This window comes from Pholcus phalangioides, unplaced genomic scaffold (assembly GCF_987345545.1).
Source record: "Pholcus phalangioides strain wild (caught in Gottingen) unplaced genomic scaffold, Ppha-v1.0 ptg000027l_1, whole genome shotgun sequence".
In the NCBI taxonomy this organism is placed as follows: Eukaryota; Metazoa; Arthropoda; class Arachnida; order Araneae; family Pholcidae; genus Pholcus; species Pholcus phalangioides.
Genome location: NW_028301617.1, coordinates 1,011,140 through 1,155,318, shown reverse-complemented (window position 1 = coordinate 1,155,318; position 144,179 = coordinate 1,011,140). Strand labels below are relative to the sequence as shown.

At 38.3% G+C, this 144,179-nt stretch overlaps 5 protein-coding genes and 1 long non-coding RNA gene across 12 annotated transcripts in view; 4 read left to right on the top strand and 2 right to left on the bottom strand.

Moving 5' to 3' along the window:
- Window positions 1-8,725: 8,725 nt before the first annotated feature.
- LOC149068023 (uncharacterized) lies at window positions 8,726-9,157 on the bottom strand. Its single transcript, XM_089251887.1, has one exon. It carries the CDS (start codon window positions 9,155-9,157, stop codon window positions 8,726-8,728), a length of 432 nt encoding a protein of 143 aa, XP_089108013.1.
- An 11,272-nt stretch (window positions 9,158-20,429) lies between these two features.
- On the top strand, window positions 20,430-21,800 carry LOC149068022 (uncharacterized). Its single transcript, XM_089251689.1, has one exon. It carries the CDS (start codon window positions 20,881-20,883, stop codon window positions 21,592-21,594), a length of 714 nt encoding a protein of 237 aa, XP_089107815.1. The 5' UTR covers window positions 20,430-20,880; the 3' UTR covers window positions 21,595-21,800.
- A 9,211-nt stretch (window positions 21,801-31,011) lies between these two features.
- Window positions 31,012-49,011, top strand: LOC149068021 (uncharacterized). 3 transcript variants are annotated; one of them, XM_089251686.1, is made up of 3 exons: window positions 31,012-31,207; window positions 44,537-44,671; window positions 46,979-49,011. In XM_089251686.1, the coding sequence occupies exon 3, from the start codon at window positions 47,157-47,159 to the stop codon at window positions 48,108-48,110; it is 954 nt and encodes a 317-aa protein (XP_089107812.1). In that variant the 5' UTR covers window positions 31,012-31,207; window positions 44,537-44,671; window positions 46,979-47,156; the 3' UTR covers window positions 48,111-49,011. The 3 variants fall into 3 exon arrangements, with proteins under 3 accessions (XP_089107812.1, XP_089107811.1, XP_089107813.1); XM_089251685.1 differs by lacking the exon at window positions 44,537-44,671; XM_089251687.1 differs by lacking the exon at window positions 46,979-49,011 and having other exon boundaries at window positions 44,537-46,971.
- Window positions 49,012-55,438: 6,427 nt separating this feature from the next.
- Window positions 55,439-56,949, top strand: LOC149068020 (uncharacterized). The gene has a single exon (XM_089251688.1). The coding sequence runs from the start codon at window positions 55,763-55,765 to the stop codon at window positions 56,660-56,662; it is 900 nt and encodes a 299-aa protein (XP_089107814.1). The 5' UTR covers window positions 55,439-55,762; the 3' UTR covers window positions 56,663-56,949.
- Window positions 56,950-70,713: 13,764 nt separating this feature from the next.
- Window positions 70,714-94,878, bottom strand: LOC149068019 (uncharacterized). Of its 3 annotated transcripts, XR_016195200.1 has the most exons (7): window positions 94,719-94,878; window positions 92,874-93,013; window positions 89,766-89,826; window positions 82,623-82,719; window positions 79,983-80,051; window positions 79,132-79,279; window positions 70,714-71,456 (listed from the first exon to the last, which is right to left on the bottom strand). It is a non-coding gene; the product is annotated as an uncharacterized LOC149068019 (long non-coding RNA). The 3 variants fall into 3 exon arrangements; XR_016195199.1 differs by having other exon boundaries at window positions 79,132-80,051; XR_016195201.1 differs by lacking the exon at window positions 92,874-93,013 and having other exon boundaries at window positions 79,132-80,051.
- A 38,066-nt stretch (window positions 94,879-132,944) lies between these two features.
- LOC149068018 (uncharacterized) overlaps window positions 132,945-144,179 on the top strand; it is an 18,556-nt gene continuing 7,321 nt past the window's right edge. The window contains exon 1 of one of the 3 annotated variants that reach the window (XM_089251651.1): window positions 132,945-133,178. The gene's annotated coding sequence lies outside the window, so the exon portion shown is untranslated. Of the gene's footprint in view, window positions 133,179-133,691; window positions 133,709-144,179 lie in introns of those variants that run through there. The other 2 variants (XM_089251650.1, XM_089251652.1) reach the window with 2 other exon arrangements.

Sequence of the window (144,179 nt, the reverse complement as noted above, 5' to 3'; positions counted from 1 at the left end):
AGGTCTTTAGTTTTGGAGTACCTTGCTTTTCTTAACTTGTTTCATAGAAAGTTAATAGATGTGTGATCAACTTAGATTCTTTTTTTTAATTTATTTATATTCTGGCCAGTTCTCAAATGAACGGTCAAGTAAAAAAGTGGAATATATTAGAATTCAACATCAACAACAATCAATACAGTGTATTCAGTACACGCGTATTTAGAAATAATCAAGATATTAAGGAACTAGTAGGCAACAGTGGGAATTGAGTCACTGTTTCATTTCGAAGTAGATTTTAGCAGGAGGCAAAAAAGACCATGGTGAGGGGACTAAAATGGACTCATCATCAATGAAATTCTCGTGGGGGGGGGGGGAGAATATATAATTAAACGGTAAAGGACTCTTCTGAAGAATTTATTTTTGTGATCCAAGCAACGTCTATATAAAACCCTTATGCCAGGGTTCTAAAACTTTTTTCACCTGCGACTCCCTGATTCCGCGATTATCCGCGACTTCTCTATGAAGATTGATTTATTTTATTTTCTTCGAGTCGCCACGGAGCCCCCGGGAACTGCACACGGAGCACCCAATTATTTTAAAATATTCACATGTTCTCTCTATTTTGACATTTCCAGCTTCTACAAATCACAGTAAAATAAAATTATCTCGGGAAAAGAAAAAATCGTTCATCACGGCATGATGACCATATTTCGTTAGAGAAATATGGAAAATTAGATTTTTATGAAGAAAAATACGGGCCATCGCTGAGAATGTTGGCAAAATTACAAACTGTGTTAAAATTTCTGAAAAAGGGGCGAGAAATGACGGGAAACTGGAAATCGCGGTGAATTGAACTGTAATTAACCGAAAAAATGCCGAGCATGGGGCGAACACGCGAGATGAGAATTTAATAATTATTATAGTCGTAATTATCAAACTATTTTTTACGATTTATAAAAATCACCTTCATTTACGGTTTCAGTAAAATTTTCAAATTCAAACTAGCTTCGTTGTAATGAACATGAAAATTGCATAAATGAAGTCGGGACAATCAAATTTACGTCAAAGCACGAGAATGTCCCGTAAAATACGGGACATGTGGTTACCCTACTGATAACATGCTGTGAAATTTGGTGGTTCCCGTCGAATTGTTTCAAACATTTTACTTTTCCTGAAAAGATGAAAAAAACGCTGATTTATATTTTCAATGACATTTCCACACGGTTGTCATAAGTGGCTTTAAATACATTTATTGCAATTCAAAAATTAATTTTCCAATTAATACTACTATGCTGTTATATTAAGGATGACCATACGTCTTGTATTTCTCGGAACATCACGTATTTTTTCACGCCATTTTGGCCATCCTGTGACTTTTTGGAACATGTGCCTTTTTTTTCTACGAAATCTCAATCACCTTTTATTCTTCATTTGGAAATCAAGTATTAAAACTATCTCTTCCCAACTCATAAACCATAATACGATAAGTACGACTATCAAATAGGAATAATCATCTCACATATGGCCCATGATACACATGCTACTGAATTCACAATTCTAATAATTTTCACGAATTCGAATGACTAATTAATTAACTGATTATGATTTTAATTAGCATTAGGAACGATGTCTTTGATAAATGACAATCTCTCAAATTTATGAAAATTAGAAAAATCGAAATTTTACTAATTTTAACGAATTTGAATGAATAATTAACTAATTAGGATCGTAATTAGCATCAGGTACGATGTGATTAATAAATGACAATCTTTCGAATTTATGAAAGTTGGATGTAAATCGCATCACTCATTTTCACGAGTTTGAATGAGTAATTAGTTAATTATGATTTTAATTAGCATCAGGATCACTGCGATTAAAGAATGTTAAGATTTAAAAATTTATAAAAAATCAGAAAACTCACAGCATTTACCAAAGTGCGTGGTCAAAGTCCGAAATGTATTTGTTTACAAGCGTTTTCCGGCGTTTCACCGTAACATATATCTATGTAATTATATATAATATTATATATATATATATATATATATATATATAATTAATAAATATATGTATATGTAAAATTATCGAAACAAGCTACAGTAAACATGGTTATGCTGATATTGTCTTAATACAGCGCCATCTGTGATTCATTATATTAAAAAAAAGTGTGAATATTTTATATATATATATATATATATATAATATAATATAAATATATATAAATAAACTTTAACGTTGAGACACTGCAACAAGTTGCAGTGTGACAGCTCCGGCCCTATTTGTGGTATTGACTTGACTTGACTTTATTATTCAGGATTTTCAGCATCTAAGGCTATTCCCTGTAGGGAAGATGACTCTTTCTGGTGAAACGCGATAAGCGATAGGACGCCTAACGGTGAAAGTTATAAGTGATAAGAAATACGCATGCCATTTTCCATTACAATTTTGCCGGAAATACGGCACAAAATTTCCAATGCCAACTAGATATTTCAAAATATCTCTGGCATTAGAAAAGATGCGACGTTTCATCTTATGAATGACTGAATGTATGTGTGACTAAGTGATTGAGTAATTTACCGTATGAGTGACCAAGTGGCTGAGTGAGTAAATTGCGCACTCACACATATGGTCACTCATTCAGTCACTCACTTCGTCATTTATATGGTCACTCACTCACATATAAAGTCGATTTCACGCTCATCCAGTCACTCACTTGGTCACTCATAGGCTAGGTCACTTAGACTATCTCTGTGTTCACTTTGTCATTCAATCGCTCTGTCACTCACCTGGTCACTCATATGCTCATACAATCAGTCACTAATATAGTCAATCACTCAGTCACTTACTTGGTCACTCATACAGTCAATTACTCGGTCTCCAGCTTTCAATCAGCACTGTCACTCATCTCATACAGTCAATTACTCAGTCACCAACTTGGTCACTCATATGGTCGATCCATCGGCCACTCACTCATTTACTCACTTGGTCACTCATACGATCAATCAGGTCGTCACTCACTCAATCATATGGTCAATCACTCAGTTACTCACTTGGTCACTCATAAGGTCAATCATATCACTCGGTCCCCCACTTGGTCACTCATATGGTCAGTCACTTGGTCGTTCACACATGAATATTCACTCACTCATGTTCACATACTCGTACAGTCACTCAGAGGAGCGAAGAGTCAGGGATAAAATTCCCGGAGCCCTTCACGAATACCTGCGATGCAGTTTAACATCATTTAAGTGGTCTACAACACATTTCCTGACCACTTTATTCAACCCGCTGCACAGTTCCAGATCTCTTTAGTGACCTGTAGCACAGATCGAGATCATTCAAGGAACCCACACACGTCACATTTAAAAATCACTCAAGTGATCCGTGGATTCAGATCATTCAAGTGACCCACGGGACATTTGAAGATCACCGCGCACAGTTCTAGAACAGTCAATCAGCGCAGCACATTTTCAGATCACTTAAGTGATCGCGGCACAGTTCCAGATCCCTAAAATATTCGTCGGCCCTTTCCCAGGTGAGTAAAGTGAGTCGTCGCGTATTTACAGATCACCGTGGCACATCACCAGATCACTCAAGTGACCCCGAGGCTGATCACTTAATTGATCTACGGCATTTTTCATAAGATCACTTGATTAAGTGGTCCGCGCGACGAGTTTTCAAATTAATGAAGTGACCCAAAAGGCTGGCATTGAGTCGAGCTTCAGCGTAAGGACTTCATGACGTCATCATCGAACGAATGAGAGACGCAGAACGTGCAACGTCATCAATTGTGGGTGGGGCGAAGGAACGAGGAACGAATCATTGAAGAGATTAATGACGTCATTCGTCAGTTGGGCCGTAAAACTGGATTTTTAATTTTCGCTTTCAAGGTTCGAGTGACGTCATCAGATTCATCGCGCGACATCTTCTAATGATAAAGCAACGTAAAACCACTGTTTATTGATGATTTCTTTACCAGAGTAATTATGCTCTAAATATTATTAACTTTTTTTGAGCAGACGCCTCAAATATCCCCCATTGCCACGACATTTATTTTAAATTTTTGGAAAGAATATTTGATTTTCGACAGTTGTTTTTCCGAGCGCATTCATGCAATGTTAAGTCAATAGAAAAATGCTTTTCTACGAGAAAGGGATTATCACAAATGTTGCATTTGTTGGAATCATGCTCTAATTGCTTGTGGAACGTTATTCAGAAATTAAATGATTCACGCGAATGATTTGTTTTCTGAATATGTGTGAAATATGCACGCGCACAATTAGCTTTATTCAAACCAATGATCGCAATCAATGTCCTCTTTATTATATCGGTACTGGGGCTAACTGGAATAAAATCAGCTTTATCCCCCCCATTAATTTAGTTCTCAACCCGTGGCCCGCTGGCCACACTCTAGTCGTGTGAATAATAACCAAATCACTCAAGTGGCGTACGAATGATTATCAAATCACTTTATCGACCACAATTGAGATGATCATGTTTGGGGTAAGCATTTTTATTGCCTTTGAAGTTAAGCCATCAAATCCTGCTGCCTTCTTGGGTTTAATTTTTTTGATTATTTCCTCTAGCTCCTTGACGTTTGTGTGATATAAGATACTGGAATATCGTTGAAATATCTTTGCACTTCCTCATTCACGTCATCTACGAGCCCCTGTGGTGTATTGTTATTTAGGGAAAATTGATTTTCGAAAGTTCTTGCAAATTTGTTTGCTTTGTTTATTTGTTCATGCTGACTATTATAAATTGGTGGTAAAATTTGCTATCATTTAGCCAAAGACAAATGATTATCGATACATAATTACTTTCTACAACGATCATTCAAAAGTAAAAATTTAAAATACGTTTATGATTTTTAATTTTTTTCATTTTTTTTTTTTTGTTCAATCTAGAATAATGGTTCAGAAGTGGTAGATTGTTCCTATTGTTTTCATAGAGCAACATCTCCACGTAATTTTCTTGTGATCTATCAAGTTTTTGAGAATCAACAGATGACACTTAACAGATAGTTATTTTCATTACATTTGCCATCTAGTGGGGATAATTTGAAGTCCGTGAGAAGTAAATTTTTTAAAACTTCTCTTTTGAAGGTGATAGCGTTTTACACATCAAGATGTTCTCTGGTAAAAAGTAGTTTATAAAAACCTCTATTACAAAAGCTACATGCAAAATAAAGCCGTGACCGTGGTTCATTCGAAGAGAGAATTCGTTTTCTGTGTCATTGGTGCAGTACTATTTTACTTCAATATTAAGATGGCACTCTCGCGCTTACAGATCGACTGTATTTCGACAAAAAAAGGAGAATTCAGGAATTTTTCAGGTCCAGTCCTATATAGCCTATAATTCCTATATCCACATCTTCAAAAAAAAAATATATATATATATATCAGCTCAACACCTAGCCATATACCATATCCATCTATCCTTATTTTCCAGCAATCTTCGTCAAAAATAAAACCAGATTGCAGAAATATAATTAAAAACTTTTACTGTGTCATATGGTTTTGCCCTTAAATACATGAGATGATTATCTTTCTACAGCTGATAATTAATTTTCATAGCTACTGACTCGTATACAAAACCGGAAAAATGATTTAAAGAAAAATCTGTTTCGAATAGTAATTCTTATACGTAAAGCATCTTTTACATTGCATATAAAATAAATGTATTGAAGTAATATTAGTTTTCCAAATACATAATTACTTTCTTTGCTTGTGTGTGTGTGTTTAAAACTATAATGTAAGTACAATGTTTGGATTGCATGAACCAACGTAAAAAGAGAGAAAAAGAAACGCAAGCAAAACAACCTTTCAATAAAGTACAGAAATGACAGCCACATGCTCCGCAACAAACGAAGAGTAAGTACCGGAGTGGACCTTGTGTATTAAAACTGTGGTAAAAGGCGAAAGGTTATTGTGATCGCTGTAATAACTATAATTTCAATTTCGTTTTTGATGTCTGATTTATTCGAGAAGCTTTATCGATTGATCCTTCATCAGTTTTCAAGGTAGACACAAACTATACTATATACTATATCCGCTTAGTCGGATATTGTATTCTAGAACCGTGAATATGCGACTAGGCGCGACCGACTGCATTTCCCATATGACCGTGGAAGAGTAGACATTCTGAGATGGGAAAAATATTGAAACTCGAACAAAAAATTAGAAAAAAAAATTTATCGTGAAAAAAACTAAAAAACAAACGTCAGTCCTTCTAGTGTTAAAAGTAATGCGACTGCATAAAGGGGGAATTGGGAGAGAGGAGTAGAATCAAAGTTAGACAAGCCAATGGCATGGAGGGAATGAAAATGAGAAAATTAAAATCAGAGATTATGTAAGCAGCTGCAAACAGTCCTGGTATCACATGCTCAAGATTACATATTAAGATCCTACAAGGGGGGAAAAGAAAAACGTTTTTTTCCTCACAATATCCGTTTTAGCAATTTGCAAGAAAAATGATTATGTGGTTTAATGTCTACTTGATCAGTGATTCACAAATGAAAAATGGTAAGCAGGCAGGGGCTCTTCCGAGAAAACCCCTTTGACTAGGACACTTTCAAAGTGTCCCTGCGTGGGCCTAGAGCCTTCTTCCAGAGGGGTTTTTACTCGATCCCCCAGAATTTTCTTTTTCTAATTTGGTGGGGGATTTGATATTTTACGTTTAATCTTTTTTTTACAAACAATGATTTTTAAAAAGAATTAGATACCATCTGAAACAAATTAAGAAACACTGCATGACAGAATTAAATGAAGAACTAGGAAAAAAATTGAAATTAGCACCAGAGTGCTCTGAAATTTTGTAAAAAATAATTAGTCTCTGAAACAGTTTGTACACTTTTTTTGGGAATGACCCGTATCTTATATTGAAGTACATATTTTACAAAACATTGGAGGGGAATAAAGCGTGAATTATTAAGGTAGAGTTTAATAGTCAAACGTTATTTCCCAAACTTTTGAAATTTACACATTCATGTTTCTGGCGTAAGGAGGACGGTAATATATATGTATTTGTATAGCAACATGAGTATTTTCGTGTTAAATTCTGATATCTTTCATGATATGTACCACAAATGATCAAGATGAATTGTTTTATTTTATTCATAATCACTGCCTTTCGTGAAAAATAAATTGATTTTTTTTAAATGTTACTTTGAATGTTTTTCATGTATACAGATCGGATTTTCTTATGTCAATGGAATGATTGGTATTCATGTAAATGGAATGATTTGTATTCATGTAAATGGAATGATTTGTATTCATGTAAATGGAATGATTTGTATTCATGTAAATGGAATGATTTGTATTCATGTAAATGGAATGATTTGTATTCATGTAAATGGAATGATTTGTATTCATGTAAATGGAATGATTTGTATTCATGTAAATGGAATGATTTGTATTCATGTAAATGGAATGATTTGTATTCATGTAAATGGAATGATTTGTATTCATGTAAATGGAATGATTTCTATTCATGTAAATGGAATGATTTCTATTCATGTAAATGTAAAATAAAGCTGTTTCAAGCATGTAAATAAACGTTTTCCTAATTGCACATCATGGTATATTTTATTGGTTTCTGTCAAATATTGTATCGTTAGGCGAGGTCGTTTATCACTACTTCTTGTGACGTCACAACCTTACGCAAAGGCCGGTTATCTAGGTGGTCGTGTCGGAGAGCATCTTCTATTTATTCAACAAATGAAAAAATTATATACATTCTGTGGAAACAATCCATCAGAAGACATTGAGGATACATACAATCAGGATTAACTAAGAGAAAAATGAAATAAAATATAAAAACCATCGAAAAAGATTAAATACACGCTAATTTGCACTAATTAGTTATGCACTATTATATAAATTCTGTGGAAACAATCCAAAAAACACACACACACACACAAAAACATTGAGGACGATTCAATCAAGATTAACATAAAAGAAAAATGAAATAAAATTATGTACCAAAGACAAAAAGCTTATTTACACAGATTTGCCATGAACTACCATATACATTCTATGGAAACAATAAATCAGAAGACGTTGAGCACGATACAATCAGGGTTAACAAAAGAGAAAAATGAAAAAAATAAATAAAACATATATACCAAAGAAAAAAGATTAAGCACACGCTAATTTACACTGACCGATCATGCACATTCACATCTGAATGCTGTAATTGGGATGTAAATGGTATCTCCGAGGGAGGAAGGACTGCCTGGATTGATCTTTCTTTACTTCTGAGTCTTGTGATCATGGGATGCTGGCTAGGAATTTTTCGTCTTGGTTCCGAAATAGTACATTCGGAGTCGTCGGAATCGTCAGTCCGGTTAATTGGACGTCTGAATTCAGTTTTGCATGTTTTATTATGCGATTTGCATTCATCGGACTTCTGATGATGCGTCGTTTCCAGAGTGCCAGCTTGCCCAGGTCTGGTAATTTAAAATGGAACTCTTTGGTCTTGGGACACTCTGAGATGAAATGAAAATTGTTTCCCTCTTTTCGCAGAGGCAGAGGCTACTATTTTGAATCTCGAATCTTGCCAGATAGGCCGGAAACGGCCCGTGTTCGGTGAAAAAGATGGTGATGTTTCTGGGCCATGGCAAGTGGTGTATACTGATTGTGGGTAGAATTTCATGAATCTTACGCCCTGTACATTCAGTGTTCCATCTTTCTTGCCAGTGACGTAATGATTCTTGCAACCACTTTCTTTTGTATACTGATTGAGAGATTTATAGGGTATAGGGGGTTCCTTCCTTGGTGGCCAGCTTTGCGAGGAAGTCAGCTCTCTCATTTCCTGGATCTTTGTTATGAGCTTTAAACCAGCACAAATGCATTTTGTTGTTTTGAATAAGTAGCTTACGGACTTCACGGGCTATTGGATTTGTTGTGAGTGGGTCTTTGAGAGCTTTCAAAGAGGACAGGCTGTCTGTTTCTATTATGGTATTATCCGGAAATATTGTTGCCACTTCTACAGCTTTCTTGATGGCCAGCATTTCAGCTTGGAATACTGTATTCCAATCGTGAAGTTTTGAGATCCAGTAATCTATCTCTTCGTTGTCGCTGAATATGCTGCAAGCTGCTCCCACTCCTTCCGTTGTTTTGGAGCCATCCGTGTATATTAGAAGAGCGGAAGAGCCGTGAGCAAAGCGTATTAAAGACATTATTAATACGCTTTGTTGTAACCCCTCACGCGCTCTCTATATTATGCTAACTCTGTGAGTTTATCCAACACCCCCTATAGATAAGATCTTATCTATAGGGGGTGTTGTCTGTCGCCGCTCGAAGAAAAAAAAAGCAGTAAATTTGAAGGGAAAAAACAACACAAATGATATAAATATCTTGAAAAAATGAAAATAAATCTGTAAATTTGATGAATAAATAAAATTAGGCCTACGGGGGCTCCACCATAGAAATTTTCTATTAAAAAGGGTTCCGCGAATTGAATAAAAAAGGTTGAGAACTACTGGTTTGAAGGACGAGGAGCCATCCTCGCTCAAATGGCAGTAGATCGCGACGTAATTTTCAGAAGTGAGAAAAATATCGAACTATCGCCATCTGTTGGTTGATTTTATAACATATCGTTATATCATAATTATGTGTGTTGAGATCCATATGTGAGAACCCTGCCACAATATTTCGTATTCCATCTTGGATAATCTACTATCACAAATATTTTTCGATCGAGAACTAAATTGAAGGAAATACTATGTTTTAATACAAAATAGTGTTTGTTGATTTTTATAAAAGGTATGCGTTTATGAGTAATATTTCAATGTTTGATTTATTGGCATACACCATTCTCAGTTAACAGAAACCGTCCATTTCTCTCTAGAGGTACGGACAAAGCCGCTTGAAAGTTAATGCTACTTTGCGTAGTGATGAGCAAAAGGGTATTAGTTCTGAACGGCTCTTTTGAACACTTGATCTGTTCTCTATCTGACTAAAAATTCCTGCCTACTCTTGAAAATTTTAACACATCATTTTCATTAGATCTCCTCTGAGGGACCTCACTTCCGGTGACGTGCCCGTGTGTAAGACTGCACTGGTGAATAGGCAAATAATAATAAGAAAAATGATTTTTTTTTTTGTCCCCTTGAGGGGGAGCATATCCGAGAAGAAAGAGGAAATATTAAAAATAAAAATGTGATCTCTCTGCCCACTCTAGGAGGGGCGCCAAAACCGTGAAGAAAGGGCAAAAAAAAATGCTTGAGGGGGGCAAAAAAGAGGGCCTCAAGAGAAGAGGGGCTTGAATGAACTCAGCCCCCACCCCAGGTTTCAGCGCCTATGTTTATTATCATTGTTCTATGAAATTTGTATTTTCATGTACCAGTAAGAAAACAAAATCAAGTGTATACCTAACCATACTTTATATAACAGCATACACACAAAAAGTGTATAACCAGTTTAAGAGTTCTTTTGTGTAGCTCATAGAGTGTCAAAAGAAAGAGTAGCTTTTGCAGTCCTTTAACTTTTTTATCATGTTTTTTTGCAGTTCACCGCGGGAACTTTTACAACAGAACCATTCAGTACTTAATTGCCCGAAATACATGAACGATAACGATGTTATTTGTTCCCTAAATCTTTACTTACGTTACGCTAAATCATACTCTGAGATCTTTATATGTGATCGTGCTATTTCTCGTGTGGGCGATTTATACAAATACAACGCCACCACATGCAAAATGCCCAACGAGGTGGCTGAGAAAAAGATGCCCATAAAAATATGGATGTCCTACATTTCCAAAAAAAATATAGCAACCCTATTAAAAATGCAATTAACAAAAATTATAATCAATATATGCACATGATGAAATACTATACAATGCCCATAAAGAATACTTATGCATTGTCCCTCACCAATCGATACTGGTGTCCCCTTGTAAAAGCAGTCGATTGGCGGAGTAAAACCATCAATTTTCTGGGAATTTCTTTGACACAAGACCAGACACATGGAAAGATGTAAAAACAAAAACGCTCTACTATGCTTGCCACCAGTGTTTTCGTGCACTCATTCGTCATAGGAATATGCATCTTCTTTGTGTCGTCATATTACCACAATAAGCCGGAGAGCTTTCAAGTCGTTTTCTTCGTCCCCAAATAAGTAGTTAAATATACCACTGACAGGGGCGTAGCCAGAAATTTCGTTCGGGGGGGGGACCACTTTCATTTCGGGGGGGGGACCAAAGTGACAGAACAATGGCCATCTTTTTCCCTTTTTTCGGTCATTTTCTCACATTTCGGGGGGGGGACCAGACCCCCAAGTCCCCTCCCCTGGCTACGCCCTTGACCACTGATCTCATCAGAATAGTTAACACATCTCTGGGAAACCTCCATTAGTCTAGACTAGCGTTCTTCAGTCGACATCTACACAAGCACCCCGTGTTAAAACCTCGACACGATAAAGAACTACTGAAAGTAAGACAAAAGTAAATGCTTACAATGGCTTCGTAATAGGGACCATTCCTATGCTTTTTCCCCTTTGAAGCCAATTTTTGATTTTGGGGGTCGCGTTGATTAACTTGTAGCGAGAGAATTCCCAAAATACAAACGTCTTGATGAGAAATTTCATCTCATCTTTCCCGAATTAAAAGAATACATTAAACCAATATGCAGTGTCTATTACGGTAAATTCCATTTATCCGGTGATTATGCATGATAGCCGACCATTTTGATAAGTTGGATAAATTTCGTTCAAGCATTGCATTGCGAATTTATCACACCTTCACCGTAACACATACACACTGCAATATTTTGACTTTAAACGTTCCTGTTTAGCACGGATGGAATATATTAGAATTCAACATCAACAACAATCAATACAGTGTATTCAGTACACGCGTATTTAGAAATAATCAAGATATTAAGGAACTAGTAGGCAACAGTGGGAATTGAGTCACTGTTTCATTTCGAAGTAGATTTTAGCAGGAGGCAAAAAAGACCATGGTGAGGGGACTAAAATGGACTCATCATCAATGAAATTCTCGTGGGGGGGGGGGGAGAATATATAATTAAACGGTAAAGGACTCTTCTGAAGAATTTATTTTTGTGATCCAAGCAACGTCTATATAAAACCCTTATGCCAGGGTTCTAAAACTTTTTTCACCTGCGACTCCCTGACTCCGCGCTTATCCGCGACTTCTCTATGAAGATTGATTTATTTTATTTTCTTCGAGTCGCCACGGAGCCCCCGGGAACTGCACACGGAGCACCGGTTGACAACCACTCGGAATCATACCACTCCTTCTTGGGAGACTGGAGCGTGCACCAATATGCATGGAAACGACGTATGATGCGCAGCCCCTTCAACTACGACAAAATTGCTGCACTAATTGACTTCTTGGAAGCTTTTTCGCACCTTCTACGTCAAGATACCATGTCCGACCCCCCCCCCCCCCCCCCCGTCTAGCGACTCTGACAGCGGAAACACGGATGATCTTGACCCGCCAGTTACCAGATCACGCTCCACCGGTCAACATTTTATGCTGGTGTAATCCGAAACCCCTCAACGAGATGCGATACGACCAACTCCCCCACTCACCACAACCAGGGCTTGTGTAAGCTCCCTGATGTCGACGCCGTAACTATGGGATCACGTCTTGTACATTTTGTATATTTGTATACTGTTCTTTCTTGAACTTTTTTTTTCATCATTTAGGAAATCTGCACAGCACTCTGCTTCGCTCAATCTCTTTTTTTTTTTTCTTTCTGTAACCGTCGTAGAGGGACTGCGCGGTGTCCCCCCTTGCTAAAACTTGGCTCCCCAGCTTGCTGGATGCTTGCTTGCCAACGGCTAGATGGGAACCATCACTCTCTGGCAGACGGCCAGCAGAGATGCTCCCCGGCGCAGACGGCCCGGGTGGGAGCCTAGGTCTGGACACCAAGCTCCCTCGAAAGCGGACGCGCTGCTCTTTCACTTTTTCTTTTCTCGCATATATCCAAGAATCTTGGACTCGTGATGGGACAGTATTGTCTTCCACGGTTGTGTCCATTCTGTATGGCTCTTGCAGTCAAATTTTCTTTTTCTCAATAAACGGTCTCCGGCGCGTCTCCAATACGTTAGAGGTTCTCACGAATATTAACGTGGAGGCGCGTCTGGTCTTTCGGTTGAGAACCGCTGCTCTAACAAAAAGAGGGTGGCCAACAAGAGCTGTCTACATATAAAAAGCCCCAACTGAAGGTAAGAAACGTTTGGAAAAAAAAATATCCAGGAAGAGAAATAATAACAAACAAAACTGTTTCTTCTGTTTCAATAACAACAAAACAAACTTCTGTTGTTGACAACAGAATAGGAGAGAATAGACTTAGCTGGTTGCCAGCGGATCATCGCCCATGAATTTTTCCTCAACAGAGGGCGCGGATGATCGGATCGCAGAGACAACTTTATTATTATTACGATACAACAATAGTATCGACGGCTTTCCGTGGATGCACCAACAAAGGCAGGCTTAAGTAAAAAGGCTTAATGTGTCTTAAGTTGTCTTCCGTGGATGGCTTTCTGGCCGAGACCGACAATTCAAGCACTCTTCCGCGTCAGAGGGCGCTGCAGCATGAGAAATAGTTGTCTCCTATTGTAAATATATGCTTAATCAAGATTGAAATTATTTAACCCAGGAATTTGTTGAACTTTGCTCAACATGCATAAAAAAATTGCTATTGTGTCAAGAACAATTTTGCACCATAAAGCTGACATCACTGAACCATGATATCATAAATTTCTACTTCATAAAATATTTTTTTACATTTTTGAAGCAAGAGCGAACGATTTTGGGTATGTCTGAACCAATAACACTGATTGCATTTCTATCACAGTAATCTTTGAAGGCTTTGAACACCTTGTCTGGTGTTCATTCTGGAACCCCAGAATTTAATTTTTAGATTAAAGTCTCCCATCACAATACACGGGTTCTGTGTTTGGAAAATTTTTTTGATCAAATCATAGTCCATTTCGTTATTCGGCGGTTTGTAGATTGTTGCTAATCGCATGACCTTGTTGTTCCTTAAATGAAAGTCAATCAATTACCAGATTTTCGACGTTACCCGATGAAATTAAGTTGATTCTTTGAAAATTCAACGAATTTTTTATAAAGATTGCAAGTCCACCTTTTCTGCCAGATAGTCTGTCCTCTCTTAGGCACGTGTAGTTTGCCACCTTTAATCTTTTATATGGCTTGAGAAATGTTTCAGATATACCAGCTATACTCTATGTCTTCGTCTATTAGCAACTCTTTGAATTCTGCAAAATCTTTAACAAGTCCATCCGCATTCCAATGCATTTGTCTTCTTCTGAAGTTGAATGCACTGGCACCTGCTGCATTTACTCTTGATTTCGGATTGTTGTTGAAGTTTCCTTCCCTATTTGCACCGAGATTTTTTTTTTTGTTATTCTTGGGATTCTTGGGGCAGCCGGACCATGACGATATATGAGGACCTTTGCAATTCACACAAAATGCTTGACCATCTTCCTTGTTTTTTGTGCACAGATAAGTGAAATGTCCCTGACCACATTTCATGCATTTGGGGTCATTGTTACATTAAGCTTGACCATGGGAAAACCGCTGGCACCTAAACATTGGATGATTTTTCCTCTTCGTTTGTACGGTTCGATGGCCACTTTGATGTTCGTTATAGCTTCAATGTTGAATATATTCTGGAAATTCAGCGTTTTTTCTACTTACACCAAAAATATAGGCAAAGGTTTCTTATTTCTGAAACTAGTTAGCCTACTCACTGAAATAATGGTAAATTCAGTTAAATCCGAAATTTCTTCTTTTATTTGGTCCACACTGCACGATGAGTGAAGACCCTTCAGTACCACTCTCAGTATCTGCTTCTCCGCAATTCTATACGTATGATATTCCACACTTTGACTCTTCAGAAATCTCGTTACAGTCACCCAGTCCTACTACTACTACTAAACCCAGAAATGCACCTCGTCCATATTCCTTTGCGGAACCTCTAACGAATTGGTACATGCGGGAATGTGCGTGTACGTGTAGTGAAACCTGATGTGAAGTTTGTTTCTGTGTAATGCTTGTTATGTGTAGTGCTGCCATCTTCCACCAGTTTTTCGAACTATGAGTGAAGTGTAATGATTGAATAATTAATCGTTGCAGGCCTGTTGCTCTCTGTGGCGAGACTTTTTAATGGGGAGATCGGCTCGCATTTGCGACTCGAAGTTGGGAACCACAGGAAACCAACTTCAGCCGAGTCTTCAGTCACCCAGTCCTGGGGACTCTCTAGTTGTAACCTGAATTCGTCGAACTTTTATTGTCCTGTAAACGGTTGCTTACATATGCTGAGTAACTCCGTGTGTAACTTAGGCCAGTCCTCTAAGTTATTTATCACAAGTGGGGGGGCATTTCCCGTACTTTTTCATATTTTTGAGTCTTTTTATTGACCATTGTTGAGAATCCATTGTTATCGAAAGATTCGTCCTCACTACCGGAAATTTCGTTCATATCCGGGTTGAGAAAATTGACATTAATAGCACTGTTTGAGCCACCAATGTTATCCACAGCAACAGTCCTATTTGTATGTGAGCCATCACCCGTCCGTGCACCTACCTCTGATACATTTGCATTATTCACAGCTATATTTCCATCCATAATATTAGGAAAATTACAGTTATGGGGATTATACATAGATATTATTGCACTATCAATCGAAATACACTTATCCAAAACATTGGAAATATTACAAACAGGGGACCTCGATTCACTTTCTGATTCATCACTATCTCCCATCATGCGTTGGGTAACATTATCAATTTTTTTTGATTGGCGACCTTGTTCGTTTTCCTACTGGTGTTTGATACGCTGCCACCTGTTTGCCTTTTTTCTTAATTGATACGTGTTGACATGAGGTGCTGAAGAATTTAATACCCCTGTCAACTATATCTCGCTGTATTGCTGAAGCTTCCTGTTTATTCCCAATTTCACAAAAATCAGCAAATAAATCTCTTAGTTCCTTGAATTCGTTACTAGAATTACATTTAGCATTTATCAAAATACCTTTTTCATGAACTAAACTTGCCGCTGTGAAAACACCCTGAAGGGCATCCCAAAACAGCCTTTTGCCACCTTCGTTATTTTTAGTGAATTTTACTATGTTACCACAATGTTCCCAACATGCAACCGCTTCACTAGATACATGAGCCCCCAAAAAGCATTTGTAATTTCTCGCCATGACTGATCAAATCCCGAAGAAAACGAGAGTCAAAAGTGCGGTACTCACCTCCCAAAAAAAGTTCCGGAAAATAAAGTCCTGGAGATTTTCCACACGCCTGTGTTGTCCAAGCGCACGATCAGAACAACTCCTGGATTCAGTCTGTCTGTAGTCGGCAACGTTGAAGCTTCTAGCAGCAGGAAGGATCCGAACGTCTCCGATTGCGCTCCCAGCCGCCGCCACCACTATTCACTTGAAACAGCGTTTGCGATAATGACATTGTATGAGATACATGGGAATTAACTCAGTGGAATAGACATTCTTTGGTTTGGACGTATTTTTAAATAAAAATGAATTTTTTACTTGGAAGTGTTTTTTTTTTGTTTTTTTTTATTGTGGAGAATCTCTCGCACCACCAGTCTAAACGCCAAGCATCCTTCCTCAACTCGCCCAGATGGCAATAGATGGCGATGCATTCTTTGCGAGTAGGAAAATATCAAATTTTCTGCCCTACCATCTGTTGGTTTGTTTTTTTATCAAACTGTTATAACATAATGATGTGTTAAGATTCATAGTCCATGGGCAAGGAACACTGAAAATATTCATGCTTTATTTTGAATAATCTACTATCCAATATTTTTTGACAGGAAATACATTAAATCAAATACTATATGCTGATATCAAATGCTTTCAGTTGCTGCTTGTAAAAGGTACGGAAGTATCAGTAATATGTCAATTATAAATCTTTCAGCTATAGTAGGATATTGGTGTTTAGTCCGTTCGTTTCTTTGCAGATGGGCGGACGTGGTTAATGTCAGGTTATTCTATTCGCATGGCTAGGAATAATAGCGTTTTATAGTAAATCAATTTTAATGGCCAGCGTGTCGTGAAGGTATCACAAACTTGTAAAAGGTTTAAATTTGTTGAATGAAGAAAACTGTGAGGTGCTAACTTTTATTATTCATGAAATTTACCGACTTAAATTGGGAATTATTGATAATCACCGGTGAAAGAGAGAAGGTTGTATGTGTTGCTAAAAAATCGTATCAATGAGCGTACTTGGAAAATCTTTACCGTAGATATGTAGTTGACACATTACTATGTAAAATTTTTTATGCCCCCCACCTGCGGTTGGGAGGCTCTTGAGGTTGTATACAGTAAAAAAAAAACCCTCTTAATGGTCACCTCTCTTTTACGGCTAAATAATAATTTTCCGCTATACAGCATAATACTGTTATGCATTTCAAACCCCTGATTAATGGCCACCCCTCTTTAAAGGACAATTTTTTTTTCTTGTATCACGGGTGTCCCTAATCTCAAGCTCGCCACGACACCCCACATAAAGGTTGGCGATGCCCCTAGAAACAGCGACGCACATTTTGATAAAGCTCATCTATACCCATTACTTTACATACTCATTTACTGCTGAAAATCATAAGGAAGCTTATTGCTATTATGCCATTGTGTAAAGGGTTAAAAAGCATCAATCAATACTCTCATCGATGTAGTCAAAAAGTACAAAAAAAAGTCGCTGACAAAATAAAACTTCAAGGAAACAGTTATTTTTTCCGGATATTATGCTGAGGTGAACTCGGAAAGAAAAGTCATCACGTCTCCGCCGGGACTCGAACCGCCTCACGACACAGTGCGTGAAATTAGGAAGGCAGATTCATGTGTCTCCAGTGGTGTAGATGGTAGCATGCTTGCCCGGTATGCAAGAGGCCTGGGTTCGAGTCCCGGCGGAGACGTGATGACTTTTCTTTCCGAGCTCACCTCAGCATAATATCCGGAAAAAATAACTGTTTCCTTGATATCTCTGGCTGAGAAAGAAGCCATCTATATCTCTCTAAAATAAAACTTGTCAAATAAAACTAATAATAAATGCAATAATGGCATCGCTTTGTTATCTGAAGTCTGTAGTGCGAAAAAAAGCCCTTCACGATCGCGGACGTAATATTGCGTCCAAACAACCAGTGAAGTGAGTTGCCAGTTCCGCACAATCTGCCATCCGTATTTTCCCATCATTTTTGAGTGCGTCCGATTAATAGAATGGAGTGTCCGCTATTCGGGAGGTACGATATGCAGTAGAACCTCGTTTATACGACTTTCACATTTATCCGAAGGTTTTGCTTCCGTCGCAATTGTCAAAATATTGATTGAAATGTTTTTAAATATGACCACTTATAGAAAATGCTATATATTGGTACAGTGGAAACTCTCTTAACGGCCCACGGCACATTTACAGATTATTTAAGAGGTACGCAGTACTTTTACAGATCACTAAAATGACCCGAAGCACATTTACAGATCAGTTAAATGATCCGCAGTGCAGTTTCACATCACTTGAGTGGCCCTCAGCGTAGTCCCAGATCATTTAAGTGGCCCCGACGCATTTACAAATCACTTAAGTGACTCGCGGCAATGTTCGAGATCGCATAAGTGGCCAGCTGTAGTTTTTGAAATCCATTAAGTGGCCTGCAGTCTCCTAAATGATTGAGTGATCTGTAAATGCGTCGTGGGCCTCCTAATAGATCTGGGACTACGCTGATGGCCACTCAAGTGATGTGAAACTGCACTGCGGTTCACTTAAGACTCCACACTGGAGAAAAACCCTATGAGTGTGACGAATGCGGTAAGAAATTTAAATGCAGTTCGAGCTTAACAAGTCACACGAAGCTTCACACTGGAGAAAAACCATATGAGTCCTTTAGCCTTGCCACCAGGTCCTCATCGTAGGATGTGTTTCGATGTCCATTGACAATTTCCAGGAATTGCCTTTCGAGTTCGCATCGGATCTCCTTCTTTGATCCAAGATTTGGATTCCTTCGAAAGATCTACGAGTAGGCCCACGGCTTGGCATTGGAGGTGAGGGTCAGCTGCTGTTTCCTCTCTGGAACGAAGCTTGAAGTTGCGCCGGGTAGAGTCCACTTCCGCAAAGAAGTTTAGCCATTCTATCGAATGCTTGGAAAAGGATTCATGATGAAGGAGGCAGTGATGCTTCTTCACGGGAGCAGGCGCTGGTTTGAGTGCGGCTTGTCTCGGCTTTCGTTTGGTCCTTGCCATGTCAGAACCTGAAAATAAAAGAAAATGGCTATCTAGTCGGAGCGAGCTGAAACACGACCGTCCCCTACAGAATCTGGGGCGCGAGAAATGTCATTTTCAAAAATTTTGATATGAGTGCGAACTTTGTGGGTGGCGAGACTTTTTAACGGGGAGATCGGCTCGCCATTGGATATATTGCAAAAACAAGGTGGATATATCGCATGCGTCGGAATGCTATATCCAATGGCAATAGGTGAAATGGCCTTCAATGACGTCACGTGCTTCGTGCGGAGGCCTTGTTCTATAGCTTCCATTGTACCAATATGTAGCATTTTCGATAAGTGGTCATATTTAAAAACGTATCATCCAGTGCAAAACACAAGTTTTTTGCTAGTTTTATAAAAGGTGGCCAGACGTCCCGGTTTTTAACTGATCACTGTCACGACATGTGTTTGTGTTGGTTCTTGTCATCGCCTAATCAAGCATTTAATGAAACTCAATTATTTTAAAATATTCACATGTTCTCTCTATTTTGACATTTCCAGCTTCTACAAATCACAGTAAAAAAAAATTATCTCGGGAAAAGAAAAAATCGTTCATCACGGCATGATGACCATATTTCGTTAGAGAAATATGGAAAATTAGATTTTTATGAAGAAAAATACGGGCCATCGCTGAGAATGTTGGCAAAATTACAAACTGTGTTAAAATTTCTGAAAAAGGGGCGAGAAATGACGGGAAACTGGAAATCGCGGTGAATTGAACTGTAATTAACCGAAAAAATGCCGAGCATGGGGCAAACACGCGAGATGAGAATTTAATAATTATTATAGTCGTAATTATCAAAATATTTTTTACGATTTATAAAAATCACCTTCATTTACGGTTTCAGTAAAATTTTCAAATTAAAATTAGCTTCGTTGTAATGAACATGAAAATTGCATAAATGAAGTCGGGACAACAAAATTTACGTCAAAGCACGAGAATGTCCCGTAAAATACGGGACATGTGGTTACCCTACTGATAACATGCTGTGAAATTTGGTGGTGTTCTACTGTTTATCGGATAATCGGAGGTAAACGGTTTCGCAATGAATGAATGTGTGAATTTCTTGAATGTGCGTGTATCTTTTGCGAAATATAAATCACCAAAAGAACATTCCGAAACGCATTATATGAGGAGTAATTCGAGCGAATGAATATGTAAAAGTTAATTGAGGCTTTATGATTGTGGTACCTTTTCTTTTGCAGGTAATTGAAAATCATTGTTGGAACCTGTAAGAAAGAATTATGGTATGTGTGAAACTGCACAAGACTCTCGACATCCCTTCCAGCAATATCCAATAGGATAGACATTGTGAGATGCATTGAAGAGTGTCTGCTTTCTGCTGGATCGTTTGCAATTCTTGTCTGATAGGTATCTTTGGTATATCAGAGATAACAGAGATCAATCTATGTGGAAAACAATTCGGATTGTGTTCTGATCATGCGCACCTTGTAAATGAAGTATTCCCCAATGTATCACTGTCATCGAATACATACTGAAGAGCACCGGTATATTACCCAATACTGTAAAATATTTTTTTGGAAGAAGTAGAAGAGAACAAGCAAACATAAAATTACATATTGAAAGAAATGCGATATAGGGGAAATTTTTTGTTAACCAAACATTTACTAAAATGACTAGCTTGAACCAACAAAGAAGAGTCCACACTACAAGGAAGCTACACGAGTGCAACTACTGCGGTAAAACTTTTTCTCAGTTTGGTCATTTGAATTTTCACATAAGAGTTCACACAGGAGAAAAGCCACATGAGTGCGATATTTGCGGTAAAGCATTTTCTCAAATTGGTCATTTGAATGTTCACAAGAGAGTCCACACGGGAGAGAAGCCACATGAGTGCGACCTTTGTGGTAGAACGTTTTCTCGAATCGGTTGTTTGAATATTCACAAGAGAGTGCACACTGGAGAAAAGCCACACGAGTGCGATTGTTGTGGTAAAACGTTTTCTCGAATCGGCCATTTGAATGTTCACAAGAGATTGCACACTGGAGAAAAGCCACACGAGTGCGATTGTTGTGGTAAAAAGTTTTCTCTCATCTGCAGTTTGAACAGACACAAAAGAACCCACACTGGAGAGAAGCCATATAAATGCGATCTCTGCGGTAAAACGTTTACTGAAATCAGTAAGTTGGACACACATAAAAGGACCCACACTAGAGAGAAGCCACATGAGTGCGATTTCTGCGGCAAAACTTTTTCTGTCGCCAGTAATTTGAACAGACACAAAAGAACCCACGCTGCAGAGAAGCCACATAACTGCGATCACTGTGGGAAGACTTTTTCTGAAATTGGTCACCTGAATGATCACAAAAGAATCCACACAGGATAAAAGTCAAGCGAATATGATTCGTGTGATAGAACGTTTCCTCTCACCAGTAGTTTGAACAGGCGTAAATAGACCCACGGGACTGCGGTCTCTGCGGTAAAAAGTTTTCTTGCATCGGTCATTTGAACAGTCACAAAAGACTATGTGACAGATTTTAATTGCGATGAAATGTTTCGCATTAGGTGGAATAAGTTTTCGTATAGCGCTATTCTGGCATAATTGTTCGCATAGGCATGTGCAATAATTATTTTCTCGTGTGGGGGAGAGGGCATTAATCTTTTTTTTCTGCTGAAAGGGGTTTTTACGTTTCTTTCCTGTAAATTAACATGATCTAGGCCTCAGGGTGGGGGGGGGGGGGTCGGATAGACAGCCTCCCCCCCATACAACCTCTGACAGTATAGTTCGGTGAATGAAGTCAGAACGGCCGATCTGGCAACACTGGCGAAGCAAAACGCTGCACATGCGTAGCGGCAGGTGTTGACCATCTGGCGCCACCGTTGTTCAGTTGAGCGTCGTTTGTGTTCCGTGAAAAACTTGTTTTACAAAGTGCTTGTTAAGTGCGTTGGTTCTTAACTGAGAACAGGAAAATGAACGAAGTGATCAATTTAAAGTACCTGAGGGAACGACGATGAATGCTGCAAGGTACATTGAAATTTTGACCCGTTTCATGAAACGTCTACGCTGGGTACGACCTCAGTGCGCACAACAAGGTTCGTGGTTTCTTGTTCACGACAATGCTGGCCCTCACACAGCCAATATCGTCAAACAGTTCCTGGCAAAAAAGGGGGTGGTGCAAATTGAAATCCACCATACTCGCCAGATCTCAATCCTCCAGACTTCTTCCTATTCCCATGACTCGCTTTGAAAGTCAAGAGATTTGACGATATTCCTGACATCCAACGAAACGTGACGAGGCTTTTGAACTCTATCCCAAAAGAAGACTTCTTGCAAAGTTTCCAGGACATGTATAGGAGATCTCAGTGGTGCATAGTAATGGGAGGTGACTATTTCGAAGGACAGTAAGGTAACTTTTGTTAACATTTCATCTACGTCAATGTTACAGGACTATTCACCGAACTTTATTGTCAGAGGTTGTATATATTTTTACACGTATACCGAGTGGGGGCAGTGAATGGCGATACTTGAAAGTTAAATGTTTTGTAGGAAGTAAATAGCTGTTATGTGAAGTTATTTTGTTTGAATTTTTTTTATAAAGTTGTGGCGAATCATGAGCGTTTAGAAGCTTTAAATCTGTAACCACTAATTATGAAAATTTTGAGTTAATATATTCGAATCCCGCTTTAACGAATACCGTTATAGCGAAATTCCCGTTTTAACGAACACTTTTTTAATCCTTCAGACAGGGTCGTCAGTTCAACTTTTTCCGAGGGGGGGGGGGGGGGCAAAGAACATGTATTCAATGCAGAACATGTATACAAACCATTTTTAGTGTATTTGCTATCAAAAGCCGGAGGCAACGTCCCCCTCTGACCCCCCCCCCCTCCCGCAAATGACGGCCCTGCCTTCAGATAAGTTTACATAAGAACAATGCAAAAGAAAAAATGGAATTCCTTTACAACGAAATTTCATTCTTACGAAGTGATTTCTCCGGTCTCTCCGAGTTCCGCTATAACGGAATTCGACTGTACATTACTGTCGCTCTCCGAGACCGTCCATCCCTTTAGGAAAGAGCGCAAACCATCCCAAGATGGTCTCTCTGGGCGGTCAGTGGTCATGTCTGTCTGTACATTACTGTCGATAACTTATCCAGGATTTTATAAAAAAAAAGAGACTTATTTCTTCATTATAATTAACTATTTTACGCGTCATAGAGTATTTTCATTGGACCACGCATTAATAAATCAGACCGTTCCCTCTCTTATTGCAATCAAAAGATTACCCGTTACAGTACACACATGTGTATTCTCGAGACTATCGCTATGTCGATTTTGTGGATCTGTACAAGTGCCGCTGGAAACATTAAAATGTTCATGCGGAATCAACGCATCGACTTTTTTTAAAAATTATGTTTGTAAACTTTGTTACTTTGTTTTATGAATGTGTCGTCGACGAACACTGTTATTTTTTTTTCTACTTCAAATGTGACAAAGGTTGGATATTCGATTCAGTTTCGCTTCAGTACAATTTTGATACTTGGTGCGCAGGGTAATCAAAATTTACGGTGGAACTACGTTCATACGTCTCCCAGTTACGCAACTTTCAAATACAAATACAACGCCACAACAGGCAAAATGCCCAACGAGGTGGCTGAGAAAAAGATGCCCATAAAAATATGGATGTCATATATTTCGAAAATATAGCAACCCAATTAAAAATTCAATTAACAAAAATTACAAACAATATATACACATGATAAAATATTATACAATGCCCATAAAGAATATTATGGTTGTCTTATTCTAAGAATGAATAGCTTCTCGATTTATCTCCGGGGGTAAGCTATTCCATGTATTAACAACCCTATTAGAGAAAAATTCCCCCTGCGACACCATAACCTTGCATTGTCCCTTACCAATCGATACTGGTGTTCCCTTGTAAAAGCAGTCGTTTGGCGGTGTACTAAAAGTTCATGGTCCATCCTATCCATCCCATTGAAAATTTTGAACACTTCAATCATATCTTCTCGACACCTGTGTTCATCCAGTGTAAACATATTCAAAAAATGAAGTCTCTCTTCATAACTCAAGCCCCGTGTGACAATTAGGACACGCGTAGCCGTTCTCTGCACCCCTTCAATCAAGTCTATGTCCCTCTGTAGGTATGGTCTCCAAAACCTTACAGCATACTCCAGTCCAGGACGAACCTACGCCTCGGAAAAGCGGAAGAATGACTTTAGGAGAACGCGAAGAGACCATTTTGAAAATGAGACCAAGCATTCTATTCGTTTTTTTGACCACCGCTGAACAATGTTCAGATTGGTGAACAATGTTCAACTTAGTCGCTCGTCAATGAGAATTCCTAAATCGGTGACACTAGTTGCATTCGGGATAGTGACACTATTCAACTCGTAAGAGAACCGTGGGTTGTTCGAACCAAAATAAGCGACCATGTACTTATCAGCGTTAAACGTCATGCTCCATTCATTTTCCCATGCTACAATCCCGTTTTTAAGTTGGTCAGGAGCAACGGTTACCCGATTATCCCCATTAGCTTCATATCATCTGCGAATTTTCTAGCAATCCCATCGATACCCTGATCGAGTTTATCGATAAAAAGTGAAAAAAGTATGGGGCCAAGGACACTTCCTTGAGGAACTCCACTTGTGACGTCTGTCCAACCAGAGAATTCCCCGTTCACCATAACTCGTTGCGACCTATCTCTTAACCACGATTCTATCCAATTCAGCAAGTTGCCCCCAATTCCAATCTCATGGAAACGCTTCAAAAGTTTACATGTTGGACCCGATCGAATGCCTTCTGGAAATCAAGGTGAACAACATCTACATTTTTTCTCTTACCCAAAGCCTTAGTCACGTGATCATAGAAGCAAAGGAGGTTAGTTACACATGACTTCCCCTTCCTGAACCCATGCTGATTATCCGACAATACATTATTCTGGGCTATCCACTTCACAAACTGCCTTTCGATGATAATTTCCAAAATTTTCGAGATGGAACTCGTCAAACTCAGTAGACGATAATTGGACACAGCTTCTCTACTACCCTTCTTAAATATCGGAACGACGTTAGCAAGTTTCCAATCCCTTGGGACGATACCTTCAGCAACACTACTCCTGTATATCTGTGCGACTGGCCCCAACAATTCATTAGCACATTCCCTGAGGACCCTGGGATAGATATCATCTGGTCCTGGGGCTTTGCTTGCACATTTCTTAGAAGATTTAGGACCTCCACGTCTTCTACTTGAATATCGTTGAGGGTTTTCGAGGTCACTCTTCTGGTCATTCACATGCTTACAAACTGTTTTAGTCACTCTTTTGGGCATCCACATGCTTACACACTGTTTTCATAAAACAGCGTACAAATTGAAATAAACTGCAGGCGTGCCGCGGGTCGCTCAAATGATTTAGATATGTACTTCCGGTCGCTTAAGCTATCTGGCAATTTGCCACTGGTCAATAAAGTGATTTGACAATCATTCGTGCGTCACTTGAGTGGTTAGTTATTAATATTATTCACACGACTAAAATGTGGCCTGCGGGCCACGGCATGAGAGCTAAAGTAATGGGAAGAAGCTGATTTTTTCAATTAGCCCTGACACCGATAGAATAAAAGAGGACATTGTTTGCGATCATAGGTTTCAATAAAATTGATTTTGTGTATGTATTTTACATTTCAGAGAACACATCATTTAAGTGAATCATTGGATTTCTGAATAACGTTAAAGAAACAATTTGCATTTAAAAAAGCCAATTCCGTTTGCAAGTTTGAGCAGAATTCCGACAAGAGACATTTCTGACAATCCTATTACGTAGAAAAGCAATTTCCCATTGACTTAACATTGAGTGCATGAGCTCCAAAAAACATCTGTAAAAAATCAAATATCATTTATAAAAACTTGAGATAAATGTTCCGGTAATAGAAAACATTTGAGGCTTCTGCTCAAAAAAATTGACAATGTTTCGAGAATAATTACTCTAGTAAAGAAATCATCAATAAACAGTAGTTTTGCGTTGCTTTATCATTGGAAGATGTCACGCGATGAATCTGATGACGTCACTGAAACCTTGAAAGCGAAAATTAAAAATCAGGTTTAACGGCCCACCTAACCAATGACGTCATTTATCTCTTCAATGATTCGTTCCTCGTGTCTTCGCCCCTCCCACAATTGATGACGTTGCACGTTCTGCGTCTCTCATTCGTTTGATGATGACGTCATGAAGTCCTTACGCTGAAGCTCAAGACTGAATGCTACCCTTTTGAATCGGGGCATTTGAAAACTTGTCGCGGACCACTTGTAGATTTTTCACAGACCCCGTTCTCTATATTAAATTTGTAGTGTGAAAAATAAAAATTAATGAAAACCATATCAGGCTCCGGGTTGCAGCTCTATCAATCCCAGTCTGGTAAGGGGTCATGCCGGGGGCCTCATCTCCATAAGTGACCCCACCTTATGATATTTTATATAGTACAATTGCCGATTCGTTAGAAATTCCGCAGGGTAATGTGTACGAGGTGCATGTGTAACCTGGGGAAGGAGGAGTAGAAGCCGTATGCAAATCTGCGTCACAATGAATAAAAGGCACGCACTCGGTATTACTAAAGTGCGCCATTATCCCGTACGTTACAACTATTAGAACGGTTACACGTTGGAATAACTTCACGAGGCTGGCATCCGCGAAGACGATAAGTTCCTTTTTGTGACAGTTGGCAACTTTTTGGTGACAGAAGTATTTGGCGATGGTTCGTCAAAACTTTTTGCGAACAATTTGCGCTATTGGCGAGAATTAGAAATTTTGTGCCCGTATTTCCGGCAAAATTATAATGGAAAATGGCATGCGTATTTCTTATCACATATAACTTCCACCGTCAAAGGCGTCCTCATCGCTTTCCACCAGAAAGAGTCATCTTCACTACAGGGAATAGCCTTAGATGCTGAAAACCCTGTATAATAAAGTCAAGTCAAGACAAATATATATATATATATATAGACACTTTTTTTTTAATTTAATGAATCACAGATGGCGCTGTATTAAGAAAATATCGGCATAACCATGTCTATTGTAGCTCGTTTCGATAGTTTTACATATATATTTATTAATTAATTATATATATTAATGTTATATATAATTAATATAGATATATGTTATACGGTAAAAGGCGGAAAAACGCTTGTAAACAAATACATTTCACCAAGCACTTTGGTAAAAGCTGAAATTTAGCAACTTTCATAAAATTTGAAATCTCGCCATTTATTGATCATCACCATGCTGATGCTAATTGTAATCATAATCGGTTAACTAATAAATATTTTGCATGCGGGACCACTTAAGTGCTCTGAAACTACGTCACATGTCACTCAAGGTATCTCCAAATGTGTCACGGATCACTTAAGTGTTCTGGAACTGTGCCTCGGGTCATTTAAGTGATCTGAAAATATGCCACGAGCCACTTAAATGTTCTGGAATTGTACCGCGGGACACTTAAGCGATCTGTAAATGTGCCGTTTAGTTCAGTTTTACAAAATTAGGTTTGGAGAGGGCAGGCCACATCACGTAACCCCCCCCCCCACCCCAGGGCCATATTTGGTCCGCGGCGATCCATCGGTCACTCACTCGAACAGTCACTCTGTCACTCATATGGTCAATCGCTTGGTCACTCACTCATTTACTCACTAGGCCACACATATGGTCAATCATTCGGGCACTAATACAGTCAGTAGCACAGTCGCTCACTCATTCGGTCACTCTCTTTGTCGCTCACACATGAATATTCCCTCACACATATTCACATACGCGCACAATTACTCACTTGATCATACATTTGGTCACGCACTCGGTAAACCATGTGACCTCTCACTTGGTCGCTTACACATGGTCAATCACTCAGTCATTCACAGGGCCACTCGTACGGTTATTCTCTTAAGCACTCATATAGTCACTTCCATGTTCACGTGGTGACTCACTCAATCAGTCACTCATATGGTCAATCACTCAGTCACTCACTTGGTCACTCATATGGTCGATCATTCAGTCACTCATACAGTTGATTACTCAGTCACCAACATGGTCACTCATATGGTCGATCATTCAGTCACTCATACAGTCAATTACTCACGAATCCGGGATGCAGAGTCCGCACTTAGGTTTTGACACATGCGGACGCCACCCGGGCTCGCACGAACACATCGAAGTTGCGGGCGCATTCCGCATCGTCTGAAAGGCTTCGTATGTACCAATAGTTAAAACTTCTTCCGGACCCGCATCCGCTCCGTGTGAAAGGGGCCCTAACTCCCCGGTATTTCCAGAATAAATTAGAGTGATAATTGCAGAATAAAGGAGAGAGATAATTCCAGAATAAAGGAGAGAAATAATTCTAGAATAAAGGAAAGAAATAATTCCAGAATAAAGGAGAGAAATAATTCCAGAATAAAGGAAAGAAATAATTCCAGAATAAAGGAGAGAAATAATTCCGGAATAAAGGGAAGAAATAGTTCCAGAATAAATTAGAGAAATAATTGCAGAATAAAGGAGAGAAATAATTCCAGAATAAAGGAGAGAAATAATTCCAGAATGAAGGAGAGAAATAATTCCAGAATAAATTAGAGTGATAATTGCAGAATAAAGGAGAGAGATAATTCCGGAATAAAGGAGAGAAATAATTCCAGAATAAAGGAAAGAAATAATTCCAGAATAAAGGAAAGAAATAATTCCAGAATAAAGGAGAGAAATAATTCCGGAATAAAGGGAAGAAATAGTTCCAGAATAAAGGAGAGAAATAATTCCGGAATAAAGGAAAGAAATAATTCCAGAATAAAGGAGAGAAATAATTCCAGAATAAAGGAAAGAAATAATTCCAGAATAAAGGAAAGAAATAATTCCAGAATAAAGGAGAGAAATAATTCCGGAATAAAGGGAAGAAATAGTTCCAGAATAAAGGAGAGAGATAATTGCAGAATAAAGGAGAGAAATAATTCCTGAATGAAGGAGAGAAATAATTCCAGAATGAAGGAGAGAAATAATTCCAGAATGAAGGAGAGAAATAATTCCAGAATAAATTAGAGTGATTATTCCAGAATAAATTAGAGTGATAATTGCAGAATAAAGGAGAGAAATAGTTTCAGAATAAATTAGAGAAATAATTGCAGAATAAAGGAGAGAAATAATTCCAGAATGAAGGAGAGAAATAATTGCAGAATAAATTAGAGAAATAATTCCAGAATGAAGGAGAGAAATAATTCCAGAATAAATTAGAGTGATAGTTGCAGAATAAAGGAGAGAGATAATTCCGGAATAAAGGAGAGAAATAATTCTAGAATAAAGGAAAGAAATAATTCCAGAATAAAGGAGAGAAATAATTCCAGAATAAAGGAAAGAAATAATTCCAGAATAAAGGAAAGAAATAATTCCAGAATAAAGGAAAGAAATAATTAAAGAATAAAGGAGAGAAATAATTCCGGAATAAAGGGAAGAAATAGTTCCAGAATAAATTAGAGAAATAATTGCAGAATAAAGGAGAGAAATAATTCCAGAATGAAGGAGAGAAATAATTCCAGAATAAATTAGAGTGATTATTCCAGAATAAATTAGAGTGATAATTGCAGAATAAAGGTGAGAAATAATTGCAGCATAAAGGAGAGAAAAATGGTTCTAAAATGCTGAAAATTCAAAACAAATAAAAGAAATAATTACAGAATTGTTGCAAATTCTGAATTTTCAAAAGTGGAATTCAGAATTCCACACTGGCACACACTTCATAGGAACAATGAAAAAACCTGTAATTCCTTCATAACGAAATTTCATTATAGCGAAATGATTTCTGCGGTCTCTTGGAGTTCGTTATAACGGGATTCAACTGTACGAAGAAAAAACGTTTAAAAAAAAAACATGACAAAAAAAATGTGACGTGAATATCCTTATACGTAATCGTAGTTACTAGGCTGACCGAATGTCCCGGGACATTCCCGTATTTTCAAGCAATTCCTGCAATAATTTCCGTAAAAATGTCCCGTTTTTTTTTATTAATTTTGAACGAAGCCAACTTGAATTTTTATTCGTTTAGATCTTAGCCCGAAATTATTTCTCAATTCATTAATTACCTTATAACAACTATGACTATGCATAGGAATATTCATCTCTTATACAAACGAATCCCTTTATAACGAACTCCAAGAGACCGGAGAAATCACTTCGTTATAAAGGAATTCTAGGTTTTAGCATTCTTAGGTCCCTATGTAAACTTATCTGAGGGATCACAGAAAAGTGTTTGTTAAAACGAGATTTTCGCTGTAACGGCATGGACGGAGATACGGGGGAGGGGGGGGGGCGCACTCCACTTTTGCCCCCCCCCCCTCCCCAGGGTCAAAAGTGGAGTGCGCAGATATAATGTATATATGAATTGACATCATCATCATCGTGCCCCCCCCCCCCCAGACTTCCAAGTCTTTCTCCGCTTCGTCTCGTGAAACATTTTATATTTCGTGGAATCTCCATTTTGATCCACTTAAACTTGCGATATTGATTCATTTCGCGCCAATCATGCGCCAAACCCACAAGGATCCCCCCCCCCCCTCTCTCCGGGGTCACATCATTCTGGTAATCTTTTTTTAGTATTTTTTCACTATGTAGGGGGAAGGGGGCCCTCTGCCAAAGAGCGAGAGAAAATCTCTCTCTGGAATTACAGCTCAAGCAGTTTATCTTGCCTACAGATGGCGCTGGCACAGAGGAAACGGGGGGGGGGGGACCAGAAAAAGAATACGGAGAGAGCGAGAGAAGGGATGACGTCACGGGCTAATGAAAACGGCTGCACAGCTTTCTTTCGTCCCTTCCTGTCGTTGTTGGTCTACGTCAGTGGACGTTGTGATGGCGATTTTGTGTGACTTTAAATGACTTCTAATTCTATCATTTGTTGCGATTGGCCCTCCGTTTTAATATTGGTGGCAATTGAAGAACAATTCCCAAGCAAGAACATTCACGGGTAAGCCATTTTGTTTCTCCCGACAACGTAACAGCGCACGCATCGAGCTCTATGAGCACACGCCTTCGTCAAGCGTGTGTGGGTCTTGGCTGGATTTTTGGCGCTATTATTATTATTATTATCCTTGTGTGAGGACACGTGTGCCTTTTGTTTTTACGTGCATTCTTTCTTTCTCCGTCTCCCCTTTCCAGGGGCGGTCTCAGGGCAGTTGCACCGGGCGCCGAAACGCGTTATAAATATACATTATTAGAATACGTATTTGGGGGGCCATTCAAGTATTACGTAAGCAGATTTTCAGCCATTTTTGACCCCTCCCCCCTTGTCAGCAAAACACTGACCCTCCCTAGTGGTGGCATGGTTGGTGGTCACCAACTTCATCGGTAATTTGGCCACGCACTTAATCACTAATATGGTCAGTCATACAGCCACTCGATCATTTATATGGTCATTCACTCACCCCACCTACTCACCTCGCAACTCAAGTTCACGCACACTCACTTTGTTTCGGACGGTCACTTATACAGTGAATCACAAATTTGCTTGGTCACTTATAATGTCACTCACCCAATCACTCGGTCACTCATAGCAGGTTAAATTTCAGGATGCCCCCCTCCCCCAAAAAAGCAATTCAGTGATTTTACGTGAAGGTGCCATGTGGCAGAGTTCCTCCGACAGAGAATACGCGAAGGGTCCCCCGACCCCCCATCACAGTTCTGTTGGGTCCTAATTTTTTCTTTTCATCTCCCCTCCCCCTCCCTCTCTCGTGGCAAACAACAGTGTGTCCCTTTTTATTTTTTTCATCAGTGACCCGTTTGAATATCCCATTGCCGCAAAGGCTCCCGGTTGAGAACCACCTGTTTGAACGGGGGTGGTTCAATGGCTACGAGTGAAATGCAAAAAACTCAGCAAAGTCTTGAACCATGCGCCCCGGGGAAGGTGGTGCGCTCAGAGGACATCATATTAGCAAATTACTCAATTTTGAAAATAACAGTGCCAAATCCCACCATCATGAGACCACCGAGCTGGGCGTATGCTCAGGGCCAGACTTTGACTCTGTGCACATCAGGAATTAGGTGACCCCCCACCTCCTGGACCGAGGATATCTTTAAATTTTGTGGTCCCGGGCAAATACCATACTGGCTAAAACGCACCTGTCTCGCAAAGGCGTATGAGCACCATGCCCTTCCCCCCCCCCCCCACGTTCCACATTATACCCTCCTGCACGAGGAGGTTCCCTCATGTTAAGAGGCTGATTTTCATATATTGAGGGGCACCCCCATGGCCACCAGGCCAGGATCTTATGCGGGCCCCCCGACCAGATTTTCACGGGCCTCTTTATGATGAATTTACAGCGTGGAAAAAATAAGAAAAGGTGGAAATCGTCCCGGGTGCCCAGGGCTGGAGCCTTTGTCAGCCCACCCCTTGTGGGGGGGGCCATGGGCACCCCCACCCTCAAGCGAGTAATTCTCGAAGTGCGTGCCGCTGCCGTGACAGCCAATTATTGACGCTATGGCCTCGGTTGCATCGTTATAACCGAGTTTGATTGTGTCAAAATAGGTGTCCAAATATTTCTATTTAAATGCTGCTATTCGTTAACACTCGTTCGAGATAAATGCCATAGAAATGATATACAGCAAGGGTTGCACAGCCCGCCAAGGGCTCCCCAGTCGGCCCACGAAATTTGTTCCCATTGAAAAGTATCGATACACGCAAGATAAAAATACTTAGACTGACCATATTTCTCTCACAAAAACAGCGGATTTCACCAAAGAAAAGTTGTTATGCAAGTAAAGTTGCCAATTATAAAGACAAAGAAATTGTCAAAAGCAAGTAAAGTTGCCAGTAACAGCGCGACAAAATTGTCAGAGGCAGGCAAGGTTGCCATTTACAGCAGGAAAAAAAAAAAAAATTAGCAATCGCTAAAATTACAGAAAAATTGCCAATCGTGGAAAATGATGGCGACCGCAAGTCAAAATTTAATTCCCCTAATTGGTATACGTTTGTCAAATATGAACACGCATATTTATTTGACTGCAATTGATTATGAATAGAGTCATAATTACCACATAATTATCTATAAGCCATGAAAATTATTTTAATTTTTGATTTCAAAAATTCAACTAAACCCAGGGGGAAAAAAAGTGTCATTTTATAAAATGTTGGGATGGTATGAATTTCGAGAATGTCCCGTAAAATACGGGACACTGTATGTGTGGTTTCTTTCTTCATTTCATTTCTATGCACTGTATAGTTAACTTTTGAGAACTTGTTCAACGCTCTATGATTGTCAAAGTTTAACCCATGAGTGTGTCGCAAGGGATTCCGAGATGGAAATCCACTAATAGCAGGGCTATATTGACCTATGGGCCACGAATAAAACTTTATTCACTGGGGCTTCCTAGATGGGCCGTACAAATTTACTTAGCCAGAGGTGGATTCTCCAGCTATGGGTCAGTGTTCATTCAGGGCCCTCTATGGTGGTCATAGTGACGGACTCGCGTCGCGAGGACCCGGGTTCGAACCCCACCGTCGCCATAGTGGTGGTCTGCTGAAGTTAGTTTTCCTGTGGTTCCCAACTTCAAGGCGCGAATGCGAGCCGATCTCCCCTTTAAAAAGTCTCGCCACAGAGAGCAACAGGCCCACAACAATACAATTATTCAATCGTTACGCTTCACTCATAGTTAGAGAAAACTAGTGGCAGATGGCAGCACCTGCACATAGCCTACAAACAGTACAAATATTCAGTCACTACACATCACTCACTTCACTTCTGAGATATAGATGGCAGCACTAAAAAATCATACACAACACTAGATACGCACTCAGACTGTTAGGTACACATACTTACACTTCCGGCACAACTGACTAGGTAGTAAATTGCCCATGGCGATGGATCTGAGTTGTACTCGGCTTGAAGAAGCACCTGCACACATAACAAGCATTACACAGAAACAAACTTCACGTCAGGTTTCACTATACGTACACACATGTACCAATTCGTTAGAGGTTCCACAGAGGGATATGGACGAGGTACATGTATGGTTCAGTATTCAAACTTGATTCGCCGGGGGGGGGGGGTTCCGAGAAGGGTCATACAAATAATCCACTTACAGCCAGTAATTCTTGGACTGTGGGGTCACGACCCAAGCTTGATTAGTCGAGCTTTCCAGATGTGTGACACACAGATTTCGAAAACAAACATCTCCCATGGGTCACGAAGCTGATCCTGCCGTTGATTTCGGGTCACGGCTGAAAAAAAGGATTTTTCAGCAAAACACTGACTCCCCCCCCCCCCCCCCGTCAGCAAAATGTCGTCAGCGGCTTAGAATATTTCATATCTTAAAAAAGGGGTGGTTGATGACGTAAGCAACCTTCAAACCCCCCCTACCCCTCCCCCCTCTCGATGCTGATGTAATACTTGAATGACTCCTAAGGACCCCACCAAGGGCGTAGCCGGGGGGGGGGGACTTGGGGGTCTGCCCCCCCCCCCCCGAAATGTGAGAAAATGACCGAAAAAAGGGAAAAAGATGGCCAAATCCATTGTTCTGTCACTTTGGTCCCCCCCCCGAAATGAAAGCGGTCCCCCCCCCCCCCCCCGAACGAAATTTCTGGCTACGCCCCTGGACCCCACTGATCTAAAAGTGAATTGCCGAGCTTGCCGAAAGTGTTAAGTAATGTATGCAGCAGGTACAGGTTGCAAACGGAAACATGATGCTTTAACGTGAGAAACTTTTGCAAAAAAAATACTTACATGAACGCGGAATACATTAGTACTAACATAGTGTTGAAGGGCAGTTAATTTTTTCCCATTGATAACTATTAACGGTGTGTAAATTACGGATTATGGTTTCAATTAAATTAATTGAATACGCATAATACAGGGCGATTCAAATTGTTTGCCCGTAGGACTGACTCTGATACCGTTCACTGTAGAAGTTCACACTTCCAATTACAAAACGTTCTCAAATGACACGCGGTTTCATTTAAATGACGTAATTTTTTGAGGGATCGTGCATAGGGATGGTCTCTTGTAGTTGCATACAGAATTGTATATACTATATATATACACTGGTGTAAGAAATTAAGAGAATTTGCAGACTTGGTCGATTATCTCTAGAACTACTGTACCGATTTTAATGAAATTTGATATATACATACATTGATACCAAACAAATAACCATTCAATAATTGTAAAATACACACGCATGATCGTGCGTAACACTCGTTGGAGTCGGAAGGTATGAAACACAGGGCTCGGCACGGGTCCCTTTTTTAGAAACTAGTCACTTTTATTACGTATTTTCAGGCCCAGGTCACTTTTTTTAGCAAAAAAAACCTCGGTCTCGCGCGCTTTTCTGCTGTCGGTGTTTTTCTTCTCTTCAAGGAGGAACTTTACCGGTTCAAGGTCTCTAATTTTCTCCCTCCCTTCATTGAAAACTACGATCGTTAGCCCCCTTCACGTAGAACCCCTATACATGAAGGCGTCTTTATCCTCCCGGGAGCAGTGGCGTCGGAGCCGGGGGTGCTGTGGGTGCTCGAGCACCCACGGAAGTTTGTAAAACGGGTTCGAGCACCCACAGAATTGATTCAGAAATCGAAATTTCCTACATGGGACTCAAGACGAGCACCCAGAAGTTCGAAACACTTCCGACGCCCCTGCCCGGGAGCATACCGTGTGACGTCGGCATAACTTGATTTCAAGGCGCTTGGAAAGAAAGCTCCTTGGTTAAAAAATCGTCATTTTATGGAAAAGCCGGTCGGAAAAAAAATAGCGTAAAAGGCGTACTTACAACAAAGAATCCCCCCTACTACCATTCTTTCTTATTTCCCCCACGCGTGCTCACTCGTTCTTTCATCTTATTTTGAAATTGATCCTTGATTTGTTTTAAAAAGTTTTATTAGTTCTAAGGGCCGAAGGAATTCCTTTCTTGGAGCATCGAGCAAGTTACACTTGTTGTTTGTTCTATCGTTAAAGTTATTAAAACGTTTTTGTCTCGAGTCGCTGTTATGACCGCAATAGGAGAGGGCGGGGTCTCGTTCAGCAACGCTGTTTTCGTTCCCGGAGGAGGGGGGGGTTGCGAGTTGCAATTGCCCTCCCCAGAGCGTCCCAGACATGCTCTATGGGGTTAAGGTCTGGAGATCTGGCTGGCCAATCCATCCGGCGAATATCCTCACTCTCTAGAAAATCGTCGAGCAGAAGAGCTCTACGTGGCCTCGCGTTATCGTCCATTAAAATGAACTCGGGGCCAAGTTCACCCCTGAAAAGGCGAACATAGGGCTCCAAGACTTCATCCCTATACCTCACACCAGTCACAGTGCCTGTTTCAAAGACATGGAGAGGTGTGCGGCCATCCAGCATGATGCCTGCCCAGGCCATTAAACCTCCTCCGCCGTAATGGTCGATTTCGCGGACATTGGAGGGTAGGTAGCGGGTCCCTGGTTCTCTCCATATGAACTTACGGCGGGAATCGGTGCTTAGGCTGAACCGGGACTGCCCGGGAATGCCATAGCCCGGAATAGGCCGATTCGCCACTTGGCCGGCCACTTCGGGAATTGGCAATTTCGTTAACTATTGACCCCGGGCAATGTCCGAAATTGAATTTCGAGTTGACGAAAACTGACGATTTCAAATTAACCACTTTGGGATCAAGGACATATTATTACGTCTAAACGCCTGATGAATGAATCCACACAAGCTCTATTTTCTTTCCACCATCTTCATCATCGCTAGGCTTTGTTGTAACCCTACGAAAAGTTTTTACCTCCCTTTTATTACTTCTATACAATTGTTCGTGATTCCCCCCCCCCCACCACATATATGATGTATCCTTCTGCTATATAAGAGGGGAAGAGAACAGGTAGCATGAGGGTGAAAACAGACATCTACTTCGTATACCTGTACACAGGGCCGTAGCTAGCCGTTCCTGTGCTAGAATTTGAATTTAGGTCCCTTCTGGTGGGCCTCTGTGCAGGTGCACCTGCCTATATATAATATATAGTCCTCCGACCACGAGATGAATTTTCGCTGCGTCATGTCACGTCACGTCGGATGATTGTATTCAATTTTTTTTTTTGGTAAAACGATTGCACATCGAGAAAAGTTCATCAGTGACTGAGCTTTCACGATTGGCATGTCCTAGGATAAAATAGAATCGTTTGACGTGACATGACGTGCCGTAGCCAAATCTAATCTCGTGGTAGGAGTCTCTTATCTCTCTATCCTTTCTCTTATCTGTACTTATCTTGTATTATACTGTTTTCCTTTTCTTCTACTTTTTTCCCTTCACTCTTTCAGATTATCGGACGTGGGGTTAGGTTAGGACGGGGGGTTCGTAACCTACGGGTCGCGACCCAAACTTGGTGCTTCCGAGATGGGTCGTTCAAATCCATTAACAGCCAGGGGCTTCTGAGTTATGGATCCTGACCAAACTTTATTCGCATCCGCGTCCGAGATGGGCTGTACACCGGGCCGCAACTAGATGCTTGGTCACCCGGGCGAGCGTGCATTTTGATACCCCCCCCCCTGTAATTTTGAAGGCGAGGTTTCAGAATGAAATTTTCGCCCCTTCGGGTCCAGAGCCCGGGGCACGAGACCCGTCTGCTCTTCCCCCCCCCCCCAGTTGAAAAATATTCGACTTCAATGCGATTAATCGATTACAACTTTTTTAATTATTATTAAAAAAATTTAATCGGTTCCCGTCCGTAATGAGCATCATTAAACTAATTGTATGCGTCCTCTGTTACGGGTCTCCTGCCGAATGACTGAAGCATCCTTTATCTACATGCTGACGTAATACATGAATGACCCCTAAGTGGCGATGATACATACATCTCTTATAATAGCTTATGTATCATCGCCATTTAGGGGTCATTCATTTCTTACGTCAGCATCGATAGGAGGAAGGGGGTTTCAGATTTGCTGATATTTGATGATAAAGGGTTCTTTGGGTAATGCTTACGTCATCAACCAACCTTTATGAAAATATGAAATACTGTAATGGCATCTTACTCGGTGCGCCAAAAACGAAAAAAAATGTTTCGCTAGTTTGTGCGGCATCTGAACTAAAATTCTCTCTGTTGGTCAGTCAGTCCCCTACAGAACCACTTCAGCGATCACTAAATGTTTCCCGAATCCTTCAAGTGCTCAGGAAATGTTTCCGGGCCGCTTAAGTGCTCTGGAACTGTGCAACGCATCACTCAAGTGATCCTTAATTATGCCACGGATTACTTAAATTATCTGGGAATGTTCCGCGGGCAACTTGAGTGATGTAGAACCGCACTGGGAAGCCGCTTAAGTGCTCTAAAATTGTGCCCCACGTCACTCAATGGATCTCAAATGTGCTACGGATCGTTTAAGTGTTCTGGAACTGTCGCGGGTTACGTAAGTGATCTGAAAATGTGCCACGGGCCTACTTCAATATTCTGAAATTGTGCCACGGGTCATTTAAGCAATCTGCAAACGTGCCGCTTAGTTCATTTTTACAAAATTAGGTTTGAGGGGGCTCTAGACACATCAGACAACCTCCAGGGCCACATTAGGTTCGCGGGTCAAGGGTTTACCATACATGGCTTAGAGGGTGGGTCGCATTGAATTTCTCAAAGAGAAATTTTAAGTTCTTATCCATCAAATAGCATTGAAATTAACAGAAATTCATTATAATAACGTATAAAGGTATTTTCTTTCGAAATTTTAATTTTTTAAAAATGGTTGTTACATTTAAAATAAAAAAATTTCCGTCTTGGGGAAGGCGCGCGAGCCCCCTATGCCCCCCTCCCGCGTACGTTTCTGACCCCACCAATATGCTTTAGAAAGTGAGGGCAGTGCTGAGGAAATTTTGCTGACAAGTGGGAGGGAGGGGGGGTCAAGTATGGCTAAAAATTTGCTTACGTAATACTTGAACGGCCCCTTAGCAATTTTGTGGGAAATCGTTGACATTTAAGGGGTCTCATACTTTTTAACATGGTGAAAAACTATGCTCTAATAGAGATAGCATTAGAAGTACTACACTGCTCAAAACAATTAGGGGAGCACATGGTTTTAACAAAATTACGCAAAGATGTATACCGATAAGTAACATAAAATGAATCATCCATAATTTAAAGCCTAGCAGGAAACGGGAGAAGAAAACTTCATATGCAAATTCATGACGTCAAAAACCAGGAAAAGGAGATAAGGGCAGAAATCGGGATGTTGCAGAAACGTCTGTTTTACTGCCGTAACTGTGAAATTCGATTGCGCAGTATTGTTTTTTGAGACAAGGTGACTTGAGGATGTCTCAACAACGTGATTTACCGGAATCCGTGGCATGGCGTGTTATAGGCAGACTGGAATCCGGGCAAACACAACGTAGTGTCGCGGACGCTGTTGGAGTCGCCAGAAGTGTTGTTGCAGGCTGTGGAATCGATTCCAAGAAACAGGAAATGTTAGACGTCGGCCAGGGCAAGGTCGGCCACGCGCCACTACAGCAACTGATGACCGGTATATACGGTTAACAGCCCGTCGAAACAGAACAGAGAATGCTACGCAACTGCAAAGACGGTTGCTCTTGGCAACAGGACGAAGGGTGTCCAGCCAAACAGTACGCAATCGGCTTCATGAGGGAGGGCTCTATGCACGTAGGCCAATGGTCTGCATTACGTTGACCCCACGCCACCGTGCGTCCCGAAAAAGATCGGCTGCTGAACATCGAGATTGGGAGCAACATGATTGGAGCCAAGTGCTGTTTACAGACGAGTCCCGATTCATTCTGGAGTGTGACACCCGACGTGTTCTGGTATGGAGGGACAGGGGCACTCGAAATAACCCCGCATTCGTTCGTGAAAGGTCACAATACAGACGAGCTGGTTGGATGGTATGGGGTGGAATCAGAATAGGCGGACGTACGGACCTGCATATCATTCGGAATGGCACTTTGACGGCCCGAAGGTATGCAGACGAGATACTGCGACCTCATGTCATCCCTTACGCTGGAGCCATTGGAGATTCCTTTGTTTTCCAGGATGATAATGCCCGACCGCATAGAGCTCGTCTGGTGGAGAACATTCTTGAAGCTGAAACAATACAGCGTATGGAATGGCCAGCGTGCTCTCCTGACCTGAATCCACTCGGACGACGCATTGCTGCGCGACCAAGGCCGCCTGTTACTGCCCGAGACTTGCAGATTGCTCTTCTTGAGGAGTGGAACAGTATTCCCCAAAGTCTGATCGATAACCTCATCGCATCCATGGCAAACAGGTGTGCAGCAGTCTTAGCTGTTCGAGGAGACCACACGCCCTATTAAAACTCATGCATCATGTCTAAACAGTAACATGTAACCAAATTGTTGCCCTAAATCATCTTTTCATGTTTTTTCCATATTTTCAAAGAATTAAAGCTTAATTCCAAATTTTTTTACGTCTTTTTTGTGTATTGCGCATTGATACGCGTGTACTATCCATTGTATGCCAGTACGTTGCTGTCTCGCACGGTTTTCTTCACTTTTTTGCTTGCTCCCGTAATTGTTTTGAGCAGTGTATTTAACCATTGATTTATTTCAAATATTTCACACGTTTTTGATTGTATATCCTATTCTGGTATAAAGTTTCAAAATACTCAATATTCTTTTAAAATTTCACCAAAAAAAAGCATTAAAAACAGCTCGCGTGCATCATAAAATACCATGAAATCAAAGTAATTGAATAAAAATTCATTTTAAATATTTAAAGGATTTGAATGATCCTATATATGTATACGTTTTTGGAAATTTACAAAAAATTAAGCATCCAAAATATGTAAAAATTTGTACCAGCATAAGGGATAGCACATACAATCAAGAACATGTGTAAAATTTTTTAAATACATCAATGGTTTAAATTTCTATTAGAGCGTTCTTCTTCACCATGTTAAAAGGTATAAGACTTGTCAATATCTAGGAATTTTCACTTAGCATATTTAAAAGAATTTGGGTTCTGGCTAGGCAGTTTTATGGGGGTTTCTCAATTCGACGGAGTTTTCAGGTGATAAGAGAGGCGATATGAACGAGGGAAGTTCTTGTGCGTTCAATTACTCGAGTACTCGCTTGTATGGTAACTTCATCATCTGTGAATACTATTGAATAGAGATGTAAAATTCTCGAGAATAATCTTTCGGAGAATATTCTCATCGAGGAGAATATTCGAGAATGTTCTCTGGTAGGACTACTATAATAAATAACTTGAGAATATTCTTATAAGTTCTTGGTGAGAATATTCTCCTGTTATTTATGATATAGTTACGTGTAATATCCTTGAGAATATTCTCTGGAAGGACTACTTTCATAAATTACTGGGGAATATTCGTATAGAAAATAATAAGAATTATTTTGAAGTTATTAATAATAGTCCTTCCAGAGAATATTCTTCAGTTACCGAACTTTTTCCAGAGACTATCATCAAGAATATGTGTAATAACATGTATTATAATAAATAATCTCGATAAATAACTTGAGAATAACTATTATTTTTGATAAGAATATTCTCTAGTAATTTATAATACTAGTCCTTTGAGAGAATATTCTCTGTATCCGTCTCTCTTCCCGTCAAGAAGATGGGAATATTAATGTTTGTAGACCACAATATTGAAGTTTGAAAGCTAGAAAATTAAACCAACAGGGCTGAATTGCACAACTTTTGAAGAAATGTGAGTGATACAGAATCTAAGTGTATGTGCATTGAAGAAAACAACAGTTCTGTATCTTCTTAGAATGAAGGCGATTGTATAATAATTGCTTCCTTTATCAATCAACTTTGATTTAATTTCTCTTGTTGTGAACTTATTTCTGAAAATTTATCAAATTTTAAAATATTTTTTAAGGTTTTAATCTAAAGGTTTCTAAAATCTTTTTGTAACCAAACTTTTAAAACCTCTCATCATGACCTGGAGAATATTCTGAGAATATTCTCGAACTAAAAGTTGTCATTGGGGAGTGACCATACCAAAATTTGTTTTGTTGTAAATGTTTCAGGCAATGAAAACTGATTTATATTTTCACGTATCTTCACTATTCACAATATAAACAAAATTAGTAAAAAAATTTAAATTATTTAAAAGAGAAATGAATATTCTCGATTATTCTCAAATTTTTACATCCAGGAGAATATTCTCACCTCACATCTCTACTGTTAACGGTATCAACACGGAAAGCAAACCTAATGATACGTTGGATACTATGTGTTACGTAAATATCTTGAACATTTTATAGGCAAATCAATCACTAGAAGTATCTATCGTATGTGCTTATTATCCCACAGAAACCCCGAGGATATTGACGCCAATGTTATTTCATTAACAAGTGCTTCTAGAGTTTCATCAGGACACTTCCTTTAAAAGAACACGTGATCTGGAGGAAAGTTCCCCCATCAATCTTGTGAACTTTATACATGGCACACCATTGTTTATAGTCAGTCCTACTTTGTAGAAAAAACAGTCTGATCTGTATGAAAAAAATAATCTGTACGAAATCGGAAATTAAAGAGAGAAGAATCGACACTATAGGGGAAAAGAAACACCACATGAGTGTGATGTTTGTCGTAAAAAGTTTTCCCATAAATGTGTATTGAAGGATCACATGGTAATGCACACTGGAGCAAAAATACACGAGCGTGACATTTGTGGTAAAGGGTTTTCGAAATAGGTAACCAACTAGCTGTAAGTAGACACATCGCACGCAGGAGAAAAACCAAATTTTCAATGTTCTCTCTAAGCTGTGGGCTAATGAACAGTGAAATTATTCAAGTAAAAGCCCCCCCCCCCCAACCCAGAGGAAAAGAAAACATTGTGCAGGTCAGGACATCAACAAAAAAGGTTTGTTGACTTACATTTGGGAGCTTTTCCAAATCATTTAGACCTCCATTGTACGACAATTATGAAATAGAAAAGCAGGTATTTCTAAGCTGCCTCACCCTTTTTCCGCTGTAGCATCCCAGATATCGAGAGATCGATACTGTAGCCTAGCGACAAGTGACGCGAGTTAAAAGTGGTAAAACCTTTTAGAAATTGCCCAAGATTTCGTTAGCAAATCGCCGTCGTCCGCAAAATAAAATAGCTGAAATCCTCGTTACTAGCTTAGCTCTAGGCCTAGCTGGGGGTGAGAAGCTCCGTTCCGAGGCACGGTAGCCCGGTCGATAAGATACCCGCCTAAAGTACCAAAGGATGTTTAGAGGTGTCGCAAGTTCGATACCCGGTTCGTCCTTGTCAGAAAACTTTCCTGACGCAGGGGTACAACAAAAAGCGGCAATTCGACCGCAGCAAAAAATTGCTACCGCAGGGAGTCCCCCACCGAGGGGTTAGTGCACCAACCTCTCGATGAGTATAAAAAACAAGCCTGCCGTTCGGAATCGGCAATAAATTGTAGGTCCCGGTCTAATTAGCCCTCGTGTGCAGAAAATGACCGTGGTGCGACAAAAATGATCAAAAGCTCCGTTCTGCGCCCGTTGGATAAGCGCATTCACCAGATTCTGCTGTCGGTGGCACGAGCGATGCACGGACACGTCCGTTCATTTCGATGGTCAACGAGCTCCCAATGTGTGTTCACTATGTGTGTATTTATCGTACAACCTCAATTCTTCTGTATTTGCATAGATTTGAACTATATTTCTGTTTGTGAATTTAGAAACGCATAGAATATTCTAAAAAAGCACAGAGTTCTATATTCCGTAAGAATCTCCGTGTAATAATAATAACATTCATTCATTGAAAGAAAAGAAAAACGAGTTGCAAATGAAAATAAAATATCAGAACGTGACTTCAAAAATGAATTCCGCAGATGGAGTTTTTCAGTGTATGGTGGATATAGAGGCATTCTGCAAAGTGTTCTAACCAAATCAAGGGTGAAGCATTCTAACATAATAATATTGGTGTGTGTGTGTGTGTAAATAACATAACCTCTAATTTTTTTTTTTTCAATCTGGATAGTCAAATACATCAGAGCCCCATTTTATTGGACTAGTTTTTCCCAAGGTGGACAATATCGCTCCCTGGTGGGAGATAGAATGGTCCGGCGGGTGCGATAGAAACTACAAATATAACATAGGATCTTATATGAGTTCGATTGAGTTGGGGCGATGAGAGAAAATTGAAGGAAGGGTCGTTGGAACAAAAGGTATGGGGAACTATGGATTGGACCGAGTCCTAATTTCTGGGTATTTAATGATGCTAACTCGAAAGCGAAACGTAATACTGCTGTGTGTGTGTGTGTGTGTTTTATGCCATTACTTGAACTTGTAGGCAAATCAACCGGTAAAGTTTCTTTTTGTGCATTATATTCCTACAAAAATTCCGAAGATGTTGACGTCGTTATTTTTCATTAACAGGTTCTCCCAGAGCCTCATCAGAACACGTTTTTCAAAACAACACATGATCTGGAGAGAAATCTTCATCAATTTTGTGAACTTGAAACCAAGCGAAGAGCATTGTTTATAGTCGCTTTTGCTTAGTCGGGAAACTGTGTGAGTGAGTGAAACATTTTTTTTACGAAAGCAGAGAAATTAAAGAGTCGCGTAAGAATGAATACCGGAGAAAAACAATATGAATGTGATGTTTGTCGTGCAAAGTTCCCGCTGAAATACAAGTTGAAAGTTCATATGAGAATGCACTCTGGAGAAAAACCATATCAGTGTGACGTTTGTGGTAAAAGTTTTACGCTGAAAAGCATTTTAAAAATTCATTTCCTTGTCCACAGCGGAGAAAAACCGTTTGAGTGTGATGTTTGCGGTAAAAAATTCTCGCGACTCGTCAGTTTAAAGAGTCATACAACAATTCACACGGGAGAAAAACCGTATGAGTGTGAGGTTTGTGGTAAAAGTTTCACGGTAAGGAGCACTTTAAAGAAACATTCCATAGTGCACACCGGAGAAAAACCATTCGAGTGCGACATTTGTGGTAAAAAGTTCTCGCAACTGATCAGTTTAAAGACTCATACGGCAGTGCACACTGGAGAAAAACCATATGAATGCAATGTTTGTGGTAGAAGCTTCACCGTAAAGGCTAAATTAAAGAATCACTTCATATTGCACACCGGAGAAAAACCATATGAGTGCGAAATTTGTGAGGAAAAGTTTTCTCAAAAATGGGCATTAAAGAGCCACGTCATAAAGCATACGGGAAAAAATACATACGAGTGTGACATATGCGGTAAAAAGTTTCAACGGGAGCTAAATTTGAAAGCACATGTCAGAATGCACACCGGAGAAACACCACACAAATGCGATGTTTGTCATAAAAAATTTATCCACAAATGGGCATTGAAGGATCACACGGTAGTGCACAGTGGAGAAAAAGTACACGAGTGTGACATTTGTGGTAAAAGGTTTTCGCGGAAGACAACAGTGAGGAGACACAAGAGATTGCACGCAAGAGAAAACCCAAATTTGCAATGTTCCCTTTAAAAGTCAGGGTTTCTCAAACTTTTTCCATCCGCGGTGCAACTTTCCCTAATCAACGCTTATTCGCTGCTCCCCAGAGCAGGTTAACAAAGTGTCTCTTCGAAAATCCTTTGTCTGGAAGTGGTAGCTTCTACCAAAATTGGCGGCACACAGTTTGAGAACCCCTGCTCTAAGCTGTGGATCAATGCACAGTGAAAATTCTTACGCTCAAGTGAAATCCGCCCTCCTTCATCAAGTCGGAATCAGCCAAAAAAGTTTGTTGACTTTCATTCGGCAGCTTTCCCATTCAGACCTCCAATGTAGGGCAATTGTGTTCATTCAGACGTAATCAATTACATAGTCCTCAGTGTCGTCAATGTTAGCCCCCGTCTACATATTATGTTTAGTGTTTCATTGAGAGATACTGCTAGCTTCAACCTTTTAACCATTGGCTGCCTTTTGCTTGCTCTACTTTTCAAAAGCTGCATACGGATGCGTTCAGGGTTTCATGTTCGTTTTTATTCATTGTGTCCAAAATATGTGTATTAATCGTACATTTCCAATTATTCTGTATTTGCATAAGTTTGTACTATATTTCTGTTGTCTGTGAATGTGGAAATGCACAGGACATTCTGAAAAAGTACAGTTTTATATTTTGTGAGCATCTCTGTGTAACAATAATAACATTCATGGGAAGAAAAGAGTGAACAGTTGTTTAAGAAATGAAAGTAAAAGACCAGAACGTGACTTAAAGGAATGAATTCCGCAGTGGGGAAGGTTGCGAAAAAATAAAAGATTTTTAAAACAGTGCTCACGAATATTTGCGGCAATTGTTCGATACTGCTCGGGTCAAGAGCAGTGCCGTCTTAACGCATGGGCCCACCCGGGCACGTTCCGGGGGGACTCACACAAATGAGATATGGTAAAACCTTTCTAGAATTTATCAGGTCGTTCCTTAGAAAAACCACTTGGCCCGGGGGCACCCACGATGCTCTTAAGACGGCCCTAGTCAAGAAGCATGTAAAGAAAACTCGTGCAATCCGAATGGAGTTTTTTAGTGTATGGTGGATATAGAGACATTCTGCAATTTGTTCTAACCAAATCACGGGTTAACCATGTAACATAAATAATAGCGGTGCAAATAGCATAAGCTCTAATTTTTTTAATCTAGACAGAAGCATACATAGGTCTTTAGAGCCCCATCCGATTTAACATTTCTGACTCCCCCTAACTTCTGGGTGCTAACTCAAAAGTGAAACCTAATACTCTTGTATATGTGTTTTATGTAATTAGTTGCCCTTACAGACAAATCAATTACTGAAGTTTCTTTATGTACATATAGTCCTGAAAAAAATCCCGAGGATGTTGATGTGGTTATTTTTTCATTAACAGGTTCTCCTTGAGTCTCGTCGTTCAAAGCCACAGATGATTTTGGAGAGAGATGTTTTTATCAATCTCGTTAACTTAAAATCAGGTGCACCCCATTTTTTATAGTCGATTTCACTATGACCGAAAACTGTGAGTAAGTGAAAGATTTTTACGAAATAAGGAATTAAAGAGTCACATAAGAATGAATACTAGAAAAAGAAAATATGAACGTAATGTTTGTGATGGGAAATTTCAGCTAAATGACAAATTGAATATCCACACGAGGATTCACTCTGGAGAAAAACCACATGAGTGCGACGTCTGTGGTAAAAGTTTTACGCAAAAGTGCAATTTAAAGAAGCATTCCATTGTGCACACCGGAGAAAAACCATTCGAGTGTGACGTTTGTGGCAGAAAGTTCTCACAACTGATCAATTTAAAGACTCATATGACAACGCACACCGGAGAAAAACCATATAAGTGTGATGTTTGTGATAAGAGATACACAATAAAGAAAGATTTGAAAAATCACATGAGAATGCACACTGGAGAAAAACCATATCTGTGTGAAATTTGTGGGGAAACATTTTCTCAAAAATGGACATTAGAGAGTCACGTGATAAAACATGTGGGAGAAAAATCACACGAGTGTCACATTTGTGGTAAAAGGTTTCAACGGGAGAAAATTTTGAAGACGCATGTCAGAATACACACTGGAGAAACTCCATATGAGTGTGATGTTTGTCATAAAAAGTTTGCCCAAAAATCGGCACTAAAGGTACATATGGTAATGCACAGTGGAGAAAAAATACACGAGTGTAAAATTTGTGGTAAAAGGTTTGCCCGAAAGCAAGAATTAAAGACGCACTTGAGAATTCACACTGGAGAAACACCATATGAATGTGATGTTTGTGGTAAAAAGTTCTCACAAATGATCAGTTTAAAGAATCATACGACAATGCACACGGGTGAAAAACCACATGAGTGTGACGTTTGTGGTAAAAGCTTTACGCGAAAGTATAATTTAAAGAATCATTTCAGAGTGCACACCGGAGAAAAACCATATGAGTGTGATGATTGCGGTGCGAAGTTTTCTCGATCCCGCTCATTAAGCAATCATGAGAAAAATTTCCACGCTGATGAAAAACCATGTTAATGTGATGTTTGTGATAAAACGTTTTTCAGCAATTGGATGTTGAAGAGGCACAACGCACGCAGATGAAAAATGCTCCGCAATGCTCCTTTTAAGCTGAACGTATGTGCATAGAGAAAATTATCTTGCTCATTCAGAATCACATTGGTACGCTTTTAGTTATCACACACATAGTATTATATGAGTAAGTTTCTTGTGGAGTTGTGATATTAATTAAACTTTTCCGAGTTTTTGACGTAAAAATGTTTTATCGCTGCTCATCTTTTAGCGTAACATAAGTGAATATCCAATTCATTTACCGAAAAATGATTGCTGATCGTTTTCTTTGGTAGGAAGCAATAATGCACAATCGGGAAATATGGTGTTGAGGGACATTAAACGAGTGTATGAGATATTTTGTGTCGGCTGATGCACAAGAATTGTTATTAGTTCCTTTTGTAACCTTTTTTTTTCTTTCGTACTGTATTCGCGAAGATTTGTGTGTTTCTTGTGTTTCTATAAATGCATAGAATAATCTAAAAGCTTATTGTGATGTGTGTCTTGTTTTAATCACATGTAAAATAGTAGAGAGATTTATTTGAATGTACATCCACAAAAGGCTGGTTGCACTTGCATTGCGATGAAAGAAAAAGCACGATATAAATCAAAAGAAAAGGAGCAAATAATGACATACTCTACAGGCATGCACGGGGAGGGGGACATTAAATTAAAATGGGTATCTGATCAGAAAACTCAATGTCAAAACTTGATAGTCTTTTGCAAAATAAAGTGTACGTCGATGTACAAACAAGATCGGATGGAAGTCTATTCCAAGCTCTGCCATCCCGACATAAAAGTGAATGCTGTAATCCAGCGGTTCTCAACCGGTGCTCCGTGGACCTCCAAGGGCTCCGCGGCGACTCGAGGAAAATAAAATGAATCAGTAAATTTGATAGATAAGTAAATAAGAGATGCCTACAAGGTTCTACCATAAAAATTAAGAACAAAAAAGGGCTCCGCCATAGAAATTATATACTGAAAAGGTTGAGAACCGCTGCTGTAACCGATTTCTTCCTGCAAATGGAATACGTATGCACTTCTGGTGCGAGAGTTCATGAACGAGTCGATGTAGAGGTTAGACAACGAGGCCCATAGACAATTTTATACAGCAGTCTCAAAACGTTGATCAGTCGGCCATTCTAAGGAATGTTGCCCCAAGTGTTTCAATCGTTCAGGATATGAAAGGTCCCGGAGACTAGGCAGGCACTTCGTGAAACCGTTTTGGGTTTTTTCTATTAGTTCGATGTCACCAAACAAATAAGGGTTCCACACTGGCGATGCGTGCTCGAGATTCTGTCGAACAAAAGTGTTGAAGGCACACATCAGAGTCACACTTTGAATAGCAATTTTTTTTATCATGATCATAAAAGTTGCTTTTGCTCACGATCTTTCTTATATAGCTGGTCATTGAAAGGCTCTGGTTTATATCGATTCATAGGCCAGAATGTATGGCTACTGTTTTTAGTATGCATGGGAGGGCATTGGCTTCCCCGGCGTCAAGGGTGGAGTCGACGGGTCTAATGTATATATGGATTCACATCATCATCATCGTACCCCCCCCCTCCCCAGACGTCAAAGTCTATCTACGCTTATTTTCCTGATATGTCTGAGCATCGAGACGTTCAGATATAACAGCTAACTGAATATGAACATATGGCAATATATTTTGACATAGGCCCTTATGTAATTCCTTCAATGACAGAAATTCCTCGATAAAGAAGAAAAAAAACCAATTGATGTAAAATTGTTATAAAATGCTAATAATAAAGTGGGGAGGGGGAAAATATAGTCATATCTAATTTTATTAAAATAACAAATAAATTAGATATGACTATACCCTCGGATAAATGAAATTACTCTCGAAAATTATTTTTTCTGATAACACTGGTCATAATTCCTCCCTGTAGATTTTAATGTTAAAATATTTCATTTATACGACAAATAACTTCAGTTATGTCGACTCTGACCGGAACGCCAACATGGCTGGAGGTACGGGGAGGGAGGGCGTGGAGGACAGTTCCCGCTCCCCCCCCCCCAACTTTAATGGGGGAGCTGATTTATCTAATGCATATGCTGTATATGAATTGAGATCATCATCGTGTGTCCCTCCCTCCAGCCTTTGAAGTGCATCTCTGCCCATGAACACCAAATCTTTGGAAAACTATATCAATACTATCATACATCGAATCCACGCAATTTTTGTAGATTTTAAAAACTCATCGCTAAAATGGTTTTTCTTGCATATTGTCACCACAAACATCACAGCCGGCTGACTGATCATCATTCCAGAGAGGAGTGGCGATAAAATCGTTCTGAGAAGGTTTAAAAAGTCAGTTGAAATTTTTTAATCTCTGTGTGATAATTGTGATAATTGTAGCAAGAACACTTGAGTTTAAGTACAAGTTACGCTACAGGAATTTCCGACCCAGAGAGCACAAACGTTGGGAGGGTAGTGTTTTAGATATTCTTATTAACCTCAGTGAGTTCAGCCCTGACTTTTGAGTACTGTTGAACCAGGTTCCACCTTGTTTTACTATTCAGTTCCTTTAATTTTTTTTGAGTCCTTTATGAAATGACAAATTTTCAGCAAAATATTCTAAACTATTCCATAATGTATAATTTATAAGTCTCACATTCCAACTTAGATGTTGTTATTGACATAGATTTCCAAACATTACGTTTACAAGTAAAAAACAGAATCAACTTTCGAGTAAGCTTCAGTGAAAAAACTGGCCATTTTCGTGAAAAGGTCGAAATGGACAAAATTACCGAAAAATATGGTCACCATATTGTTTGGACGATGAAGCAAACAACTTTGCTTTAGACTGGGTTGTTGACGCTCCCTTAACGAAGATAAGGGGCCGTTCAAGTATTACGTCATCATCGATGTGGAGAGGGGGGTTTCCGATTTGCTGACTTTTGATGACAAGAGGGGGGGGGTGTGTTTGGATAATGCTTGCGTCATCAACCACCCTTTATGAAAATATGAGTTAAGATTCAGAACGGCAGAGCTGATGATGAAATTTTGCTGACAAGGGGGGGGGGAGGGGCTAAAAATTTGCTTACGTAATACTTGAACGGCCCCTAAGGGAATGCGATAATCAAGCCCCGTGCTGTCTTACTACTGAGAGAAAGTGTTTGATTGTGTGCGGCGATGGCAGAGAAAACGATCTTGACCACGTGGAAGGGTGAACCCCATCTTTAGTTCTTGATGGGTACATTTATCGCGTGAACAGAGAAACCAAAAATGTCATATCTCGGTCAAACCCGAATATCTTCTTCTTTATAGAGAAGTTAAAGCAAACAGCTACAGAATACACTTTTCAAATGAAATCGACAGAAATGGGGCTGTTCTGGATCGAAAAGACGGAAAACCTATGTCTATTTATATAAGAAGATCCACGAGTTTGAGCAGACGAAAGTTTTGAGGAAATGTTTGAATTCTTTGAGCTCTACGTTAATAATTGAGCGTAGTTTGATTCCCCAACTTCGTGAGGAAAAGGGAAAAAAAATTAAAGCGTGTGAAACACACTACTGAAAAATTCGGGGTAGGCTTTCGTGGACGCATCCGCTAATTTACATGTAAAAGAATGTATTGTAAGTCTCTTGATTATGTGCAAACATTATTCCTCCTTGTTTGAATCCATCTCTATTAGCCGAGAAATTGCGTAGCCTGGTCTCTGCTGAGTTTAAATTGCATTCGAGATAAAACGAAAAATTTTCAATTAAAAATTCTGGATTTCACTGGTGAAGAAGTTCCACAATTTCGATAGATTCCATTTGAAGTCATGCTTTGCTATTGTCATAGATTTCAATACTGCATTTATTAGTAAGAGACAGTGGATTGAAATCGATTCTTCGAGAAAAACCTTCAACATGGCAAATAGGGCCGTGATACACATGTTACTAACGTGATTATCGTATTATAGTTTATGAGTTAGGAATATAGTTTTAATACTTGATTTCAATGAAAAATAAAACTTCAAGTTGGCTTGATTGAAAATGCATAGAAAAAAACGGGACATTTTCAAACAAAAAGTCGGGATAGTAAAAATTACGTGAAAATACGGGAATGTTCCGAGAAATACAGGACACATAGTCATCCCACATATATCAGCATAATTGAAAAATAATTTCATTATAATAAGTGTGTAGAACTACATAACAACCATGGAAATATTATTAAAGGTATAAATCGCGTTTTTTTTTCAACTTTACACTAATTCATAGCATCATATCAGTAGGGTAACCACGTGTCCCTTATTTTTCGGGACATTCTCGTACTTTCACGTAAATTTGGCCGTTCCGACTTTCTTTATACAATTTTCCTATTTATTTCAACAATGCTAATTTGAATTTAAAAAAAACTAAAATTTTGAATGAAGGCAATTTTCATAATTTATAAAATATTGATAATTATGGCTGTAATTATTAAATTCTCATCTCGTGTATTTGCCATCTTCAACATTTTTTTCGGTTAATTAGAGTTCAATTTGCTGCAATTTCTAGTATCCCGTCATTTTCTGCACACGAGGGCTAATTAGACTAGGACCTACAATTAATTTATTGCCGATTCCGAACGACAGACTTTTTTTTTTCATACTCACAGAATGGTTGATGCGCTAACCAATCGATGTGGGACTCTGCGGTAGCAATATTTTTCGGTGGTCGTGCCACCGTTTCTGTAGTACCCCGTGTCAGGAAAGTCTCTGACAAGGATGAAACGGGTATCGAACTCGCGACACCCCTAAACATTAGTTACAAACTGGTACTATTCCTGAAAACGGGACGTTTGGACAACTTTAATGGATCTGTAACAAAGAACTTCTATTTTGCACTGGACGATACGAGCTTTTAAAATGCGGCCAATTCAGTCAGGTATCTGATATATGACTCATTTACTCCGAAAATTAAATTCACTTGGCATCCTGTGAACGTGTTCGGCAGCTTCCATGAATGATGTATTTTACAACTGGTGATGCCATGCATGAAATTGAAATGTAGGAATGAGTGTGGGGAGTTTTCCTTTTTCAAATTAGAACTTTGTTTTATTTTTTCCTTGAAATTAAAAAAAACAAAAATCAATAACGCGACGCTCACATAGGTAAAAATTGAATAATTTCAGTTGAATTGGCATCTTACTATCATTGGTTTGATATACTGTCATATTTATGTGTAAGTTTTCACAAAACTGTAACGATTGTTAATTGTAATGACTGAGTTTTTTCTATATTATTTTATCGAAGGAAAAATGACCTGTAGAGAAAGACTAGTGATCGTCTCGCCGAAAACGTCAAACATGATCACATTTCAAATATAACGGATAATAAATTTTCGACGTACTTCTCATTTTCATGAAGTTTTTATACTACTGCAACTGTCTTTGGAGTCTAGTGCGAGAGCAACTCGTCAAACGATGCGATGGGCTAAGTTTTAAATATTGCGTTCTATACGGGAACTTTTTGGGGTGCGGAAAGTTCTGAAAAGAATATCTGAAGAAGTTAGCGGCAACCCTTTCTGATCTCTAAGTACCCTAACGTGCCACACCGTTGGAAATTACCGTCTTAATTGATATTACAGCCAGACTTCGGGATAACTCCCCCCCCCCCCCCCCTCGGGACCGAATAAAAATTACTTCATCAGCGGAGTGACTTATAACGAATAAATTTTTTTTACAAATTGTGCTAGCAGGACCAAAAAAAAAACTTACGTTATACTGTATAATACTACTTTCAAAACGTCTCGTATCGCCCTAAAGTACAGCGGCTGTCTTTTAGCACCTGTGCGTATATTTATTTTCAACTGGATAACCAAGTTTTCCTCTTGATGAACTACGTTCTTACGATTTGAACGATATAAAAATTACAGAGATAGAATAGCAATTCTATTATCATGCCACAACATGAGGGATGCCCCCCCCCCCCTGTTGTGGAAGCGAACAATAGAAAAGGATTTGGTCGTAGAGCACACACAGGGCACGTAACCTTCTTCTAATAAAATGTATGCATTTGTTTCCTCCCTTATGCAAGAATCCACTAAAAGTGGAAACTTGAGGATATTTTTGTGAAAAGAGAGAAAAAAAAAATATTCTTGCTAGATTATTTTTACAAACCCGTTTTAGCTATTCGATAACAGATGATGATACATGTACATGATGATGTACATGGGGTTACGTGCCCTGTGCGGTCAAGGAAAAAGTACTACAAAAACTCTCAAGTTTAGTCTCACTTTTAGTGTATTCTTGCATAAGGGAGGAACATACATTTTATTGAAAGAAGGAGCGAGAGCAAAAATATTAAAGAGGTTAAGAAGAAGTAACAGTTTCTCTGATAACATATACAGTGGAATCTCCTGATAACGGACACCAACGAGACCGAAAACTCTCTCTCTTAAGAACTAGTTAAACCAACTTTGAGCATTATTCATGGAATTTGAAATTCTGAACCCATTCGTCCTATAAAGGAGAGTCTTTTATGGGAGGTCTCGCTATATATTCTTGTATGCATTACCAAGATGATGATTTTCTTTTCTCATCCACTAGGTTCTTAAAGAGCTTCAACAAGGCTATTTTCTCGAGAGACATTTGAATGAAGAGATCAATACTTCGAACGGAATTATATATTCAATTTGTGGTTCGTAAAATACCAACATCGCTGAGAAATTCAGACTAGCAACGGACTTCATTTTCCTATCTTCAGAACCACCTTTGCTCAGGGTAATTTTCTAGCCCACCAATATGGAGTACAACCCGGGCAAGGAATATGAAAGTGATTCCAGTGACATGTCCTTCATGACGAGATGGTTTTCATCAGAAGAGGATAATCCTACTATCTACAGAATCAAATCCGAGTGAAACAAGTGTCCATCCAATCAGTCCTAGCATCCACACTGATGAAAAACCACGCAAAAGTGACATGCGGTGACTGTCTCACAGCTGTCTGATTCAAACACACGCATTCGCAAATCTCTCGTTGTGAGAAAACCATGATTGTGATTTTCGCTGTAAAAAGTTCTCGTGAAATCGAAAGCTGCGACTACATAAAAAGGGTCACACTAGGTTAAAGTCACATGAATGTAATCTTTGTCATAAGATTTTTTCAAAGCTCCGGAACCTAGAGATCCACTCACGAACTCATACTGGAGAAACGTCATATAATTGTGATGTTTGTGGTAAGAGGTTTACTAATATTGGGAATTTAAACAGTCACAAGAGAGTCCACACAGGTGAAAAGTCATATGAGTGTGATGTTTGTGGTGGAAAGTTTGCACAGAAAAGGTGTTTAGAGACGCACAAGAAACTACATTCTGGGGAAAAACCATACGAGTGCGATGTTTGTGGTAAGAAGTGTGCGCGGCTTTCGAGTTTGATTTCACACAAATATTTCCACACAGGTGCAAAGCCCTTCGACTGTAATCTTTGTGGTAAGCGGTATGCACATACTTCGGGATTAATTTATCACAGAAAAGCCCACACAGGTGAAAAGCCATACGTGTGTGATGTTTCTGGTAAGAGCTTTGCACATAAGTCGTGTTTTAATTCACAATAAAGTCCATACAGGAAAAAAATCTCACGAGTATGGCGTTTGTGGTGGTTGTTTACGCATAATCAGAGTTTGATGACGCACTCGAGAATTCACACCAGTGAAAAACCGTACGAGTGTGAAGCTTGTGGTAAAAGGTTCACACGGAATCAGGATTTGAAGACGCACTCAGGAATACACACGGGTGAAAAACCGTATGAGTGTGAAACTTGTGGTAAAAGGTTTACACAGAGTCAGCACTTGAAGAGCCACTCAAGAATTCACACGGGTGAAAAACCGTACGAGTGTGATGTTTGTGAGAAAAGATTTACACATAATCAGAATTTGATGGTGCACTCAAGAATTCACACGGGTGAAAAACCGTATGAGTGTGAAGCTTGTGGTAAAACGTTTACACAGAGTTCGCATTTAAGGATGCACTTAAAAATCCACATGGGTGAAAAACCGTTTGAGTGTGAATCCTGTGGTAAAAGGTTCACAAGGAATCAGGATTTGAAGTCGCACTCAAAAGTTCACACGGGTGAAAAACCGTACGAGTGTGAGGCTTGTGGTAAAAGGTTTGCGCAGATTCATAATTTGAAGTCGCACTCAAAAATCCACATGGGTGAAAAACCGTTTGAGTGTGAATCTTGTGGTAAAAGGTTTACACTGAATCCGGATTTGAAGAGGCACTCAAGAGTTCACACGGGTGAAAAACCGTACGAGTGTGAAATTTGTGGTAAAAGATTTACACAGATTTCGAGTTTGAAGACACACTCAAAAATTCACACGGGGGAAAAACCGTACGGGTGCGAAGTTTGTGGTAAAAGGTATACTCTGAGTCAAGATTTGAAGAGCCATTTAAGAATTCACACGGGTGAAAAACCGTATGAGTGTGAAACTTGTGGTAAGAGGTTCAAAGATACCGTGGGTTTAAAATATCATCGTACTAAAGTCCACACATGTGAAAAGACTCACGAGCGCGACGCAAAATAGCTGGTTTAGCAGAGAAGAAAACTTTACCCTCGCACCCCCAAGTTAATTATGATCTAATCATGATCACTCATGAGTTTATCTGATCTATAACTTTTCTCGTTCATCTTATTTTTTTTGTGCATCGCTAATTAATAAATACTTCGACGGATATAGCAGCTTTGAACGAATTTACATTCAGAGATGAATTCAAAACCAGAAATTTGGATTTAAAATTTGAAGAATGAGTGCAAAATACTTTTCGTATTAGTTGTTTTGTGTTTGCAATAAACTCGGATGATTGTTCTAAATGAGATTTCAATCGCAAATATATCCGATTATTTTTTTATACTTCTGATTAATGACAAAAGTTTACATTTTTATTTTAGTGGTTTTTTGTATGCAAAATATATAAATCTAATTTGTTGAAAATGACCAACTCCACTCACTATTTTGAGAATTTATGGGAGTTTTTAATGTTTGGATGTGAATGTAGAAATATTTTAAACTCGAATTTCGAAGAAATCGGTTATGCTGCAGCTAAAAGAGAGAGAGAATATTACAATATTAGTATAATTGATATTTTACTATTAACGTGATACCATCTCGAATCCAGCATTTGTAATTGAAACCTCTCTACAACAATACTCGATATAACGATTAAATCCCTTTACAACGATATTTTTCAAATCTTTAAATTTCTTATAGCATAAGGTTAAACTCCTTTACGTAGAACATATCCTTTACTACGATAAACCCCTGAATAAAGACATTTTTTGAGAATTTTTTTTAAATCTCTCAAAAAAATTATTTTTAATAATTTTAAATTCTTTATCCGTTTTTTTCCTTCCCGTAGAGGGTGTTTAACAACATTGTGATTACCAAAAGCCGTTGAAGATGTTGGCGAGTAACACTCAAGTGTGCAATTCAATAGACCTCTTTGAAGGGGCAATGCATCTAATTGGATTTTATCAATCAACTAATAAATTGCAATTTTTCCCCTGCAAATTGAAAGTACATTTTTCTAGTGGTGCTTACACACCGCCAATTAAACAAATGTTCAAAACAGCATAATTTTTGTCGACTTGATGGTAATGTTGCCTTCGATGTAACTATAAACCCCCACAACGATATTGTTTCTTGGTCCACAGAGTATCGTGGCTTTAGCGTATTTGAATATTTTATAGCTGTTTACTTGTATAAACATTGTCTTCAATTGAAGCAGATGCATGTTATGTTGTCGAAGGAAAAATGGCCTGTAGCGAAAATGTTTGAAAAACACTGAACTAGTCATCGTCTCACCGAAATCGTCAAATACGATCATATTTTAAATATAACGGATAATAAATTTTCGACCTGCTTTTTTACACTCATTTTCATCAAGAGTTTTTATACTACCGCAACTGTCTTTGGAATCTAGTGCAGAGAGTAGCTTGTCAAACGATGCGATGGGCTAAGTTTTAAATATTGTGTTCTATACGGGAACTTTTTGGGCTGTGAAAGGAATATCTGACGAAGTTAGCGGCAACCCTTTCAGATCTCAAAGTAGCCTACCCTAACATGCCACGCGACACACCGTTGGAAACTACCGTCTTAATTGATATTACAGCCAGACTTCGGTATAACGTCCCCGCTCGGGACCGAATAAAAATGACTTCATCAGCGAGGTAATTTACTAACAAATAATTTTTTTTTTTTTTTACAAATTGTACTAGCAGGACCGAAAGAAACTGACGCTATAGGTGGGATGACGTTAACCGTGGTTAACGTTATACCGAAGGGCTTCCTTTTTGAAAACCCTGTTCGTGTTGGATCCGTATCAATTGGATATCCAATTTTTTTTTCCTCTCGATGAACTAAATTAGTTCATACGATTTGAACGGTATTAAAAAAAATGCTTTAAACAAACAAACAAAAAAAATATTTTTAATAGTTGCATAATATCTATAGTAGATGGATTACAGAAATAGAATAGCAATTCTACAACTTCTGACAAAGTTCGGTGAATAGTCCTGTAACATTAACGTAGATGAAATGTTAACGAAAGTCACCTCCCATTACTATGCACCGCCGAGATCTATACATGTCCTGGAAACTTTGCAAGAAGTCTTCTTTTGGGATGGAGTTCAAAAGCCTCGACACGTTTCGTTGGATGTCAGGAATATCGTCAAATCTCTCTCCTTTCAAAGCGAGTTTCAGTCGTGGGAAGACGTCTGGGGCATTGAGATCTGGCGAGTATGGTGGATGTTCAATTTGCACCACCCCCTTTTTTTGCCAGGAACTGTTTGACGATATTGGCTGTGTGAGGGCGAGCATTGTCGTGAACAAGAAACCACGAACCTTGTTGTGCGTACTGAGGTCATACCCTGCGTAGACGTTTCATGAATCGGGTCAAAATTTCAATGTACCTTGCTGCATTCATCGTAGTTCCCTCAGATAGAAATTCCTTGTGGATAATGCTTTGACTATCAAAAAAGATGATTAGCATCGTTTTGATGCGTGATTTTTCTGCTCTGACCTTTTTCCGACAAGGTGATGTAGGAGAACGCCATTCCATGCTTTGCCGTTTCGTTTCAGGGTCGTACCTGAGACACCAGAACCCATCCTCAGTGATCTTGTGTTCATTTTCCTGTTCTCAGTTCAGAATCAACGCACTAAACAAGCACTTTGTAAAACAAGTCTTTCACGGAACACACAACGCTCAACGGTGGCGGCAGATGGTCAACACCTGCCGCTACGCACGTGCAGCGTTCTGACTTCATTCACCGAACTTAATTGTCAGAGGTTGTATTGTAATGCCAGGACATGAGGGACGTGAACAGTAGAAAAAAATTTGGTCGCACAGGCCACGTAACCATTGAAAGCCCGAAACGATTACACCTTCCCCCTCCTTATTGACGCTTAAAGTCCCTTACACACGGAGCAGACCCGCATCTTTCGACCTCATTTTGTTTTCACCCAGTGAACGCTGCACGTGGATAGCGCGTTGTTTTTATATAGTATTTAATTTCTTTACAGCTTTATTTTACTATTTAGGAATAAAATTGCGAAGTATGGACAAAAGGGAGGTTCTACCTGTACGAAAAATATAAATTGCTGGCAGCCATGCTAACGTTCTCTTTACTGTAACGATTTTTTTCTCAAAACTAAGTTTTTTGTTAGATAAGGAACATTTTTTCAAACATCACTCATTCAAATGCTTTGAAACTCTCTCAACACTATGTTGTTACACACCTCGTCCATATTCTTTTGCGGAACCTCTAACGAATTGGTACATGTTGGAACGTACATGTAGTTAAACCTGACGATGTTTGTGTAATGCTGCCATCTGCTTTTCTAATTATGAGTGAAGTGTAATGATTGACTAATTTATCGTTGTAGGCCTGTGGCGAAACTTTTTATGGGGTAACTATGTGGCATTCACTGATTTTGGGACGCAAGCGCTTCTTGGGAGCGTATGGATGAACAATCGATTTCTAAACTTTTCATGCCGATTCAGGAGCTGAAGGCGACTCACCGACAACATTAATTGCATCATCTGCTGCTGTTGTGTAGAGAATTTTAGGTGATATTGTGTGCGATTTATATGAAATTTTTCAAGTGCGTGTAAACCTCTCCTGGAGCAGACAGTGTGTTTCGTGGAAACTAGGTAATTTAATATTTCTATGTAGAAGTTTTACGATAAGAAATACCTATTTGAATTGTAAAAAATACTGTATTTTGGCAGATATATCGCACATAAACAAAAAAAAAATGGCGATTCAGTTGGCGACCTTGTGCCACCTTTTTCCACTAGTTTGTTATTGCCACAGCAATGGTTCGCAAGTATGTGTGGAAGCTGTGTAGTCGATCCTACCGCAATTACTCAAATGAAACACATGAGGTGGCTCTTAGTGTGATAAGAAATAAATAGAAGCTCGCCTTTTGTAGTGGATTCGAAGAAATGAATGTTATATTTATAGTATTTTTCGAGTTGAAGTCGTCTTAATCTTTCAGGGAATTAAAATTTTCCAAAAAAAAAAGGTGAAAATAAAAATGTCAATGAATTTTTTTTTAATTCAAAAATTACCTAATTTTGGGCAAAAATAATTTTTCCAAAGTGTTCCAAGTAAACAGCCAGAATTCAATAATAATAAAAAAAAAAATGGGTGTGACTGGCGAGAAGTGATGGCGCAGTCGCCAACCCCGGGGGAGACTGCCACGCGAAAAAAAAATTCGCTCTTATTTTATTAAGCCACAAATCGAAAGCCGAGATGTGAGGCTACCTTTAGTAAAATCCCCAGCAGTCTAGGCAAAGCATAAAGGAAGATATATCAAGGGGGAACCACCACTAACACGAGCTTTTAGGATTTTAATTGGTTATTTCTGTATTGAATTTTAACATGCAATTTTTTTTTTCAAAATTAAGCCACTTTTCTGCCATAAAATTGTTTTAAATAATTTTAATAAAAATCCTCATGTTAAGGTATGTGACACGTAGGTAGTTAAAGTTGCTATAACTCCATCTCGGAAGGAAACGGATGGGTACATCCTATTGATGAACAGGGACCTTCATATGGTGTTTTTAATGGTATCTAGGGCAAAAATAATTAAAAAAAATTCATCTTTAAAAAGTATCCAATGACCCGAATCGTGTGTGTATAGCTTCATGTAACCTAATGTAAAAGCCTGTGTGTGGATGCGGAGCCCTGACCCAAGTTTTGCCACATGCTGACGCCATCCGGACACTTCCAAGTTGTGGGAGCATTCCGCATCGTCCGAGTCTTCATATTTGTACCAATAGTTAAAACTCGCTCCGTGTGAAAGGGCCAAGGCATTGCCACCGTGACTCAAAGCCGTAGCGCTCTCTCGTGACGTCACTGTTAGGGGGCGATTGAACTGACTGTGCGCAGTGAAAACAACATTTTTTCCCCCCTATTTTTTATTTTAAAGATCTTTGACCGTTCTGAAATTTCGGCTGGTACGAATTCGCTAATTTTCGAACCACCACTTTTAATCATGTTTTTCCAATATTCGCTTGATCTTCACGCGAAATAACAGCAGGAAATCTACAGCAAATCATAAATTAGCCCAAAAGCAATTTCTTAACCCAAGGTATGAAAAAAAAAAAAATTCACTTGAAATATAGTGTATATTTGAGCTGGATTATTTTGAAGCAATTAAATAAACGAAAGATTTTTTTTCTAAAATAATTTAATTGAAGGAATTTGCGAAACGATAAGTGATTCAAAAGAATGATTAATAGAACTAATGATTTGAATGGATGTTTCCCCCCCCCCCCAAAAAAAAAAACAAGTGATTTGAATGATTTTTTCAGAAAAAAGATTTATATGAAGGAACTGAAAAAACAAAACCAGCAAATCAAACGAATGTACACTTCCAAAAAAATGTATTTAATATTATTTAGTATTAATTAATGTATATAAAAAAAGGTTTAAATGAAGGAATTCAGAAAAAAAAAATCAAGTGATTTAAATTGACTTACCATGTTTTTTTTTCAAAAATATTTTCATTTTCCATCATTTCTATGATGGAACGTCTTATTAAGTGATACGAGTTACTTAACCTGGCCTGGCCTATATTTTGCCATATAAGGATTTTTATAAGTGATATATCTTTATTATCTTAAACTTGTATGCAGTGCATTTTTTCAGTTAATCTCAATTTTCTCGTCCACATTACTGTTAATTGATCAAAAATATTTCTCAAATGAAGAAATTAATAGCATCATTAAAACTCGAGCATTATAATTCATTTTTTCCTCTATTCTTAAAAACTACAAGGAAAAAGTGAATGGACAAAATTTTTTGCAGAAAAATCTTTTATTCATACAGGTTATTTGATTGAGACTATCAAACACTAAATTTACCTGAAACTATCAGGAAATAAAAAAATAATTTGATAGGCTTAATTTTCTCATTTGAAAAATCTGAATATTTTCAAAATGTTTATGGATGCTCAGAGCAAATACAAATACGTCACAACAGGCAAAATGCCCAATGAGGTGGCTGATAAAAAGATGCCCATAAAAATATGGATGTCATATATTTAAAAAAAAACAGCAACCCAATTAAAAATGCAATTAACACAAATTATAAACAATATATTATACAATGCCCATAAAGAATACTTATGGTTGTCTTATTCTAAGAATGGATAGCTTCTCGATTTACAAAGCTCAAATACATATATAGGTTACATGAAAAGAAAAACAAATACAAAATCATACAAAATATACTATACAAATATGGGAAACAAAGAATCCAGCTAACACAAGGAAAATTAACTTTTCTAAAGCGTGATCAATTTTCTTTTTCGTGACTTCAAAAATTGCAAGGCGACAAAACAAGTGGTAATTTAGAATCACGGTGGCAATGGCCAAGGGCGTGGCGAGGGGGGATTTGGTGGTCTGGTCGTCGTCTTCTCCCTTTCCTTTCCCCCCCCCCCCCGAAATGTGAGAAAATGACCGGAAAAAGATGGCCAAATCCATTGTTCTGTCACTTTGGTTTCTTTCCTTTCCCCCCCCCCCCCCCGAACGAAATTTCTGGCTACGCCCCTGGAAAGGGCCCTAAGGTAGCTTAGTTCGTTCTTTCTGATACCATGCCAACAATATTTCCAGCTGTCTGGACCGTCCAAATAAAACTTTTTTTTTTCATCACTCCAAATGACATTTCGCCCAACGAAGTATTTCCTATTTATGCACTAAGTTCCGGACGAGTACGCATTTTGCGATGGCAAATGTATTTACAACGCTAAAGAACTGTAGAGAAAGATATTTTCCTTAAACTTATGTAATCGCACTTTCCTGGCGTTCCGTCAACTCAGGAGGACGACCTTACTGGCGCCCCCACAATGGGTGGGTTGACAAGTCTCCAGCCCTGGAGGCCGGGACGATTTTCGCCTGAAATGACAGCTTATTCCAATGCAATTCATCAATTTTGTTCTCGAGATTTTTATTTCTCCCCTTTCAGTCAAGCAGCGAAAACACTGCGCAAGCGCGGCGAGATTTGCATGGCGGCGCGATAAACCTAGGTGGCTCAATTAATTTGGGACTAAGAGAGAAATTTCCGATAAGCTGTTTATCCTTTGCAATTTCAACAATTTTTCCCAAAAAGATTTAGTAAAAGCTAGGTACGGATTTTAGATAGGTCTTATGAAAATAAACTTCTATTTAGCAAAAAAGGAAAAATACAGGCGATTGTATTACTTTGGGGTATAATAGCACACCACCATATTATGGTTAACTATGAGAACCCTAACGATCAAAGGAATCCGAATATCGACATATAAGGGCCAGAGAAAGCCCGAATTTCCGGGCAATGAACCGGGTCAACTGGGCTGGCCGTCTTCGGTAGCGACACGTGTATAATGAGTATTTACTTCGTGAACCTGCTTCCCTCATTGCAGTGTCGCTTTCATGTATGGCAGAACTAATCAACCTCGTAATTGGTTCCAGGTAAACCTATTTTCTCGTTTCATAGAATATAATGAATTTGAATCCAATTCTATAGCTGCCAACCTTTGAAAATTAGGGAACCCGTATTTTATACTAAAACCTCTCCCTAATAGGGATTTTCTAACTTCAAGAGGAAGTTTTGACCACATGCACGTCACTATAAACATTATCCAGGACTATTGGCTGCTAAGCTATTTCCCTGCGGTAATACAATTTTTCTAGTTACCATCAGCGGGTTTGTAAAACTTCCTTAAAAAATGAATTTCCCACCATTTACGACGTATGGCGTCATTTCGCGAAAGGGGTAAGAGAGGAAAAAGCATAGACAAAAAAAATTCCTTAGGGATTATTTTTTTTTTTTTTTTACGATATTCATAAAAATTCGGGCGTTTTAAGAACTTTTCGGGAGGTCGAGAGATGAAACTAAAATTCGGGAGAGTTGGCAGGTATGCAATTCCCGTAATTCTGCGACCTTAGCGAATAGTCTAAAATGAATGTTTTTTTTTTTGTCAATGTATGCGTGGGCCATCCAGCTTCCACAGATGTAAGAATTGGGGGGGACCACGTTAAAATAAGATCTAGTTAAAATTTTTGAAAAATAGCCTTGCCACGAAGGAGGCCCAAGATAAATAATTTCGCCCGTTTCCCAGGTCCCATCGCACACAGGACGGACCTACCTTTATAAAGGACAAAAGAAATTTTTTTTTTTTTTTCTCTTCACTTCAAAATTAAATAGCATATAAATTTTTATGTATATTTCTATATATATATTTTTTTTTTTTCTTAATTTTCTTTCAGCTTGGGAGAGAAGGGTGGTGATACCTTGCGTATGCCTTTGACTCTGGCCCATAATATTTTTCTATTTCTCATTTCATATAGCGGAGATAATTTATAAATTTTTCATGGGTCTGGGCAAAAATCCCTAGAGTCGAATTTAAAATTTTAACTCCGCCGTATCTCGCGCTTTCTGTCGGGATTTGTATTTCTCGTGTCGATATGCGCTCGGACGCCGATAAAAAAAAAATAAATTGCGATCAAATAAATTTTAATTCCGCCATATAAGCCACACTTCATAATTTTCGAATACGTCAATAATTACTTATGCCGATGGGGGAAATGATACAAAAATTAATTATATATAACTATTGTTACTTGTATCTCTGTATTCCCTATACAAATCTACAATTTCAGATCGATCGTCGAGAAATTTTGCATATATACCAAATGGGACCCGACTTGAAAGATAAGCTACTTTAAAAGTTCGTCAGAGCAGTGTAAATACCCGAAATGGGCAAAAAACGCAGTTTCTGGGTCTCAACAATCACTTTCGTAACGTTTATTTTGATTACCGTGGTTTGTCACTTTTTCAATCCTCCCAAAAATGATACTTTGAATAGACGTCAGAATCATCACCAGCATTACTTTGAGGGCGAGGCAAAGGATTATCCCATAGAAGGGGAAAAGTGCCGATTCTACTGTAGACATTTGGAAATTTAGTGAGGTTTTCTGCCGCATCAATAATTTTAAAAATTGTATTGAATTATCGATTTTTGAAATATTGAGTTCACTTAGACATACGAAGCCCAGAAAATTAAATATGAAATAATTAGCCGGACCTACTTTTGAGTTGAGTATCCATGCAATGACATTTTGATTTCAACTTATAAATATCTTCTCAAGCATAAAAATTAATATCTCCGTATTGTCTTTTAATATTCAACTGCATAAATTCGTGTAGTTAAGGATGTTTAATTATGGGCTGGTAAAGCACATCGAAGAAATTCCACAACGCCACATTAATAAACTTCGACAAGGTTTGTACGCCTCTCAAAGAAAAAGCCTCATTGAAGAAAGCCCGGGTATTATAGCTAGTATGTAATAAAGCGTAGTACGCCATGCACAAAAAGGTAATAAATACGCGATGCTCAAAAATCTCCACAATACCTCCCAAAACGAGATACCCCAACACGCGCGATACAAGTTACAATACGTAAAAAGCGCAATACATGATGCACAAATTAATCCACAATACCATCCAATACGAGACACCTTTTACGTACGACAACGCGATAAGAGTTAAAAAATACGTATTGTAAGATGTTTTGGTTTACGTAATAAAGCGCAATACGCGATTGCATAACAAATTCCACCCAACACGCGTTTTAATAAGTAATGAAGTACAACCACGCGATACGAGTTATGCTTCATAATAAAGCGCAATACGCGAGGCACAAAAATTCCGCAATACCGCCCAACACACGATACGAGTTACAATACATAATAAAGCAGTATACGCAATTCACAAAGAAAATTCCGCGATACGAGTTACAATAACAAAGCGCAATACGCGACGCACAAAAATTCCGCAATACCGCCCAACACACGATACGAGTTACAATAATGCATATTACAAGCACTATACGCAATGCACGAAGAATTCCACAATAAGGACCCGATACGAATTACAAAAAGTAAAAGCGCGATACACAAAATTCCACAATATCGCTCAACACGCGATGCACAAAAATTCCAAAATACCACCAAATAGTTACAATAAGTAATAAAGCGCAATACGCGATTCATAAAAACTCCCCAATACGAGTTACAATATGTAATGAACCAAAACATCCAACAGTACTTAATAAAGCACATTACACGATGCACAAAAAAAATTCCACAACACCACCATATACGAGTTACCATGAAATAAAGGGCAATATGCATTGCACTAAAAATGCCAAAATATCGCCCAACACGCGATACAAGTTACAATACATAACGAACCAAGACATCTATCAATAAGTAATAAAAACACCAACACGCGATGCACAAAATTTCATGATACTAACACAAAGGCCACAACAAGCAAAATGCCCCACAAAGTGGCCGAAAAAAAGATGCCTTTAAAAACTATGGATGTCAAATATAACAAAACTACAACCCAAAGTATGTAATAGTTTTTATAATTTGAGATTTCTCAAACTAAAAAAAAAAAGTTATAAAAATTAACGTTATGATAATACCGCACAGTGCAACACAATAAACAATTTAGTACATAATTTTCACATTCAACGTGAATGTTTTTCTACAGCAGATACCATGAGATTCCACTGTATAACAAAGAAAAAACGTTCAGGTATAATGTAATAAATGATATTTATTTCGGGCCCCAGTCAGCTCCTCCAAGGGAACGTAACCACAGCATTCAAACAGAAAGGCCCCTTTCACACGCCACGATTTTGGTCGTCCGAGAAAAGTGCCGGCAGCCATTTTGTCGTGGTAGGGGAGTAGTCAAGTGAAGAAAGAATAAGGTCCTTTCACAAAGCACGACAGACGACTTTTTGTCGTCCGATGGCGCTGAAGCTGTCGTCCCAACGACTGACAATGGACGACGCCGTGTCGGTGGTCGAGTACGTGACTCAGTATATGCATTCACACGCGACGACTTATTATCGTCTGTCGTCCGTACTAGTCTATTTTTTTTAGGTTAAATTGCTGGTTAAAAGATCATGATGAATGAATATATCGATCTGGAACTTATGATTTCACTAATAGAAGGTAGACCAGTGTTGTGGGATAAATCCCTGGAAATTTATAAGGACAGAAATGCGACAAAAAAGGCATGGAAAGAAGTTTGTGTGGAACTTAAAGAGGACTTTGATGCCATAGGAGATCAGCTTAAAAATGAATTTGGTGAGTAATTTCCAACTTTTTATTTATTATACTGAATATTTTTTTACAAAATAATAATAGTAATAATAATAATTCATCGGAATATGCTTCCGAGTCTTTTCAAACTGATATAATAAAAATAATGGCATCCATGAAATTAGTATTCGTAAATCACATAAAGTTTACCTATACCTCGCCTGTTTGTCTAATATCGGTAATTATGAGATATTTAACACCTGGTCAAAATTTTCAGATTTTTGACATTTGCCATGGGACTGCTCCCACTGAAACAAAGTAGTCACATAATATTTGCCTCATGCTGTTAGCTGACAAACCTCCGCGTGATGAATGTTCTGGTTGCAAATCTTCCAACCCTGTTATCGTTGTTGTGTCCTCAAACTGTATGCCATTCCTCTCTCGTACAAAATTATGCAAAACAATGCAAGCCTTGACAATCTCAACTGCGAAGTCAGGTTCAACGTTCATTGCTCGGTGAAATATTCTCCATTTGTTACTTAGAATGCCAAACGCGCACTCAACATATCTTCTCGCCCTACTCAGACGGTAGTTGAACACTTTTTTTCCTAACGGAAGGTTTGATCCACCATAAGGTCTTAATAGATGTTTGTGGAGGGCAAACGCTTCGTCCCCAACGAAGAAATAAGGCACTTGGGGACTTTGTGTTCCGGGCAGACATTTATCTTCTGGTAGCTGGTGCCTTTCTTCCACAATGGCTTTCCACAACCCACTTCGCTTAAAAATCGCAGAATCGCAATCTTTACCATAGCTGCCGACACTCACATGCACAAAACGATAATTTGAATCTGCTACCGCCATCAACACCAGAGAATAATAGTCTTTGTAGTTGTAGAACATTGAGCCACTACCGCTAGGACAAATGATACGAATGTGTTTTCCGTCAACCGCCCCTATGCAATGCGGAAAATTGGCGTTTTTTTTCGAAATCTGTAGCTACTTTTTTCCACAGTTCTTTCGATGGTGTGGGAAGAAATTCTGACCTCATTACTGACCATATAGTTGTACATACTTTCTTGACGATCGTGCTTGCTGTCGAAATGCCTATCCTGAACGTGTAGTGTAGATCTGAGAAGGTGCACCCACTTGCAAGATACCTGAAAAGAAAACACAAAAATTTAGTCAACTCGATTTCTGTATTTTTCATTTTTTTTTTGTAATTTATATACTGTATATATACAGCTGATCCCGGTTATAACGTTCCCATTTAATTTCAAATATTTTAATATTATATTAATATAAATTTTATTTAAATTTACAATTTTTATTAAAACCATTTTTATTGAACTGTGTTACCGCATTTCGTGGTGTTTTTTTCAACCTTCTTTCGTTTTTCGAATTAGAATATCTCAGAAAATATTGTACTTATAAAAACGTGGAATTCTTTTGGTTGGCATCAGCAGTGATAGGGAAACAACTTTTAATTGGGTTGTTGGAGCATAGGGAGAAGAGTCCGTGTAAAAAGTTAACATTTCTATTTTAATAAACTATACAGCCCCATGAAAAATAAATGACATATTTGAGTACTGGTCGTTATTTGGATACTTTTTCCTAAAACATTTATCACTTACCCTATTTCTTAGTACGTATGTATAATTACCGCATTTATTACATGTACCGTAATATATGTATTTATACATAGGCATATTTTAGTTATGAAATTTATTTAAAATTTTCTGATTTTCCTCCTTTGTTTAATTTGTTGTTTTCATTTTGTTTCATTTTAGTATATTATTGTTTGATTCTTTTCATTGTTACAGAAAGAGAAGTCGTGAAAAGGTGGACGAATGTGAGAGATTCTTTTGTGAGGTCACACAAGAAAGCCAAATCCATAAAAAAAATCGGGTGCAGGGGCTTCTAATACTAGGAAGTATGTTTATAGTGACCAGCTGCAGTTTCTTTCAAAATTGTACAAGGCACGGGATGTAGAAGAGAACTTTGAGGAAGACAATAGTGATCAAAATTCATCAGTTGGGGGGCGAGTCTCTCTCTCAGCCACAAACAATGGACGAAGGTGCCACGAGCTCAACCCAAACGACTTCACCCAGAAGTCCCAATCCGGATTGTCCACGGAGAAAACATCGAAAGCCTGATGCATTGGAACTGAAGATGATGAAGTTTTTGGAGGAGGAAAAACCGAACCGCCACCGGTCATTCTTTGATGGAATAATGCCTTCTCTATAGAGGTTTGATGAAAATGAAGTGCTGCAGTTTCAGATGGGGGTGCTACAACTTATCAGTAATATTAATCAACAAAAAAATAGTCTCACTCTCTCCCCACTTCCTCCTCAATATTCATCCCAGCCTGTACCGGAGGAAGGTGCAAAGGAAGGAGGAAGGTGCCTTCTCAATCTCGCCACTACCCGTTTTCTCAAACTCATTTAACTCCTCAAGGCCTTCAGTTTTACCAAAACTTCTGTCAGCCCTCTACATCTGACACTGCAGCACTGAATCGTAATTGGGAGAGCCCTTCTACTAATTCCAATAATAGATCTTATGATTAAATTTATGTTTTAGAACTCAGCCCTCAATGACAGCCGAAAAATAAAAAAAATTAAACTTTTTTTTAATTTGTATGCATTTATTCTATTTGTGTGATTTTACAATTCCATGTTGAGTGAGTTTACAATTTCTCGTTTTTAAGTTGATAGCGAGAAGCGGTATAAACGTTTATCTATATATTTCAAACAATAAAAAAATATTAATACGTAACTTTTTTTTCCACTTACCTCAATGTCACAGCTAACATTTCTATAGGTTGGATGCAATTTCTCATCTTGCTATTCTGCCGCTGAATAAGATCTTTCAAATGGTTGTGGAGTTCGTCGAAGGACGACACAGACATTCTAAAATAATTGAAGAATTTGTTTTCATCTGCTCTTAATTCTGAAAACAATGTGGTGAATATGCCCACCACATCTCTCCTTTGATTGATTGGGTGCACCCAGTGAGCACGGTTGTATCGTTTTCTATACCGTATACGACGGTATACCACGGTATACGGTGGTTATAGCCACATCGCTATAACACGCTTCTTCCGATCCATGATAAAACTGAAAACTAAATGAAAAAAAGAAAGAAATTCTTCGGTGCAAACAACCCGTCCGGCAGGAAATCGGGGTGTGTGAAAGGAACGAATGGACGACACGATTTTTGGACGACACGACAAAATCGTTGCGTGTGAAAGGGGCCAAACAGTTTCCCTTACTTCCCTTTTTCTAGAGTAACCCTATCGTTTACCTTGAAGTCGTGTCAGGTATAGGACACCAGTAAATTATAACTCAAAACAACACGAGACACAAAGAGCGACCACTGCCTCCGATTCTCTTGGCGGCTGGTCGGATTCTGTTTTATGCTATACCATAAAAAAAAAGAAACATCACATGTTTTTACACAGTTGATGGCGTCACAAAATGCAAACACCCAAAAAAAGGGCACTGTATTTTTCGATCACAAATTTATCCAGTGGTGATAGCCGAAATAACGAGACCACACAATGTTCAAAGCACAGTCAAGAAAATATGAATTTGATAAGACACAAAACAGTACCAGTTCAGTTCCAAAAAGCAGTTCCCAGAGATGACAAAAAATATTCTTGTACCCAAGTCTGCGAACCAAAGTTGAAGGTGGTGGTTTGTCTTGTCCAGCCAGCTCCTGTTCAAGAAATAAATAAAATAAGAAACTAATACATAAATCTACTATAATCAGGGTGATCATACGTCCTGGATTGAGCAGGAGGGTCCCTGTTTGAAAAGCCTGTCCCCTTATTAGAGAAAACATGCACTTCCAACAACAAACTCTCCTCCTCGAGCAGAACGGAGGGGTGAATGGGCCTACCAATCGCCCATTTCCGCCTATGCTGTCCCAAAAAAATTCACGGAAAACAATTCGATATGAGTAAGTCAGCTGGCGAGCAAATGAGCAATTAAGTGGTGAGCGAGTAAGTGAGCAAATCAGTGGCGAACAAGTGAGCAAATCAGTGGCGAACAAGTGAGCAAATCAGTGGCGAACAAGTGAGCAAATCAGTGGCGAACAAGTGAGCAAATCAGTGGCGAACAAGTGAGTAACTTGCTTCTCCTACTAGATCATTCACTCAATCAATATATCGCTCATATTGATTCACCCACGCTTCCGACCCATTTTTCTTGGGGATAGGCAAGCATTTGAAGGCGTTTGCATTCATTCTGCATATTTCTAGGGCAGTGGTTCTTAGTGTGTGTGTCGCGGCTCCAAGGGGCGTCGCGAATTTTTGTCAAGAGCGTTGTGACGAGCTGGCGATATTAATGTCTGCTGGTGTGATGCTTCAAAGTGGTTCTTACTTAGACTATTCTGGAGAGGAGCGAATCATTGTTAACTAGGGCGAGGGAGCCGCGAGGTCACAAAGGTTTGAGGACCACTGTTCTGGAGAGGAGACGGGTTCACCCGCACTTCAAGATACTGTATGCAACAGGTGCCGCTAAAAACACTTCCACATATACTTATTTGGTTTCCTCGTTAGGAAATGAATAAATACACCCGAAACATGCTGGTCTTTGCTCTTCTTTTCAAATTAATGCAAGTCTCTAATATACCAGCCGTTGGCGGTTCCCAACTTTCGTTGCTCATATTGTAAACAATGCAACCTGCCATCCTATTCTAATTAGAGGTAGGGCGGTGTAGCGTGTTTTCTTAAGGCAGACTTTTTTTGAAAGAAATATTATGTAAAAGAAGTAAATTTTATAGTGAAGTCCCCATTTGACTCCGAGTCATACTGCAGTGTCCCGATCTTCCCAGCTTTGTTATGGGCCTGATCAGAGGTGAATTAGCAGTTTTACTACGTGTGTGCAACACAAATTTTTTGCAGTCTTCGAATGTGACGTCCTAGGCCCCACTTCTGGCTTGCGTACTCTTTTGTAATTTTTTTTGCAATTCCTCTATTGCATGTAGGAATGTAAACTTGGTTTATACACTCTGTGAGTAGGAAAAGCATAATTCTAAATACAGTCAATCCCCGTTTCAACAAAATCTCCTTGAAACGAGAGCTTTCTAATCCTGAAATAAATTTACGTAAGAACAATGTATTGCAAATTCCGATACAGTATTACGAAATGAAAAATCCATTATAACTAATTCAAAAACAAAATCAAAAGACTACAGAACATTCCAAAAATGGTTCAGTAAAATCAGTTTCAGCGAATTAACTTGCTGAACTAGACGGGAAGAACCGTTGTTCTTCTATGGTTTGTGGGTGTGAGGAAAGAAATGTTGAACAATACGGTGAGTGAGTGAAAAAGAATAGTCTGTAGTAAGTCAGTGCTGCACGCAAGGGAATTTTTTATATTTCCTCTGCTTCAAAATGAGTGGCCTTGAAAGGAAACAGTTTTTGATTAAAAAAAAACTTAAGATCATTTCTGAAGTTGATGCTGGAGTAAATAAAAGCAAAATTTTTTGAAAAATAAATTTTTTAAAATTCAAACCGCAGTTATAGGATCCCAAGACTAGGCTTTCAAATTTCCAAGATGCTGGTGTAGCCTGTCATTACAGGAGACATTTTCCAAAAACACACATGGTTTCAGTACATTCATTCCCGAAATGTACCAGACCACTCACATGAGTAGACTGGGATTTGCATGTGCTTTTAACCGCTTCGCACCCAAGCGGTAGGAGGAAAATTTGGATGACCTCCGATTAACGAATCGGCGATAAATATGACAAGTTTTGATAACCTTGTTCTAATGTAATGATATGTTAGAAAAAGGAAGGGGGAATAAAGCTTGTGATGAGGAAAGAAAACATTTGTTTGAATTTATTCCACTGGTGTTTGGATGCAATATTACGTCCTTGACATAATATTGCGTAATAACGTGATGAAATGTGAAATCTTTCAAGCATTACATGCGTCAAACAAGCATGAGCACGTGTATAGTTTGAATGGAATTTGTATTGTTTCCTTGTCTTCCACAATACTTGTACAAAAAAAATCATCCAAAAACAATTCAATGCCTAGATTCTAGATCATAAGTTTTTCCTCAGAATTAAATTCCGCTACAAGAAAACTTTTTTTTAATGAGAGAATGCTAAAATTCATAAAATCGGAAATTTCTTTATAGCGCAGTGATTTCTTTCATATCTTTGGATTTGTTAGAATGGGATCCGACTGTACTAAGTTCACATTTCAATAACAATTTACAAACAATGAAAATTTTTATTATTTTTGAAATTGATTGATGTATGTACTTTCATTTGTATGTATGTCCAGCCCTTCCCATAAATTCAAGAATAGTTTATAAATTTATAAAAAATTAAAAAAGGAGTTGGTACATTTAACTCTTTCCCTACTATATCCAGCCGGCAGAGGTAGGGGGGGATAGGCATTTCACATTCTTTTATTCCGTGGGCGGGACGCAGTGATGGATTGTTGACGGCTGCTGAGTGAGGTCCTTGTTGGAGAAAGAGGATTATTTTACAGCTAGTTGCCTAAAGAATGACTATTGACAATGACAATACCTCGGATGAGCTTTGAGAAAGACGCGTGGTTACTATTTTTTGAAATTTCGCCAACATACTGATTTTCATTGAAAGTTTCTTTCGTTTTCTTTGAAACTAGTAAAAGATCCGCCAGCTAGCTATAGGCTTAATTAGTAATCTAAGAATTTTTTCCGTAATGCAATAGAAAAAAAAGAACGGTAATTTTAATATATCAGAATATCTCAATTCCTTTTTGTAATTAAAAACTTACGAAAATTTTATTTTGGGAAATTTTTTATGAAACACTCAAAAAGTTCAGATGCACTGTACATCGGATCCATTAAATTTTGAAGGAATCAATGTCGAAAAAGACAACTAAATATTATTGTATTTGCACATCACTGTCGTTATTGTTAATTAACTTACGTACAATTTCAAATGATTTCTAGAACTAAGATTACCGAAGTTCGATCTTTCCCTATTTTTCCTAGCTGTTTGTGTTTTTCTAGCAAAACATACGCACACCAAGAAAATAAGATGTTTCCGTCAAAAAAGTAATTAAATATCGGTAAAACTGAAAGGGAAATTTTTTTTTATTTGTTTTGGATTTATTGCGAATTCTATCTTCCACATCCAACTGCAGTGGTTCTCAACCTTTCGTCACTCGTGGCCATGCGCCCCCCCCCCCATATTGAATCAGATTGGCTCGGATCTCCTGCATCACGGGCCTTCTTATGCGGGAGGGGGAAATCAAAGCTGCATTAGAGTAACTTTCAAGCGGCTTTGGGGGAAATTAAGAATCAACCTGGACCCCGGGGCTCGTGCCTTGTCAGCTCTACCCTTGTGGGGGTCATGCCAACACCTACTAGAGAATTTTCAAGGCCGCAACACGAGCTCGTGACGTCACGTGGAGTGGTGTCACGTGTGTGGAGACTGCTTGCGCTACGCACTGTGGAATCAACTTGATACATGTACCGTACTCATTTATTATTCTGCGAGTAAAATTGGTGCTATGAAATATTTCTGCCTTAACGTTTTACTAGATGAATTTAGATTATATATATTTATATTTTTTTATTTTACTCACCCCCCCCCCCCCCCCCATTTTTCAGTTCAGACAAAAATACAAAAAATTCCCTGTACTTGTCTAGGTTCATGAAACCATTTTAAATATGAGCCACAGAAAAAAAATTATCCTTTTCCTCCTTGAAAATGGTTTTAGGAAAATAAATTTATAACTGAAATGAAATTTTTCTCAATCAAGTTTCATATCACACACCTACAGAGAAAGAAAAAAAAAAAAAAAAAAAAAAATCAACAGAAAGTGGAAGTTTTTTTAAATTAATATTTTCTAGTGGGTTTATTATGTTTTCTAGTGGGTGTTGGTCATGCTCATGCCTCCCTTGCCCTGTTCATAGTTCATCTGTGGCTCGCAAAATAATTTAGTATAGATATTGTACATCCATAAAAGAGCCACTTCAAAGCATAAATAGGCACACACATACACATCAGTATTTCCAGCTCGTCGTGACACCCCTCACAAAAAAGTGGGAACACCCCTAGGAGCCACAACGCACACTTTGAGAAACACTGCCCTGCCGGCTTAAAATTAGTGATAACAAAACTAGAATAGATTTTGATAAACACCACTTCTTGTCTCCAACATTTTCAGCTTCTAATCCACTTGACAGAAGGTTGAGATGCTTGAAGAATTCACTATCGCAAAGTGGACAATAGATATTTGAGAAGATAAGTAAGGGCTGTTATACAGGCGAGTTCCAAGAAAAATTGGCCTGGCCTATACTCAATACATATATGCTTGTAACAATAGCAGAATTTGGGTTGTGGCTCTCACCATCGGTTTGTTGTGCTGTTTGTTATCCTGCTGCTTTTTCGTGTTTGGACATCTCTTTTCATTTTTAGCTCTCGTTCTGTTTGTATGAAAACAACAGCTGGATTAAGGAAAATATTCGCCCATGGGCAGGACACTGCAAAAGAAAGACTTCTTGAAAACAGAAAGACTTACGGGGTGAAAAGATTCGGGGCTTCAAAATGATTTGAATGATTTCCTACTGCGATTGGAATTTAGGGAGGTCCTTAAATATCTGGAAACACGGCATTTAAAATTCTTTTCAAAAAAAAGGATTTTTTTATCGATTCTTAGATTGGGAGTGGAGAACTACGGCTCTGTGGGTACGTACACGTGGTTCTTCAGTAAAACTAAGAAAAGAATAATACAATGTAGTTTACTAGCAAAAAAAAGAAAAACTTTTCGTCTCGTGAATAAGTTTTGAGTTATTGTGAAAGACAGCTTTTGGGCTCCTTGGACTGAAAAGCTAGCTGACCCCAAGTGGCATGTAATTTAGAGATCTCTATAAGTACTTTGTTGGGAAATACAAAGGTGTTGTATTAGAGAAAATCTCCCTTTATTCTCGTGTATTTCCCAGCGCACCTTTTTTTGACCACCAATGCGTCTGGTATTGGGTTCCATTGTGTGATAAATAAGGATTAAAAATTTGTGGGATGTTTATATAGTCTAAACTATGTCTTCTACTAACAGACATGCTACTAGTTATAAGCAATAATGTCCACAACAGAATTTGAATTCTGCGTACGCAGAATTTTCTCGAGAGGGTTTTCAGATTTTTTTCTTCTGGGGAGGGGTTTTTACTTTTTTTCCTGCAAAATATCCTGCACTATAATCTTGGCTCAACTCCCCCCACCCTTTGCGTACACCAATGGTCCACACAATTCTGTAATGTGATTAGTTTAGGGATTATTTTTAAGCTTTACATTTTTCTAGTTTTCGTCATCTTGTCTTGATACATATTCTGTTTAAAACAGTAGGTCGTAAAATATTTTGTCACTCAGCCTCTTAAATCTTTATCGATTAATAAGTTTAATCCGATTTCTGCTGTCACAAAATGCTGTTGATGAGGACAATTGGCGAAGTTTGTTATGAGAAATAGCATAAGTAGCCAAAACTTTGCATCACAGGAAATTTACTGTGTGAAGAAAGACTAATCTTCTTTCCATACCCGTTCGCTTTGTTTGGTCGGAGAAGAGAGCGTCGAAATACTTTGCTTTCTACGAGTAATCCAGTCATTGTTGCGAAAAGGTTCTACAATGTGCAGTAGAAGAATAGACGAAATAAATACGAGGAGAAAGAAATTTGTTGTCAAAGAAGCTCTCCGAAATTCTAGGGTCCATAGATTTTCACCCCTCTGGTAGGTAAAGAGTTAAATGTGGTTTGCAAAAAGGTTATCACGAAAGGGGTCTGTTTTTGGTGCCGAGCAAAAATTAGTTTAAATTTTTGTTGATGGATTGTGCTGCTTGAATGCAAATCACAGAATTCACAGGACCCAAACCTTTCTTCAATCTCTTCTGCTCCAAAACATTTGTATAGCTTCAGGTGGCTATTCGTGGCTGGAAAAAAAAAACCACTTCACCTATAGTATTTTATTCCCCAATGGTCAACCTCACAATTAAAAAAGCAAACCTTACGCAAGAGCCAGCAATGAGAAAATTCATAAATGAGCTGTTAATAGTGCACCTTGCATTTTACAGGACTCTGATTTGCATATTTCCAGTACTTTTCTTTTGTACAGCATCCTTTAAATGGAAATTTTTCCGCAAATCCAATGCAAATCACCAATACTTTCAAATTAAAGAATTTTTTATATAATTTATGAATTTATGGGATGCCCTTTACATGACATTTTGCAAAAATTGGACATTGTGTTTATTTAAAAAGTAGGGTACGGACAAGACTGAAAATACCAATGCCTAATGATTCTGAAAATAGATGTCTTACTCCATAATGTGCAAAAACTGAGGACTGCTACATTCAGAATTGTATGGTATATCGTGTTCACTACTTAAAACATATTGAGGAACATTGGCTCATAACTAGAGCCCGGATTATGTGCACTAAAAAGTTGAGAAATATGCTCTAAAAATATGCACTTTAAAATACCATAATATACAATAGAAAATCCTGAAATATTAACAGTTCCAAAATACATACCAAAAAAGAGAAAAACGTGCATAAAAAGAGAAAAACGTGCATAAAAAGAGAAAAACGTGCATAAAAAGAGAAAAACGTGCATAAAAAGAGAAAAACGTGCATAAAAAGAGAAAATATACAAAAAATATTTTCTACTTTTTTTACGTATATCTCCATGCAAAAAAAAAGTTTTAAAACACGTTTATTAGAAAAGAAAGCACATTCATTTAAAACAAATATACCCACATACGTATATATTGCATAAGCAAATAACTTCTAAAGTTTGGGGGCGGCAAAAATCATGTTTGCCTCGAGTGGCAAAAATTCTAGTTACGGCCCTGTATTTTAACAATAATGCACATAAATGCATAAAATCAAAGAATTTTCAGAATAAGTGCATATTTTTGAAGGTTTATTGAAGCTTTTTTATATAAGTTTTTAAAAATAATATTGCTCATAATATTTTCATAACATTGTTCCCCTCCTGCAAAGAGATTTAGTGAATTAGATTTTTTGAAATATTTTGCAAACAACCATTTTAATCCCAACTGCGGAAGGGGGTGGGGGGAGAACAGATGTTAAGAAAACATGAGCAATTATTTTGAAAATTTTTAAAAAACTGCTTCAATAAAACCTTTAAAAATATGCACTTATTCTGAAAAGTCTTCAATTTTATGCATTTATATGCATTAATGCTAAAAAAGACTAAAATATCCACATGCATATAATCGAGGCTTCACTCATAACTAAGAAAAAGAAACCACAGAATTCCAAGACATTTAAAACTACAAAGAGCCAGAGAGGAGAGGGAAAAAAAAAGATTAAACAATGTCATTTAAAAATCTAATGATGATATTATATTCCACACACTCTTACCCAGGCATTGCGAATATCCTAATAATTGAGAAACTTGTAGAACCACAGTGATGAAATTAGAATGACATGCTTCCACTTTGTGACCATCAAATATCTTCAACTCTCATGTATGACAGAGAACTTTCATACCAAAACTTTTCATCAGCACCTCAATGGTATTTGACAAATGGAAGAAAAAAACAATGAGAGACATGTCACCAACAAAAAACATACAGGAAGATGACAAGAAAGCTTTTATTCGTCCCTTTCACACAACACAAAAAACACAAATCACAAGACAAGGACAACACACGCATTCATCCCTTTCACACAACACATCACAACACAAAAAACACAAATCACAAGACAAGGACAACACACGCATTCATCCCTTTCACACAACACATCACAACACAAAAAACACAAATCACAAGACAAGGACAACACACGCATTCATCCCTTTCACACAACACAAGACATCACAACACAAAAAACACAAATCACAAGACAAGGACAACACACGCATTCATCCCTTTCACACAACACATCAACACAAAAAACCCAAATCACAAGACAAGGACAACACATTCATCCATCTCTTTCACACAACACAAGACATCACAACACAAAAAACACAAATCACAAGACAAGGACAACACATTCATCCATCTCTTTCACACATCACAACACAAATCACAAGACAAAAACAACACACGCATCCATCCCTTTCACACAACACAAGACATCACAACACAAAAAACACAAATCACAAGACAAGGACAACACACGCATTCATCCCTTTCACACATGACTGCACAAAAAAAAACAATACATAATAACACAAGATCATAAATTCAATATATAGCACATACATAATTGTAATGAGATATGACCTCATCTTTTGGATCACAATTCACAGCTGGTTTGTGGATTTAAAAAACCTGAAAATAAAATATGTTACAGCAAATAACTATAAATACATGCAATCGCATCTCAGATATGGTCATTTGATGCATAGGACGACAAATTAGACTTAACTATGGTATGCAACTGATTTTCTTTCTGTAACTCTGTCCTAGGGCTTGTCAGCAAAGATGCTTTAAAGGATTGAAATGGTATCAAGCACTCATTACGCTTCTGAATCCTTTGTCATAATAGATGAGCACATTCTCGGCTAGCGCCTCGAGGCGATTGAGGATCCTCAATGCATACGAGTTGTTTGTTTCTTGAAGAATTTGAAATAATTTCTCTTGAAGTTAATAAGCCCTAGCTCTATTGTTCAGTGCTTGTTTCTATATACAAACTTTTTCCTGGATATGCAATTATACAGAATTTTCTTCAGGCCTCCAACTTCTACCGAATGTAGAGGTTGAAAGTGGTATTTGCCTTCAACTTCAGTACATAATCAGTATATTATACAGTACTTTGATTTCTATACAATTTTTATTTGTTCACTAATGTTATGAAAAGTAAAGGAATGTGTTTACAGAACAAAAGATAAAAAGTGTAGATAAGTATAATAATAATAATATAGGGAAACTTCTTTAAAACTACCACTTGTACGTTATGCAAAAAGTGGCTGTCTGCGGAGGTGACTGCCAAATAGAGGTTTGTATGAAAAAAACACATTTCAGGGAGTGTGTCAAAATAACGATTTGCAATGTCACAAAAAAGCTTGTGCTCAATTTATTTACGTCTAAGAACAGATACATGTACAATGAAACTCAAATATAACGGAAAATACCTCTACAACAGTATTTTTGCAAATCTTGTTTGAAATAACCTATAGTCTGTAATGTTAAACTTCTCTCAATACAACAATATACTTGACTATAACAAACCCTTGGATAACAATATTTTTAATGAGGATTTTAAAACTGCTACATTATTTTTGTTCATTTTTTTCTCAAAATATATATCTTTCAATATATATTTTTACTCATTTCACATATTTCAGTTCTTCGGAGGACGCCTAATGATATCGGTACTAAGCATCATCACCTAACCACAGAAAGTGTTCAGTATCACTACTGTTTATGTGATATACCAAAAAGTGTAATGTGATAAACCCCTTTACTGAGGCAATAAATCTAATTGAATTTGATTTATCAGCTAATCAACAATAATATTTTGCAGTGAATAAATACTTAAAAGCATTTTTTTGATACTATGAACATCAATTTAGAAAAGTTTCTAACAGTATCATAAATTTGATGGCACTTGATAATATTGCCTCTTGATAAATATATAACAATAATTCCTCTATAAAGATATTTTTTTCTTGGTTCAGTATCATTGTGTATATCGGATTTCACTATATTTTACGCAGAACTGGAAATACCAGATCATGTAGTCAATTCTTTAATCTGTATTATTTGAGACCTATTCTTTCTTTTTAGCAAGCACTTTACATGTTAATTTCTCACATTTTTTTCACTCCCTCATGGTTGTTCTACTGAATCTCTGCCTGCTAAAGGAGGAAGAAAATATCTGCAAAGCCAAAAATTCCTCCTGCTTTACCTCATTCAGTAAAGACCATAGGCTATTTCTCTGGTTTACACTGTCACCCCAGGAGCAACTTTTTTTTTTTAAACTGTCTTATCAGCTAGCAGCAACCATGTAGCATTAGCCTTTGTCATCCTATTTACAAATGTTTCCATCCTGATAAATGTTATTCATGAACAGAAAATGTGATTGATCCCAAAAAAAAAAAAAAAAAAAAAAAAAAAAAAAAAAAAAAAAAAGGTATTTATGACGATATATAAAGATTATAAAGTTATATAGAAAGAACTACCAGCTCTGAATGCATTCGGAAGAAAAAAAAGCACACAAACTTGTTTTTTTAAACTCTTATCCATAAAGAAGTGGCCGCTTACCGCAAACAAAAAGGTGGCCCGGAATAGGGCTGATTTTTCTATTATGTTTATGGAGTCTATCTTGTGTTCTGACAAAAACTGGCTGCGAAAGGAAATTGGCCAGGGAATACAGGTGACTGCCTTATGGAAGTTTCACTGTATAAGGCAAAAAAGACACATTGGGACTCGAGGACAACTGTATTTAAAATAATACCAGTTGTAATTTATGATGATTGTAGACGGTGTGCTGTAAATGTTAATGTGGCCGCTTGTTTTAAATTTAATCCAGTGGTGCACAAACTTTTTGAAGTAGGACCCTCTTTTGACCAAAAAAATTTATCGCCAACCCCTACATAGGTTGACCATATGTTCCGGTTTTCTGGAACATTCCGATAATTTTTTTGCCAGTAAACGTGCTGTCCATAACATTACTTGAGGAGATTAAACAATGATCAACTATTTTCATCTGAAACATGGAAGATGACTAGGAAGCGTTTCAATTTCAGAATTGTTGTGTCAGACAATGTTCACTCGAAAACGATTAAAATAGGTAGCAAAGATAATAACTAAGTAAAAAAAATCCAAAACTTGCACAAGATTAGAAAAAACTAATTAACAATAAGTCAAAGTTGATGACCATATTGAAAAAACACTTACCAAGAGAATTCAAACTTTTTGAAAATTTGGAGACCAATGCTCATGAAATCAAAATGACATCCTTCCATTGTCCAGAAATAAAACCCATTCAAGCTCCCTGACAATTGCAAAAAGAAAAATTAATAAGCGAAATGATACAAGCAGAGTTGTTTGGTTTTTTAAACCACATTGCTTTGAACCAAATGATTTTTTTTTTCAAAAAATTACATGAAAGCAGCCAAATTCCCCCCCCCCCCCCGGAAAAATTAACTGGTTCATTGCTAGCCAAAATGTGGTAATTCTTGCATTTTCTATTCTTGGGGGACATTGTTTATTACACCAACGAATAAGGCAAATACACAGAAAATGCAAAAACTCCAAATGCGTTTTGACACAGTGGGTGTTGTCTTTAGAGAAGAAAAAAATATTTAGACGCTAATCACACTGACCGTGGATCCTACTTGGGTTGAATACGGAATCGTCACCCTCTGCTGCTCAGCCGAAAGACGTATGTTCACTTCAAACGTCATGATCAGAATGAAGCTGAGACCGCGTGTGATACTAATGCAGCATCCTCATTGGGCGCTTGTGAAATGGAGCTACCCGATTGGTCTATTCGAGTAGACCTATTCTGCAAGCCTACCATCGGGATGCTGAATTAGTATTACACGCAGACTCTTAGCTTTATTCCAAAGCCACTTGAAAGGTCTTAATGCAGCAATAACTCAATGCAGGGTCATTCCATATCAAATCACCCAGCCATGACACCCATAGTCTCAGATTTCAATGATTTTTTTTTTATTTGTTGCATTTACCATCCTTATTAACCGTGTGAAATATTATTTGCATATCTCTAAATCTTTGAGAAAAAAAAAAATGTTGAAATTTATCAAAAACTGATGCAGATGACTTTTCCGAGGCTCAATTTTTAGGCGGCATTGTTTGAGAAAATAAATCGTAACTTTTTCAATATATTCAAGTGAAATTTTCACTAGTGTTCACAAAAACATACAAAATATGAATAAAAATAATTCATACACTTACATTTGAAATTTACATGCAAAAAAATTATGTAAACTTTGTTTTTGTGGAATTTTTCGTTAGAAAAAATACAATTTTTCGAACGTATTTTTAGACCAGAGGCACAGCAGTTACCAAAACAACTTTTATTTTAAATATCTCCTAAATATATGAATCAAATTACTGGAGAGAAAAAAAATTGTTTTTTGACATTTAATATGTTTATTCTGGCTCGCAACACAAAATTCATCGAAATAAGACTGGATTGTTCCGATTTCAAATCATTCAACTAGATACTGAAATGCAACCCATCATCCCGGACTCAAAAACTTTGAGAAAAAAAATGTTTTCTAACCTCACGAATGACATCTCTTAGGCTAACCCCATTCAAGCAATATTATTTGTAAAAATATATCATAACTTTGCAGATTTTCAATATATTCAAATGAAATTTCCACTAAAATGCTCACAAAAAAAAAAAAAATGCAGATTATGAATAGAAAAAATGAAAAACCTTAAATTTAAATTACTTTTTTCCTCTAAGGTTTTTATTATTTTTATTTTTAACAATTTTTTAAACACTTTTTTTTTGGATGCACAGCATGAATTTTCAATTTTTTTTTAAATTTAATCCTATTAATATATTAAGAAGACTGTAGAAAAGTAAACATTATTTTGACAGTTAATACATTTGAGTAACAAAACGCAATTGTACTTATATGACTATATTAATTATATTTGTACATTTTGACTTAATATAATGATTCATGCTTGGTAAAAAGAAATTTATATTTTATTTTTCATGTACGCTTATACATTTATTACAGTATTCAGTAAATTAAGTTTCATGAGTAGTTAATGCAATAATTCAAAATAATAAATTTTAAAATTCTAGGATTAAATGAATTCATGAAATAATTGTAAATGTTAATGTAATGTGTCAAATGGGAGTTGGTGAAAAAAAAAGGTTTGGGTGAATAAAATAATTTTTCAAATCAAACCTTCATGTTCAGATTTTACCACAACAGTTAAATTTTTTTTTAAATTACTTTGATTTTTACAGCATATATTTTAATAAACATATTTAATGTATATGATAAATATGAAATGGTTATACTTGTGTGAAAAAAAAATCTACATTATAATATTTAACACAAGCCTCTATATATTTTTCCCAAGAAATAATTTAAAATTGCTGATAAAAAGCCAGAATATGAGGCATCAAATCACAAAGAATGAAATAATTATCAGCTACAACCTAATTGTTGTAGCTGAGGCAGATGGAAGAGAGTAGACTTGAAAACCTAATGTATATAATGTCTGGTGGTGATATATAAGATGTGATGTTTCTTGTTGTGACAATGATTGTAAAAAATAATAGCTTCTATGAAGATATAAACTATGGCACACTGGTCTTCGGAGGGCAGCTGGTGTCTTATTTAATTATAAGACTTTATAATCCCAGCAGGTGATGATAAAGTCACTGCTGCTGCTTCATTGCGAAAACTAAAACAAAAGTGTTAGAACTGAACTGCCCTCCCGGATCAAATGATGCAAGTCTCAATTATGATCTTGCTGAAGACAGAATGTGCTCCATAAAGTAGCCTACTCCAGGGTTAGCAAATTTTTCTTACGATAACACAATTTCCATTTGAGCTAAATATTTTATATCATCATTTTGGTATTCAAAGTAAAATGTGTCAGAAAAGACACTTGAAATTTATAGTGTTGGAAAAAAAACCTCGATCTGACTGTCATAAAAAGTGTTATTGCAAAAGTGTAAAATCTGTTACCCATTACATCATTGGACCCATCGGACATCAATATTGAGGAGTGGAGCAAATTCTGAACATTTATCTACTGTGTGTTTAAGCATCATAGAACTTTTTTCTCAAAGTATGAAATATATCTGAAAGCATGCTTTAATCCTTTAAAATGTCATAAGAAAAAAATAAAAAAGGTTTAAGGATAGTAAACTTGTATTTTTCATGTATAAATTAAATAAATGGTTGTACAAAATCAATTCCAGGGCAAAAAATGTGCCATGCCTGTAGGGACAGTGAATATAAACAATAAATTAGGTGAAGAAACTGAATACTGTGAAGAGATGAACAGTGACAGTAATGTAGAGAAGTAACTTGGAAAAATGTCAATTATTAAACAAGAAGCACTTGAAGAAATTCATCTCTACAGAACATAGAAGAGTCACCAATTAAACTTCATAGGGTAGCTCCACAGTGCAAGTCAAACAATGCCAAAAGAAAAAGTTGAATCTGCTTGCAACACTTTAAAATCAAATGTTTGTAAAGTTTTTGAAGAATTACCAGAAAATGAATCTCAAAGCACACTTAATGAAGATAATAAACAGAAAGCAAATATTTCTAATTAACTTTATCAAAATAATCATAAGATTCAATTTAACCATCACAACAAGGGGAAAACTGAAAATTTTAACTCTGGCCCCTGCTTTAAGAAAGGGGAACAAGGAAAAAAATCTGAAGAGTTCAATGTCACTGAATATGCTGTGCGAAAAACAGGAGAGCTTTTGTAAATGAAAAAGCAAAAATAAGCCATTGTGTTATTATAAAAGAATGCAATGAAATCGTGGAAATTTAATTGTAATCTAATTTTTTAATGCAAAGGTTTAAATTTTCTTTCCTAGTCATAATCTAAATTTTTTTGTGAGCATTTTAGTAGAAATTTCATTTGAATATATTGAAAATCTGCAAAGTTACGATATATTTTCACAAATAATATTGCTTGAATGGGGTTAGCCTAAGAGATGTCATTCGTGAGGTTAGAAAACATTTTTCTCAAAAAGTTTGAGATATGTACATGAAACTTTGCATGGTCAACAAGCATGGTAGAAGCAATGAATAAAAAATAATAATTGGAATCCGGGATGATGGGTTGCATTTCAGTATCTAGTTGAATGATTTGAAATCGGAACAATCCAGTCTTATTTCGATGAATTTTGTGTTGCGAGCCAGAATAAACATATTAAAGGTCAAAAAACAATTTTTATTTTTCTCCAGTAATTTAATTCATATATTTATGAGAAATTTAAAATAAAAGTTGTTTTGGTAACTGCTGTGCCTCTGGTCTAAAAATATGTTTGAAAAATTACATTTTTTCTAATGAAAAATTCCACAAAAACAAAGTTTACATAATTATTTTGCATGTAAATTTCAAATGTAAGTGTATGAATTATTTTTATTCATATTCTGTATGTTTTTGTGAACACTTTAATGAAAATTTCACTTTGTAGCCTCATAGGGTTGAAACTACTATATTTTTATTTTCAAGGGACTGAAAATTTACATCTGGGGCGAAAAAAACCGGCTTACGACAACATATACACCGCGTGGGCGACATCAGAACAACTTTGTTCGACCCACTCTCGAACAAAACTGCCAGGAGAGCGAATCTCGGGCGCGCCACCTATATTGCGCATGAGGAAGGAGCATGAGGAAAGCAAGTTTTATATGCTGTATATATCATACATAAATATAATACACCTAGTAATATTGGCAACTATATATATATTTATGTAATTATTATATCAATGGTAGGTCATTACGGAAAATTCTCAAGGGGAGACAAAATATTGTCTTGCATCATATGATTATGGGTTTATAAAATAGGTTTAATAGCATTGAATACATAGATTTATTAATGTATTTCTCTTTAGAGTGTGACAATGCAATGAAACCATTAGAAAGCATAATGTTTGTGAGTAAGTGCAGTTTAAGGTGTAATTTTTAATAGGTTTTTACACAGATTTTTTTGGGTTAGGAAAAAAAAATCAGACCAGCCCAGAACCAGCAAAGCACAATGCAAGAAAATTTCACAGAAAATGATCAAAAAAACTTGCTGTATTTGTGTCTCTCATCGGCAGATCCGTACTCTTCAAATGCTTACAATGTGGACTTTCTTACCCTCTGGGAATAAGGAGCCATTCAAGTATTACGCAAGCAATTTTTTGACATTTTTGACCCCCTTCCTCGTCAGCAAAAGTAAAAAAACCTCCAATTCCCCTCCCCCCCCCCCCCCCGGCAAAATTTTGTCATCACTGCCCAGACGAAAAAAAATGTTTTAATTCAAAAAATATTTTGAAAGAAAATACATTTATATGTTATTATAATCAATAATTTTTGTTAATTTCAATGCTATTCGAAGGGTAAGAGCTCAAAATTTCTGAGAAATTCATTGCGACCCACCCTTTAAGCCATATATGATAAGCCCTTGACCTGCGGACCAAATGTGACCCTGAAGGTTATCCAATGTAGATTGATAACCTGAAACCTAATTGCGTAAAAATGAACTAAGCGGCCCATGGCACATTTTCAGATCACTGAAGTAGGCCTCAAAGATCACTTTCACATTCGAAAATCACCTAAGTAACCCACAGCACAGTTACAGAACACTTAAACGATCTGTGGCACATTTAAAGATCCCTTGAGTGACATGTGGCAGTTTTAGAGCACTTAAGCAGCCCCCAGTGCGGTTCTACATATCACTCAAGTTACCCGCAGAACATTCCCAGACTATTTAAGTGATCCGTGGCATAATTACGGATCACTTGAGTGATGCGTGGTACAGTTCCAGAATACTGGAAGGAACCGTCAAACATTTAGAGATAATTAAAGTGGCTCTGTAAGGGACTTATCAATAGGTGTAGAATGTTAGTTCAGTTGCCCAATAAATATCGAAAGGTTTTTCCCGTTTTTGGCACACCAAATAAGTTACCATTAAGAATATTTCATATTTTCATAAAGGTTGGCTGATGACGTAGGCATCATCCAAACATCCCCCCTCCTCCCATCGATGCTGATGTAATACTTGAATGACCCCTAATGCTGAAAACATTGGCCAAAAAAAATTCTGAAAGGACACATGGCCATCAACACAACTGCAACCCCTTTCTTTGTGGATTGCCATGTCTGCATATTCTCAGAAACAAGCAACAAACAAATCACTCTAAATAGATATTGGAGAGCTCGCTGGCTATTTTCTTATACATCAGATATCACTCCAAAATAAATGACTATTGCGGTGAGAATATACAAGAAGTGGTGTTGCAGCGACGCATTTTCAGCGCATACAAAAATTGTGCACATTTGATGGATATAAATAAATATGGATAGTTTTTCTAAAAGATTTGAGTTGAAGTTTTGCTTCTAATAAATGAAGAAACTCGTGAACGTGACAGGATAAAATAGTCATACATCCCTTTCTTTCATAATTAGACAGGGCAACACTAAAAACATAACCCTAGATAAACTACATTCTAACTTTTTATTTACTTTTGTTAGACAAGCGATTGAGTTAAATAATACATATTTGTTTTAATGATTGTATTACTCTTTTTAGCATTTTGTTTTGTGATACATTATAGAAATTAATATAAAGTATACCTATACAGTGTTCTGTTAATGGACCAAGATAAAAACTAAAAACTCAGAGGGTTGTTAGCAGACATCAAGAGGAACAAAAATTACAACAGAACACGGTGTCGCAAATCACGTTGAGAGGGTGAAAATAGCAAAAAATGCATGTAGGTTTCGACGTGACACTGGGGAACAACAAAAAGTACAATAATAACTACAAAAACATTTATTTGATAAATTACTACAAGAGTTGTTGGAAGTGGTAGCCGCTGACGTCATTGCACAGTCTACAACCACGTGGAAACGATTTCCAGATGCACTCTAAGATACCAGGTATGCTTTTGATGTCTGCCGCAGCGACGACAATCTGCACTATGAGATCCGCCAGTGTGTCCACAGGCGTTGTATAAATGGTTGTAACGTCAGATATGGTGAGCAAACCCATGAACACATTCAGCGATCAAGTGACATCCACCTTTTGTCTTCTCTGGACCCAGAGCCTGCATCCCTTTTTTCGCCATTTTCACCCTCTCAACGTGGTTTGCGACACCATGTCCCATTTCAATTTTCGTTCCTCTTGATGCCTACTAACAACCCTTTGAGTTTGTCGGCCTATTAACAGATCAGCTTGTATATGTATATTTGCTGTATATAATTACGCACACAATATATATACACTATATATATATATATATTTTCAATGGGGGAATTTGAAATTGATTTGAAACACTAAATACGAAAATTTATTCTGTACTTATGTATCCCAACGCATCTTCAGATGGAAAACTTATAGCTGGTTTGAGGATTTGAATGATCTGAAAATGAACAAAAAGACAGTATAGGTGCTACGATATATATGAATTTTATATTTTACAAAGCAGGCACTATGCAAGGAAAAACGATTTTATCCAGACAAATCCGATAACAAACTATTTATGTGAAAGCATCCCCAGTTTTGTTTATCAAACCAGTTATACAGTTGGACCCACTTTATAACGAGCCCACTTTTAACAAGTGTTATCATTTCAAGAATAAATGCATTTTGTTTGGTATAATGCTAACTGTACAGCAATTCTGTCATTTATAACAAGTGGGGGTTTTTTTTCACGGTTTTTTTTTTCTTAAAAAGGGAAACTTGAGAAAAAAAAAAGTATGTCAATGAAAAAACCAGAACTGAGTTTTGGTAACATGAAAACACATTTTGACAAGGAATGACCATCAATAAAATTATTCGGCAAAAGACCTATCAGGCTATCGCCCTTCAAAGTTTGTTGTTAATATGCAGAAACAGCGAGAGAAGTTAATATAGAAAATGAGGATAAGAAACCCAAAATGGCTAATTGGAATTTTAAGAACTCCCGAGCCCTTACTTTACTTCCAATGCAAATATGTTTCCACGTGTTTGAACGTGAGAATCAACTCTGAAATTTTCCTTTCCCATGTATTGTGTGTTCTTGATGAAAAAATATCCAAAAAGAATGCCCAAAAGCAAAGTTTTTTACTGTCAAAGAATTTTAACTGTAAATCATCATGGACATAGAAATCTACTTCTACTCGTTCATTCTATGCATTCTCATCCCCATAGTAAATCATAAAGTTGGTAGAAAAAAATTGGGGGGGGGGGAAATCAGTCAAATATCTGATATAACCTTATTCATGCTCGCTACAAATAATTTTCGCACTTAATTTCCAGAGTTTCATTTTTTTTTTTGCTCAAAAACAGATTTAAGGAGTGACTGGATAGAATTTTTGCTGAAAACGAGCTCCACGTTATAAGCAGTTCTAAAAATGATGCAATGAGTTAGGTGTAATAAATACATTTACGTTGCGGCTGGTACTTCATTCAAACCAGGGGTATCTTTTCAGTCTGTGAGCTTCCTCTCCTCAGTGGCAACAAATTGGTGTTTTATCTCGCTATCTTGTTACAGTAGAACCTATCAATAACCGGACATCCAAAAATTTTACCCACTAATGAGGAGTGTGTTAAGGAACAGTAAAATACAATGAGTTATGGTGACATAATATTCAAATAAGTGTTCGTTATGGGAGGTTTTACTGCATTACTTTTTTCAGGAACATACTTCTGGGGCCCAGGTAAGTTCCCCCCCCCCCCCCACATTAAAATCCTTATATTACTTGAATGTGGTTAACAGTCAACCTAACTGAATGGTTACCACCTGTTTCAGTTTGTTGGACATTTGTGTGGTTCATTTTAGTTTTTTCAAAGGCTTGTATTTGTTACATTTTTATGGATTGCCTTCCGCTCAGACTAAACAGGTTGGCTCAGAGTTTGAGTTTCTTGTTCAAGAGAAGACAAAGACCTGATTTTCTTTAAACCGATTCCAGTAGCATTGAGAGTGCCTCCTGTAGCTCCATAGTTTATTGCGGCTATCTGCAGAAACTACGGACAATACGTAGCAGTTGGCAACTCTGCACAAATAAGACTACAATTGCCAAAAAGTCGTTCAGATTGCCAGTGTACGTTAGAAATGGGCTACCAAAATAAGTGGAACATATTGCAAGTGTCAAGCATAAATATAAAGTTGAATGCTGAAACAGGCTAAATGCCTCTACAATCTATAAACATGGTTGAATTTAAACCAAGTTTTTTCATCATGGATTTTTTTAACAAATTTCATTGTCAACTATATTTTATTAATTAATAGGCAAAGAAGCGTCCCTAACAATTTTTTTTTTTACATTTTTTGTCCAATTTCGTGAGAATGACCCATTCATATAAATGCATTCAATTATAGCTTTTTTGGAGAATCAAAATTTTGCCCACTGTGACTTGCAGGAGCCCTACATTTCCTGCTATTGGCGATTTTTTTTAGCAATTTTAGTGATAGATGGAAAACAAATGGTCAATAGCAAGTGAAGAAGATTGACAACTTTTCTTGCCTTTGACTATTCGTTGGCAGTAATTGGCAACTTTGCTTGCCTTAGTTGCAGCAAGCAAGCAAAAAAAAAAAAAAAAAAAAAAAAAAAAAAAAAAAAAACCCAAACCATCTAACAACTTTACTTGGCTTTGACAATTTTTTTTGTGCCGAGCGTATTGATAATGTACCATTTTTTTTCACTTCTATTATGGTGAGTGTGAGCCCCCCCCCCCCCTCAAAGCACAAATCTCTTTGAATTAATAATGGTCTCGTGGAGCTAGTGTTACAGATTTTAACAATTATATAACTTCTTATTCAATGTGTTTTAGTTTTTTTTTTCATTTTCGACACATCTAACCGTTTGAAGTAAGAAAAACATAAGCAAGGGCCTATTATTGTTGGCCATCCCAAACGAGTCATGTACTATGAATTATCGTAGGTCCAGGGGGGGGGGTGTCAACTCTTTCAAAGTCTATTTAAAAATTTCTGACCAGTGAAAATGGGATATTGTAGGTACAGTCAGTACCGCTTAATCTGATATCAACGTTCCCTGCACACAATATCTCATTATGCAGGGAGCAGTTCAATTGTCATTTTACTACGTTAGTGTGGTTTGTATATTGAAAAATAATGAAGGATCGTCATTAATAAAGCTTCTCGAAAAAATCGGACATCAAAAGAATAAAATGAAAATTATGTAAAAATATATTTTGTTCATTTCAACGTCCAATTCGCTGGATGTAAACAAATATAGACATTGTCTCCCTCTCAAAGCAATTTGAGATGCTGAACATATTTTAATTAATGGGAATTGATATTTAATGAAAGAATTCACATTTCATTAAAATAATTTCAGTATTAAAAACTTACATTTAATGAGAGAAATAATTCCAGAAATAACGCAAAAAAATTCATAGTAAACGAAACTTCAAATTAAAGCACATTGAATGGAAGAAATGATATCAGAATTGATGAAAATTTACCATTTAATGAAAACAATGATTCCGGACATTCCTAGCAATAATGTTTAATGAAAGAAATCATTTCAAACTTATGAGTAGAGCTCGGATGTTTAGGCGCTAAAAATAGTCGAAATAGGCAGGCAAAAAGGCACAAAAAATACCTGAAATAAGCACAAAAAAAAAGGACATTTATAATTTCTGGAAGGAAGAAAAAATAACTACAAACCAAAAAAGGCAACGGTCCAAAAACTAGCTGAAAAATTGATTGCATTTAAGTCATCTATTGTTTTATTACAGATAACTATTATCTCCCCCCCCCAAGAGCCTTCAAACAATAGGCGATGGACAATATGGGAGGGGACGATCACCCCAAGTTAAATTGATTTCACGTTCAAAATAAAATGTTAGTAGCCCCTCAGGATTAGGCCACACAATTCCAAGACCACTATTACCAGACACGGAGCTGGTAGAGAAAATGGGCTTCGAGTTGCAAATAATTCTGGTTTATTTGTTGCAATAACCATTATCATTTCTTATAGGTGAAGCATGGCTACCTTGTTGTACTTTCATAAAAATATTTTTTTTATATTACTACATATGCGGGACTCCTTCAAACACGGGGTCTTGTGTAGCCACATCTGTCACACCTCTTCAATCAAATACTGAATATGTATGTTTAATAAATAGCTATGGTTGTTTGTAGTGCATTTATGGTGCAAAAAATAAAAACATGGCCTTGCCTTGTGTGAGCCATGACGTCAAGAGCTCTTGGGAAAATCATCTGTCCAATATACACATACAATACTGTCCAATACCTGAGCGAAACATTATGTGAAGCCTGTTGCAAACAGAAATTTCTAACCTACTTCTGCTTTTCTAACATGGGCTGCGTTAATCTGAAACAAAATCATTCACGTCTAACGCCATCAAGTCAAAATGAGAGAAATCACTTTTCAGAACTACTGCAAATTGCTTATTTATTGAAGGAAATTTCAGAATGAAATAATTGATATTTAATGAAATGAATAATTTCAGAATAACTCCTTCTCAACCAACATCAGCTATATTAATGGGCGATATCACCCCCAGGGGCGGTAGAGGCTTCGAGTTTAATACAGGATCATATGAGCTGTGACTTGAGTTGGGAAGGTGAAGAGAATAAATATCTATAGAAGGGAAGGGAGATGGAACAAAAAGTCCACGAGACTATGGTCTGTTATAACTGGCGATTTGACCAACGATGGTTCCAATTTTCGAATTTTTAGATGATTCCCCGTCCCCAAGGGTGTAGCGGGGAGGACTTGAAGGGTCTGGTTCCCCCCCCCCTTACCCGAAATGTGAGAAAATGACCGGAAAAAGATGGCCAAATCTGTTGTTCCATCACTTTGGTCCCCCCCCCCCCTCAAACGAAATTTCTGCCTACGCCCAGTGCCGTCTTAAATCATGGGCCCACCCGGGCACCTCAAGAGAAACACATATAAATTATAGATAAAAAGACGACGCCCCTAAAGTTTTCCGAGGCGCCCCCCCCCCGAAAATGTCGACGCCCTGGTCCCGTTTTATCGTCGCACTGAGCACCCATGACCCCCACAAGAGGTGGACTGACAAAGCTCCAGCCATGGGGCCCCGGGACGATTTTCAGTTTTTTGCTTTTTCACGCTATAAATTCATCATAAAGGGGGTCTGGTCGGAAGGGGGCCCGCAAAAGATCGCAGCCTAGGGGCGCTGCTCCAGGATGTGGGGGGGGGGCCATGTGAGCACCGCATCTGGTGAAGGCGACTGCATGTTCAGAGCACCGTTTTATATATCAGATAAATTTCACTGATTTACAAAATAAATAAATTCAGAAATAAACTAAAAACTCACCACAAAAATTGAACAAAAAAAAGAGTTCGATTTCTAAAATTAATTTTTCATCGGAATGAACTTATATTAGTATAAACAACGACACGGGAGGCAACATCATCACTCCACGACACTTTCTACACAACTGAAACACTAAAATTCAACTGCGCAGTGGAATTTCTCGATCGTCTGCTCTCGCTCCGGAATATGGCGGGAAACTTCAAGCCTTCTCATTGGTCATTCGATCATCTTTAACATCCGGGAGCTGTTACTAATTTGTTTATGCTGCTGTGAGAGAGAAACGGAGGGAGCAAAAAAGTCGTCTGCTCTCTCTCTTTCTCTCAGACCGGGAAATTTCAAGCCCTGTGATTGGTGGATTGGCGTTCCTTGGGATCCGGGGACTTTGAAAATTTGTTTCTTATACCAAGGAGGGGGAGGAAGAAGGAGAGGCGCGAAGAGTCAAGTGGGGGGGGGGGGTTCGGCTTAATGGAGAAATCTTTCATAAAACAATAAAATCAATTAAGAATTATTACATTTTTAATTTTAGCAAGTTAATCAAATAAAAATAAATTTATATTGGGGTCGCCGTTACTGGACCTAGGGGAAGTCTTAACAATGTCGTGGCCCATTTAGCCCTGACTTTATATATTCAGTGACCCAGGGCCACCCTTAGGGATTGGGCGACAGGTGCGGTCGCGTCGGGCCACGCAGTTTGGGTAGCCCCGCACTTACAGTATTAGGAGGGTGAGAAAAACATACGTAGCCTACATACATGCATGAGGGTCATTCATGTCCTACGTCAGCATCGATGGGGTGTGGGGGGGGGGGTTTGATTTACTGACTTTTGATGACGGGGGGGGGGGGGGGTTGGATGACGCCTACGTCATCAACCCACACTTTATGAAGATATGAAATATTCTTAATGGCATCTTATTCGGTACGCCAAAAACGTAAATGAAAAACCTTTTGATAGTTATTGGGCACCTGAAACTATTGATAAGTCCCCAACATAGCCACTTTAGTGATTTCTAAATGTTTCACGGATCCTTCAAGTGCTCTGGAAATGTGGCACGTATCACGAAGCGAAATGTTGAAAAAGTTAAAATTACCAATATGAAAACAAGAGCCGCGAGCAGACCTTTACCGTTATTTCTCGTCGAAATAACGGTCGGAAATAAGGATTTCGCTAACATAAAAACCATTGCTGGCATACCAATAGACATTGAAAGATACAGAGGAAATGCTGCCCCGATTCAATGCCGCCGGTGCATGCCATTTAATCATATGGCCCTCTTCTGTTCAGCCCGCGCGATATGTGCTTTTTGCTCCGGCCCGCACGAGATCTGAAAGTGCGAAGACAAGGGGGACCGAACGAAAATTAGATGTGCCTTCTGTGGGCCACCCCCCCGATACTGCAACCTTTCCAGGTTGTCCAAGACTCCCCAACTCACATAAGCGAGAAAAAGGACGCATCATAACCCCTCTTCTCCTCCTAGATCATCACTCCCCCCCGTCAGAGGCTGATTTTCCCCCTTCTCCCGGGTAGTGCGCCCATTGCTGAAAATACGCCCTTATTCGAAAGAGAAGAAAACTTTGTGAACTTGGACAGGACACCATTACAATCCGCTCAAGCCGCCCGAATGGTCAACATCGACAAACGCAAACAAACCGCCACCAAGCAACCAACTGAAGTGGACCGTAACAAACAAAACATTCTCCACACCATGATCAGGCCCGGCCCTAATGGCTAGAGGTAAAAAACAGACGCCCTCACATGATTTGAAATCCAAACTGGAAAATATGGACACAAGTGAAAGAGCAGCCCCTGGCTGCCCTTAATTATTATCTCCTCGGAACCAAGGAAATGGACTCGAACGATGAATCATTTGAGGACACGCCGTGGAAACTCAGTCCTCCACGGAAAGTGTCCTCACTTCCAAGGAACATGTAACAGACAACCTGGTCAATGAAAAATAACCTGAGCCCGAAACAAACACAAACGTCCAAACAGAAACAACATACACTTTGGCGCCCGTATCCACCCAGGGAGCTATTCCGGAAGACCTCGTGAACCAACTACAAAATTTAAAGAGAGAAAACATTTTAGCTTTGATTTCCATTCTCAAATCCCTCCTTAACAATAGCCCAAATAAGTGACGCCCCTCCAAGACCTTTTAAAGTAATGGCCTCAGGGCCAACATTAAAGAGCTACAAGAAGAGGCTCACAGATCGCAAGTAGATATAATTCTACTCTCAGAAACGTGTTTGCTCCCCAGCAAGAAACCGAAACTTCAAGGCTTCATTATGGCCCGCAGGGACTGACTCCATAATAGTGGGAGGGGACGTGGCCGTTTATGGGAGAAAAACACCTTACCCTTTCAACATATCATTCCCCCTACTGAAATGGAAGCCATTGCTGTTGAAGTTCACATTGAAAGGACGCCCATTACATTTTGTGCCATCTACAAACTTCCACGAAACCGTATTGACACAAACCTGCTCAACGCCATATTCAAGCCTGTCTTCGTGGGAGCCGATTGGAATTGAAAGGACACCCTTTTTCAGAGCAAAAGGAATAACAAGCAAGGCATTATTCTCCGTAGATACTGCCTAAACAACTTTCTTCAAGCACACACACGTCCCCTACACATACACACACATCCCTGGCTGCCCCAGGTTCGAACCTGATGTCATTGACTTCGGCATTTCCAAAAATTCTATCGACATCCGTACTCAGGTCATTCTCAACTCCACACACAATCCGGTCTTCTTGAAAATTGACTTCCAAGTCCCCGACAAAAAGAGTTACAAAACGTGTGGACTGGGCGAAATTCCAAGAGAACATAGAAATCATCACAATCATCTCTCCAGAGGAGGAAACGCTCACCTCTATCGACAGCGCGGTTTCTCAGCTCACTGACCGCTTTCCAGGAGGCAATTAACATAGTGTCCGAGGAAATACAATGCACCGACCTCCGTTTCGGCCTAATTAGAGATATACTCCAAAGAAATCGAATTCAAAAACCGTATCAGGACAAATTGACAACGCTTCCGTAGGAGAATAAACAAACTGTTGCTCAACCGACTCCAACGAGAAATCAAACAAGATGTAGCAGATTTCACAAATGACCGCTTCACCGACTTCATCAGCAATGCCACTGTCGAAAGCGGCAATCTCTGGCGTGTCTGGCGTATATGCAGACACCCCCCCCCCCCCTCGAATCACAAAAATTAAAAGAGGGAATGATTTTGCCTACACAGGCCATGGCATTGCTGAAACGCTCGCTGATTCCTTGGAAAGGCAATTCTCCCCCCAACAGAATTCAGCCCCGTGCAATGATAATTGACATTTGCCAAAGAGTAACTGCCTATATCCGCCCGTATAGAGAGAACAACCCGGGCCACATGTCCCCAACATGCGAAGAAGAGGACAAAATTGGACGCTAAAAATGCCCCGGGAGCATCAGCAATTAAGCACTCAAACTTATGTCTCCAACATACTTAACCTCTCTAACTCAACTCTATATCCAACGCTTCCCTCAGAACAAATCACTTTCCGACCCCATGGAAACATGCGATCACCCGGGCTATCCACAAATCTGGGTCTGACCCACTCTTCGCCAACTCTTACAGGCCCATCTCCCTCCTTAAAAATTTCTCTAAGTTATTCGAAAGAATCGTGGCCACAACTTCCACAATATTTTGAAGACAATAACATCTTGCGCCGGAACACTCATGTTCACCCAGTTGCTTAGAGAGTAACAGAATAAATAACAAATGCATTCAATTACAATGATTCTGTTGCGGCAATATTCTGTGACATCTCCAAGGCCTTTGATAATTGTGAATATGCCACGCTCGTCTCCAAATTAATTGACATGAACTTCCCCCCCCCTATTTCGTCCTTTTCTTCTTCAACGTATGTGATATGTGCCATACTCTTGACTGCACATACCAAGTCAAAATTGCCCACGAAGTCTTTTCAATCAACACATCCGGACCTCTGTCCCACAGGGCAGCGTTCTGGGCCACCCCAACTTTTCCTCCTCAATATTAAGGATTTCCCCTCCCCAAGACATTCTTGCCCTCTTCGCCGATGTCCTCTGGCAGAAGATAAGTGACCTACGCCCTTTGGAACCTGCAAGATGCGGCACTGGACATAGAACAATGGGGGCACCAACTCGGACGTCTGAATGAATTATAAAAAATGTCAGTTCACGTGGTTCTCTCACAAAACTAAACTGCCCAGGCACCCGCTCATTTTTGGGGACCACAGACCGCAACCAGTAACCGCTGTTAAATACCTAGGCTCTATGCTCGATAAAAAAATTCTCTTCAGAGAGCATGTCCAATGGCCAGGAACAAAGCTGTCAACATCATAGACATGCTCAATAAAATCACCTTCTCCCAAGCAAAACTCACCACCACACAAAACAAAACAATTCTCTACAATTCCATTCTGCGGTCCCACCATGCTCTTTCCTTCCCCAGTCTGGACTCATGCCGCAAACCTGACATAAAAACCCTTCAAATCCGACAAAACAAAATTCTCCGTCGGCTCACGAGAGCCCCCTTGGTCCTTGCGAAACATCAATATTCGCGCTGATCTTCAGATATCACACCTCTGGTCCTACATCCAAGAGCTAAACCAAAATCAATTCGATAGAATGAGCAAGTCCAAATGTCCATACATCAGAGACATCGTTGACTACACCACTGAAGAAATGAGAAAAGTTCGAAGGCCCAAGGATTTTCGGGGTGGCACGTCCTTTAAACCTTGTTCCCCTGTACTATCCACTTTGTTTTGACTAGTACATAGTCTAATCCAGTGTTTCCTCAACCGTCGGGCCGCGGTTAGATACCGGGCCCTGACTTCTGTCAAACCGGGCCGTGAGTGACTCATCGTTTAATTTTTTCCCATTCATTTCCCATTAGTCGTGCTTATGACTGGGCTTTCCACTCAAAAAAAATACTCAACCGGGCCGCGAACTTCCAAAGGTTGAGAACCACTGGTCTAATCTACATAACCAAGACAATCTCCAAAATTTGGGCGGCCCGCAGTTAAATGGCACAAATAAACGAAGAAACACCTTCAGTCAAACGCGGACCGAGGAGAAAGCTCAAACGTGAAAGAAGGAAAATAACGATAAAAGCTCCCGCGCCGACTGACATCACAAACAGCTGATAGCCGGCAACACGAGGGAAAAAAAGGGGAAAAGAAGACACAAGATAGCTCTTGGCTCACTGCCAACAGCTGCTCAAAACCCCCCCCCCCCACATTTTCTTCGTCGTTAGAGGGCGCTCGTGAAAAAAAAACTATTATTATTATTACTACACTGAGCTATAAAGAGCAACTCATATGTTTGCTATCAAATAATTACTTAGCTACAATGCAAACCTTTGCCTAGTATTTTACACAGACAAACTCTAAATTTGAAGGGATTATTCCCTTTCCAACACATGCAATTATTCACAACATATAAGAAATTCTTTACATTTTCATTAGATTTATTTTCATCACGACTCTACAACTGCCATGTTTTCTCACATTGCAATGGTACCAGAAACTAACACTTTTTCCTCTAATTAAGACTTTGTAATAATTATTGCATACATAGCTCAGCAGTAATCAACACATTAAGGAAGATGACCAGGTGGTGGCCCAAAATTTCAATAAAAGATATTATTTCACAGGTGAGATACATTAGAATTTAAATGAACTTGAAACTATCCAAAAAAATAAAACTGCATTAAATTGGCATTTTCACAAGTATGCAATCAAAGCTCAAGGGAGGGGGGAACCAGAGGTGCCAATATGAAGAAAGCAGAGCATTGTGTATTCATTAATTGGGGATTTGACATGGAAGAACATGTAAGTCATACAAATCAAATCTTACAGAACCTATCCTAATAGACAGTAAATTATTAGAGAACAATCCAGGGGAGTGCTTCCTTGTGCTGTAACATTTTCAACATATGAGAAAGCTTCGCTCATGAAACCTGGGTAACATTCGGTAGAGCTCACCCATGATCTCAACATAGTTGGGTGGGGAAGGGTACACTTTTTTCACAAATATATATATAATTATATGAACGAGGAGAATAAAAATATAAAGTAAGTGCAAATTCTTTCATACACGATGTGTATCGTCTCCTCCTCTGTTTCACAATTTTATTTCTCAGCTGATATACTAGGAGTTCAAATGGGACAACTCCAAAAGTGTCTTTTAACAAGGTAACAGTTTGCATGAGCATTCCACATACTTTTTGCACCGTTGTTAACATTGACGTAAGATCTGATATTTTTTTTGTCCCTCCGTTTCAATCTTTACTGGAGCAGTTTTATTTTGCGCCTCAGTTCAGCTTTGGTGGGACTATCTGACTTTGGCACTTCAGAACTGATCTGGCCTGGAATATTAGGGCAATCCTCCCTTGACAAAGTGACTGTAGCCAGTAGACTGTTGACAAAGGATAATGCTGTAGCAGCTGCTTCAAATTCATTTTGAACATCTGATTCATCAGTGTTCGCCATGTTGTCATGATTGTGAACAGCAGTTTTCAACCTTTTAAAAATCTGCAAAAAAAAAAAAATCCTAATTAAAATATTAATTTCATATACAGTAAACCTCTTATAATGGCCACCTCCGAACTACTGCCATATTTTGTTGAAACCAAAGGATTCTGTCTCAGACTTAACATTACAAGTAACCTCCGATCAACTATTTCCGAACGATCACTTAACACGGAGTTGAAAAAATATGCTTAGCACAATGAGAAAAATTTAAAAAAATTCAGGACAGTCACCCACCCCCCCCCGTCCCACCAAATTATATGAAAAGACTGTGCGTGTATGCTTTCTATTCCTGGGTATAAATGCTAGATAGGTATTGAAGGCAGTGGAGAGGGGGGAAAAATCTTACAGATTAGAGGGGTACAACATAAGACATCCTGTGAACACTAATACACAAGCTATCAATTACTAGAAAAGATTTGTTTATGTGGCACTCCCTACTTCAAGACATGGTTCAATAGAAAAAATGGACCTTGCAAATAACAAATGAATAGAAATATCCAGGGCATAAATATTTTGGGAGGGATGTGTCAATCTTCTTTTCACAAGAACGTCTTCAGCTTTTACTTATAGCTTAGTGTATTACTATAGTGTAAGAGGGCTTCCCGTAAAACCAACAAAAAAAGACTTTGGAGAAAAGGCTTAGTGTGTAAAGTCGGCTTTCCTGCAGATCTCACTCGCATCCTGAACGGCCGCTCGTGACCCGGACATCCGGGACCCCTTCTTCTCCCCTTGTGTGTGTGTGTGTTGTATATAACCTCATTTTAATCAAGAATTTCCGTTTTTTCCTCAACTTATCCCAGAAACTTCCCCAAACCCAGAAACCCCCCAAAGACGAGCGCCCACGGGCCTGAAACACTTTCAAAATGCCCCGGATCGATCATAGTGATGAACGAAATAAAAAGGCAAAACAAACAATTAAAAGAAAAAAAATTATGAAAATTACATTTTATTGGAGCTTCATATTATTTTAATTAATCATATTCCCATAGACATTAATGTGATACATCGAATTTTTAAAAACAATTGAATAAGGTTTTATCTTTGGGGCCATTCAAGTATTACGTAAGCAGATTTTTAGCCATTTTTGACCCCCTTCCTCCCTTGTCAGCAAAATTTCGTCAGCAGCTTGTCGGAATCTGCCTGGGGCGGACGTGAGAAAAGAGAGACCATGACCATAATTGGTGGGCCGGGGTCCCAATCGCCGCTGTGACAGCGGCCCATACCCCCTTCATCTATTTTCGCCATCTGCTTTGCGATTATGCGTGAAGCCATTTTGGTGTTTGTGCAGTTTATTTCAAGTTTTTACTTTTCCTTTTGAAAGCTAGCGCCCATAGGGCTTAGAAACAAAATTTTTACTTTAATGGTCCGTTACGCTACTCTTTCTCGCTTGTTCTTTCGATCGATACTTTACTTTGACAGTGCAGAACGCTTGACTAGTCCCTGATCATGATGTTATTCGCCACTTTGTAGTACCTGTCCGATTGCCTGGGTTTTATTTTCCGTGGGGTGGTGTGAGCCCGGTTAGTAAAGGGAAGGAGGAAGGGGGGGGGGCGTCTCCTAAGGGCCGTCAGCAAATATTTTTGCTGTTGTCATGTGCATATTATCATGGGTTCCAATTGCAATCTGTACAAAAGTTGATTTGAATAACTATATATAATACTATATATATACTCCACCAATAAAAGGGAAAAAATAGAATAGAAAAAGAAAAATGGGGGAGGGAGATTGGGGACTATTTACATATTTACATCGTATTTACATTGAGGTTGCTAGGCAACGGCTCTTTGCGAGCTGCTCCGTTGCTATCTCTTTCCCACTGCCTTCGTTACCGTGGTAACCGGCGCTCGCTCTTTCTTTCTCCCTGAACCCATTGTGTCAGAGGAGGTTCTTATCTCTTTTTGTTCTTATATGAGGGGGAGAAGAAAGTTCTCCTGCTCTTCATCATCGGCGTCAGATTTCTTTTCCCCGTCGAGGGATAGCTGCGACGTCATTTTGTTAAGTGTTTAGTTTCGTTTTGTGATGTGCATGTATTATGTAATGTAATGTTGTTTTTGAGTGTTGTTTGAGATGTGTGTGTTAAAAGTCCTGCCACGTTGGGCCTGTGTAGGTGTAAGATGTTTTTCGGTCGCCTGCGGCAGAGATATTCGTTACTTTCGTAATTTGATATTTGCAGGAGGTGGTAGTGTTCTGATCTTTCGATTTCTAGATAGAGTTTCTAGCCAACCTTTGGTTAAATGCAAAGAGGGTCTCTACCCCTGTATCTTGGCGTAAGCTTCTATTGCGTAGGAACCACGGAGCCCGTAGTACCTTTCGTATGTACTTATTCTGTTCTCGCTCTAGTTTTACCATAAGCGAGTCCCTACAGTAAAACCAGGAGATTGCTCAGGTACATCATCGTGGGTCGTAGTACCAGTTTATATAAAATGATCTTATTCGTCACTGATAGAGAAACTGCATTCACAAATCCTTTTCATACTGTTAGCGGCAATTGCCATGCGTTTTACCGCTTCCTTACCATGCAACGTGAACGTGAGTCGCCTGTCGAGGATAACTCCGAGGTATTTGGCTCTGTCCGTCGGAGTGATTCTTGAGCCCCCTACCTCCAGGTATGCCTGGGGGGGGGGGGGAGGTTGTTGGGTCTCACTCCAGTTATCCATAGGAATACTGTCTTGTTCGCATTTAGCCTGGTTCTACTGTTGACACACCAGCGCTCAATCTCTCTTGCATTCTCCTGAAGGCGTTCCAACGCGCGCGATGGGCTATGATGGCACTGGGCGACCGCGCTGTCATCAGCGTAAAGGGCCGTGAGTCCTGTTGGGTTCACGGGGAAGTCGTTCATATGATAATTATGAAGTGCCGGTCCGAGAACGCTTCCTTGGGCTATAGAAGCCCGTATGGGTAGCTCGGAGGATAATGTATCGTTAATTTTGACTCTGAAGGATCTGCCTCCTAGGTAATTTTTGATGAAATTTATTAAGCTATGTGGCAAGTTCATGCTAATTAGCTTATGCAACAGCCCGATATGCCAGACCTTATCGAAACTTTTAGCTAAATCGTAAAGGGCTATTGCAACTGTTACGTGTTTGGCTCTAGCCCATTGCAAGTATTCGATCACCCTCAGGAGTTGTGTCGTCGTCGAGTGCCCGTCTCGAAATCCATGCTGTTCTGGTATTAGAATCCGGTGGTAGTCATTGTAGTAGTCATGGACTCTTTTGACCACCACCCTTTCAAATACTTTACCAAGCGAGCTGAGTAAAGAGATTGGCCGCCAATTAGAGGCAAGTGATAAATCCTGGCCAGCCTTTGGAATAAGTCTTATGATGGCAAATTTCCAGATTTTTGGGAAGTATTGGTGTCTCATAAGCTCATTGAAAAGTCTGGTCAGGATTTTAATCATGTTGAGTGGCATCTCTTTAATCACTCGATTGTTGATCTCGTCAAAGCCGGGGGCTTTGTTCTTTTTTAGCCTTTTGATGATGTTGCTCACCTCAGTTTCATCGGTTGGTACTAACGCTGTGTAATTTTCAAAGTGTACCGACGAAAAGTACCTGGCTACTTTTCTGTCAACGAGATTTATTCGTCGAGCTGGTGTGTTATCGTTGGGGCTAAATTGTAGCTCCAGAGAGTCCGCAAATACCTCGGCTTTATCCTCGTCAGTGACCGCGTCCCCGTTCGGCCCTCGTATTGCCCTCATGGACTCTGACTTGGGTTTCGTCGTTTTATAAATTTTGTAGAGAGTCTCCTCTTCACAGCTGGCATCGTTGATTAGTCGTTCATACCTCTCCTGTATGTAGCTTCTTTATCTCCGCTGAAATCCTATTTTTCATATTTGTGTATGTGGCATAAGTCGTTCTATTTCTTGTTCTCTGCCAAATTCTCCTGAATCTGTTTTTCTCTCTTATTTTGGCTTTTAGCCAGTTTGGCAAAGCAAGCGGATTCTGTCTGTTGGTCGAGACTCGAGATGAGGTTTCGACGGCAGCTTTGATTCTATCGGTCATTGACTCTATGGCTGTGTCAATGTCATCTGTGTTGGTAAAAAATAGATCCGGAATGGGAAAGTCAGCAAGTGTACGCTTATACATTTCCCAGTTCACGATTCTTTTCGGTTTTTGGCCGTCCAGAATCGTGAAGTCTATGTCGAGCAAGACTGGATTGTGATCTGAGGTAAGAATTTGTATCACTTCCAGGGAAATTGCGACGAAACAATTTTTGGTCAGAGCAATGTCTAAGGTATCGGCTCTTCTTCTGGGGGCATTCCGGATTGTATGTGGGGGTGGATGTGCCGTAAGGCAAAATGTTTTTACTGTGACAGTATGCTTCGAGAATCCTACCGTTTGAGTTGTAGGAGTGGCTATGCCAAAGAGGTGATTTACAATTGTAGTCCCCCGCAAGTATGGCAGGGTGCCTACAATTGAAAAATCTGTCGAGTAAATCGGAGTCAATGCCGTTATGTGGGGGTTTATATACCGCCCCTAGTCGTAGTACCTTGCTGTTGTTACAGTAGAGTTCAATGGCCACCGCCTCCATCTCTCTCGAGTCTGGCAGATCTACTATTTTGTAGGATAGGTGTCGTTTTACTATGATTAAATCCCCCCCCCCCCCATGGCTGAAAAGCCGATCCCTTCTGATTACATCGCAGTTCGCGATTCTAAGGGTGTTGAAGGGTTTTAACCAGGTTTTGTTTATTAAAAGGACGTCAATACAGAGTTCCTCTATCGCTTTAGGAAAAGAGAGAGGCTACTGGAAGTAGCGAAAAAAAGAGAAAGGCGATGGTCAATGAAATTGTGGCTAAATGTGTGGTAGTTTTTTTTTGTACACATGAGTTTCGTTTTGTTATGTGGTCTGAGTTATTTAAAGTCTCAGAAAGTACAGCGTGTTAGTATGATGAAATCGAGTATTTTCTCTTATTGAAGAAAGGGTTTCGCTGACGAACAACAGCGAAACGTTACACCCCCCCCCCGATGCTGACGTACTACTTGAATGACCCCTTTCTCCATTATTGGATCATGTAGATTACCCGAAGACGCATTAAACAGTCATGGCGTTTAAATGTATTTAATTATTCTTTTAAAAGAATTCGATCCGGCAGAACAAACGTTAAGTGTAGGGAAAAGAGCGGTTTGTTTGTCGGCCCACATAGGGTTGCCATAACGTCTTCGATTTCCGTGCCTGATGCCACCTCCTTGGCTACGTTAGGTTTGGGGCCGTTCATGTATTACGTCATCATCGATGGGGGGGGGGTTTCCGATTTGCTGACTTTTGATGACAAGGGGGGGGGGTTATAATGCTTACGTCATCAACCACCCTTTATGAAAATATGAGTTAGGATTCAGAGGGGCAGCGCCGATGACGAAATTTTGCTGACGAGGGGGGGGGGGGTCAAATATGGCTAAAAATTTGCTTACGTAATACTTGAACGGCCCCTTTAGCATTGAAGAGCAAAAAGTGATGCTATGTGGGGAAACCCAGGCCCTCTTGCGTACCGGGAAAGGCACTTCCCCATTCCTACATAGTATACAGCATATAAGCTGGATTCCATACTCGAAACTGACTACCTTGTGTATTTTTTTGTAAATATGTTATTGAAGATGTTGGCTCTACTTGATTGCGGTACTCAGTATCAGTAGGAATTTTGACTCCACAACGCTTAGGCCTCCACCAGGCGATGGCAAGTCTTCCTATATTTCATTTTCCAGTTGTTTGTATTGTTTTTCAACAGTAATTTCTCGGTTGTTTTTGGCAGTTAGAACTTGAACATGTTCTGTGGTTTCCGTAGACACTTCACCAAATGAGCCGGGAGCGAGATCCGGTGGACAGGGTCAGTATGGCCAGTTTCCTCAGCATGAAGGGGTAGTATATTTCTTCGCCATGGTTTTTATATTAAATGCAGTTTAAAACGAAAAAATTGGAAGGAGGAATTAATGAAACATGTATTTACACTATTTACAATATATACAATTTGTACATTTACCACGGGCGAAAGAGAACATTCTGCGGCCGTCCATACCTGAGGATGACCGCTGGATTATAATCCACAATTTCAGATAGATGTCGATACTCTGAATTTCTGATGATTTGATATTGAGACTCAGCGAGTTTCCTTATGTGATCAACATACGTATTCGTGCATAGATCCCTTCTCAAATCTGCGTTCCTCATGAACCAACGGGCTCTTGTAAATTTTCGATAGCTTTTGTTTTCGAAGATTTGAAGTGTGTGAACATTTTTCTTTGTGGCGAATGCCCAAACTGGGGCAGCATAGGTGATAATAGGCCTAATTACTGAGTTGTACAAGTACATTTTGTTTTTCAGTGAGAGGCCGCTCTTGGGGAAAAAGATTTTATTGAGCATGCCTAGGTTCTTCGTTGCTTTCATACAGACATACTCAGTGTGTGCTTTAAAATTCAGTTTTCTGTCAAAGAATACCCGAAGATATTTGATCTGGGGCTTCGGTGCAAGTCTGGCATCTCCTAGGGCAATAAGGTGTTTAGGTCCCATTGGTGGGTTGTCTCTCTTGTGAAAACATATGAAGTTGCATTTCTCATGGTTGAGGGCAATATCGGAGTCTATGCAATATTTCTCTATCTCGTCCACTGTCTCTTGAAGATTTTCAAAAGCTTTTTGAGGGTCTCTGCAGTTAGTTGAAATTAGCACACCGTCGGCGTACTGACTAATGATCTTTTCCTGGATGATCTTCTCAAAAAACTCGAACAGTCCCGATACGAGAGGAGGTGCTGTTTCGATTTTAAGCTCGGTCTTTAGCTGAATTTGCGAAGGAGAGTTGAAATATTACTCATACACATCTACCTTTTACAAAAAGCAACTAACAGTATATAATCCCACACTATGGTATTTGATATGACTTATTTTTCGGTGAAACAATATTTGAGTTATTTATTCAAAATATAACATAAGTATCCACAGTGTTACAGGTGCTTTACCGGTAGACCGGTAGACACGTACTGATGATATGACAGAAGGTTATAAAATAAACCAATAGATGGCAGTGACAGAAAGTTTCTCAACTTTTAAGAATGAGTCGCCATCTATTGCCAGCTGGGCGAAGAAGGTTGTTCCTTTTGTAGATAGGATTACTACCAGAGTCTGAAGGAGGAGGCCTGCGCGCAACTTTGATAACGTCATTTTCTCTAATTTTCACAACCAAACAAGGCACTTAAAAAAAAAAAAAAAAAGAAATCCACCACCACAATAATTTTTTTAAATTGAATCAGAATCGCCATATATGTTACGGCAATGTGATAAATCCGCCATTATGCACAATCACCGGCTATTATTCATAATTCTGTGGTGTTTGGTCAGAACATGATATCTCCAAAAAAAAAGGGGGCTTTTTGATCTAGTAGTAGGTCTTGCTAATTATAACTAATTAGAAGTGAGATAAATGGACAAATACGTGCGTACAGCAAAACAACACGCTGATGTATATTTTCATTTCTATTTGTGTGTATGCTTTATTTTTGATTTTTAAATAACAATGAAAATGCTTATATCTCAAAAATGTGATTTTGGACTTATGTTCTGACCAAACACCACAGAATTATTAACCATTTTTGTAATTTTTGTTTAAATAAAGTTAATAAAATAAATAAATTTAATAAATAAATTTTTTTTCACATTTACCGGTGATATTTTTTTTTTTGTGATCCTTAGCTCGCATTGGTAAATAAGATAAATAGTCAATGAATTTTTAACTCTACCGAAGCTTTGCTCAAATTTCAGTTTAGGATGGTGGATTTTCGATCAGTGATCAAAAATTTCTAAAAAATCTGCTTAAGTTATACTTTAATGGCCCCTTACTTATGTTGAAAAATGGTGATAAAAAATTGCAATGCTGATAATAATTTATACGTTTTTTATTCTCATGTCATAACACTTATTTTCATTTACCGTATTTTAACGTGTATGAGGGATCTTTTTTGACTAAAAATTGGGTCCCAAAAATAGGAGGGGTTAATTATACATGCATAGTATTATAAATATATCTTTTAAACTTTTTTTTTCCAAATTTTAAGCCTAAAAAAAAAAAAATCAAGGTGTTGGCTCGTTGTTTCATAATATATGTACTTCTCAAAATTAATCTCTACGTTTGTCAATGATGTGTACAGAAGGCGCAGTTTCGAAATAGATTCGCAATGTGTTATGATAAACAAAACATTGGGTTCTTTAGAAATTACAAAAGACTGTGTTGATGAATTGGGTTTTCCATGTTTTAACTGGAAAGTATATACAAATACTGATTTAACAGCCAGGTACTAAAAATATTTGAATATTTCCTTAAGGTAAGTTTTAGAATGTGAGGGGTGGGGGGAGAATTATGTGGATTTTTCCCCAACGTATTTCAAAGAACCTTCGAATAAAAATGCCCTTTTAAAAGAAAATTTATAAATAGTTAAAAACTTTTATGCAAAGAAGAGGCTGGTGACATTTTCAAAAGAAAAATCACTATTTTTGAAATTGATCTTTACTACTTGAATCACATCTTAGGATAGAATGTTACGCATCTGTGTATGAATGAGAACCGTGCAATCATCCATATCGAATCCATAGTAGAAGGAGCAAAGCAACGGGCATTATTTTCATGAAAAGTTCCTTATACATATATATTATTTTTTATAAATGACTGAAAATATATATTGCATGTGTGATGAAAAATAAAGGATATTATATGGTTGTACAGGTCTCAATTTTTTTTTTTTTTTTTTTTTTTTTTTGGTATTCAATGGATATCTTTTTTTTTTTGGTTAAAATCAACAGAAATAAATTTCTGAAAAATTAATGCTCTTGGGAAAGTTTTAAGTTTTGGGTAATTTTTTCAAATATCGTCAAGTTCTTATTAAAAACTCTGGCCCTAATTCTTTACTTATTCGGCCTCTTTTTCTACAACATTAAGAAAAAAAATGTAGCAACGTGGGCCAAATACATAATACATCGGCGTTACAGTGTCTGGTGCTGCCGGAAAACGATCTTACACGGAAGAGATGGGCTTCGAGGACGGATCGATGACGTCACGAATCTTGGGAGCAGGCTTTCTGCTTTAGAAGGTGTTGGACAGAGACGGATCTTGGGCCGTGCGAGCGACCGGTGTAGCCGCTGCAAGTGGATAGTGCCAAATCCTTAAATAAAGCCTTGTCGAGAACAGAAAACATGGTCAAAAGGAGTCGAAGTAGGTTCCGCACAGGTAAAGAAAAATTTCTCTAGCCGACCCTGCAATAAAGGGCTACCACTGAAAGTGGGCAGGTGTGTCTGGTGGTCTGAGTTAAGAAAAACCAACATTTCGCAGTTGATTAATTAAGTGCGAAGCACTCAACTTCAGGCTTTGGCAGTAACATATATGTATGTAGAATGGAAAAATACAAAAAAACTGACATTTTTTTTTTTTCTGGGCAGGAAAAAAAATTGAGACCCACATTAAGGGGACGAAGGACGTTCAAATGAAAATTTCTTGGTGAAAATGCTTCAATGACATTTCAGCATCAATATAATAACAATTTCAGGTCCGTTAGTTTAAAAAAAATTTGGGTTTCAACAAGCCTTATTTATAAGCCAACTTGGCGCCTTATGAATGATTTGTAGCAAGCATTTTGTATTACGAATTAATGATTTAAAAAATATATACCTGTTTTTTTTGTGGTGCAATTTTGAAAATTTTTAATCATTTTCAACTTTTTCCCAAAATTATCATGAAAATTAAATCACGTAGTAAAATGGATGCTAAAAATTATTGATATATCCAGTTTAGCATCTAAATAAGGTGCCAAGCTTGTAAAAACGAATATTTTTAAAGTAACCTGAATTGCAGTCAAACCTCGTTAACGAGTCCCTCTTGGGAGAGCAAAAATATGACTTAGTAAGCGGAGTGACTCGTGACAGCACTACACATAACAAGCATTACAGAGAAACACAAAAAACTTCACGTCAGGTTTCACTACACGCACACACACATTACCGATTCGTTGGGGGTTCCGCGGGGGGGGGGGGGTGTAGCAGTAGTAGGTAGGGCCTCCAAAAAATGGCTCGGGGATCCATGATGTTCTAAAGTCAGCCACCTCGTTGGGCAATTTGCCTGTTGTGGCGTTGTATTTGTATTTGTTAAACGGAGTAAGAAATATCTGTGCGAATTCCAGCCGGAGGACAATTGGGACTTCCAAAAGGTGACCCGGTAAGCGGAGTGACGTTTTAACCGAGTGACGCACTAACCGAGGTTTGACTGTATATTATATTGAGAAATAAGGTGGCTTTTTCTCAGCCCATGATATCAAAGAAACAGATTTTCTAGATGAGCGGTTCTCAACCAGTGTGCACTTACCAAGGACTCCGCGGCTACTCGAGGAAAATAAAATAAATCAGTCAATTTGGTAAAAATAAAAAAAGAGGTCTACAGGGTTCTACAGAAATTATATCCTGAAAAGGGCTCCGCGAGTCAAAAAAGATTGAGGACCGCTGTTCTAGATTTACGTGTACTATGGTGAATTCGGAGAGAAAAGTCTCTCGCCTCTTCGCAGGAAATCAATCCCAGGTCCCCTTGCATGACTGTCCAGTTTTAGTTTGATTTAAATGACCTAATTACTACCGCAACGTACAGTACGCACAACTTTTAACCGAACGATGGCGATACCTTGGGTTCTAAAAGTTGTAGAATGAAGCGGTTTCCACCAAAAATTATGGTTTATGATTTTCTATCCGATTACGTGTAATTCGTCTTGATGAGGGGTCATTTACATATTTATTATTGTTAAAACTTCAAAATTTTCAACCTAAACCCTTATTTTTTCCCCCATCTTATCTGATTTATCGCATTGCACTTATCCTAAAAATAAAATTTCATCGCCGTAAGTATAAAAATAAGAGAGATATGAGAGTGAAAATGTGTTTGCGGACGCTCACAACATTGAGAAACTGAATTTCTCAAAGTTCATTGCAGGGGAAAAAACTCACACACCAAACACAAAACAAGTTTCGAACGATAAATGCTCCATATGCTACGCGAGTGCTTGGATTTAGTGCTGCTAAAAAATAGTTTTTATTTTGTGGATGTGAAAAACAAACTTTTTTTTTACTCATTTTAGTGACTTCATATCCGTGATTGAACGAATATTTATACCATAATTATTTCAAACGATGTGTGTCACAAAGCAATTGATTGTGCGACAATTTCATCAATTCAAAAAAAAAAATTTATAAGAATTTTCCATTGAACAAATTGCACTATTTTATATTATAATTTTGTTTAAATTTTTTGTTAACTTTAAAACAGTAATTACCCATTTCAGTAAAGTTATGAGCTTCTTATTTAAACATTTTCGCATAATTTGTCACCAGAAATTTTTCAATGAGTTTCAAATTTATATCTAGTATATGGCCCCTAAAAGTGGTCATTTTCATATAATCGCAACATTTCATAAAGTAAAAATTTAATATATGCTTCTATTCACAAATTTTTAAAATACGTTATAATAATTCACAACTGATATTTAAAAAAAAGCCAAATTCAAAATGCGTAACAAAATTATGTTTAGTTCGTTAGAATCTATCATGTAAAATAAAAATTCATGAGATACCTATATTATTTCAGCAATTATGCTCAAAAATCAAGATGTTTCTGTTTAACATTACGGCACTCGTTTTTCAATAATTTATATTTCGCTAACTGTTCGTTCGAAATTGATGAAATTAGGTATTTAGGCATTTTTTTGAGACTTTAAATCCAAATATATAAGAAAAAATTGGGTAACCTTTGAACTTTCAAAAGTTGGATCTGGTTTTAACATCTACATGACCCCTTAGGAAAAATGAACTTATCGAAGAAGGATGCCGCTACCTTTCTTTTTACAGTAAATATAATCCAAGATATCGCCGTCACACTGCAAGAATGTGTACGGCTTGTACATTATTCACAGATGTTAAATTCCTGAAGTACAACCGAAGTTGGAATATTACTCATACACATCTATCTTTTCCAAACAGCAAGAATATTTGATTCCACCATATGGTATTTTATAGTAATTTATTCGAAATATAACACAAGTATTCAGTGCTACAGGTTCTTCACCCGTGGATCGTGAATTTTAACACGTACTGAGATGATATGGCATTAGGTTATAAAACCAAAAGTTGACAGTAAATTCAATATTTTTCTACTTTCAACAAATGTGTCGCCATCTATTGCCGCTGGGCGAAGAAGGCGGTTTGTCGTATAGATAGGGTTACGAGATTCTGAAGCTCACAAAGCAGGACGCCTGCGCGCACCTTTGATGACGTCATTTTCCCCCATTTTCACAAAAAAAAATCGGGATACTTTTTTTCTAAAAAAAAGAAACCCACCACCACAATAATGCTTTTACATTGAATCAGAATCGCTATGTTTGTTACTGAAATGTGATAAATCCGGTCATTATGCACAATCTCATCGGCTATTATTCATAATTATTAACCATTTTTGTATAATTTTTGTTTAAATTTAATAATAATTTGAATAAATTTAATGAATAAATATTGTTTTTGAGATTTTACCGGTGATTTTTTTTTTTTTGTTGTATTCCCTAGGTCGCATTGGTAAATTATGATAAATCGTCAATAAATTTTTAACTCTACCTGAAATTTTGCTCAAATTTGAGTTTAGGATGATGGATTGGATCAGCGATGTTACTTATGTTGAAAAATGTTGATAAAAAATTGCAATGCTGATAATAATTTATACGTTTTTTTATTCTCATAACACTTATTTTCATTTACCGTATTTTAACGTGTATGAAGGACCTTTGTTTGCCAAAAATTAGGTCCCAAAAATAGGTGTTAATTATACATGCATAGGATTATAAATATATCTTTTAAACTTCTTCCAAATTTTAAGCCCCCCCAAAAAAATAAGGGGGGTTCCTTACACTCTTTAAAATACTATAATTCAGTTTAATAGCAAAATATGTCTAATGTAATCACGTACGGCAGAAACTGATGAGTGTTTGAATTTACGTGATACTTTTTCGCACGATTTCTTCCACATTTATCATACTTTATATTTACCAACTTCAATCGGAAACTATGTATAAATACCGGTAAAAGTGACAAATGTAGAAAAAAATGTATCAAACCTACCGAATGGTTGGTAGTTACGGGCCGTTCAAGTATTACGTCAGCAATGTTTTAGCCATTTTTGACCCCCTCCCCAATCGTCAGCAAAACTCTGACCCCCCCTCCCCCTTGGCAGCAAAATTTCGTCATCAGCTTTGCCCCTCTGAATCCTAACGCATATTGATGGGATCAGAGACGTACACGGGGGGGGGGGGGGGATCGTGACTCCCCCCTCCCCGACGTTCTGAGATTTACAGTCGAATCCCGTTATAACGAACTCCAAGAGACTGGAGAAATCACTTCGTTATAACGAAATTTCGTTATAAAGGAATTACAGGTTTTTGGCATTGTCTCTATGTACGCTTATCTGAGGTATTAAAAAAGTGTTCGTTTAAACGAGATTTTCGCTATAACGGTATTCGTTAAAAAGGGATTCGACTATCTTTTTAATGCAAAAAAAAATTTTTTTTAATTGATATTTCGGAAGAAAACACCTTTATATATTATTATAATCAATTTCTGTTAATTTTCAATGCTATTTGAAGGGTAAGAACTGAAAATTTCTCTTTAAGAAATTCATTGCGACCCACCCACTAAGCCATACATGGCAAATCGCATAAAGGCTCTTGCCTGCGGACCAAATATGACCCTGGGGGTTATTTGATGCGGTCTGTCCTCCTCAAACGTAATTTTGTAAAAATGAACTAAGTGGCACATTTACAGATCGCTAAAGCGGCTCGGGCGGGACACGTGTTTTGGAACTTAAGTTCCAGAACACTTAAGCAATCCGTGACACATTTAGAGATCCCTTGAGTGACATGTGGCATAGTTTTAGAGCACTTAAGCTTCGCCCCAGTGCGGTTCTACATCACTCAAGTTACTCCCGGCACATTCTCAGATTATTTAAGTGATCCGCGGCACATAATTACGGATAACTTGAGTTATGCGTGGCACAGTTGTAGAGCACTTAAGTGGCCCGGACGCATTTCCAGATCACTTAGATCCGCGAAACATTTAGAGATCGCTAAAGTGACTCTGTAGGACACTTATCAATAGGGGGAATGTTACTTCAAAAATGCCCACAAACTATCCAAAGGTTTTTCTCGTTTTTGGGCACCGAGTAAGATGCCATTAAGAATTTAAGTGACCAGCGACATTTTTTCAGATCACTCCTTCCACAATTCCAGATCACTCATGCGGCTCAGCGCATTTTCAGATCCATTAAGTAAATTCCAGACTCCTAAAATATCCCTCGTCCCTTTCCCTGATCAGTAAAGTGACTCGTCCCGTATTTACAGTGAGTGGATCATCGCCAGATGATTCAAATTTACCGTAGCATATCTGCTGATCACTTGAGTGATCTACAGCATCTTTACAGATCACTTGATTAAGTGGCCCGCGTTCTCAAATTAATGAAGTGGTCCGATTCAAGATTGGTATTGAGTCTTGATCTTCAGCACGAGGTCTTCATGACGTCATCACCGAACGAATGAGAGACGCAGAACGTGCAACGTCATCACTTGTGGGAGGGGCGAAGAAACGAGGAACGAATCATGGAAGAGATAAGTGACGTCATTCACCAGGCGGGCCGTAAAACCGGATTTTTAATTTCCGCTTTCAATGTTTGAGTGACGTCATCAGATTCACCTCATGTCGTCTTCTAATGATAAAGCAATGTGAAATTACTGTTTATTGATGATTTGTTTACTGAAGTAATTATTCTCAAAACATTATTAGTTTTTTGGAGCAGACGCCTCAAATATCCTCCATTACCGGGACATTTATTTGAAATTTTTAGAAAGAATATTTGATTTTTTACAGATGTTTTTCCGAGCTCGTGCATGCAATGTTAAGGCAATGGGAAATTGCTTTTCCACGGGGACAGAATTGTCGGAAATATCGCTCTTGCCGGAATCATGCTTTAACTTGCAAAAGGAATTGGCTTTCAAATGCAAATTGTTTGTGGAACGTTATTGAGAAATTCAATGATTCATTTAAATAACGTATTTTCTGAAAATATCTAAAATACACAAGCACATTCAATTTTACTCAAGCTAATACGCGCAATAAATGTCCTCTTTTATTCTGTTGGTGCTAGGGCCAAGTGGAAAAAAAAAATCACTCTCACACGCACAACACAATGGTATTTCCAGGGCCGTAAATGGGGGTGGGGGCGGGCCGGTCTGGTACTCTGGCCACTGAATCAAACGGGGCGCAAATTTCACACTATATCGTCGTCCTAAACATTACAAGAGGGCGCCAAAATGAGTGCTTTCCCGGTTGACCAAGCTCCTAATTGCTGCACTGCTTGGGAATGTACCCTTACTACCCTCTCGTCATTAACATAAGAAACGCGATCATTCTAGAGTTGAACCTGAAATAATGAACACTCCCTTTAGCGGACACCTTCACGAACAGACATCATTTCGAATTACATCGATGGGACTCAATGTATCTTACTACCCAATGACGGACACTTCTCGTTAGCAAACAAAATTTTCGGTCCCATGTGTGTCTGTTATCGAGAGGTAAAAGATACCGAACTGTACGAAAAAAAATGGATATGTTCTCTTGTGATAGAAACGGCTAACTTCACATAGTGATTACCACCAAAAATATTCCCGTTCGAAGGAACGCTGTTGGATAAACATACAGAGCTCGTCCCAAACATTCAGAAACCGTTGAAAAGTTCATTTCCTAAGAAAGTGGGAAATGTTCCCTTTTAAAAATAAGCCCCTCATTTATTCACAATACAGTCGACCCCGGTTAATCGGGTAACGGATAATCTGACGCCGGCCCGGCTTACACCTCTGGGACCCAACAAAAATTCTCCCATAGTTACAATGTTAATGTTCCTCGCTTAATGAGATTTAATTTCTAAAAATTTTCCCCCGCTTAATCGAATATTGACATTCACATGACAACTGCGAATACATATCAACCGCTCTATGTACGTAACATTGTTATTGAATGAAGCATTGAGAAATTAAGTCAAAGATGTGAACAGTTAAAATTTAATAAAACCCAGAATCGGCGCCAGTTGCGTATCCGGAGAGGGGAGCGATTGCTGCTAAAATCAAAATTTCATCGACATTGGCACCAATTCTCCTAAATGATATCTGATCCACACAAAAATGTTGACTTTTTTCCCTGCCTCCATGACTGAAAGGATGGATATCGAAGTGAGAGGGAAAAACCTCCATTTAAATGCTTTCTCTTGCAGTTTCACTATGACTGGATTTGTGCTATTTATTCATTTGATGGAAGACAGAGAGAAAAAAGTGTAGGGATTTTTCATTGCTATAATTTTTCAAAATTGCTATTAAGCTCTTCATCCACAAGCACGGACAGAGCAGCCCGCTTTCCAAAAGGATAATATTTTACCTACATTCTTTGTAAGGTTCTTTTTTGTCAACTGTTTATCTTTCAAGGTAAAACACTTCGAGAAACACCCTTCTTTGGCACCTTAGTTCTGACGACCAAACGCTCAATCTGTTGCGACGTAGTCTCGTAGAGCTTTGTTTAAGGCACTTAATGAAAAAAATTAGGTACGATATGGAATCCTATTGTGAAAGGACCACCGGGCCTAGGAAGCTAGATTTTGATAAATCTATCCAAACAAAACTGCCAATAATGACTGGAAAATTGCCAGAATAACGGGAAATGAAATACAGTCGAATCCCGTTATAACGAACGCCAAGAGACCAGAGGAATCACTTCGTTGAAACGAAATTTCATTATAAAGGAATTCCAGGTTACCTTAGCAGTGCTCCCATGTAAACTTACTTACTTGGGGGACTAAAAAAGTGTTCGTTAAAACGAGATTTTCGCTATAACGGTACTCGTTAAAACGGGATTCGACTGTACTACTGCAAATCGCAGTGGATTTGAATGTAATTTCAGTGAAAACTCGCTACAAAGATAGTCGATATAACGATAGCTCTTTCTACAATGATATATTTTTTTCAAATCTTGTTTGGTGATTGCCTGTAGTCTAATATTAAATTCCTCTCGATGCGAAGATATTCTTTACTACGATAAATCCTTCTACAACGAAATTTTTTGGGGGATTTTTGATACCACTATAGCGATATTTTGCTGAAAACTGTTTTGAATTGAGTGGTCAACTTCGTCACTTGTTTTCGTTCGTCTCAAGGCTTCTAATAACATCGATATTTTGCGGTATAGAGGATCAACAAGATCTAATGTAAGTTATTGTTACACTTTCTGTGTAAAGACGCAAAAGGGGTAATTTTTTGACCCCTACGTCTCGAATTTTACTGAAAAGCTTGATTTTTTTTTTCCATTTTGCTCTGTTGGCATATAATAATGATTTGTAGCAGGCATTTTGCATAAAGAGGAACCATTAATGATTCAAAAAATATATACCTGTTTTTGTGGATATATTTTCATGATAATTTTGGGAAAAATTATCATGAAAATGGAATCGCCTTGAAATTCGTTTCATATTCTTGAAAACTGTTTGGAACAATAAATATTATGCTTTTTCAACGGCAGGGCGCAGATTATATGATTAAAGGGATTTTAAGGATATGAAATAGATAAAATATGATATGTTTGCATTATGGCTATTGATAGAATTGCGATAAAAAAACATAGCATGGGTTTGTTCACATGATATCTCATCATCATACGTATGACATTTAACATGACATAGTAACATGTAATTGCTGAGATGTATTAAAAAAACTTATAGCAACATAAAAATGCTGCATAAAAAAAATTGATTAAGAATTCAAAAATAAGTAAAAACAGGAAATTAAAATAAGCATAAAACGTAATTTAAACACAGAAATTTATGATAAAAGTTTGTAATGGATGGAAAAATATTTCTGGTCGTGGTCTGGGTGTAAAATCTTTTGGTCACTACTAATAGAAATACAAATACAAATACAACGCCACAACAGGCAAATTGCCCAACGAGGTGGCTGACTTAAGAACATCATGGATCCCCGAGCCATTTTTTGGAGGCCCTACCTACTACTGCTACACCACACATGCACCCCGCCCATGTTATGTGTATATATTAATTGTGTATCATAATATTATAATCATAATTATGGTTTATTAACAACTAGCTATAATAGCCAGCGTTGCCCAGGTTTTCTCAACATACTGCGAGTATTGACGAAGTAACAAACCATTGTAAAGGAATAAACATGTCTGAGGCGCATTGTTAGGGAACCACGGTGAATAAAGTAAACATTCCGAAAGTCATTGTTGAGGCCCAATAACCATTCTTGCCTGACAATTTCGGGCATTTGACCTGTTTTGTCAAACTTCTACAGTGGCCTATCGTTCAAGTCGGGTCTTGTATCGTTTACGAGTATACGTAAAATTTAGTAACGATCGATCTAAAATTGTGGATTTGTAGAGAGAACATATACACAGACAGACACACAGAAAATCAATTTAACATATATAGATATCGCTCAAATAGTCAAAACTAGTTTTGGGTTATTGAAGACGTTTTGCGGCAATCTTAAATTTTTTTTTTCGTTGTTTCCCCCATGCCAGATATGAATGGATGAGGAAAAGTTATTAATTCGAGCATCACATCTTGAGAATTTTTGCAAGAAACTTTTTCGAATTTACTCAAGTTTTTGATGTACAGTATGTGTGCTGTTTCCTTAATGAATCAGTTATTGTCCTTTTTGTTCTCTTATTAGTCTCAGCAAATTCTGATATGTGTTCACCACCTATTCTTTGTGTGTGAAGTACTTCGCAGAAAATGGGAACGTTTGTCAAGATCAGTCAAGATTTGCAATTCATTTTTTTACGATTTCTGTACACCTTTCAAATTTTACCTAATTTAAGCATTTAAAACGTCATTCTCTGTGTTCATTTCTTTACGCGATTTTCTAAATCGGTGCATTGCTGCCTAAAATTTGAGCTATGATCCTTTATAAGTATTTCGTTAAAAATCTAAATTTTTTTCAGAGTGGAGCAGCACCCTGAGTTTGAAACTAAAGAAGACAACAAAAAAAAATCTGAATCATGTTTTGCAGCTTCCAATGTTAAAGCTCAAATAATCTGCAGTTATCAGAGCAATATACTCTGCCATTTTTAAAGAAATGTTCTCAAATTTAAATCTATTTCGCCTTTGTATAGGCAAGCCTCAGCTATGGCATGTTGAAGAAAAGTCACTGGGGTCAGCGGAGTAGCAGACATTATTAGCAGCTAATTTCACCTTTTTCATAAACTAAACATGTTAAAATATGTTGAGAAATGAATTTCAGGAGGTCACATCAGGTCACTTGTCTCTACCGCCACTCCCAAAAATGAACTTTTTAAAAAAATGACTTGGTATTAAGAATAATTAATTTTTTAATAAAAATATCAAAAACGAAATTCAAAATGTATTTCTAAATTGCTAACACACTTGAAAAAAAAAGAAATAACTGTCTAAAATTCCCCGGAGAGCTACGAAATTTCTGAACGAGAGCGGCTTTGTGAAAGGTTTCGATTGATGTGCGGTATACTGCTACTTGAATCACCACATTGGAGCTCCTTTTGGGCGAAAACTAAGAGGTGATGAACGAAAAAAAACGTATGTCAGAAGCCGGGGGTTACTTCATCTGTGAAAAAATTCAGGGTCGAACGGCAAAACTTTTTTTTGGGGTTTTGGCCACGATTTCCGCAAAACGCACCACTGTGCGCCAGAGAGAAACAAAAAAACTGACCGTTCCACTTTGGCATCTAAATAAAGTGCCAAAAGCTTGTAAAAACACGTATATTTGAACTAAGAGACCTGATTTATAATTGAGAGATAAGGTGGCTGTTTCTCAGCCCAGCACGCCTGCCCGATTTAGGTTTCATTTTAAAGACCTTAAAGGTCTGGACACACATATCCGCACCGCGCCCGACACGTGCGTCGGCCGAGTGTAGGTCACCACACGGTCAAAGAATAATTCTTTGCTTATCAATGCAGCCGTTCACACATATCCGCACCGTAGCCGAGCACCGTCACCGCACCGCGTCCGCACCAACTAGTTTATTTTATATTTTTACGGTGACGGTGCGGTCTCGGTTGAGAGAGAGAGCGCTCATTTATTTTATGTCGCGTCTCAATTTTCATCAATTGCTGAATTATTAATTCCCTTTATTTCTTGATTTTAATCAATTTCTGCATTATTACTTTCATTAATTATGAATTTTCAATAGTTCTGGAATTATTTCTTCCGTTAATTCTAAATCTTAATCTATTCCGAAATTATTTCTTTCATTAATTCTGAATTTTCATTGGTACTGAAATAATTTCTTTCAATTATTTTTAATCCATCGATTCTAAAGTTTTCCTTAATTTCGGAAACGGTTTCTCACATTAGTTTAAAACTACCTCCATCGATTTTTGTGTTAATTCACATTTGTGTAGTTATTATTTTTTTTTGTATGGGGGTATTTCTTAGCGTTCGTGTATATTCAGAGTATGCCGATACCCTCTTCCCACAAAATATATGAAATCTTGTTAAAGGAAGGGGGTGTCCTAAACATTTTTCGTGCCCCGAAATTGTTTGGACGCATCTGGCCTCGCTTCTGTGGTACTAGCGTAATATGTAGAAAACATATGGATAAACATTTTCACAACTTTGATGGGAAAACTAAGTTTAAAATTATGTTTCATAGCATATAACGAAATTTTGCCGGGGATATTTTTGTTAAAATAATAATGTAAACTTGGAAAACTAACTGGGTTTAATTTCCGATGCTCTATAAATGCATCATCGTTTTGGTTTTAACATAAATTATATATATAAATAGAAAACGGTTCGAAAATTTTTGGGGTTTTTCTTATGGGAAAATATATGAGACATTTTAAATTTGGTACTCGCATCAGATGCAACATGTTAAGCCATAAATGCTTAACCCATGTCCTGTGCTCCAAATGCGGCCCTCGGAAGCATTTGATGTGGCCCGTGACAACAAAAAACAAAACAAACCTCTCGAGTGGTCTCAAGCACATTTCAAAATCACTTGAGCGACTAACGGCACACCTCCAGTTCACTTAAGTGGATCGTGATACATTTGCAGATTATCCTATTTGAGTGGTTAGTGGCACATTTCCAGATCTCTCGAGTGGCCCGCGGCACGCTTGCAGATCACTTAAGCGGCACGTGCGACTTCTTTTTAGATAATTTTGGAGGATCGAGACTCATTTCTGGATAACTTAAGAAGCCCGCGAAATATTTCAAAACAATGAAGTGGCCCACGCCTTCCAAAAAGTCGAGCACCTTTGTGCTAAATGTCTGACAAAGGTGTTTCAGCGACTGGGACTTTGGCAATGAGTGCTTTAAATTACTATCGAGTACTGGTGAGGCTTTATCATTGAATCAAGCCCCGGCAAACTAAACACCTCCAATTGTTATTGATTTTAATATCCATTTGCCATCTGCAGAGCAGCCAATTTTCAGTTTAGAAGATTCCGCGAACACACACACACACAGAGTAAAAGATATGCTCGCTCTTTCGTACTACAATATGCTCCTACTGAGCTGAGATACACTTCTCCGAGGTGTTATCGGAATTTGACACCATCTGCCCCTGCAGATGATTATATTTATGATGGCCGTTGACTCTGAATAATAAAAAACGAGTGTGTAGGTGAGGAAGAGATTATACCCCTCTCGCCCACAGATTGTTTTAATTTCTATATGACTTTTTTTTTTTCTCCTCTCCCGTTTTATCACTCCGTAAATAATCTCCTCTCTCCAAACTATAAACAAGAATGCATACAGTCAAACTAAGCAAATGGCCGTCTTTTTATTTTCAGCTGCATTAAATAGATCCTATCCTTTTTTCCGGGTTTGTCACATACAAAAAATCTATCGGAGATCAATCCAAAATAAAAAATTTATAAACATGTATAGATTATTTACAGAAATGTTTGAAACAATTAATTATTGTTAATTTACGCTAGGGTTATTATATCCAAATCACTCTTGTTAATTAATTTACAGAACATTTTGACTACACCGAACCAGCTGCGTTAAAGACTTGAAGCAATCGACACAGCTGCCCGAGCTACGGTCCGGATATGCGTGTCCAAACCTTAATGAAGTGAATACTACCGCAACGTCCATCTATCCGTCACACTGCAAGAATGTGAACGGCTTTAACATTTAATGCGTGTATGCTTAATTGCAGATACCGTGAGTTGAAATATTACTCATACACATCTGTCTTTTACAAACAGCAACTAATAGTATTTGATTTCACAATATGGTATTTGATATAACTTATTTCGCGGTGAAACAATATTTGATAGTAGTTTATTCGCAATATAACATAAGTATCCAATGTTACAGGTATTAAACCCGTAGACCATGGATTTTAACACATACTGACGAGATGGCATTAGGTTATAAAATGAACCAACAGATGGCAGTTATTCAATATTTTTTTTACTTTTAACAAATGAGTCGCCATCTATTGCTAGCTGGGCGAGGAAGGTGGTTTGTCTTGTAAATAGGGTTACCAGATTCTGAAGCTGACAAAGGAGGATGCCTGCGCGCACTTTTGATGACATTATTTTCTCCAATTTTCACAACAAAAATCGAAGCACTTTTTTTTCTAAAACAAGAAACCCACCACAATAATAATAATTTTTTTTACATTGAATCAGAATCGCTATATATGTTACGGAAATGTGATAAATCCGGTCATTATGCACAATCACCGGTTATTAGGGTTTTGTATTACGTCAGCATCGATGGGGGGGTTCCCGATTTGCTGACTTTTGATGTCAAGGCGGGAGGGGGGAGTTTGGATGATGCTTACGTCATCAACCACCCTTTATGAAGATATCAAATATTCTTCACGACATCCTGAACTGTGGTTTGTGGGCACCTGAACTAACAATTTCCCTAATGATTAGTCTCCTAGAGAGCCACTTTAGTGATCTCTAAATATTTCGTGGATCCTTCAAGTGATCTAGAAATGTGTTTAGGTAGCTTAAGTACTCTCGAAGTATGCCACACATCATTCAAGTGTTCCGTAATTATGCTTCTGATCAGTTAAGTAATCTGGGAATGTACCGGGGGTAACTTGAGTGATGTAGAGCCGCACTGGGGGGTCGCTTAAGTGCTCTAAAACTGTGCCAACTGTCACTCAAGGGATTTATAAATGTGCCACGGATCGCTGAAGTGTTCTGGAACTGTGTGGCAAGTCACTTAAGTGTTCTGGAACTGTGTCGCGAGTCACTTAAGTGATCTGTGAATGTGCCACAGGACTACATGTGTGATCTGAAAGTATGCCACGGGCCGCCTAAATAATCTGGAATGGCGCCACGTGTCACCTAAGTGATATGTAGATGTGCCACTTAGTTCATTTTCACAAAATTAGGTTTGGGGGGCAGGCCACATCAGATAACCCCCAGGGCCATATTTGGTCCACGGGGCCAAGGATTTATCATTATATGGCTTAGAGGGTAGGTCACAATGAATTTCTTGGAAGTAAATTTTGAGTTCTTAGCCTTCGAATAGCATTGAAATTAATAGAAATTGATTATAATAACATATAAAGGTATTTTATATTTCGCAATTGTGAGTTTCAAAAAATATATTTTTGCATTAAAAAAAAAAATGATTTTTTTATCGTTTGGGGGGGGGGGTAGGAGCCTTTTTATATCCCCCCCCCTCCCCTTATAGAGTCTCTGATCCCACCAATAGGTGATAGGAGGTGGGGGGGGGGACAGAGATGATGAAATTTTGCTGACAAGGAGGAGTGAGTCAAAAATGGCTGAAAAATTGCTGACGTAATACTTGACCGGCCCCTTATTCATAGTTATTAACCATTTTTGTAATTTTTGATCAAATAAGTTTAATAATAATTTGAATAAATTCAATAAATAAATTTTGTTTTTCACATTTACCGGTGATTTTGTTTTTGCTATCCCTAGCTCTCATTGGTAAATATGATAAATCGTCGATAAATTTTTAACTCTACCTGAAATTTTGCTCAAATTTCGGTTTAAGATGGATTCGATCTTACTTATGTTTCAAAACGTTGATAAAAAATTGCAATGCTGATAATAATTTATACGTTTTTTTATTCTCATAACACTTATTTACCGTATTTTAACTTGTATGAGGGACCTTTCGTTTGCCAAAAATTAGGTCCCAAAAATAGGAGGTGTTAATTATACATGCATAGTATTATAAAAATATATCTCTTAAACTTTTCCAAATTTTAAGCCCCAAAAAAATGAGGGGGTTCCTTATACACGTTAAAATACTATAATTCAGTTTAATAGCAAAATATGTCTAGTGCACCAATCACGTACGGGAGAAACTGATGATTGTTTGAATTTACGTGACTTTATATCATTGATCATTTTTGTCGCCCCACGGTCATTTTCTGCACACGAGGACTAATTAGACCGGAACCTACAATTTATTGCCGATTCCGAACGGCAGGCTGGTTTTTTTTTTATACTCATCGAGAGGTTGGCGCGCTAACCCCTCGATGGGGGACTCGCCGTTTCTGTTGTACTCCTGGTCAGGAAAGTTTTCTGACAAGGAGGAACCGGGTGTCGAACTCGCGACACCTCTAAACATCCTTTGGTACTTTAGGCGAGTATCTTATCGACCTGGGCTACCGCGCCCGGTGACTTTATACTTACTAAGTTCAATCGGAAACTGTATAATTACCGGTAAAAGTGATAAATGTAGAAAAATGTATCAAACTTACCGAATGGTTATAGTGGTTATGAGTAACTGAACTCATTTAATGTTACTGTCAATTGGTAAATTAATTTTTTTTGCTTTAGAATATGTAACATTGTTATTGAATGAAGCATTGAGAGATTAAGTCAAAGATGTGAACAGTTAAAATTTAATAAAACCCAGAATCGGCGCCAGTTGCGTATCCAGAGAGGGGAGCGATTGCTGCTAAAATCAAAATTTCATCGACATAGGCACCAATTCTCCTAAATGATATCTGATCCACACAAAAATGTTGACTTTTTTCCCTGCCTCCATGACTGAAAGGATGGATATCGAAGTGAGAGGGAAAAACCTCCATTTAAATGCTTTCTCTTGCAGTTTCACTATGACTGGATTTGTGCTATTTATTCATTTGATGGAAGACAGAAAGAAAAAAGTGTAGGGATTTTTCATTGCAATAATTTTTCAAAATTGCTATTAAGCTCTTCATCCACAAGCACGGACAGAGCAGTCCGCTTTCCAAAAGGATAATATTTTACCTACATTCTTTGTAAGGTTCTTTTTTGTCAACTGTTTATCTTTCAAGGTAAAGCGCTTCGAGAAACACCCTTCTTTGGCACCTTAGTTCTGACGACCAAACGCTCAATCTGTTGCGACGTAGTCTCGTAGAGCTTTGTTTAAGGCACTAACTGAAAAAAATTAGGTACGATATGGAATCCTATTGAGAATGGACCAACGGGCCTAGAAAGCTAGATTTTGAGTTCCCAAAAATACCAACTTTTCCATAGGTGCCTCGGCTAGAATAACTACCTTGCGCTATAGGCCAGTGTCTAGAACAGCGGTTCTCAACCGGTGCACCGTGTGCATATCCCAAGGACTCCGCGGCCACTCGAAGATGATAAAATAAATCAATACATTTCATTTAAAAAAAAAAAAGAGGCATAAAGGGTACCGCCATATAAATACCGTACTATATGATTACCGTTACTATATAGTACCGTAATATATGACATCCATACTTGTTATGGGCATGTTTTTCTCAGCCACCTCGTTGGGAATTTTGCCTGTTGTAGCTTTTTATTTGTATTTATGTATTTGTATATAAATTTATATATATAATGCACTAAAAAAGGGCTTCTCGAGTTAAACAGGGCTCCACCATATAAATTGTACACTGAAAAGGACTCCGCGAGTCAGAAAAGGGTTGAGAACCACTGGTCTAGAGCAACGGTAAAAAGCAACTCTGCGGTTCTGGGCTCCGAAACCACAAAACACAATGGAGTTATAGAATGTGGAGGAGTTGTTTCTTGGAGATGAGTAGAATAAAAGAAACAGCAAACTCTATAATAGGGCCAATAGCTCCTTAGACGTAGAGAATGGGGAGAGGAAATGACAGCAATCAATATTTTGTGATAATTAATTTCCAAATTATTCCATTTTCCTCTCATTTTTTTGAAGATAACATCTGGACTACTAGTCACTTGACTTAACTCATGTTCGAAAACACTTCGTAGTACTAATTCATACGTGTGGTGCCGACATGGAAAATATATCATCTCTCGGTCTGCACTGCATACTGCTCTAGAAATGTAATCGCACCGTTGATACGACCAGTGTTGGAACTGGCTGCGTCCGAACAGAGAATTTGAGCCTTTATCTTCCACAATCCCCAATCTTCCAGAACATTTCAAACAGCCATAGCTTGCTCCTTCCCTGAAGAATTTTCTAATTTTGACACCCCGAGTAATTTTTCCTTGATCTTTATATCTAACAATGATAGGCAGCCCCTTTCACTATTTAAATCTCTCACATTTAAAGCAGGTAGCAATTTACCATCCCAATGAACGGATACAAAACTGGGTTCATTTTCTTTAAATTCTTATGAAAATCTTTCCGATATCTTTGGATCGTATTTCGGTTGATTTCCAGTTCATCTACACTCATGTCCATAAATTAAGGATAATTCAGAATCACACGGAAATCGAAATCCAAAGAAAAAATTTCACCTGTAGAATTATCACACACATCTGCAAGAATGATAAGCAAATTTCAGGAAGCCACCAGATGATGCCGATAGTACGTCACAATGACGACAGTGTAAGGGGGGGGGGGGTATATAAGGAATGGTGACAAAAGAAGTAAAATTGTTCACAAGAGTCCTGTAAGGCGCTCAGTGCCATAAGCGAATAGTTATGACACAGAGGACGCATGTGGATGATATTTTACGTGGTAGAATTATCGGTCGCCTGGAATGTGGGCGTACTCAGATGGAAGTATCCGAGGAACTTGGAAATGCCCAAAGTGTCATCTCTAGGCTTTGGCAACGATTCCAAGATAACGGAAATGTCAGTAGACGTTACAGTACAGGTCGCCCCCGAGTTACAACGCCGAATGAAGACCGGTATTTGGCAGTAACTGCCAAAAGAAGCAGACGGAGCACAGCATCCGACCTGTCTCGTCAGCTATCTGCAGCCACGGGTACCACAGTTTCAAGGCAAACCGTGTACAGACGTTTCGGAGATATTGGTCTATATGCTCGCAGGCCTGTCAGATGTGTTCCGCTCACGGCAACACACTGTCGGCAGCGATTAGCCTGGAGTAGAGAACATGCAATGTGGACATCGTCACAGTGGGCTTGTGTGATGTTTTCCGACGAGTCCAGGTTTAGTTTGCAGTCTGATTCACGTCGGACTTTCATATGGAGAACGCCAGGTACCCGTTACCACCAAGACAACATCATTGAACGACACCGTTACGGTGGTGCAGCATTGCTCGTTTTGGGTGGAATTATACTGGGTTCCAGAACAGATCTGCATGTTCAAACCGGAACCATGAAAGCCAAAATTTATCGGGAAATCATTCTGGAACAACATGTACGTTTGTTTAGGGGTGCCATGGGCGCAGAATTTGTGTTTATGGATGACAACGCCCGTCCTCACCGAGCAAACATCGTAAACGAATGCCTTGAATCTGAGGATATAACCCGTATGGAATGGCCAGCATTCTCACTTGACTGGAATCCGATAGAGCATGTGTGGGGCATGCTTGGCCGACGAGTTGCAGCCCGTCAACCACCTCCTACATGTGTACCAGAACTTCGGAGAGCATTGCTTGCTGAGTGGAGTGATCTTCCCCAAGATCAGATCGATAATTTGATACTGAGCATGCCTAGGCGTTGTACGGACTGTATTTCATCGCATGGGAGACATACAATGTATTAATCATCATACCAACCATGTAATAGTAAGTTTAGAAGCCATAATTACACTTGTAGTTGGCTCGGACAGAAACTAGAGCAGACTGAGGGCGAGACCCCGACGGTAGGTGGAGCTTGAACGAACAAGTCACATGAACAAACAAGTCACATGAACAAACAAGTCACATGAACAAACAAGTCACATGAACAAACAAGTCACATGAACAAACAAGTCACATGAACAAACAAGTCACATGAACAAACAAGTCACATGAACAAACAAGTCACTGCCTGCACCCACCAAGGCGCTTGAAGAATAAGCTGCCTCAATATGCATTGGAATCCAGATGAAATGAAGGAGAAAGAATAAGCATAAACTCCAGAAAATATCGTAAGTAAAAGATAATACTAAGTAATTTATCCTTTCGATAAATTAATTTAAAGAAAACGGTAAAATTTAAGATGAAATGAGACGGGAAAAAGCAACAGAAACCACGTGGGAAAGGTATAATGAAGTAATGAACGCCACAAGAGAGAAAAAAGGGCAGTTGCATGTTATAGTAGTTTTAGTGAGTTCTGGTAGTTTTCACCCCTCCCGCTTAGGCGCAAGTTTACGACCTGCTTCGCCATTGAAGTGACGATGCTGTGCCTTCAAGCGCTTTGGCACTCACTGGCTTCCTACTTCTACCGCGATGAGGCACGGGTTCCCAACCTCTGATTTGAACAAATGAGGTCTCTAATTGTTTCTTGGAATAAAAGGAAAAAAATGGGGGTGGGCGAACTGAAATTAAAACATCAAAAAATAAGGGCCACCTTAATGTATATAGAATGGAAAAATAGAAAAAAAGAGACATTTTCTGAGCAGGAAAAAATATTGAAACCCACATTAAGGGGACGAAGGACGTTCAAATGAAAATTTCAAATGAATGGAAAATAATTGAAAGAAATAATTCCTGCACCAATAAAAATTCAGAATTTAATTGGGGGGGGATTTCAGAATTGTCGAAACTTCAGAATTAATGCAAGAAGTAATTTCAGAATTCATGTGAACGATTCCAATAGTTTACCGCAGCGGTTCTCAACCTTTTTGACTCGCGGAGCCCTTACAAGTAAAAAAAAAGGCCAATTTTTTAATTATTCATCGAAGTTAGTGATTTATTTTTACTATTTAAAAATATTTATAATTGTTTTTTTAAATTTCTCCGTTTTTATTTTCCTCGAGCTTCCGCGGAGCCCCTGGACACCGCACAAGGAGCCCCAAGGGCTCCGCGGAGCAGCGGTTGAGAACCGCTGGTTTACCGTAAGTGCGGGGGGGGGGCCACAAAGCACGGTGCCCAGCGCGACCGCTCCTGTCGTGCACTCCTAAGAGCGGCTCTCACTTTCACAGTGGAAATCATTTTTTTCTCATTTCTGTTTGACAGCCTCAACCGTTTTCTCCACTCAGGGCAAAGCAAGAATTGGGAAGCGGGGGGGGGGGGTGATTTTTTTTGAAAACTTTTCACGGGCTCTTCTGTAGTTAGTTTACATCTTGAAAAAACCCCCAAAAATTAAATTATGGTAATTGTTCCAGGCCTGTTCCCATGTCAGCCCTTCCCTTGTGGGGTCGAATGCCGAGCTTGGAAATTGGGCGTCGACATCTGCACAATAATTTTATCGAATTTAAGAGTTGAACTTGAAAATTATTGGCAACATTCCCAGTTTAAACGACAGCGGATGGTTTTTAGCACACTAATTATATGCTATCAGCGGCTCTCTTTTCACTGAGTAGTAAAAAGACCGGCAGCTAAAATATTGTTAATTGAACGCATGTGTTGAATGGGTCTGCAAAACGATTTTTTCCTCTCCCTATAGAAATATTTGGTTCCGAGGAAAAAAAAAGAAGCTATATCTCCGTTCGTCCCCCATTTCCCCGTGCCGGCTTTGATTTTGAACAACACAACGCGAATCACATGGGTACATGAATACAAGAAATATGGGAAGAAAATGACAAGACATTTGGTAAGTGGTGTCCCTTTTTTCAGCAAAATTCTGTTTCGTGAACCCTAGGGGATAATGAGCAGGCCAGACGTCTGGAAAAGTGTGCAGACTTCTCAAACATGAATTCATTGGTGACTTATGGCCCGAAATAGGGCCAGGCATCACCTTAAAATTCCGATTCTGGTTCTATGAATTCATAGGTTCTGCTTGGGTGAGGGAGGGGGGTGGGGAATGGTGACTTTTACCGTTGGCAGTACGGAAAAGTAATGAAAAAAACACGCAAATTTAAATAAATATAGTGATTTAATTAAAATACTTATTTTTCAATTACTTAAAAAGATTTCCTTCACTTTTCCATTGTACAACATGTACAACATGATGTATAATTTGTGTACGCGTGTATGTCCAGAGAAGAGATGCACGAGACATTTTTTTGCCTCAATTTTCATGGTGCATGCAATCAGTGTTTGATCTCGCTTATCGAATTATCTTTTCTTTCATGCACAAGAATCATTATTGAGATTTGTCTTCTATAAGTATAGAATGATGTAATGATTATTCATATGCGTTCATATGGAAGTAGCAGCGGATGGGGTTTCCTGGTGTTTTCGACGATAACTTCATGGTCATTGGCGTACGTGAGGGGGGGGGTTAATTAATTAATGAAAAAGTAATGGGTATAGGCCATGGGCGAAGATACGGGGGGGGGGGGCAATCCCAGCGTTAAAGGTGGAGTCGACTAATCTAATGTATATATTTATATAGGAATTGGCATCATTATTATCGTGCCGCTTCCCCCAGACTTCCAAGTCTATCTCCGCCTATGGTACAGAGCAGCTTTTTCAAAGTGTGCGTCGCTGTTTCTAGGAGCATCGCCAACCTTTATGTGAAGTTTATACGGGAAAATATCTATTAATCTGTCTTGAAGAGCCGCTGCCGAATCATGAATCAGGCAAAGGAGCAGTGGTCGACAAAAGTTTGTGAACCATTGGTATAGGGAAAAGTGTTCCACTGAGAAAGGGATTAACTTTACAAAATATTTGGGCTTGCCAATGCTAAAATAAGAAGGCAAGAGATATCTTGTCAATGCCACTCAATGGGTTGAGATTCGTCTGAAATCAGCGATGCAACGTACTGTCTCAAGTCTATTGCTGTGACTACCGTTGTGGTATTCAGCTATGATGCTCATTTTATTCTCATGCTTAATGGACATATATTGTGTATGGGAAAGTCCCTTCGACCTGAAATGACTTGCAAACAAAAAGAGCTACAGCAATGCAACTCATTGCAAGGAAAGGGTCCCACGGATATGTCTTCAAACATTTTAATTTAAAAAAAAAAGCGCTTTCAGTGAAATATTTGAGCTATGTTCAAATGGTGATTGCTCTAGCAACACCAGCAAATATGTTCCGGCGTCCCTGCCTCTTCTGGTCGCTCACTGACGTAGTCCCTTGATCTCTCGCCAGAGGGAAGACTTCTTCCATTCGAGAGTTATTTTCTTTTGCACTTATGCCCCGAATTTGCCGGTATTGGCTACAGCCCGCTTGCAAACACACTATTGCATTCCACCTCATAGCTTTGATATAAATGCAGTAATCGGAGGGAAAAAATAATCCACGCGAACCCCGAATTGCAGCTGGAGTTGTTTATCTTGCCTACAGATGGCGCTAGCACGGCGGAGAAAGGAAAACAAAACAAAAAGATGATGGGCGAAGGGAAAAGAGAGGAGTGATGACGTCATGAGTCACGTGGGTGAACGAGACGCGGCTGTAGTAGCTAGGTTTCTAGAATATATATATAAGTAGCAGCTTCTTTTGCTTCTTCATATCTTGAGGTCACTGCGACTGTCGTGATGGCGATTTTGTGATTTTCTTATTCTGATAAGTGTGCCCGGAATTCATCCTCCGTTTGAACGGATGCGGCGACTGAAGAACATTCTCCAAGCAGGGAAACTGTTACGGGTAAGCCATTTTGATTTTTATCCACATCATAACAGCACACGCCTTCCTGAAGCGTGTGTTTTGGCACGATTTTTGGCGCTTTTATTATTATTATAATTGTATTCTTTTTTTTTTCCTTTGCGCGCGTGTAATGTGCTTTGTGCGTGTTTCTGACACAGAGTAATAATACTATAGAGTGCGCGCGAGGGGTTACAATGTGAAGCAAAGATCCGGAGTCACGTGACTCCAGTCGAAAGGCTGGTCAGGGAATCTCGCTGGCAATGCTTTCCTTATGGCTACTCGTATGACGATCTACACGCGCTGTCTTATTTTTGATTAGAATGGCCAACACTTGCGCAGCTTTCGGATGTTCTGAGCGGTTTAGGAAAGGGGGACCAGTATCCTTTCACAAGGGAATACTTTTTTGCTTATTCCTCTTCTTATAAATTAAAAATTGGAATATTAAATTGACGATGCAATGGATTTCTGACGTAATCTCAGTTTTTAACGACTCCATTTTGGATTTAATTCAATTAAAGTTCCAAGTTTTGGTAAAATTCAAATGTCATGAATCATTATTAAATGTTTTAATAGAATTTTTGGCAATAAATGATTGAAATTGTGAGTTTTATGAAGTTTTAACTGAAATATACGTCTCCGCAAGATTTGGCGAGATTTGGCGAGCTAGTGAGTTCATTCGAGTTTTGCTCAACTTGGAAGAAAATATGCTTTTCAGAAGGAGAAATTGATGAAAAATATTCTATTTAAATAGAATGTGAGGAAAACTTCCCCCCCCCCTCTAGACAATTGCAGTTTTGCATAAAAATGCATAACAACCTCTAAAAATAATAGTATTTTTACCCCTCTTCACACCTGAGATAAAGCTATTACAGAAAAGAAATTTTTTTATTCATTAATTTATGTTTTTTGTATGTGAAATTGCCGCTTCAAACAAGAAAATTAATTATTCAATTGATTTTTTGAGTCAATATCTGTACTAAGACCTGAAGTCATATATTGTGTACCTCAGATGTTATCTTGAAAAAGAATCATTCTAGAAACGATTTAATACCTTAAATTAAGATTAACATATGCATACTTTTGGAGCGAAGAGATTACATATGTCATATATATATATATATGTGACATGTGTAAATATTATATTATATATATGAAATATTATATCCTAAAATATTATATATATATATATATATATATACACACTTTAAATTATTACATATATACTCTACATGGAATTTTAATTCTTATAATTTAGAGAAATTGATGATGAGATTCTGTAATTTTCTTGAGTAAAATCTATTTTAATCCTGAAATATTATGTAAGTGTTTACAGTTTTGTGTGATGAGGTTATAAAAGGTTTTTCAGGAATGTTGGAAATGAAACTTTTGCTTATTATTTAAATATTTCATGACTGAATATGGTATGAGTGTGAATGTGTTACATTACATAACATAATATGATGCATTATAATTAATTATACATTAATTATGAGTATATAGAGTAATTGTAATGTTCTGGAAAGATATATTTTTGTTTTAATAACCCCTAGTATAAATAAATTTTCGAAATTAAAAGCGACAAAGTGAATGAAGAGAATATTTAAAAATATAAATGAATTAGGCTTTACAACATATACGTTGTTCCGTTTTCCAATATTTGTTTATTTTATAGAATTTATTTTTTCAAATCTAATACTCCCTAAATATTTCACATAAAAATGAGTGAAATTCATTGAAAAAATGAAGGAAAGTTTTCATCAACTTGATCGAATTGAGTCAAATTTCGTTACAGCAACATCCTAGCTTCTGCGAAAACGCGCCAAATGTAATAGCGCAGAACCTGTTCTTTCCCCGACAATACTGCTCATCTTTTCTTCACGTTCGACAAGTTTTATGAATAGCGTGCGCGGTCTATTTATATCTTAAGTCTATGGTTTCTGACGTGGGGCACGTGCACAGGGCCAACATAAATTTTTCGGGCTCACGAAATCGGATATCTTTTATTTACATTCAATCCCCTCCCCCCCTATTCATTCCATTGAATATTGCGAGACGTGGAATATTTATTTTGATAGTAATTATTAAAGCCCGGTTAATATGCGCCAAAAGACTTGACAAAATATGCAGGAAAAATAAAGATAAATCTGCTGTTAAAAATGCCATAACATGACTCGGAATCAAAATAATACGTGCCAATAACGAAGGCAAATCCATGTAATGGGCACTAAAAATGAAAAAAAAAAAGCTTTAAAATTTCTGAAGTTTCCATAAAAGTTGAAAATTTGCGCAAAAAAGAAAAAAATTTGCATTTATAAAAGTGAGATGCTGAAATATAATATTTGGAAACAAAAAAAAGAGGGAAAAAAATGCATTAAAATTTCGTAAAAAAATCATTTAACACTGGAAAAATACGCATTTAAAATAAATCGGACGCGGTAGCCCAGGTCGATAAGATACTCGCCGAAAGTACCAAAGGATGTTCAGAGGTGTCGCGAGTTCGATACCCGGTTCATCCTTGTCAGAAAACTTTCCTGATACAACAGAAACGGCGACGTGGCTACACAGAGTCCCAAATCGAGGGGTTAGCGCACCAATCTCTCGATGAGTATAAAAAACGAGCCTGCCGTTCAGAATCTGCAAAAAATTGTAGGTCTCAGTCTAATTAGCCCTGGCGTGCGGAAAAATGACCGTGGTGTGACAAACAAGATCAAAGAATGATTTAAAATATCAAAAATATTCATTCAAAACTTCAAAAGAATATGCGTTTAAAAATTCACAAGAATATAGATTTAAAAATTCCTAAATACATGCATTTAAAAATTCCTAAAAATATGCATTTAAAAATTCACAAGAATATGCATTTAAAAATTCCTAAAAACGCATTTAAAAATTCCTAAAAACATGCATTTAAAAATTCCTAAAAATATGCATTTAAAAATTCACAAGAATATGCATTTAAAAATTCCTAAAAACATGCATTTAAAAATTCCTAAAAATATGCATTTAAAAATTCACAAGAATATGCATTTAAAAATTCCTAAAAACGCATTTAAAAATTCCTAAAAACATGCATTTAAAAATTCCTAAAAATATGCATTTAAAAATTCACAAGAATATGGATTTAAAAATTCCTAAAAACATGCATTTAAAAATTCCTAAAAATATGCATTTAAAAATTCCTAAAAATATGCATTTAAAAATTCCTAAAAACATGCATTTAAAAATTCCTAAAAATATGCATTTAAAAATTCACAAGAATATGCATTTAAAAATTCACAAGAATATGCATTTAAAAATTCACAAGAATATGCATTGAAAATTCAAAAATAAACATTTTTAAATATTCCTAAAAACATTAATTTAAAAAGGGAAAAAATACGCATTTATAAATTCAATACGCATTCAGAAATGGCTATAAATGTACCCCAAAATGAACAATACTTAGTACTAAAATATATTGTTGAAAAAATTAGAGAAATTTTATTAAGTTTGAATAAAAACATAAAAACATTAGTAAAATGCGATTAATAGCAAAAAATGCTAAAAATATGCATCTAGTCTAAAATTTCAGTGATTTTATGCATTTATATGCAATAACTATTAAAGCGATTTGTTATATGATCCGGGTTATGTTACGCATTTGCATATTATCCGGGCACTAGTAACTGCGTAATTGTTACATAGTAATGTTTGTAGCCTCAAACAAGGGCGTAGTGAGGGAGGGGGGGGGGGACTTGGGGGGGTCTGGTCCTCCCTCCCCCCCCCCCTGAAATGTGAGAAAATCACCGAAATAAGGGAAAAAGATGGCCAAATCGATTGTTCCATCACTTTGGTCCCTCCCCCCCGAACGAAATTTCTGGCTACGCCCCTGGCCTCAAAGAACGCTGTATTATGGATGTGGGGGAGGGGGGGGGAAAGCAGAGACTCTTGTTCACTGATCTTTTCGATCATTTTTGACACACCACGGTCGTTTTCTGAACACTAGAGCTAATTTCACCGTACCTACAATTTAGTTTCGATTCCGAACGGCAACGTTTCATATACGCACCGATGGGTTGGTGCGCTAATCCCCCTCGGTGTGGGATTTCCGGTGGTAGCCATTTCTCTCTCTCTCTCTTTCTCTCTGTGTGCGTGTGGTCATGCCGTCAGCGTTTCTGTTGCACCTCTGCGTCAGGGAAGTTTCTGACCAGGACGATTCGGGTATCAAATTCGCGACGCCTCTAAAACCTCCTTCTGTACTTTAGACGAGTATCTTGTCGACCTGGGCTCCCGCGCCCATCTCATTTACCCTGGGTCCGAACTTTGTATTTTGTTCTTATAACCCGGAGGTGTCATTCATTTTACAACGTCGCATTTCATTTTCGCCCATATCCCTTTATTTGACTAATTTTTTTTCCTCACCGCACCCTTTAGGAGCCCTCCCTTCCCCCCCACAACCAGAGCAGTCTTAACACATGGGCACACCCGAGTATGACCGGGGCTCATGATAATAAGATCTGGTTATACGGGTTTCATGTAGATGCATGTTTGTGTTCGGTACACATACCCTACATCGCATCCAGTTTTAACGAATACCGTTATAGCGAAAATCTCGTTTTAACCAACACTTTTCTAATCCCTCAAATAAGTTTACATGGGAACAACGTAAACAACCTGAAATTCCTTTATAACGAAATTTCGTTACAACGAAGTGATTTTCGGGTCTCTTGGAGTTCGTTATAACGGGATTCGACTGTACTTCTAGCCAAGTTAATTTTTCTAGCGAGGAAAATGACGTTCCCGGTGAGGGGAGACAATGTTGCTATAAATACATGTCCTGCCAAATGCGACCCGCTCTACACTTATTTAACTAATTCCGTCGAAGAAAAATTTTCTTCTTGAAATGTGAAGCCCCCTACCCGTTGAAAAAGAAAACTGTTCATGGAGTATTTGCCGCCCCCCCCCCCGCATACGGCATTTCGCCAATGACACGATTTGTCGCCTGTTCATTTCACCTGCCCCGACCGTGTGAGTGGCCATTCTAGTGAACAAGTGTGTGACCGTACGATTGATCATTTGAGGGAATGACCGTAAGACTGACCAAGTGGGTGGGTGGGTGAGTGATCGTAAGAGTGAATGATCATATGAGTTACCAAGTGAGTAGTTAAGTGAGTGATCAAGTTATTGACTATATCAGAGTGATTAAAGGGTAAGCGCCCGTATGTGTGAACGAATGTTTGGATTATCATATGAGTGAGTGACGAGAGACCAAGTGAGTGTGGTCACTCATATGGCCACGCACTATACGGTTACTCGTATACCCACTGATAGTCAGGTCACTCGTAGTCACTCGCACTCACTTGATCGATCATATGGTCTGATTCACTCGCAGTCATTCACACTCCACTCACTTGATAGATTATATGATCATCGACTCACTTGGCTGTTCATACGGTCATCCACTTTCTCACTTAATGATATAGTCAATCGCAAACGGTCAATCACTTACTTAGTCACTCATATGCTCAATCACTCACTCATATGCTCAATCACTCACTCATAGGCCTCTCACACAGTCAGTCACTTACTTGGTATGGCAGGGCAGGCGAAATGAAACGGGGACGAAACGTACCAAAGGCGAAATTTCCGGACCCTTCCCCTCCAAAAAAAAACATCATCTGCCTGATTTTATGTGACAGTTTCAATTTCGGTGCCCGACTGAGATTACGCGTAACATCCCCATCACAGCTATGTTGGATCCTATTTCTTTTTTCCGCGTCCCTTTGCTCTCGCCCCCTCTCCTGAAGGGCTGCAACAGTGTCATCAACATTTCTTACCAGTGACCTCTGCATGTCCAAAAGCCGCAAAGGAGACGCGTGGCTCCGGATTGAGGACCACTGTTTCAACGTGGGTGGTTCAACGGTACAGAGAAGTAAGACACAGAAAACCCAGGGATGCCTTGAAGCATGCGCCCAGTTAGATCGCGGACTCTTCATCCTTCAGAAACAAAGACTATGAAGTCACGGTCAGTACAACGAAGGTTGGCGAAATAAAAATTAAAAAAAAATGATGCCTTTTTCTCAAGCACAGGAACATTTTGCTATCGCTTGTGTTTTTTTTTTTCTTTTTTTTGGCAACTGCAGTCGTATCCCGTTTTAACGAATACCGTTATTGCAAAAATCTCTTTTAACGAACACTTTTGTAATCCCCAACACAAGTTTATGTACGAATAATAGAGAAACTTGGAATTCCTTTATGTCGAAGTGATTTCTCCGGTCTCCTGGAGTTCGTTATAACGGGATTCGACTGCATATATATTTTCCTGCTCTTTTATTTACTTATCTTTTTTAATACTTTTTCCTGCTCAATCGAATATTACGATTCACGCGAAAACTGTTAACGTACACGTACGTACTTTTCTCAAAAGAAATTAGAAAACTCCAGAAATTTATGAGTGTTCGTGAAACGCTGCAGCTGAAAAGCACAAATTAAGGGTACGTTTGTATTTCAGGGGTGGGAACTCCGCGCCAATTGCGCCGCACTGCGCCAAAATTAACATCTTGCGCCATCCTGCTCCAATAAGATATTTTCGTATTTTTCTGCGCCAAATAGCGAATTTTGCTTCAGTATGCCCGGAATTTCGGAAAAGACGTCAACAAATTTTTGTTCCTGGTTGTCGCGAAACGATCCTTTCCGAAAAAAGAACGCGTTTTATTCCTTTATTCCACTGTACTTCAACTATCGCCGTATTTAAACTACCGGCCCATCATCAGGCTTTCCATCGCGAAACCCCAATAATATCCGTGATCGTGCAACTGAAGATGGTTTGCAATGTTCTTTCAGCTTTAAAGCGCAAATGCGAGTCAGTTTCCGTTTTCAGGAAAAAAAGTCGCCAGAAATTACTGTAGTCGATCGTCATTGCGTCAAATCCCGATGTTTCGTGAACAAAAATTTTCATTCCGGGAGTAAAAAGAGCATGTCGCCGAATTACGATTGCTAATTTAGAAACTGTGCCGAATAACGAGCGTTAAATTGCCAATGTTGCCGAATAATGCGTGTTAAATCGCCAAATAACGAGTAAGATCGCCAACCTCGCCAAATAATGAGTGCTGAATCGCCAACCATCGTGTTGATTGTTCCGTAGCGCTCTCCCATTTTGCAACAATTTCTTTCTGAGTATAAAAAATTGGAAACTTGATATAGAAAATAATTTATAATATCTATATAAAGACTATAGAAAATCTTTAGCTCATTTGAAGGGCTGCTGTTCCAGACAGCAAATAGTGCCCTCAGTAAGCAAAAATCATCTTAAATAGACTGGTGCGAAAAATTTTATGACAGCCGCTTTTTCAAACAAGGTATCAAAATCCTGAATTGCCAAAAACTGATCAAAAGATGTTTCATAACAAAAGACAGTGCAGTTGTTTTATTTTGAAAAGGAGTGAGGGTTAACGAAAATATTGTTGTTAATTTTGCTGCTCCAATTTATAAATATCTGCTCCGAATCCTATATTTTGCTGCTCCAAAACTGCTCAGAATGCTCAATTTGCTGCTCCAAATCCTGAATTTTGCTGCTCCAAAGCTGCTCCGAAATGGACTTTGCCACTTCCCACCCCTGGTATTTTCATCTTCTTTTTGAGCACATCGGCGGCAAAAAAAAAAATTACATCAGGTAGATTGAATATGTTTTGATGTGTGCCAAATTACTTGCTAACCTTTGTTTCAAAAAATTAGAACATCTGACTTAAAACGGATTATTTCATGAATATTTTCAGGCAAATTTACATCAACTTGATTGAATCCGTGTGGAATTTTTTTCCTCGTTGTGTATGTGAGCCCAGAATCCTTTAGTCTCCGCAATGCTGGTAGAAAAACGGGACATTTCTGTAAACGCTAAATTACATTTGCCAGAACAGTCTAAGGAAACGCGTGATGATATCGTACGAACACGTGTACTGTGGCCATCTTTGGCCTTGACCATGGATTTAATGCATCGGAAATATTGAATTGATAAGTCTCTAGCACAGATCTGGATCGGACCTCGGCCCTGAATCCCATCGTCACTGTTTTAGAGACGATAGCAGTTAATTAGTGTTTTTTTTTTTTAGCAAGATTGCACAATCTCTTGGTAGGATCAGCATCAGGTACAATCATCAGATATCACGAAACCACCGAAGTATTGATGATTTTTGATAGGCATTGCCGAATTCTTGACCCAATCTCCGTTTTCCACCTGCAAACAAAGTATTCAGCTTAAAATCAAACAGTAGAGACCAGTGAATCAGAAAATTCATTAATCTTGTTCTGGGTTCACATAAATAACGAGGAAAGACATTCACGAATATTCAGAAGAATGGAGAACACGAATTCAATTAAGAAACATTAAATATATTTTGTGCAAATTCTTTGGCGAGTATGGCTCAAGAAGAACCTCTTACGACATGAAAATACCGTACCCTTATAATTTGTACTTTTCAGCTTCAGCATTTCATGAACTGCTCTCGTAAATTTCTGGGGGGGGGGGTTCTAATTTTTTGCAAAGGACGTGTACATTAACGACCAAGTACATATTTTTCTCATATAAAACATTTGTATAAATTACAGCAAATATATTTCAAATTAAGATCTGGCTTTGAAATGTCTTAGCTATCCCCAGTATATTTTATTATTTTATTTTCGTTCCCTGTCAAACCTGATGGCGGCAACTTTTTCAATGCTTGTGTTGAAGTGAACGATATGAGCTTGTGCAACAAATCGAATTATGTGCAGAAAGATTTATATCCGGCCGTATCCCCCGCAAAAAAAAAAGATCACTGTATACTTACTTTCCTGCTAAGACCGTCGGGAAGGAACATTCAAAACTCGTGGGTATTTTGGTTATAGCTTAGATGCATGAAAACTTCGTTTTTTGAATAAACGCTGGAGTTTTCGATCCCCCAATGTGTTTACGTCATAGCTTCCACATCTTACGGCAAGAGCCCTAGACTGGGATCTTTCTGCAGGTCCCCAAGCCCGATTTTTCATTGTCCGATATTTAGTGAATTAAAAGTGCGAAAAAAAAAAATTGTAAATTGTTTCGGGCTGGAGAGAGAGCCGTGCCATCCCCGCCAATGTGAATAACGTACCCGAGCTCTACACGGGGCGCGGTAGCTCAGGTTGATAAGACACTCGCCTAAAGTACTTGAGGAGGTATCAAAGGATGTTCAGAGGTGTCGCGGGTTCGATACCCGGTTCGTCCTTCTCAGAAAACTTTCCTGACACGGGTACAACAAAAAACGGCAACTTGACCCCATCGAGGGGTTAGAGCACCAACCTCTCGATGAGTATAAAAAACAAGCCTGCCGTTCGGAATCGGCAATACATTGTAGGTCCCGGTATAATTAGCCCTCGTGTGCAGAAAATGACAGTGGTGCGACAAAAATGATCAAGGCTTCCTGCACTACCCAAGGCTGGACCTTCTATGCCCTTTCCTTTTCCAGATAAAGATTACGCACTTTTTCCGTGAACCAGAGAATTGGCGTTTCATATAGTAAAAATAACATTTATGGAAAGAAAAAAGTTGCTTTTCTGGAAATGAAAATAAAAGACAAGAACGTTACTTGGAAAATGAATTCTGCAGACATAAAGGTTGCAAAAAAGTTAGAAGCCAGATTTCTGAAATAGTGTTTTTGAATTTTCGCGATGATTGCTCGGCATTGCTCAGGTCGAAAGTGATGGGAGGAATATTCGGTTCAGCCGAATAATGCTCAGGTATTCGACCGAATATCTGTGTAAACTTAAGTACATCAAAACTAATTAAAGATATTTAATTGGAATTTTCCCCATAAATTGAAAGTTTACTGATTATATTTTATTATGTGGTGTATGTATATCCGTAAAAAAAGGGTATGTCAGGAGGAATTTCTAGGATTGGGAAAACATGAAACTGAAAATGGAATTCTATCGCAATAAGGTGGAAGTGAGCGTAAATTATATAAACACAACCCCACTAACTAAAGGATGAACCTTCACAAGATACGTATTGAGCTATTCAAAAAGGGCAAAGAACATCTATAGAAGACAATAAGTAAATTTTGTGATGCAATTACTAGTTGACACTAAATAATGGTTGACATTTTCTTAATTCTATGATTTATATTAAATACAATATCATCGTTAAATATGATCGTCACTATCATGGCAATAAGTCTTTTAATTACTAGTTTTTAATATTTAAAAAATAAATTGCGTAATTAAAATTCAATATCAGTCATCTAAAATTATTAATAATCTTTTTTGTAATTAGAAACACCAATTTCATTTATATATTTGATTCATATTTAGCTGCCGAATATTCGGTTTCCGAGTGTATGTATGTAAAATCTCTATTTGTCCCATCCTTAATTCTAACCAAATCAAGGGTGGAACATATAACATAAATAACAACGGTGTGTAAATAACTTGAGCTCTAATTTTTTTTTTCAATTTGGACAGTCGAATACATATCTCAACTAAGCCCCATTCGATTGGGCAGTTCTGAACTCTCCTAACTTCTAGGCATTAACATTAGAACCGCCAGAGCAGTCATTTTGACGGTTTTTGATTTTGAAAACGCTATAATTTTGACAATATTTGACGTACACACTCAATTTTCAGTGACATTTCATTGTTTCTGTACTGGCTCCTGTGTTCAAAAATTTGAAAGCATTGAGGTTTTTGTTCGTGAGATAATCGATGTTTATACCTAGAACGGCCAAGAGCAGTCATTTAACTGCTATATGTAAAATGTATATGCTTTCTCCTTGGGGCTGCTGTTGATGTATACTTTTGCTTTCAGGTTTATTCCCAATCCTTTACTGATGACACACACTGCACAACATATATTCAGGAGTAACATACTGATAAGAAAAAATAAATGAAATAATGCTATTTGTTGCATCGTGTTACTGGGCAAGCTAAAAAGTCTATTCGCGGAGACACACAGCAGAGGTTCATGTATCCACAATCAAAACAACATTTATCATTTATTCATATCTCTATTAT

What these genes read in the sequence shown, in the direction of transcription:
- LOC149068023 (XM_089251887.1), bottom strand. Translation starts at nt 9,157, where the DNA reads ATGTCTTTAATACGCTTTGCTCACGGCTCTTCCGCTCTTCTAATATAC.
- LOC149068022 (XM_089251689.1), top strand. Translation starts at nt 20,881, where the DNA reads ATGACTAGCTTGAACCAACAAAGAAGAGTCCACACTACAAGGAAGCTA.
- LOC149068020 (XM_089251688.1), top strand. Translation starts at nt 55,763, where the DNA reads ATGACGCACTCGAGAATTCACACCAGTGAAAAACCGTACGAGTGTGAA.
- LOC149068021 (XM_089251685.1), top strand. Translation starts at nt 47,157, where the DNA reads ATGAATACTAGAAAAAGAAAATATGAACGTAATGTTTGTGATGGGAAA.